Source organism: Sorghum bicolor, chromosome 3 (genome assembly GCF_000003195.3).
Source record: "Sorghum bicolor cultivar BTx623 chromosome 3, Sorghum_bicolor_NCBIv3, whole genome shotgun sequence".
NCBI lineage: Eukaryota > Viridiplantae > Streptophyta > Magnoliopsida > Poales > Poaceae > Sorghum > Sorghum bicolor.
Window position 1 is genome coordinate 60,702,826 of NC_012872.2, and position 137,266 is coordinate 60,840,091.

A 137,266-nucleotide genomic window follows, 5' to 3' on the forward strand; every position below is an offset into this window, starting at 1 on the left:
CAACTCCTAACGATTGCTTATCATTGGCGTATGCAGATGGTACAAACACGTGGCGGGGGTAACGGCAACCCGGGTCTTGGAACAGGTACATCCGGAAATGGGGCTCAACGGAATGAGGACCGAGCGCCAACACCACCACCACCTCCCCCGTACACTGCGGATGTGTTTTTCGCGCAGTTTCTGGGAAGCCAACGCAACATGGAACAGATGCAGCGCAACATGGAAGAAGCTTTGCGCAACATAGCTGATAACACCCGTCGTGGAGATAATCAGGGTGGTCGGGAGGTCAACCAGTACAGTTCGTTCAAGGACTTCATGGATACCAAGCCACCAATCTTTAAGGAGGCCTTGGAACCGCTCGAAGCAGATGAGTGGATCAACACCATGGAGCAGAAGTTTCGTCTTCTCCGAATGACAGAAGAGCTCAAGGCTGAGTATGCGGCACATCAGTTGCAAGGACCCGCTGGGATTTGGTGGTCCCATCACCGTACCACCTACCCAGAAGGGACCCCAATCACTTGGAACCGCTTCACCACCGCTTTTCGGGAAAATTACATTCCTCCTGGTGTGGTTGAAATGAAGGTTGGGGAGTTCATGAGGCTGTCCCAAGGGACGAAATCTGTGAAAGAGTATCTACACGCTTTCAACAATCTTGCTCGCTATGCCCCTGAGTTTGTGAACACGGAGGCCAAGAAGATTGCTAGTTTCCAGAGGGGCTTGAATCCAAAGATGCTGAAGACCATGGGTACAGGGGCCAGGGCTACTTTCAATGCCTATATCAGCGACTGTCTGACCCAAGAGAACAATAACAACACCTACAGTGCATCTAAGTCACGTAAAAGGGCTTTTGAAGCAGGATCATCCCAGTCCAGGGCACCAGTGGCAGGGCGACAGCAGTATCGTCCTCCTGCCCTAGGTGCTAGGTTCCGACCGCCGCAGTGAAGGAACACCGGACATCCAACACAGCAGAAGCCGTACAAGGTGGCGATAGCTCCTGCCAAGCCAAAGGCAATTCAAGCCGCAGCACCTGCCGTCAACAGTGCGCCCAAGGGTCCGTGCTATAACTGCCACAAGATGGGGCACTTTGCTAAGGAATGTCCCTACCCCAAGAGGCAGCAGCCAACATATCCAGCTCGTGTGCATCATACCTCGATTGAGGAAATCCCGGAAGGAGAACCGGTAACAGCTGGTATGTTTTCTGTCAACCAACATCTTGCAGTTGTTTTGTTTGATTCTGGATCGTCGCATTCTTTCATGAGTCAAGCATTTGCACAAAAGCATAATCAACCAGTTACAGATCTGGGCTATGGCTACCGCATCAGCTCAGCAGGGGCAGATGTGTTGACCAATAGAGTGGTCCGAGGGGCAACCCTGGATGTTAGTGGCCGAGTTTTTCGGGTAAATCTAGTGGTCATGCCTGGGTTAGTTTTGGATGTTATCATGGGCATGAACTGGATGAGAGAATGGGATGTTGTCATAGATACTGGAAAGAGGATGTTATCTCTCAGAGAACCACAGGGCAGTAACTCTTTTCAAGTACCTCTGCCCCGTCGTCTTGACTTTGCTAGCATCTCCTGTGCTACGCACGTGGTTCCTTTACCACAGATCCCAGTCGTCTGTGAGTTCCCTGATGTTTTTCCCGAGGAATTGCCAGGACTTCCCCCAGATAGGGAGGTAGAGTTTGCAATCGAGTTGATACCAGGTACAGCACCAATATCTAGAAGGCCGTACCGGATGCCACCAAATGAACTCGCAGAGCTGAAGAAGCAACTGAAGGAGTTACTAGAAAAAGGGTTCATCCGGCCAAGCTCGTCGGAATGGGGTTGTCCAGCGTTGTTTGTGAAAAAGAAGGATCAGTCGTTGCGCATGTGCGTGGACTATCGTCCACTCAATGCAGTGACAATCAAAAATAAGTATCCCTTGCCAAGGATTGATATCCTGTTTGATCAGTTATCCAAGGCAAGAGTGTTTTCTAAGATAGATTTGAGATCTGGGTATCACCAAATCAAGATTCGTCCGCAAGATATCCCGAAGACTGCTTTTTCCACCAGATATGGGTTGTATGAGTATCTTGTCATGTCCTTTGGGTTGACAAATGCTCCTGCATACTTTATGTATCTGATGAATTCAGTCTTTATGCCGGAATTGGATAAGTTTGTTGTAGTGTTTATCGATGATATCCTGGTGTATTCAGAAAATGAGCAAGATCACGCCGAACATCTGAGAATCGTGCTGGCACGATTACGAGAGCATCAGTTATATGCCAAGTTCAGCAAGTGTGAGTTCTGGTTGAAGAAAGTTCTGTTCCTAGGGCACATTTTGTCTGAAGAAGGGATTGCTGTGGATCCATCGAAAGTGCAGGAGGTCATGGACTGGAAGGCACCAACTTCGGTCTCGGAAGTTAGAAGTTTTCTTGGTCTGGCCGGGTATTATCGTCATTTTATACCTGACTTCTCCAAGATTGCTAAGCCAATGACAAGTTTGCTACAAAAGGACCATAAGTTTGTCTGGACGGAAGGGTGTGAGTTAGCCTTCCGCACCTTGCGAAAGTTGCTAACCACTGCTCCCGTTCTGGCACAACCTAATATAGAGAAGCCTTTTGATGTGTTTTGTGACGCATCGAAGAGTGGCCCGGGGTGTGTGTTGATGCAAGATGGCAGGGTGATAGCTTATGCTTCCCGACAGTTGAGAAAGCATGAAGTCAACTATCCAACGCACGACCTTGAGTTAGCAGCAGTGGTACATGCTTTGAAGATCTGGAGACATTATCTGCTAGGAAATAAGTGTCACATTTATACCGATCATAAGAGCTTGAAGTACATCTTCACGCAGTCCGAGCTAAATATGAGGCAACGACGGTGGTTAGAGCTAATCAAGGACTATGACCTGGAAGTTCACTATCATCCAGGCAAGGCTAATGTAGTAGCAGATGCTCTAAGTCGTAAACCCCACTGTCAAGTGGTTCAACCGTAGTTTGAAGATGGGTTCAATCTTATGCATCCTGAGGTCTTATGTCATATACAACTCAGTTGTTCACTCGAGAGTCAAGTCATTGAAGGTCAGAAAACAGACAAGGGTATTTTTCACATCAAAGAGAAGATCAAAGATGACCCAAAGACTCAGTTTCGGGTTGATGAGAAGGGGGTACTGTGGTTTCAACAGCGGTTAGTGGTCCCGAAAGATCGGGAGTTGAAGAATCGCATCATGGATGAAGCCCATCTCTCTAAGCTTTCTATTCATCCTGGCAGCAGCAAAATGTATCAAAATCTAAGGCCCCACTTTTGGTGGACCAAGATGAAGAAAGAAATAGCCGCTTATGTGGCCCGTTGTGACACGTGTTGCAGAGTTAAGGCCATCCATATGAAACCTGCAGGTCTGTTACAACCGTTATCAGTTCCGGAGTGGAAATGGGAAGAGGTCAGTATGGACTTTATCACAGGTTTACCAACCACAAGGAAGGGGAATGACTCGATTTGGGTAATCATAGATCGATTGACCAAATCGGCCCATTTCATCCCTGTGAAGACTCGTTACCGACCTCCTGAGTATGCCGATATATATATGGCTGAGATTGTCAAGTTGCATGGTATTCCCAAGACAATCATATCAGATAGAGGGCCGCAGTTCACCGCTCACTTCTGGGAGCGTATGCATAAGAGCTTGGGGACCAGTCTGATAAGAAGCACGGCGTATCATCCCCAGACTTCAGGTCAAACCGAGAGGCTAAATCAAGTGTTGGAAGATATGCTGAGGGCCTGTGTGCTATCATCCAGGGGATCGTGGGAATCATGGTTACCTTTGGCTGAGTTCTCATACAATAATAGTTATCAAGAGAGCATCAAGATGGCCCCGTTCGAAGCTTTGTATGGGCGGAGATGTCGAACTCCGTTAAACTGGGTTGAACCTGGTGAAAGAAGATACTATGGTATTGACTTCGTGAATGAAGCAGAGAAAAAGGTGCAGATCATACAGCAACATATGCAAGCGGCACAGTCACGACAAAAGAGTTATGCTGATAAGAGAAGAAGGCCACTTGAATTCAACATAGGTGACTATGTGTACCTCAAGGTTACGCCAATGAAGAAAGTTCAACGTTTCCGAGTTCGAAGCAAGCTTGCACCCAGATATGTGGGACCGTACCAAGTGCTAGAGAGGAAAGGCCCAGTGGCCTATAAGATTCAGTTACCTGAAGAGATGAGCTCGATCTTTCCGGTCTTCCATGTATCGCAACTACGGAAATGTTTGAAAGTGCCTGAGCAAAGAATTGAACCTCGAGGGATCAAGATAAAAGCAGACCTAGAGTATAAGGAGCAGCCAGTGGGGATTGTGGATACCAAGGAGCGAGTAACCCGAAACAAAGTTGTCAGAACTTATAAAGTGGTGTGGAGTCATCATGACGATAGGGATGCCACTTGGGAAACAGAGGATTACTTAAAAACAGTTTATCCAAAATTTCATAAGAAATGGTTAGTAACCCAAAATCTCGGGACGAGATTTCCCTAAGGGGGGAAGGGCTGTAACACCCTAGGTGTTAAGCATGCACTTAGTCTCACCAAAGTCATGCATAAGCATTTTCATCAAGCATAAGCATCATGAGCATGACACTCTTTTCAAATTATGATTTCATGTGCTTTAATTATGTTAAAAATGTGATGCTTGTTCCTAAAATTGTGAAATATTCAAATTAGGTTGCTTTATGTGTAAGAAGAATTAAGAACATTTTTGTGCAATTTTTGGAGCTATGGAATTTGAGAAATGGAATTTATACAAAAATATCCAAAAAGAATTTAATTAAAACCTAGAACTAAGTTTTAACTTGTAATTCAAATTTTTTTTGGAATTTGGTCTTGCTTGTCAAAGCAAAGTTGTAGAGTTTTTAATTTGGAACAATTTTGTTTTTTGGGAGCAAGAGGTGAAAATGCTTTTTGGCTGGTCCAAATAATTTTAGAAAGAAATTTGGAAAAAGAATTTCAAAAAAAAAAGAAAGGGGGAGCTGTTCACTGGCGGGCCGGCGCCAACCAACCGGCCCAGCCAGCGAAGCCAGCCCAGGCCGACCGCGCCGCGTCCACCCCCTCCCCGCGCGCGCTCGGACACGGCCGCGCCGCGCGCGCCCGACCGCGTCAGGCCGACGGCGCCGCGTGGACGGCATGCGCTGCTCGCCGGCGCCACGACCCCCCCCTCCGCTGCGGACAGCGCCACCTCCCTCGCCATTCTCTCCTCCACCCGGTGCACGCCCCCTCGCTCTCTCTCGCGCTCTCCTGCCTCCTCTCCGCGCGCACCGTGCCGCCGCTCGCCATTGGAGCTCCCCGAGCTCCGCTCGCCGTGTTCCCGGCACTCCGTCGCCTCTCAGCGCCTCCTTCCACCTCTCCGAGCTCCGCATTCGTCTCCGCGTGCTCGGACGTAGTTTCTTCGCGCAGGTAAGCGGTTCTAGCGAGCCGAATCGCTCGCCGGAGAGTCCGCGGCCTCGCCGGAGCTCTCCGCGGCGTCGGCATCGCTGGTTTTCCCCCTCCCGAACCTCTCTTGCCTCGCTAGCGCGCGCTTTATGGTCGTCGTGGCTCCCTGAGTCGCGAGAAGCCGCACTCGAGCACTCTACCGGAGCGTGGTGGCCGGCACCGCTGCGGCAGCGCCGCCGGTCCGCCATTGCCGGTGGCCAACTCGCTGTGCGGGGTTTCAGGGCGAGTAAAGGGGTGGGATCGAGTCGCAAGAGGGAGGCGAACGTGTTGGTGCCGTTGGTTCCGGCCGAGAGGCATCACCGGCGGCGAGCCGTCGTCGGGGATCCCCTCCCCTCTCGGTGTCCTGTCCAGCGGGCCCGGCTGGCAGGCGGGTCCGCTCGTCAGCGGCCGCGGGTGCACTGCACCGGGTGCACCTAGCGGGGTCACGGGGTGGATGACAGGTGGGGTCCTCTGACTCGCGTGTCCCGCCTGTCAGTGACTCCGAGGGAATGGATCCGGGTGCGTTTAGTGTTTTAGGTGGTTTTCCGTTTTAAAAGTTTTTTCAGGAAATGATTTAAATGTTCAAAAATCCATATCTTGATGAATATAGCTCCAAAAATGGTGAAATAAATTTTGGTGTGTTCCTTATTTCCAGATCTATAGCCTAGTATGATTGCATGTCATGTTTGAGTAACTTTTCTGTGTAAGTATATTTAATCCATGTTTTTGTCAAACTTGGAAAATGCATAGTAAACGAAATAGGGCTCTGAAAAATGTAAAATTTGTTTTGCTGGCTCTGCATGTGTGTTTAATCACTGAGAAAATATTGTTACATATTATTTGGTGTATAAATGAATTTATGGTAATTTAAATGCTTGCATGGCAGTACTTTATGATTTTTTAATAATTAATTGGGTCATGCAATAAATCTGGAAAATTTTGTGGGTGTTTCTTATGATATTAGACAAATTGTAAAAATATGAAATCTGTTGTTTGACACTTATATCACAGTAGGGTGATTATACTTACTTTATTACTTAATCTTGTGATTTTTGTGGCTCAAAATAAGTAACCAAAAATTATGAAAAATTTACAGTAGACTTTATGATTAGCTAGTAGTCTCCTGTAATTTTTCTGGAATTTATTGATGAACAGAATTGCATGTGATTTTTAATGGGCTTAGAAATGAATAAAGAAAATTATGAATGGTTGTGTATGTGGGTTGAATGGACTAAGTTGGGTTTGGTGTATCTTTGAAGCATCATGTAGGTTGCTGATTTCATTTGAAAAATAATTATAGAAGAGAATGTAATAGATGTTTGATTCAATTGTTTATTCTTGGATGATGTTGACTACCTTGTAATAAGCATGACCAAGTGCATTACCTATGCATCATAACATGACTCCTTTGGTACTCCCTCATGTAAGCATCCACTCGGGCATCTCGCACTCCACTCATGAGCATGTATGCATCATACAGGCTCGCAGGAGAACGAGGTGGGAACCGAGGAACCCGAGGAGCTTCAGGAGCAGGAACCTCCGGAAGCACAAGAACCCGGAGAGGAATTGCAGGAGTGTCCGGATCACCGACCCAGCACGTTTGAGAAAGGCAAGCCCCGGAGCATTCTAAGTCTCCCTATTCTCGCTAACTTATATAAAGTGCTATACTTGTTCTACTGTATTGCATATTAAGTGATAGGAATTGCCTGATACCGTTGCTGCATGAGTACTCCTTGTTATCCCTACTCATTTATTTACCTTGTCCTATGTAGATAGGCGCGGAGTCTATGCTTAGCTTGCTTAGTCCGGTAGAAGTCGGGTGATGTCCTGTCACCTGCGAGATATAGGTGGATACTTGCTTGATTAAGCAGTGGTTGCTTGGGGAAAGAAATAACCAAGTGTGGAATGTAATTGGAGACCGGGCAGGGTCTTATGGTGGGTTGACCATGGTGTCCCTGCCTGTGTCGATTAAGGACCGATCGTTGACGGCCCTCTTGTCATGTTGAACGCATGCCCCACACTTAGCTGGAAGGATAAGTCGTTCCGACCGCGAAGCCTGAACACTATCCGGGCCGGGAATCGAGCCGCCATGCGCTGTATTGGTGATGGTTGAGGAGAACGACGAGGGCGCGGCGCGCAACCTTGGTATACCTTGGATACCTCGGTCGCCGGAACGGTCCTCGGGTACTGGCGGTGCCTGCCGAACCCGCGAATTGGTCCTGGATAGTGTAATACGGTGATCTGTAGCTCACTTGATCAGTGAGTGTGGTTTGTGTGGGGAATACCTCGCCAGCTGGTTAGAAATCGATTCGAATCGCCATCGCTCCTGGATAGTGAGCACTTGACATGAGCCCTGTCCTCGTAGTAAGGACTATGGAACACTTGGGTTATAATGATGAATAGTTTTAAGAAATACTATGATGAGGTACTATCATAGTCTCCTACTTGCTTGTAATAGTGCAGGTGCAAACCTAGACGATAGGTAATGATACTTTCAACTTGAGCCAATTAAAAGAAGAAAGACTTATGTAGGTTATGTTAGCGAAATACTGCGGTTTTGCAAAATGGTCGTCAGCTACCCCACTATATAGCCTTCATGATCCTTGATGAGTCTTTATTTTAAGTTTATGACGGGTAAGTCTAGCTGAGTACCTTCTCGTACTCAGGGTTCTATTCCCATGTTGTTTTGCAGATGGTCAAATGTACTATGGTTATTGCATCCTCTGTCTGTACCCAGCTATGGGTGATGACTAGACCAAGGGCGATGGTCACTCCGTCTCTTCTTTTGCTTTTATGGGAATGACCGAACTATGGCACTGTATCAGACTTATCGCGTGTGTTGTAATTTCAAACTATGAAGCTTCCGCTACTTGAAGAACTTGGTTTGTAATAACTTTAAGCACTCCGATGTATTTTATGAATGTTGTAATCTGGATGTACTTGTGAATGGCGGCCGCTAAACTTATTACGATCTTGGTTGTTATGCGATGTGTGGTTTGAAATCCTTCGAGATTTCAGGGACTACCGGGATTATATGGGCTTAAGCGTGATGGTTCGACTATGCAAATGGTCACTATCAGGCTTAATCTCTTATAATTTGGTCGGTTCTGTTACATACTCACTTTACGTTACAAATCTTAGTATTTTTCTCTATAATTTTGGTCAAACGTGAAAATACTTTGACTCTCCAAGATTCTTAGAATGACTTACAATTTGGGATGGAGGGGGTAAAAACTTTTTAAAATCATATGCATGGAGCATTAAATATAGATTAAAAAAATAATTAATTGTACAATTTACTTGTAATTTATAAGACGAATCTTTTGAGCCTAATTAATCTATAGTTAAATAATAATTGCTAAATATAAATGAAAGTGCTACGGTGTTAAAATAAAAAAAAAAGTATCTGAAGTTCTGAACAAGGCCTAAGTCATGTCAACTGAGTGATTATTGCGTCGCTGAAAAACTGAAAAGGTACAGTGACTAGGGAAGCAGAATCTTGCATGCTATGCTACCAGCTTGAAACAAGATACATTTGCTAGTTGCTACACATAGGGAGAGGGAGCTTGCTTTGGGTCTGTAACATAAACTTTGCCGCACCGAATTTGCGTGTGTAGGTTAAATTAAATAACGAAGCCTATTTAATCAAAGGGAAGGTAATGGAGTTGTTGGAAAGGAGCATGCAAGTCCGTATATATTGTAATTAGCAGAAGATGCTCAATTTGTGTGTATGTATAACTATATAATTAAGAAAGCATAAAAAATACAATTTCCGTCCTTTTTTCTCTCTCAATGAAACTGTTCGTTTCTCCGCGTGTCGCAAAATGGGGAAAAAAATGTGTCGTTCCTATTTGAATTCAGGGCAAAAACAGCCCAGGCGACGCTTACGTCCAACAACTCTGCAATAATATCCTGCTACGATAATGCTGCTCTACATGACACTCTCAATATCGGAGTGGTACGACAGCCAGCCGTACACGGGGGAAAAACGTCAAAGCGTCACGGAGCATCATCTGTTGATGATTACGTCCACGTACAGCAGTATATACAACGATGCATCAGCTACTACTGAGTAGCCCGCCTGAAATTAAAGGCACGCAGCTAGCTATTACCAGCTAAAAACATCTCCAAGAGACTAGATAAAATTATATTCTAAACTACAAGATTTAGTCATTGTGTAAAATAAAAAACTCACTCAAAGCATAGAGTTCCACAATAACCTTTGTATAGTATAGCTAGTGAGGACGATATGCTATATATGACAAGCGAAAGTTTAGGAATAACAAACTTATTATTTTAGCAAACCAGATAGCACGCCTGTTGGACTTTAATTTTCACTTTGAAAATATAAAAATAGGCTAGATAACATGGATAGCATATCTGTTGGAGTTGCTCTAAAGTGCAGGTGAGAGCAAGATGTGGAACTGAATGATCGATCGATGCACAGAAATGAAAAGAGCAAAAAGAAAACACTACTGTGTATTAAAACAACAGCTTACCGGCCAGCACACACGGTATATATATTCTAGCTCTTGCTTAAAACTGACACCTGCCGAAAGAGCACAAACAAAACTGCCCCCCATCCTCTTGGGGAATTAACCCCGGATTCGTTCGTCGTGCCGTGAGAGCATGGAAAATGACGGCCGTTTTTTTTTTTTTGAACGGGGTTGGCGTCGCCATTGAACGCGGTTCGATCCGAGAGGGCATTTTACAAATCGCTGACCCAATTTCATTTTCTCGCGTTCCACGCCAACATCGGATTTTCTCGCTCAATCGCGACACGAACGCGGAAACATGCAGGACGTACCTGAGACGTGCAGGTGCGGCACAAGCTTGTCCGCGCCGCGCGCAATCAGCTTCCCGTGTGACTCGTTTACAATAATAACGAATAATGGTCTTTTGAACTAGCTATTTGCATTTCTCATAATCTATTTCTTTATAAACTGGTATATGATGACTTGTAGGGGTATCATTTTTTTTTCTTAATTTAAGTATGTGAAACCTCAACTCTTTTAGTACAGTTAAATATCTATTCTTATCTATTATTTATGACATACATGTTTAAATTTTACATGTAGTTATCATATACCGTTATTAGAACTTGCCAAGTGTGCAAGGGGGTGTGTGTCACGGGCCTGTAGCAGCCCACCCCCATGCCAACTGTACGCCCGCAACCGCAAGGCTTGTGCAGCACACGGCCCACGCACCTCCGGCTTCCGCCCTTATCCAGCCCGCGAACGGTCTTGTTTAGTTACATTTTTTTTTTCAAAATCGACACTGTAATATTTTTATTTGTATTTAACAAATATTGTTTATTTATATACTAACTAGATTTAAAAAATCCATCTCATATAATACAGATAAATTGTTCAATTAATTTTTTTAATCTATATTTAAGGTTTTGTACATATAGCGTAAGATTTGGTGTGACGAAGAATCTAAAAGTTTTTATAAAAAATTATGAGGAACTAAATAAGGCCATATTATTTCACTTTCATCTACAGCAGTTGTAGCTTACATTATATAAAAATAGCTACGGGGAATCTGAGCCCGTCAATCACCGAGGTGGCGTGGGGAGGTCTCTCGACTCACGAACACGACTGACTGACGCGACGACGACCACGACGTTGTACGAAGGCAGCAGCAGCAGCAGCAGGTAGCTATAGAACGAAGCTGCGTCGCGTCGTCCTCGTGCCCCCGGCGCCTTTTTTGACGTGTCGGGCCGCCCATGCATGGCGCACTCACGAGGCTGACCTCCGGCGCCACGAACGGCCGGACACCGGAGTGTCGGCACGACACGAGGAAGCCGTACCACACGCGGGTGGTTTTGCCAATCTTGTTCGGTCTGGTGCGTGGCGCGCTGGCCGTCGGCCGTCCGGCGACACGGCCGGCGTGTTCGTTTGTCACGAAAACATAAAGTAAGACTAACAATATAGCTGGCTGTTGGTTGTAAGTTTTTTCTAATTTATTTATAGCTCATTTATATAGTAGTTAGTTCATCACTATTAATATATGGTACATTTGTTTTTCTTATAAATTTTGTTGGTTTTTATGTGTAAGCGGGCTATAGCCTATAAGTTTATAACCGTTTATACTTTTTCTCTTCTTCTCTCTTCTCTACGTCAGTATTTAGCTAGTTTACAGTCAGTTATTATAATTACTCTTATAAAAATTTATGATTAAAAATACTATTCGCTAATTTGTCATAAGACAACAACGCACTGTTGAATGGATGATATATTTGACAAATAAATTTAAACGAATTGGACCTTAATTACGCAACCTTATGACATGGTAGAAGGACATCGATACGATTGTACATCACTGGATCCAGTCTTACTGTTTGGAAGGGAACAGCTAGCGTCTCTCTTGTATAATTCCATTTTTTCAATATACAAAAGATTTAAGTATCATTATATTAAGAAAAGAGTTCAAACAAACATACAACATATGAGCGCCAAAAGAGCGTACGTCTCTATTATAATTCTGAGACTAGTCTCAAATGCTCGCCTTGGGCCTTGTTTAGTTCCGAAAAGATTTCGGATTTCGGTACTGTAGCACTTTCGTTTGTTTGTGGTAAATATTATCCAATCATAGACTAATTAAGTTTAAAAGATTAATCTCGCGATTTACAGTGTGTAATTAGTTTTTGTTTTCATCTATATCTAATGCTTAATGCATGTGTCACAAGATTCGATGTGACAGAGAATCTTGAAAAGTTTTTGGATTTCGGGGTGAACTAAGGCCTTGGATGGATCGGCGTCAGATGGGATCCGCATCAAAGAAAAAGCGGGGGGCTACACACACTGGCCCTAATTAATCCTCCGATAATCGCATTGGATTGCAGATCGTACTCAGGGCCCTAAAGGATCCATATCATTGACTTGGATGTCACGTTATTAGGCGCAATATTTTCGTAAATATATTATAGCCTGTTGTCGACCATGACGCGGCCGGCCGGGGCTGATATGACTGTACCCGATCGAACACGGATCGATCGGAAGTAACCCAGCATGCACATATACATGCATGCATGGCGTCTAGATTGATTTCTTGGTTGGACCCCGCTTTGTGTTAGTGTCGGTCTCGTCGTGGTCTCCATCACGGAATCATCACCCAATCAGCGTTGAAAGATGAGACATGCTTTTTTAATTTCTAGAAATGTGTTTTGCGGCACAGCTGAGTTACAGCGAGAGCACGGTGAAAGCTGATGATAGCTGATCTTTTTATTTTAGCAACGCTCCCTTTTCCTTTTGCACTAAACGTGGTATGAGTATGAGCGAGGAGACCCCCATCGGTAAGATTACACTTATTGTTCTTGTCACAAGAACAGCTAGTATGCATCAGTTTCAGAAAATAGAGTACATACGTTGCTGCTGAGGCTTTCAAACTGTTCTAGCTAAGTTGTGATTACGGCTACAGCAACAGTGAGATAAAATTGACATATGCATGCAAGATCTATCGGTCATCACTATTTTTTTTTAAAAAAACGAGTCATCACCAGAGGACAATGGTAGTATATATACATCTATCTATGCAAGCAAAAGTATGTAGAAATATCCTCAAGCACACTATCTGGTCCCCTTCAGCTATACACGTTTTCTTTAGGAGCAGAAGGAAATATTATTCAGCTGATGTACATACATGCATACATGCGATTCGAGCGTCCAAGCTACTGACAAGCCCAGCTTCTCCTTGTAAATGCTACAGTAAGATCCAACAACTCTCCTCCATGCAAGCAAGCAGCAGCAGTGCGTGCATGTCAAACCTTCTTTTGGGGGGTCGTTTTCCCTGGGGCTAGAGTATGTTCCCCTGTCTGTCTAACGAGAGAGTAGGATTCCAGTCTTGCCTTATTCCTCACTGAGCGGTCAACGTCTCCGGGATCATCATGACTCGCCATTTCAAGAGGAGAAGATTTGCGGCTGTGCCATCTCCCTATCAGGGCATCAGGCCATTTTTCGTGCTTGCACATCTGACGTCTGTACTGTGCAGCGAGGGGGAAAATGCCAATAATGCCCAATGAGCACCCGACGCAAAAGATCCATTTCAGTCCAACTTTTTCACAGACCTAGAAACGAACATCAGGTCAAAATCTGCTTGTCGTTGGCCGGCCACTGCCGACATCCATCGAATCATCAGTGCTCTCGGCTCTCGCTATGACTATATTGAGAATAATAATAATAACAATGGGAAAAAATTTCTGGGAAGGGAAAAAAAAACATGATGAAAAGACGAAGCAGGGAAGAAAGTAGAAGCGTCGGCCCAATGGCCCATCTGGACCCACTGCCAGGGGGTGGCCGTTGCTGGGCTAAGTCCAGCCCTTTCGTGGGCGCAGCTTCTGATGTCAGTCGGGCTGCAAGACAAGCTCTATTCGGCCCGTACCGCAACGGCAACATTCGCATGGGCTAGTGCAGATCACGGGCATTTAGTTGGGCTCTGGATCCCATGGTTGTTGACCTGTTGTCTGTTACCGACAAGACATATTACAGGCCGAAAGGCATTCTTTCCTTGGCGTAAAAGACTAGCAGATGAACTTGCAGGCAGAACACCAAACGGAACGGCAGTACGCAGGGCAGGTGTGCAACAAACACAGATGTTGCAGGCGATGATATACCGAGCAGCCGGTCGTACACGTACTACAGAAAACACTTGGGTGTGGAAATATTTTGACCAGATTCTCGTCGTCAAACCTGACAATTCTTCTATTGAAACTTGAAAGTTCCAGATATATACGCTACACATATGACTAGCGTCGTGTCGAAGACAGGATTTCGCAACCAAAAGGATCGACAGACCAGAATGAGCCCGTGTGGTAGTTGCGTACCACATCTACAGAGACGTGCAACCTATATCCTATATACAAGGGCTCTGGTTCCCCACCGAAAGCTCCACGGATCAAGTCTCGTGGTGGGTGATGTGCTTCGTCAGTTCCATTTTTTAACAATAAGATGAGTGTCATTTGCGCTTCGTCAGTCCCATTGAACAATAGGATGAGACTTTACCATCTGATGACCCCTTCCACCGTCCTTTGAGTCACTCTGATTGCTTCACACAATATCACTACGAATCACATAATTTTAAATTTTCTTAGAAAAAAAAACTCCCTCATTTGTCCCGCATCTAAAGTACACAGGTCTATTTGCGATGCCGTTGTGTATGTGTGGGACAAGGGTTCAGAGGTTTTCTCAATCTGTGTGAGAACTTAAACCAGAATACTCGGAGGCTGTCTAGCCACCGTGGATCAAGTTTTTTTAAACACCAATATTGTTTTTCGCAACTGACAGTCGATCCAGTAAGATTGACAATCTGAATGTCTCGGAGGGAAAAAAAATCAACAAGTAAATATCGTTAATTAACAAAGGGATGTGATCTGAATGTGTAAGAAAATTAAAGAAAGTTATTCCATCTGCTTTGCCATGACCAGGGCCGTCCCTTGTTGCTTCCCACCTAAACAAAACCAAACACAAGCCAAGCCTGAGACTGGAAAGCGCGCGCAAAGAGCCAGGAGGAAGGAAGCATGGCGAGGAGAAGAAGGAGACGGTTAGGCCAACCGTTTGTATCCCTCCACCTTCCCCTCCCTCCCCTTCCCCTACTCTTGGCGCCAAAGCAAAGCCGTTAGATTATTGGTCACCATCTCGAACCCAACCCGCGCTCCTCCCCCTCCCACCATTTATCCTTCCCGGAGAAAATAAGCAGCGCCATGCCAATGCGCCCCTCCGGCGTCGCACCACAGCAATGCGGCCGCCTTCCTCCTCCTCCTCCTCCTCCTCTTCCTCTTCTTCTTCGTCGTCGGCGATGGCGGCGCCTGGAGGCGGCCGGATGTCGGCGTTCACGATGCGCGCGGTGGCGCGGATGTCGAGGGCCCGGTGGTTCATCTTCCTGCGCCGGGTGTACCAGTACCAGAACGGGCCCAGGTCCGACCTGGGCTCCAACCCCTTCAACTCGCCCGGCTGGCTCGCGCTCGAGCTCGGCGTCATCGTCGCGCAGATGGTCCTGACCACCGCCGTCGTCGCCACCTCCTCCGCCGAGCGCCCCGCGTGGCCGCTCCGCCTCTGGGTCGCCGCCTACAACGTCGGCAACGTGCTCAGCCTGCCCCTCCTCTATTGGCGCCACCGGCATTCCTCCGCCGGCGGCCGAGGCGGCGACGCGCTCTCCGGCGACCTCGAGATGCGCGGCGCCAATGACGCTCTGAGGTAGGACTACCTACCTACGTACGTACGTACGTGCAAATTAAATTCGATTCGCTGCTTGCGCCGCGGCCGACGTGAAACTAATTTGGGGGGATTTAATTTGGTTATTCTCGCGCGGAATGCGCGATTGGCGCGAATTTATTTAACGATGTAATGCAGGGACAGCAGGTCGTATCTGATGAACAAGGCGCGGGCGTTCCTGGAGCTCTTCTTCGCGATGTGGTTCGTGATGGGCAACGTGTGGGTGTTCGACGCGCGGCTGGGGTCGCTCCAGCGCGCGCCGAGGCTGTACGCGCTCTGCATCAGCCTGCTGGCCTGGAACGCCGTCGTCTACTCGCTCCCGTTCCTGCTCTTCCTCCTGCTCTGCTGCTTCGTGCCCATGGTCGGCTACGCGCTCGGCTACAACATGAACTCCGCCTCCGTCGGCAGGGGCGCCTCCGACGAGCAGCTCGCCGCGCTGCCCCGGTGGCGGTTCAAGGAGCCCGGGCCCGCCGCCGACGTCCCAAGGGACCGGGACCACGATGACCAGGCGAGTAAATTGCATCCACCGATCTCTCCATCGCACGCTAGTTTAGCTTAGTTTAGTTGTTGCATTTTTACAGGCACGCATAGCGTAGATGATCACAGTAGCAGCAACTCTACCTAGCAGGATTTTGAAAATTTTGATTGGTATTTTATATAAATGAGAAAAAAAAAGAAGTAGAAAAAGGGAGGCCAGGAAGAAATTCGCCAAACAAATTAAATGATTGGTGGACTCAACTGCGTGCGCGGGGCATCAGGCCGGAATAGGGTAAGGCGAAAGTGGAAACGTGCGAGTACGAAATTAGAACGTGCTCCCTTTTTGGATGATACTAAACATAACAAGTCCTAACTTTGCTTTTTGGATGGCGCGGTTAGTACTTTAGTCGGTTCATCATGCTATTCTTGTGACCGACAACCGAGCAGGCAAGGAGACTAATCCTGGCTTTGCAGATAGCCAGATAGTACTATCATGATCGCTGTCATGTTCAAACTGCGATCGATTGCAGTGGACTGAACTGAACTGCTTAAAGTCATGCAGCATAGGCTAGCGTAGCATTGTTTTCTGAACTCTGTGTGAACTTGAACTGCGAGTGCAGGAGTGCTGCATCTGCCTAGCGCAGTACAGGGAGAAGGAGGAGGTTCGGCAGCTGGCGTGCACGCACATGTTCCACCTCAAGTGCGTGGACAGGTGGCTCAGGATCATCTCCTCTTGCCCTCTCTGCAAGCAAGAGCTCAAGTGATGAACAAGTGATTGATATCGATGCCTACTCCACTCCTTCCTACAGATATGCTGTATATTCTCTCTCACTCTCTGCTGACTGCGCCCGCCGATCAGCCAGCAGGGAGAGCTAGACTAGCCGGCCGGGATGTGCCACCTACATATACCACGACCGCGCGCCCGGCACCTCTCTCGCGATCGAGGATGTCGACTGGTCGTGGCCCCGTGCTGTGCTGTCCTATTAGTAGATGCATGATGCTGACAAACGATGGGTACACTTGCACTTGAAGCAGGTAGCAGGAGAGTTTGATTCATTTTTAGTCTATATGTATACTTGATAGATCAAAAGGGAAATGTGTAAAGAAAAAAAAAGGGTTTATTTTTTGTATGTATAATGTGTTGTGTGCCCTTGCTTCATATACTCGTACAAGACTGAATGCACCTTTTTTTTTCTGTGTGCTGGAGATCAAATGGAAATACGAAGTTTTCTTAGCAAATCCCGTCATTACTGTCCTTAGCAGACGGACGTTATTAACCTTAGCAAATCCGGTCATCACTGTCCTTGGATGCATCGAAATTTTAAATAAAAAGTTCAACAGACGTGGTCGGGCCCAACAGGATTTGGTCCGGTTGAAAGGCCTGGACTGGCCTTTAGAACAGAAGCCCGATCTCCATATCAGATTAGGCTTGGCCCGTTTCCGTGCTCGGTCCGTTTTTCGTGCCGTGCATGGCCTGGCCCAACGAGGCCGAATACATTCAGGCCTTTTAATTTGGCTGCCCATGCCGTGGGAGATACGTGTACGTAGGCCAAAATTGTCGCGCAGAGTTGAGTTGCAGCAGAGCAGAGCTCAGTGCGTCACGCATCGACGTGCCATCCCGCCGCTCCGTGTGTGCGAGTGTCTGTACCAGTCAGGTGACGGAAGCCTTCATCATTACTGTAATTCGCAGAATCCGCTGTTTAACATTCCAATTATTATCTCTGTCACGTGCTTTGCCCAGCTACTACATGTTTTCCAAGTCCAAGCACACAATGACAAAGGGCTTTGCCGCTCGATCTCTCTGGCCTTGTTTAGTTGCCGGAATGAAAAAATTTTGGCTACTATAGTACTTTCGTTTGTTTGTGGTAAATATTATTTAATTATAGACTAACTAGACTCAAAAGATTCATCTCGCGATTTACAGGTAAACTGTGTAATTAGTTTTTGTTTTTGACCATATTTAAAACTTCATGCATGTGCCGCAAGATTCGATGTGACGGGAAATCTTGAAAAGTTTTTGGTTTTTGGAGTGAACGCCTCTCTTGAAACAGAATCCGGCCTAACGTTCGTTTTTTCTCCGTTTCATTTACCACCGGACCGGAGACGTCAGTAACAGTAACAGCGGCAGCACACTAGCTGAGTCCAGGTCATTCACACGTGGTAAGCGAAGTCAGCAGCACGCATGCTTCGTGCGGGCGAATGTGTGCGAGTGTGATGGCTTTTGTTCGCTGGCTGGCTGCGGCACGCACGGTGAAGTTGCGACCGAAATTAAAGTTTGTGGGAGGGGCACGACCTGACGACCGCACGACTAAAACCGGCGCTCGAGCGACTGGCTCGTCGTGGAGTGCCCAGAGGCCGGCGTCCGGAGGGAAGGTGGACGATGACGACGACGAGTAGGAGACTGACCAGTATGTACCGTACGTTTGGCGTCAAGGCTTAACGTTTTCCATGCGCCGGCTGACCTACGGCTTCGCGCGCTCACGTTTTCCGCCACTTTGCCCCTCATGTAAGGACGAGCACGGTCACGGTGGATGTGGAAATGAGTTTCGTAGGCTTCGATCGGAACGTCCAGGCCTGCACGAGGCCTGTGTATGTACAGTGACCCGAGCGGCCGGATTTATAGCGACGAGCATATGAAGAGCGTGCGTGCGTCACACTGGCTGATCCCTCAGTTATCCGCGAGGAAATCCAGCGATCTCCGCCACACACACACACACAAACCCTATAGGCATGTGTCACGGCCATGACATGAATGCTGCGCGCGGGCGGCGTCACGAAGGCGGCAAGAAGCTCATTGAATTCGTATTGGACTTGCAGAGGAGAAGAGGACGGACGCGGGGATGCATTAACAACCGTTATGGCCTCTAAAATTCACATGCTGACCGGCTTGACTAGAAAAGCGACATCTCAGGGCACGTACAACCGACCTTCAGATGCCGTCTTCTCCCTCCGTCCCAAAATAAACGTCGTTTTCGTTTTCCGAAAAATAACTTTAATTAAATACTGCACAAAAATCATATGTCTAGTATATAGTAAAAATATTAATATTAATAATATATAATTAATATTATTAGAAAGATCTTTAGGTCTAGTTTTTTAACAAATTTATTTAGAGATATAAATATTGCACGTATTTTTTATAAATCGAGTCAAATTTATGGCACGAAAACCTAAAACGATACTTTTTTTTGAACGAAGAGAGTACGTGTTATGAAATTTGCAAAAAAAAAAAACAACCGGGTTGCATCAGTTAGGCCTTGTTTAGTTTCCAAAATTTTTCAAGATTCCCCGTCACATCGAATCTTGCGGCACATGCATGAAGCATTAAATATAGACGAAAACAAAAACTAATTTTGCAGTTCACTTGTAAATCGCAAGACGAATCTTTTGATCCTAGTTAGTCTATGATTGAATAATATTTGGTACAAACAAACGAAAGTGCTACAGTAGCAAAATTCAAAAAATTTCTCAAACTAAACAGGGCCTTATTGAAGGAAGAGAATGGAGCCGTCTCTTCGTGAGACGACAAGTAGTGCTCAGTGCTCTGAGACGCAGTGGCTAGTGGGCGACGCGGGGATCAGCTATGCATACGCAGGCAAGAGAGATTGCGCAAAAATCGTGCGTCTTCTCCTCCTGCTTGCAAGCAGATTCGGCGGGCGCGGCAGCCACCGCTGGACCTTCACGTGCGGCAGTCGCCGGTCCTCCACCCTCCAGCCACCGGCGCCGCCGAGCTCGACCGTCCCGCGCGAGCAGCAGCAGGTTTGTCCTGCAACTTCTCCAGATCGAGTGCGCCCGTCTTCGCGCCTTCACATGTCTAGCACAAACGAGGAACCAGCAGCGGCTCCATGGCTTACTCCCTGCTTATTGTCATGGTCAATTTGATATTATTTTCAGATAATAATAATTCTAGTTTCTTTTATTTGTAACAATTAACTAACGCTTGAATAGGGTAATTTGTATCCACAAGCAACACGATAAGATACATGAATTATATTCATGTTTGATCTTAGTTATATATATAAGCATTAAATAATTTATAAATGATGAAATAGACAACTACTCCCTTCATCCCAAATTATAAGTCATTCTAAGAATCTTGGAGAGTCAAACTTTTTTAAATTTGACCAACTTTATATTATAAAATAATTATTATTATAGTACTAACTAAGTATCATTAGATTTTTTTTCTTAATTATATTTTCATAGTATATTCACTTTACGGTACAAATTTTAGTATTTTTCTCAAACCCTATGTCTTTTTCTTACACCACAGTACTGCAGTGTCTCGCCGGAGCTCCACGGCTACGGCCGCAGCTTGCTCTGGCGACGTCGCCTTTGCCTCGTCAACGTCTCTCCTGTTTCCACTGACTTGTGTTATCTCATAAAGAAATTTTTATAAGGCTTTGTTTAGTTCTAAAAAGTAGCTAAATTTTTTTAAGATTCCACATCACATTAAATCTTGCAACATATGTATGGAGCATTAAATATAGATAAAAACCAAAACTAATTGCACAGTTTGTTAATAAATCGTGAGATGAATCTTTTGAGCCTAGTTAGTTCATGATTGAATAATGTTTATCAAATAAAAATAAAAATGCTATAATGTTTAAAAAATTTGGGAACTAAACGAGGCCTAAGACCGTGGGAGACAAAGAAAAGAAAGAAAGAGAAAGGGAAGAATTGAGTGAGGTGTAGCGTTGCCCTTCTTCAATGTTTTTGTTTTGAATTTTCCATAGTGGCACTGCCACCAGCCCATCACCCAACAGTTGTCGCCGTCACGGTCTTCGTGGCACCTCCCGTCCATAAATAAACGTGTGCCCACAAACCCTGTTCGCTCGAAACCGCACCACAATCCCGTGCGGCGGCAGCACACGCACAGCGGCGCCCGCGCCTCGCTTCACCTCTTGCCAAAGCATCCCCATCTCCACAGAATTCCGCTCCCTCCTCGTCTCCTCCTCCCGCGGCCGCCGTCGTGAGGTGAGGTCTGACCCCGAGGCTGCAATGGCGACAGCGGAGGTGGTGGTGGTGGCCAACGGCTCCGGCGGCGCCGACACCAAGGCCGCGTTTAAGGAGACATACAGCAAGCTCAAGGAGGAGATGCTCCAGGACCCCGCCTTCGAGTTCACCGACGAGTCGCTCCAGTGGATCGACCGCGTAATGCTCTCTTCTCCTCCCCCTAGTTTTGCTGTGGGTGTCGGCTTGAATTGATCTCCGGCGGTCCCGTCGGTTCTTTCGATTTCTACAGAGTTTTATGGGCTTTCGGTGATTCCGAGGATCTGGCTGGCCGTTGAATTCTTCCGGTTGAGGGTTATGAGTATCGGAGTCAGAGTACTCTCTCTCACTGAATGAATAAATCAATTACCGGAGTCGTCATAAGTCAAACTTTCGTTCGCTTGACAGAATTTATAGAAAAGAGCACAGATATTTATGTTAACAAATGATCACGATACGTACTAATTTAGGTTCATATACATCTTGATGTTTTTTTTTTCTATAAATTCGGTCAAACTTGAAAAAGACACCTCTAAGAATTGATTTATTCAGAGATGGAGGGAGTACATAAACACGAAGGATTCTGTTTAGATTAGTTTGAACGTGTTAGAATTACTAGTCTGCCTGGGTTGATTAAAAGAGTGGGTGATCTGTCTCTCTTTGTATATCTGTCACACAAAAATGGAGACTTAGGAAACGTGAAACAAGTGCTGTGTCTTCTACTTTGGGTTTAGTGTAAGCTATCGAAGGATAAAGGCCCAATAGGGTTGAAATTTGCTGTTACCCGTTACTAAAAGTAACTTCCCTTACTAATAATTTGCTCACTACAGTTTAGTTAATTTCTGGTTTTTAGCTGTTATTCCTGATATTTCACACTACCTCTGGTTACAGTTAGAGGATGCTTTGGGTAGCAAATTAGGCTGGTGATTAGTTACTTTTAGTGTCCAAAATCTCATCTGATTTTTGACCCAAGTATAATGGGTATTTGATATGTTTCCATTGGAGCATACCTTTTATACTGATCTAGGACTCGGGTAAACTTCCACGTTTTTTTAGAAAGAAATACTCCCTGGACGCTATTAAGCTGAGCAGACAACCTTCTTTGAAAATTTAGTATTTGAGTTACATGTGACCATGCACTGAATAAAGGAGAAAATATCAAAATGCTGAAAGTAATGGTCAGGGGGGAAAAAAGAACTGATGGAGTTCAGCAGACAGGTCTTATAATGATTGTCCACTAATTGCCATTTTGATTTGCAGTTTCTGCTGCAGAGAAGGAAATCAACTGAAACTGGAAATCTACATAATGGATCCCATTGTTTCTGATGATGTCTTTCTTTTGGTTTCTTGGGTTAACATCAGAGAATAATATATCACTAGCTCGGATAACCTTTTGACTTGTTTATTTCTTCTGGAGTAGATGGTGGATTACAATGTGCTCGGTGGAAAGTGCAACCGTGGGCTCTCTGTCATCGATAGCTACAAGATATTGAAGGGTGTTGATGTTCTGAGCAAGGAGGAGACATTTCTTGCCTGCACCCTTGGCTGGTGTATCGAATGGGTACATCCTGCTGGTGTTGTTTTCAAGCATTTTTAATGGTAATAGATTGAATTTTCTGCTAATTTGGAATTTTAAATATATTTCTTATCTTGCAGCTTCAAGCTTATTTTCTTGTGCTTGATGATATTATGGACAACTCCCAGACACGGCGTGGCCAGCCTTGCTGGTTTAGAGTGCCACAGGTTAGATCAGAAGCATCTATCCTTTCTACTTACCAAATTATTTCTATTGGTTCTTGTTTTGATGGCTGTACTAAGGTCTTACTTGAAAAGTTTGGTGTTAAACCCGAGTTATATAATAATCCATCCATCAGTTTTCTCTTAAGCCATGTTTCTGTCATATCTCCTCTTAACTAACTTATTCATGTTCCATGATTCTGTTTCATTTCCTCAAGGGAGGTTGTTTATACTAGTGTATGAAACCTATTGCCCACGTTTTGTTTGCAATAGGTTGGCCTTATTGCTGTAAATGATGGGATTATCCTTCGCAATCATATTTCACGAATCCTTCAACGCCACTTCAAAGGAAAGCCATATTATGTTGATCTTATTGACCTATTCAATGAGGTAATCATATCTTCTGACATAATAATTTATTCATGCTACGAATACTGGATGCTTCTTACATATGACTGATTCACTTTTTATGTTTTCAGGTTGAGTTCAAGACAGCTTCAGGGCAATTGTTGGATCTTATCACTACCCACGAGGGTGAAAAGGATCTAACTAAATATAACTTGACAGTGTAAGTTTATGTTCACTGTATTCACATGCTTTGTTTCCTTGCATGATTTATTGTATAGTTTCCAGAATGAGTTTTTATTATGTGTTTAGCACCTCAAATTTGGGACATACTAATCTTTATTTGTGCTAATTTCTATCAATGGTTTCCATTTTGCACAGTCACCGCCGCATCGTTCAGTACAAGACAGCTTATTATTCATTTTACCTTCCTGTAAGAGTTATTGCTCTATATATTCCTCTCAGTCATCTGGATGTTAGCATTTTAATTTGATGAGTGTGGTAACAAGTTTCTACTCCACTCAAGGTTGCATGTGCATTGCTGCTGGCTGGTGAGAACTTGGACAACTTTGGTGATGTAAAGAACATTCTCGTTGAAATGGGAACATACTTTCAAGTTCAGGTAATGCTCTTGTTTTTCGAAGGCCAAAGGATATGGATTTGCGATATTGTACTACCTCTGATTAATGATATTTCTCTACAGGATGATTATCTGGATTGTTTTGGTGATCCTGAATTCATTGGCAAGGTTAGTTGTTTGCACCTTTACTTTTTACTATCTAGAATGAGTGTTACTGTTGGGTCTATTGCAATGGCCCTGTTTTCTTGAACTTTGTCTCATCAGTATCTATTCTTATCACAGATCGGAACTGACATTGAAGACTACAAATGTTCCTGGCTAGTTGTGCAAGCTCTTGAACGTGCTGATGAGAACCAAAAGAGCATTCTGTGTGTAAGCACTATTGAATTGGCCAATTTTTTCAAGCATAAATGACAAAGTAAAAAAAAATCCTTCATGTCTGTTCAGACAGGAAAATTATGTTTGTAAGCACTATTGAATTGGCCAATTTTTTCAAGCATAAACGACAAAGTAAAAAAAATCCTTCATGTCTGTTCAAACAGGAAAATTATGGAAAGTCTGATCCAGCGTGTGTTGCAAAGGTGAAGGACTTGTACAAAGAGCTTAAACTGGAGGTTTGTCTGACCATTCCATTTTCTTAGGATTTATTGTTTCGAGTCAACCATGTAAGCATCACGGTTCATTGTTATTATCTGGAAACAATTAAATCCAACATATGATGGTCATGATGCACTGACCTGGTTAAAGGCACTGAAACAATGCCCATATTGTTTGCTTGTGGCTGTATGCATTTACGTTTACATGTGGCTGATCCCCAACACTCTGTGTTCCGTATATGTGCTGTTTTGCTGACGTCCTTTCCTGATTGATACAAATCCAGGAGGTTTTCCATGAGTACGAGAGGGAGAGTTACAACAAGCTGATTGCCGACATCGAGGCCCAGCCGAGCAAGGCAGTTCAGACTGTTTTGAAGTCCTTCCTTCACAAGATCTACAAGAGGGACAAGTAGACCCAGATCGTGGAGAAGCTGCTCCATCGACGCTTGCATCAAGTTACTATACTTGATTGATGCGGTCGAGTAATTTGTACTATGTTGTTTTGTGTTTTCATTCTCCTGTTGTACCGTACACCTGAATATAATAAAGCACAGTGCTATTAGGGATGTGTAACCAGCTTGTGTCACCATTCACCAACGCATCCACAGTTCCTGGGTTGTTCGTCCTTCTCAACTCCAAAAGGATTTGAGAAGACGTCGAGTGTTGATAAGCAGAGCTGCGCATGTATCTCTTCTGTGATTTTATTCAGCAATTACTGATGCCAAGATTGCTTCTTTGCCCCCCCTTTTCTTGTTTGGTTTAATTGATTGATGATACTACCATAGCTTTGATAATTGCCATTGGTTTCTTGCAGTTAGTACTTGGCCGAGTTGCTTGCCGCACACCAGGAGTTCGGGCCATGTGCTGCCCATATGCAACAAGATGCTGAGCCACGGTCAGATCCTTTGATTTCTGCCTTATTATTTCCTGCAGCCTAAATGCCCGATGAGATTGCCATTGCTAGAGAGGCTGGAGGAACAAAAGGACTTATAATAGAAGCAACACGACCATGTTAATGAAAGAGGTGATCGCAATACAAAGTTCTATCACCAGTATGCATTGGAGAGGAGGAAAAGGAACAGAATATGATTATTGCTACAATGATGTATGTAGGCCTGCTGAAATATTGTTAAGAATTTTGTTCTGGAAGCATAGAGTTGATATGTGGTGTTTATCGCATTTCTCATGTTAATCTTAGGCTTTTGCCTTTTGACATTGTTATTTCCTTTTTTTAAAAAAAATATCTTTTAGTTTTTTCCATAGCGTTAGCATGGGTAAATATACGTCGTTTAAAGGAAGGCAATGCTAATACTTGCCCCTTTGATCTTTTCAGATTCATGCTAGGCACCTTAGGAGGAGAATTTCATCTCCAAACTGATTGATGAGGAAATGTTGGTTACTGGTCATGACGATAAAGCAAAGATAATTGATGATTTCGATACTGTTGGACTCTTGGGCACTAGTAAAGACTAGGACTACACTATTAATCCGAACGACTTGAGCATCAGCTTTGGTGATTTGGCTGATCTTGACGCCCCATTTTCTAAAGATGTTTGGGAGACAATTTGTTAACTATGGGGTTCGCCCCTCACTTCATACGTTATCAATAGAAGTACTTCAATTCCACCTTTCATTGACGAGATAACCGATTGTATCTTGTGTGGAAAACTGAGTTGTTTACCTAGGCTAGTGTAAAGTGCTAGTGCAATTTCTTTTCGCCTCAATGCTAGTTTATCCAGCTATGGTAGTGGTCAGTGGATCTCCTTGCATGGGCTATCAAGGAAAATTGATCAATATGGAGATTCTTATTTGGAGATACAAAAGATGTGAATGGAGAGCACTGCTTTGTTGCATGGGCTGACCATGGTCTTAGCATCTTCAGTTTTTAGCGCATGAGTTAACGATTTTGATTTAATTTATATACTTTATACTTAGGGTAGGATTGAAGTTCCTAAAAGATACATCGAAACTACTAGTTAAAACAAACAATAGAATAAAAGTGTGATCAAGGTTTATATTGGGTTTCAGATATGCTCTATTGAAGTAAATGATGATGTCATCATGTAGGGTTTTATTCTCAATCGCTAGGTTTGGTGACATCAATCATGTTTCACAAAGCTAAGGATTTGTCTAGTCAAATCAAGGAAGATTGTCTCATGATGTTCATCTAGCGATATCACATTCATTCTATTGACGGTTGCTGGATTTCGAATGATATGTGTTGTGCTGGCTAGGTTCTATTACACTGAATAAAAAATCTGGGTCTTTTGTGATATATGGAAAATGAACATCTTTTTGATGGTCTCTTCCGTCAAGGTTCCACAAGAAATTAGCAATCAATAATAGAGGATGCATATGAAAAAAAAAACATGAGTGCCAAGGTACTGTAATTTTCTTCCTCCTTTTCTAGGGTTTGTTTGCCAACATAGAAACTCTAGACTTATTTAAACAATTTTTATTTCTAGCATAAATCGGAAGGCACCTTTCAATATCGAAAAAAGAAAACACCTTTCAAATGAAAGATCTTTGTGGCATATTGCTCTAGCTTCTTGCAACTCTTTGTGGAGACAAGCAAAATGGCCATTAAAAACGTTCCTTATAAACACTGAGAAGGAATCCAAGTCAATTTTTTTTTCGAGGAGCCGGAACTGGAAAATACATTTTTCTTGTCGCTCTTCCTCACAAGAATTAATATAAACTATTATAAACTTACTATATGAGCTTTTTTGTCAAATATTTTTCTTAAAAATGATTTCAGCTCTGAAAAATTGCTCCATAGAACATAGGATCAGGAGACCCTACCAAACTAGAATATCGGTACAACTACAAGTGTACAACCCAGGTGTGCCTGAAATGTGAAATGCTGGAAAAATGCTTCGCTAGGACTAGCATCCAGGCCCCACCGTCCAGTGGGACGTAAGAAAGACACCCGGATCCTGCGCTCTCCTCACCCTCTCCACTTCCGTTTCCGGGTCCTTGCGTTTCCAACTTCGATCCAACCCAAGCACCGGAGACCGCACCGCGCCGCGCGAGCACGTCGGGCGCCGGTGCGGCAGGCGAGATCCGAGAGCACTCCTCCCCCGCGCCCCCGCACCCGCATGGCCGCCGCTGGCCGCAGATAGAGAGGCGCAGGCGGGGGCGTGCAGATCCAGATCCGGTGGGCGGCGAGGACGATATCGCCCCCCCACCACCATGGCGGGCGCCGTGTCGGCGCTCTTCCTGCTGGACATCAAGGGCCGCGTCCTCGTCTGGCGCGACTACCGCGGCGATGTCTCCGCGCTCCAGGCCGAGCGCTTCTTCACCAAGCTCCTCGACAAGGAGGTAAGTGGGCGATCAGCCCTCGCGCCCCGTCTGCTGTCTACTCCTGAGATCTGTGCGGCCCTGGTGTTGAGTTCTCGTGGAATGGGTAGGGCGACTCGGAAGTGCACTCGCCTGTGGTCTACGATGACGCTGGCGTCACTTACATGTTCATCCAGCACAACAATGTCTTCCTCCTCACCGCCGCTCGCCAGAACTGCAACGCCGCCAGCATCCTCCTCTTCCTCCACCGTGTCGTAGATGTACGTGCCCTCGCCCCCCTTGTCTGCAGAGAATCATTGATGACATTGTGCCGCCTGTTGTTCATGCTACTTGTGCGTGAGTACAGGTGTTTAAGCACTACTTCGAGGAGCTGGAGGAGGAGTCGCTCAGAGATAACTTCGTCGTCGTGGTAAGCAAAATTTCAAGTACTTCTTCTGTTTGATGTGCCATTGCTGGGATTTGACAGAATGGGGTGCCCATTTTGTGTGTACAGTATGAGTTGCTTGATGAGATGATGGATTTTGGGTACCCACAATACACGGAGGCGAAGATCTTGAGTGAGTTCATCAAGACAGATGCATACAGGATGGAGGTCACGCAGCGTCCACCCATGGCCGTGACAAATGCTGTGTCATGGAGAAGCGAGGGGATCCGGTACAAGAAGAATGAAGTAAGATTCACTATTTACTATCTCTCTTTTTCATGCAGGCAATCAGTTCTGTGATGGTACTTGACAAACCACTGCACTTTGTATCTACAGGTCTTCTTGGATGTAGTGGAGAGTGTTAACATTCTAGTTAACAGCAATGGGCAGATTGTGAGATCAGATGTGGTTGGTGCACTGAAGATGCGAACATATTTGAGGTGAGTTTGCATTGTCAGCTTTTTGACATTGTCTTGCTAAACATTATTAAACACTAACTTATCACATGATCACACAGCTAAATAAGTGTGACCTATAATTTAAGCCCTTGTAGAATTCTGTTATTCAAACAAGCGATCAATTTATTGTTCTAATTTTTTTTTTATAGAAAACAGCTTGCATTGCTATGGGCAAATTTAGTCCTGAGATCTACTGGTTTTATTCTGTATTGGGGTATCACACCAGGGCTTTTATTACTATGGCTTCTCTTTGTTATGATGTAGATTAGTGATCGAAAGAGATGAAATTTTTAAATTTATGCTCAAGGATGTTAGTTGTCCAGTGTTACTAGTTCTGATTACAGTTATTTTTCTTGCTAGCTTATATGCTCAAATCTTTGTTCCAGGTATTTATTTTGTAATTATTTCACTTCTGGTTTTTGTGTTTTCCTTTTTGATGGAACCTGCTTGAAATTTCTACTTTACATGACTTTGCTTCATTTTTGTTTCTTTTTATTTTGGAAGCTTGTATATTTTCCTAGCCTTGAAGAGTCTCCATCTTTATTTTCCTTGCAAGCTATTGATAGTTTTGTCATGCTTATGGGGTATAATATAAGTTTATAACCGTACAAGTCTTGAAATGAGTCACAGAGAACACAATGAATACCCTGGGATTGCCAGGTATGCATATTGTTGGGATAGAATTTTATTAATGCTATAAATATTTTGATATATTGTTTCATTAGCTAGCAATTGCTTTTGTCAACTTCAAAGTTTACTTAAGCAGAAAATGTCTCCTTCACTGTTATCTTAGATAATAGATAAATGTATTGATCTTAGGAGATATACATTGTATTCCCTTCTGTGAATTCTTGTATTGGACCGGCGTCCAGTACATACGCTGGCGTACTCGTGGCTAGAGGCTGGCCCACATAAGGCGCCTGGTTGAGATGGGCTATCAGCCCAATTATCTTTATTTACTATTTGTAATTTATATTTATCCCAAATTGGTTATTTAGCAAAATAGGTTGCATAGAAGGGGATATAAATATTTGTAAATTCTATTGAAAGAATTAAGCAGAAGCAACTAAATTGGTTGCTAGCTTCCTCAGGGGCCCTAGCTGCCTCTCTCACTCACTCTCACCTGCGCCGTGCATCACGGCGCCAGTTCGCCGCCAACGCTTCCCTGGACCTCGTCCTCTCCTCTTCCACCCCTACAACCTTCGCAGCAACTCCGGCAGGAATCCTAGTCCTACCAACTAATATATTCATAAGCAAGTTAACAAAGGTTGAAATCTCAATCAGCAATCACTATCTAACAATAAAATGTCAAAAAGAAGGTTTAGATGTCTTTACCAGGGTGAGTATACTACAGGAAATTGACTAGTTGTGAGGTCAATAATTTATTTATGTATTTTTCCCTAGAAATATTTTAATGATTTTTTATATCAGTATTCAGATAGATGTTTACTTGTTGAAACATGAAGTGAGATAAACTTGGAAGGTGAAAAATACATAGTTTATGCTCGTAATGTTTGTACTGCACCTAATTCTTATTTGTGGTGTACTTCTCTGTCTCCAAATAAGTGTCATTCTCATTTTTCGAGGAGTCGATGAACCAATTTAGACCAAATATATAAAAAAAAGTACTACTCCCTCCATTCCAAATTATAAGGCATTTTGGCTTTTTAGATGCAATAATGGAGGGAGTAATATTTATTAGGTGTAATAAGTATCATTATTAGACTAGAGAATATATTTCCATAATTAACCTATTTGGAGATAGAAATGTTGATAATATTTTCTATAAATAGATGTTCATTTGATGTATTTAGTCCAAACCTAGAATGACATTCTTTCAGGGACGGATGTGGTATAGATGTTGGTTGTGTTTCTATTTTAATATGTCGAGAATAGCTGGACTGGAGAGTGGAGACTCATGGTCTACTTTAAAAACAAGATGTACGCAATGAGAATGGTGTTATTATTTTCATTTGACGTATTCTTCTTCATGATATTAAAAGTGATCCTGCCAGCTAGGGTTTTTGAACTACTCATTTTACGCAGCCACACTTAACATTCCTCTTGCATTCAGAAATACACATACGTTGCCCTAACAGTGAGACATTTTGAAACAGTGGAATGCCGGAGTGCAAACTTGGCTTGAATGATAGGGTTCTTTTGGAGGCTCAAGGCAGAGCAACTAAAGGAAAAGCGATAGACCTTGATGATATCAAATTTCATCAGTAAGCAAAAAATATTGCTCTTTTCTTCACCAAGTCTGTTGCATCACTAATTCAGTGTGACCATTTTCCCTTCTCCTTTTTAGGTGTGTACGTTTGGCTAGATTCGAGAATGACAGAACTATATCGTTCATACCTCCTGATGGATCTTTTGATCTAATGACATACAGGCTTAGCACTCAGGTTCTCTTCCTGATCAACTCTGGAATGCTTTATAGAAGATATGAATTGTTTTCACTTTATCGTTTTCACATGCATGTCTTTATTTGATGTCCTTTAGGTAAAACCTCTTATCTGGGTCGAAGCACAGATTGAGAAACATTCTAGAAGCCGTATAGAACTCATGGTGAAGGCAAGGAGTCAGTTCAAGGAAAGAAGGTGAGCGCTATTTACAAAAGCAAGATTTGCTTGTGTGGCAGGAATGGGCTTTTTTAAAGAATGGGTTTCTTTTTTCCATTTACAGCACAGCAACAAATGTTGAAATTGAAGTACCTGTTCCTTCAGATGCCACAAACCCAAATATAAGAACTTCAATGGGTTCTGCTGCATATGCTCCTGAGAGAGATGCAATGGTCTGGAAAGTAAAATCATTCCCTGGTGGCAAGGTAATTACTATCCAATTCCAAATTAATTCTTTTTTCCATGTTATTGCTATTTTGAAGTGTGCTAATGTGCTGAAGCAATCCATCCTATAGGAATACATGTGCAGAGCAGAATTTAGTCTTCCTAGCATAACAGCGGAAGAAGGGGCCCCTGAAAAGAAGGCGCCGATACGAGTGAAATTTGAGATACCATATTTCACCGTATCAGGTATTCAGGTAATAAGTTTGCTGTTTGAAGATGTTTGTCTATTGTTCTACTTCCTCTGTTCCAAATTATAAGATGTTTTGGCTTTATACATTACTTTTGCTATGTAACTAGACACAGTGTACATCTAAGTTCATAGCAAAAGCTGTGTCTAATCCAAAACGTCTTATTTGGATTGGAGGGAGCAGCATTCTTTCTATTGTATCTTATCTGGAATGTTCAGCTACTGAATGGTGCGCTATATTGTACATTGTGCAGGTCCGTTATCTGAAGATAATTGAAAAGAGTGGTTACCAGGCACTCCCCTGGGTTAGATATATCACAATGGCTGGCGAATATGAGCTGAGACTTATATGAGTTTTCTCCTTTCTGGCTGCTGGAAGACATTTATGAAGCTGCAAGATACATATTTGCTCTGAGACACAGCAACCAGTTGGCATTTGTATGCTAGCCTGGAAGTCTTCTGCCGACCATACAAGGTTTTCCCCCTTGGGGCTTGTTCATCTTGTTAGGCTCACCTTACCTTGGTTATTGTAAGTTACCCATCAAGTATAGTTTTGGAAAAAAGAGAGGATAATTTTAATTTTCAGTTCACTTGTATTATTATTGATTTATTTTTGTGGGTACCAAACTTGGATTTGTTTCATTCTGTATTTACACGGGCAGATTTGAGTTCAACAAAACACTGCCATAACTGGGTGATGATTCTGAACTGCAGGTTGAAACGATTTTGCCCTTCTTTACTGTAAATGTCGTTGTCATGTATCCAGGCAAAAGAAAGAAAACCTACCGAAACTTACTGTGACTTCTTTAGTTTCAACTATTTTTGTTTCCGAGAGGTCAACGACGCTGGTTCGTTGGAACTATGTGTAAGTCCCTGTTATGCCAATTTTTGCGTATTCTAATTTCTAAGAAAGGTCAGTGTGTCACGGTCTCAGAGTTGAGAATCCTTTCTGAGGAAGTTAGTAATGAACATCCATTTCATTTTGTAAACCTGTCGTATACATCAACCTTTACGTCTTCTTTGGATATACTTGTATCTACCCCAATGTGACCCCGATCCACATTGTATCTACCCCAATGTGACCCCGATCCACATGTGCTAGAGTAGATTGGGACTATGTTTAATTTTTAATTTATTTCAAGATACATGCATTGAAGTGTATTCAAATAAAAAAAACAATCCTTACCAAACCTTGTGATTGGTCGGTCAACTGGTGGTTTTTGAATAAAGGAGTCGGATTCGTATCAAGCCACATGTAGTAAAGAGACACTGCAAAACATTCTCATACATATTTCCTTCTCTCTGGATTCTCATGCATATTTCCTTTGCGTTTTTTTTTCTGTCCTGGATCCTATGGAATTTGGTTCCTTCCCCCCACCCATCTCTCTCCTGGTGCATGGATTTTGTCAGATCCTTGTTCGATTTCGTTTTTGGCCCTTTCACGGGGTTTGTTCTATTCTCCAGCATGTCTAGGTAGTCCTGCGACAGCTTCATCCGTGCCAGCATGTGTAGGGGGACATGAGGAAGCTGGGAAGCGGGGAGGGATCATGTGGATCTCTTTGTCAGCATCGCTGCTATCGAGCAGGGGTGGATGGAATCCGTGGCGGCTAGGGAGCCGGACGCTGCGACGATTGAGGACTGCAGTCGTTGATGCACAATCATGTCTCTGCTTTGAAAACACTGCTGAATACGGATTCGGCAGATAAGTTGACACGGGGGCTTCCAGTGGACACCAGCGCTCTGTGGGACCTGCAGCACCTCGACGTCTGACAACACAAACCTCCGTCCGTAGCGCTGCCACAGGAGGTTGGGACGCTCGAGGAGATGAGGTTCTTGCAGCTTTCGTGGACGCCGCTCCTACGAGTCGTTCCCGGCGGGCCGATATCCTGTCTCATGCAGCTGCCGAGTGTTGCACATGTATTCCAGCTATGCTGACTGCTATACACGGTCGGCAGCGCTAATTTCTACGAGCTAGAGAGCCTGTGGCCAGTTGCGGTCGCTGGACCTCACGCTACAGACGGAGGCGATCAGGAGGAGGCTCGCCACATCTGCAGCTCGGCGCTTCCACTCGCCGTATGCATGCCAATGGCTGCCAATGCCCTGGGGGATGGGGATTCAGGCTGCCGACTCTGGAGGAACATGAACGCGTTGCAGTGGCTCCGCATCTCCAAGTCCAACTGTAAGGGTGCCTTTAGAATACAGGAATTTCATATAGAAATTTCATAGAAATCAGTTTATTTTTCGCAGAAATAAGGCAGGAACCCAAAAAAAAAAACCCACATTCTAAAGGGAGTCTAAATGTATATCCGTTGGCAAAATATGCTAATGTGGGCTCCTAGAAAAAACCGGCTTAGTCTGGTTTCATTATCGGCCTGGCTAGTTTTAACACTCTATATATCATGAGAGAAAAAAAAATTGATCTAGCTGGTTTCTCTAAAAACATTGCTATCTTGATTGTTTTATTTTTCTATAAAGAGTAAAATATATTAACGGTCGTAAAACTTGGGAGTCATTGTCATCTAGGTACCAAGCGTTCAAATTTTGATTTCTGGATGTCACTTGTCCTAGACTTCAACACAGGTCCAAATAGGTTTTGACCTACTCCATATGCTTACGTGGCATGATGACTATCACTAACATGGATTTGAAAGGTTCGCTCCAGTACATCTTGCACATTGGTGTCATCTAGGTAGCAAACCTCCAACATTGCATATTGAGGTCTTAAACTTATTAAATGGGTCACATGAGGTACCTACACTTGCATGGTAGTGACATCGAGGCTCCTAACTTTCAAATATGCAGATCTAGGACCCCCCCCCCCCCAAAAAAACTTGCTAATCGGGGCACACGAGGTTGAACTGTGCACCTGGCATGTGCACCGGGCATGTGAGGCTCACAGACGGTACCTCAATCTTATCTTTGTCCTCACTCTCTTATGTGGAGCCCACATATCGTCACTTTATCTCATCTCCTTCTCCTCCTTTGTTCTCTATTCGATCAACACTCCCTATCTTTGGTCTAATTGTGTTTAGAAACACTTTACAACAAATTTAGATACCACATATGCAAGTTAGAGGTAGTACATGCCCTTGGCTAACATGCATGGATTCAACTACCAAAAGAGCCAAGGGCAAGGAGCCCGACTCGCCCATGATAGGCCACCATCGGGCCTTGGTCGTGGCCATGGCCAAGCTCAACAAGTGGTTGGAGTACTATAAGAGGGAGCTAGGCACAGTGCCCTGAGACGACACGACACGACTAGGAGGTAGTGCCGTGTCAGATTGGGCTAAGGCCGAACCATCTGTTTCGTCATGTATACCCTCAGTCTTTCTTATATAAAAACTCCTCGGTGGGTTGTTCTTCTAATAAATAGAACACCTATATATGCTGAAAGTGATTATAGTAAACATAAACACAAGCCTATTACAAACGCACCGCAGCGTTCCCCATATGGCATGTACAACAGATCGAGCAATGTACACTAGTAGCAGAGATACACATAATAAACATACATGTATGTAATTCGCTTGCACTGCGTGTCTTCGTCGATGCATGCATGCATGCAAGCGGCGGCCTGGCTACAGTGTCTACGTCATATATATCATATATAGGCGTCTCGTCTAGGGCTCCTCCTTAATGGTGGCTGCCAGGTCGAGGCAGTTGCTGACGAGGCGGCTGATGTGGCGCTGCGCCCCGGGTATGGGCGATACGAGCTCCGGCCGCTCCTCGAAGGTGTCCTCGCAGTCGGTGGAGTAGGTGGCCGCCGCGGACAGCTCCGTCATGAGGTCCGAGTTGCTGCCGCCGCTCTTGAGCGTGTCCCGCGAGGTGTTGATGGAGTCCACCAGCGACGCGTAGCTCTCCTTGCACGTCTCCAGCGACGACATCAGCGGGTTACCCGCCTGGGCGCCGCCCGACGACTTTATCGCCTCGTCCAGCTTCGTCTCCGCCATCGCCGCCTTCACCCCTGTAATCCGCAGCGCCGTGTCCAGCAGCTGCTCCGGCGTCGTCACCCCGGGCAGCGTCGTCATCGTGGTGCACAATGTCTTGTAGTGCAGCTGCACATGCCATTACCATACCATGCGTTGCGTTGCCACATTTGTAATTAAGTCTTCATATTCAAGAAGAAATCAAATTCAATTCTTCGTGGGTGCAGTGCATCATCTGCTACCTGTTGGCATAGCGCTACGAGTTCATCGTGGCCGCCGCCGGCGGTGCCGATCAGGCGGCGGCCGTCGTCGCCGTCGTCGGCGGGAGATGGGCCGGCGGCCTCGAGGTCAGCCTGGGTGTCGGGGCCGACGATGGGGTGGACCACGCGGGCATCAACGGACTTGTTCGTCGTAGACGCCGCCAAGGCGGCGACGAGAATCAGAGGAGCGAGGTATCGGAACATTGCGTGGTACGGCCGGCGGTCCTCTCGGATTTGGAATGACCGTGAGGTAAACAAGAGAGGCAAAGGGCGTGAAATGGCTATAAATGGACGTCATTCGTGTCCCAAAAATTCGTGCTGCTGCTAAAGAGGTCGAACGGGAGTTGACTGCAGGCGAAAATTGGCCATAAGTTTTTCCGGGTTGCTCTGGTTGGTTACCCTTCATTGTAGGTCGCCTACTTCGTACCCTTGCAGTTTTATTATGACGAAGTACCAATTTTTAAGAAAATTTATAGATAACAAAACTTTGCGTTCGCAAAAAACAAAAATTAACTTCAGAAATAAATAATGTTAACCACATCTAGGCATCTCCAAAAGTCATATGATTCTCACATAGGTCCTAGTTACTCGTTGTTTGAGTCGCTCCCTAGTAATCTATTAAAGTACTATTGACGAGTATAGCTGGATGGGGGACGTACGTGGTGGAGCGGGCATTGTTGTCAGTTGTGTGCTAAGACACCTCATCCAATCGTGATGCATGGAACAACTGGTCAGCAACAACTTCGCGGGTATGCTAGCTAGTTGTTTTATGTCATCGTGAGCGAGTGACGTGTCTTAGGACACATTTACGATAATGCCCACTAGTATGTCCTCTGGTCCAACCGTGCTGACACCTGGCAGATGGTATCAAGACATTGCTCTACGAGATAAGATGAGGAGCAGATGACGAGAAGTTTGATAAATTGTAGTACTTTGATAGATTAGGGATTCAGATGAGTAATTTTATAGTTTGGGACCTAGGTGAGAATCACATGATAGTTTAGGGACCATCCCTATAATTATGAGCTACGGACCCACATGTCAGTTCCATGCTAGAGCGTCATATCAGCTAATAGACTATGTTGTTGTTGTGTTTGGACCTCGATGGTATACTTAAATATTTTCGGGACCCAAATATGCAATTTCATGGTCTAGGGACCTAAATGAGAATCACATAATAGTTTAGGAACTATCAGTATAATTTACTAAAAAAACTACTTTTTCATTATTCAATTGGTGCTTATTGAATCGGTTGCAAACCTTTTTACAAATGGGAGTTCCATTTAGCTCAAGATTAGAGCATCTCTAAGAGACTTTGTTAAACTCATTCTCTAAATTATTATTTGAAAAATTATTTGAATAAAATCACTATATATATATATATATGTTCCACCCTCAAATCATTTTTCTATATCTTATATGCACTCTAAAGAGCCTCCGCGCTCTATATTTGATTAGCGAAAAATCTAAAATAGAGGATGACAATATTTGGGAATTTAGTTAAACAAGCTTTTAGAGGTTTTTTTCCTATCAAAATCTCTACTTCTAACAATAAGGAAGGATATAGATAGGCTCCTAAAGTTATTCTTATTCAAGATTAGCCAATCAACGATATACATATGTAGTGTAAGATGGGAGGTTAGTTGTACTGATTCAATATAGCCAACTACTGTGTATTGAAACATATATTTATTTTTAGATATCACCTGAGTTACTTGAGGCGGCTGCAAGATTCTAAGGGCACTCACAATGTAAGACTATATCACAAAGTCCAAGACAATTAATTACATATTATTTATGATATTTTGCTGATGTGGCAGCATATTTATTGAAGAAAGAGGTAGAAAAAATAAGACTCCATGTCTTATTTAGGGCACTCACAATGCAAGACTCTATTACAGAGTCCAAGACAACTAATTACATATTATTTATGATATTTTGCTGATGTGGCAGCATATTTATTAAAGAAAGAGATAGAAAAATAAGACTCCAAGTCGTTTGAGATAATAAATAACTTTAGACTCTATGATAGAGTGTATCGTGAGTGTCATAATCCAGCACGTATACCAACACAAATAAAATACAAAGAAAAAAAACTAAAGTCGTCTCAAAGTAGACAGATGAAATATTGCTGAAACGGAATCATGAATCTTTGTAGGTCAGAGCAAGGATAACCCCCCATAGTATCTGGACTTAACAATAGCTTACAATGAACATCTAGGAGCAGACTAGCAGAGGGATTGGCTTCCGCAGACCGCAGCTGGCCACCGAACCGAATCGCCACGTCCAGCTGATGGGGTCACCGGTATGCTGGAGTTGAAGGCCAGGGCCATCCTGTCACGTCCATAAAACAGACTAGTGGTAACAACTAGCGACCAATTGGATACGATCTAGACAGAGGTTGACATTTTGGGATGACCAACCGGCAGCTCGCTATCTTATGCATCACATCCAGAGAGAAAACTTGGTACGAGACGTACGACCAGGAAACTATCCGGTCTGAAACTCTGAACGAATAGTTTCAGTCTGAACTATTGTAGTTGAAAAGAACTGATACATCCGCATATTCTCACAAGATGTTTACTCTTTTAGAAATGACAAAGGCAATTTGGCCACTGTGTGTTGAACTTGAACCAGGGCAATCGGAACCGTCAGTTGTGCTTGCGCTCCTTTCAATTTGGTTGTAACCATTTTGCATGCATTTAATCTGTGATGATAATGCTCTAATAGGCATATTGTCTGCTTCTGTGCAATACCACAACACATATTGTTTCAAGGTTATACTGAATTCGGGATGATCAAGCATGGGTTTTACATCGGCTTATAGCTGACTTTATCACATATTCAAGATTTAGGCCTTGTTTAGTTACACCTGAAATTCAAAAACTTTTCAAGATTTTCTGTCACATCGAATTTTGCGGCACATGCATAGAGCATTAAATATAAATAAAAAAAATACTAATTATATAATTTTCCTGTAATTTGCAAGACGAATCTTTTGAGTCTAGTTAGTCCATGGTTGGATAATAATTGCCAAATACAAATGAAAATATTACGGTATATCCAAAAAACTTTTCACCTAGAGAACTAAACAAGGCCTTAAGAAATTGATCCATGACATCCATTCGTCTGATCGATCTGTGGGCTAGTTTCAAATGTCCATGTGGTTCCTTTATATTATGCATCAATCATAATCTAACTCTGTATATGTGGATCAAGTATATTAACTATTCTTGTTTTAGTACTTCCCCATTGCAAAAGGCCAAGGTGGTATTACGAGATCCCAAAGTCAGATTGAGAATCCTCCATATTCTGATGAAAACCCACAGTCAGCGGGGGTGCCACACATGTATTACTTTAGCATTAGGGATGCTAGTTGCTACAAGTACAAAAGAATCTTAATCTGGTAGTTGCCCTATCAAAGAGCTTGGGTGGATCCACCATAGAATCTTATAAGAAACTAAGTCCATAGCAAATATTACAAGTTCTCCGGTTTATTATACAGAGCACCCTTTTTGTTGTTCCAAGCAAGCTCAAGTCAATGCTTCCACAACGATTATCCTGGAAAATGTACATTCTAGCGAACCACATTTATCTTAAGACAACAAGGGTTAGAAATTTTCATGATGATTTGATACATGATCAATTTGGAGTCTGGAATTGATTAAAGAAAAGAGAAAATTGCAAGGGGGATCCCCTTGTCATTTTTCCTAATAACTAGTTTTTGGCTAGCCTAACCTTTGCCTTTTCCTTAGACCTGAATCAGCTAGTTTTGATATGTTCTCGTGTATCTATGCTGTGGTGAAACTTCTTAAAAAACCAGAAGGCATCTTTCATCCAACTGCACTCTGTTCAGACAGAATTAAATTCACCAACACTTCAGCCCTTCACCAGTAGTTTTGCCCTTTGAGAACCCAGAGGTCACGTGTATTCATTAGACAAAACTATAAAAATGTCATTTTGCATGTGTACAAACAGAGAGAGTTAGTTGGTTTTTGTGACATACATATGCTAGGATTTATCATGTTTGTGTTGTCTGGTTGCATCTATGAACCTGGGCATTGTTTTATCCAAACTCTTGAAAGTTTCCATCCCGTGGTACAGGATCTCCAACTGTTTATGTGGAATATTTTCATTTTGTGAAGTATTATCCCTGCGGATTTTCTATCTTGCTGAAAACCATATGCTGCCGTCCCCTTTTGTTTTTCTTTTATGCAAAGCATATGCTACTGGCTGGCATAATCTTAGCTGTGGTAGGTCCATAAAGCCACTTAGTTTGATTTTTTCAAATGCATCATTGGTGTGACCAATAGCTTAATTTCTTAATATGCCCCTCCCATCCACTCCACTTGTGTGATTTCCTGCATTTTCATATGTCATTTGGACGCAAACGCCTGTTTCTAGCGAAACATACAGCGGCTAGCTCCAGTTCCAGTGTTTGACAAGCAAAAATACAAGTAATGTGCATGACACAGAGACACGCCGGATCCGGATGTGTTCAGCACGGCAACACAGCATCCGTTGCATCGTGTTAGAACTTGAAATTATGCTCCAAAAGTTCCTCGAAAAAACGCTCTTTTGTTAATTAAAGGAAAATCCTGTGCGACGGTACTTAGGCTGGGTGCGGCCCTAGAGCATCACCTACGTATTTTAAAATTCATTGTCTAATAAATCTTTAATTAGAGAGTCATTCGAATAAAATTTATTCTCTCTCTCTCTCTCTCTCTCTATATATATATATATATATATATATATATATATATATATATATATATAACTATTATCCTACAGCTAGCTACAAAATAACATATTTTATAGCCACTTTGAGTTACGATAATAACTATGTTAATTTACTTAAGAGGCCCTTGGAGTTGCTTTTATATTTCAACACTCCCCTCAATAGAAATAGGAGTAGTCTACAGAGCGCATTTTGAAGAGCTAGCCTCCTCTCAATATTAGGCTAATGAGAAACCAGATATAAAAGAAGCCACATATTTGAAGATATAAAGAGGCTTTTTTAGTTGTTTTATATTTAGAAATAGGAACCGTCAACAACTATTTTATACTCCTATAAAGCTAAATCTAACTATCTATTTCTCTTTTTTTTTTAACCTGCACCTCAACATGCAAGCTGTCCAACTAAGCATCTCACTATTACACATAACTAAAATCCACTAGCCCATGCAAAATATCTACGTCAGCAAGTCACTATATTTCTCTCGACATGCACGCTCTCCAACTAAGCAATATACTATCACACACAAAATAAAATTCAATAGTCATACATTTGTAATGTTCACATCAGCAAGACACATATAAGTATTTTATTTGTCCACATCATTATACCAGGCAATCCACTAATCCGCATTCCCGCAGCAACGCTCGGAGTATCCTTCTAGTTTTATTTAATTGTGTTCACTAGGATTTGAATTTGAAATCTATAACTATGATACTATATTGATCTGGATGCATTGATCAATTCAACTCATACTTCTTTTGTCACAAAATGAATCAGTGAAATCATTTATAAATTTGATCAACTTTATAGAAAAGAATAATAACATCTAAGATAACAAATAAGCATATTATATAAATATATTTTATGATGTAAGTATTTAATGATGCTCATTTAGTCTATATCGAAATTTGTTTTGAATTTTGCTATTGTACCACTTTCGTTTGTATTTGACAATTATTGTCCAACCATGGACTAACTAAACCTAAAAGATTTATCTCTCAAATTACGAGTAAATTATATAATTAGTTATTTTTTAATCTATATTTAATTCTCTATGTATATGCCGAAAAATTCGACATGATGAAAAATCTTGATTTTTTTTTTAATTTTGGGTGTAACTAAACAAGGCATTAATATGGGTTTAGGACGAAGGGTATCCTATGTCAACTCAGGAATCCTAAAAAAGTCTTCTTTGCTCGCCAATAGGATCCGAGGAGTAGGAGTGGAGCTGTGGTAGTTCCACAGGCCAAGGAACATACGGCCTCCAAGGTCAGAGGTCAGAATCTTCAGCCATGCCCGCTTCCGCTTGTCCACCCCGACAGCGACACCAACCACCTCGCCCTGCTCTGCTCTGCTCTGCTCGCCAACAAAAGTCCCGCGACGCGCATCAGACAGAGAAAGCCGCGACGCCCCAGAGCACCGGCGAGGGAGCACCCCGCTGCCGTGCGCGCGCCGGCCGGCCTTCCATTCCACCACCTCATGCTCCACAAATCTTTATTGGTTTCCACGTTGGCCCCTCGCCGTCTCCAACCATCGCGCCCCGGCCGCCGCGCGCCGCACTCCGCTTCTCGCTCCAGTCGCGTCGCAGCTAGCTCTATATAAGCGCCACGTACTCGCCAGAGCTTGAGCACAGCCACGTACCGGCTTCCGGCGGTGAGGGAAGCTAAGAGGACACCGAGAGTGCGAAGCGGTGACATGGCGGAGGCGGAGTTGAAGCCCTCGGCGATGCAGGTGGAGGCTGCCGAGGCGGCGTCCAAGCCGCGGTTCAGGATGCCGGTGGACTCCGACAACAAGGCCACCGAGTTCTGGCTCTTCTCCTTGGCGAGGCCGCACATGAGCGCCTTCCACCTCTCGTGGTTCTCCTTCTTCTGCTGCTTCCTCTCCACCTTCGCGGCGCCGCCGCTGCTCCCGCTCATCCGTGACACGCTCGGGCTCACGGCCACGGACATCGGCAACGCCGGGATCGCCTCCGTGTCCGGCGCGGTCTTCGCGCGTGTCGCCATGGGCACGGCGTGCGACCTGGTGGGGCCCCGCCTGGCGTCCGCGGCCATCATACTCCTCACCACGCCCGCCGTGTACTGCTCCGCCATCATCGACTCGCCGTCGTCCTTCCTGCTCGTGCGCTTCTTCACGGGATTCTCGCTGGCGTCCTTCGTGTCCACGCAGTTCTGGATGAGCTCCATGTTCTCGCCGCCCAAGGTGGGTCTCGCCAACGGCGTCGCCGGCGGGTGGGGCAACCTCGGCGGCGGCGCCGTGCAGCTCATCATGCCGCTCGTGTACGAGGCCATCCGCAAGATCGGGAGCACGCCGTTCACGGCGTGGCGCGTCGCCTTCTTCATCCCGGGCCTTCTGCAGACGCTGTCGGCCATCGCCGTGCTGGCGTTCGGCCAGGACATGCCCGACGGCAACTACCGGAAGCTGCACAAGTCCGGCGACATGCACAAGGACAGCTTCGGCAACGTGCTCCGCCACGCCGTCACCAACTACCGCGCCTGGGTCCTGGCGCTCACCTACGGCTACTGCTTCGGCGTGGAGCTCGCCGTGGACAACATCATCGCGCAGTACTTCTACGACCGCTTCGGCGTCAAGCTCAGCACCGCCGGCTTCATCGCCGCCAGCTTCGGGATGGCCAACATCATCTCCCGCCCCGGCGGCGGCCTCATGTCGGACTGGCTCTCCACCCGGTTCGGCATGCGCGGCAGGCTGTGGGGCCTGTGGGTGGTGCAGACCATCGGGGGCGTCCTCTGCGTGGTGCTCGGCGCCGTCGACTACTCCTTCGCCGCGTCCGTGGCCGTCATGATACTCTTCTCCCTCTTCGTGCAGGCGGCCTGCGGGCTCACCTTTGGCATCGTGCCGTTCGTCTCCCGGAGGTCGCTGGGGCTCATCTCCGGCATGACCGGCGGCGGCGGCAACGTGGGCGCCGTGCTCACGCAGCTCATCTTCTTCCACGGATCCAAGTACAAGACGGAGACGGGGATCAAGTACATGGGGCTCATGATCATCGCGTGCACGCTGCCCATCGCGCTCATCTACTTCCCGCAGTGGGGCGGCATGTTCGTCGGGCCGCAGCCCGGGGCGACGGCGGAGGACTACTACAACAGGGAGTGGACGGCGCACGAGCGCGAGAAGGGCTTCAACGCCGGCAGCGTACGCTTTGCGGAGAACAGCGTGCGGGAGGGAGGGCGGTCAGGCAGCCAGTCCAAGCACACAGTCCCCGTCGAGTCCTCGCCGGCCGACGTGTGAAACACACACGTGCGTACGGTACTGCCCGTATATATAATCAAAGGTCCCGCGTCAGCAGATCATATGTACTGTTCCTGAATCGTGGTGTTTTTGGTGTTTATTGTGCATCCGTGTGGTAACTTCTGTGTGATGGGGAAGCCGGTGGTGAATTTCAGCAAAGTCAAAGTGATATTACTATAAGGGATTGTTCATTTTGCTAGGTGGTTTCATTTTTTTCTGAAATATATAAAGCAACTTCATTCAGGTCAACATCCAAATGAAAAAGGTCATTACTTATAGATTAATAAAAGCGACACAAAAATACGCTAAATCTATATGTCACTCGAGCAATTTTTATGATTGTGTCACTCGAATTTTGTGGCCCTCGATGCGTTCGTGAACTTCTCCCGAGCATGCTGTCGCTCCATGCCTCCACTGCATGAGATAGAAGGGATGTGGGTACTGTGAGCAATTTGACATGGTGTGAAGAGTTGTGACGAGTCACCTCACATAGCCTCTATGCATGTACGCATATTTATTTCTCTATGACTAGCAAATTACTCTCTTCATATAGGATTTAAAAATTATTTTGGACAAGGTTTGAGTCAAACATTGAGAATATAAATCATTAATAACTTTTTAAATTTTTGAGTTTGCAAATGTGAAAATTATATGAATAAATTTGTCTTAAAAATACTTTTCATTAAAGTATACATATATTATTTTTCCTAAATATTTTTATAAAAATAAGAGGTCAAAGTTGTGTTTTGGAGATCGTGTCGCTGTCCTATATGGAGGAGTACATCATTGAACCATATTTTACTGTGACTAGCAAATTACATCTTATTGAACTATATTTTTATTGTTTCTGTTTGAGTGTAAGTTATGTATTTAATTGGCGTAAATTAATATATTCATAAATAAGAATGGTTAGGATTACTTGAAGAGTAATTTGATATTTTTTACTTTATGTATGTTTTATTTGGTTCCCTTTTGAAAATTTTCAATTTGACTTCCATAGAAATAATCTGATTATTTTTTTGTTTTGTTTATTTTCATTTTTCATCTCTATTTTTTGCTATGATTTTCTTCTACAACAATGATTTAATTTGTATTTTTTCTATGTTTTTTTTCTATGATCTTCTTCTTATTTGCATTTCATAGAAGAGATCTGATTAAATCTTTTTTCCCTGTGTTTTTTCTTTGATCTTCTTCTAATTTGCATTTCATAGAACAAATCTGAATTTATCTTATTTTTCCTTTGTGTTTTTCCTATGGTATTCACATCTTTTATTTTGGTGTGTTGGATTTTGATCCGGTGGATATGGGAATCGAGTGACAGAAATCCTTGAGTCACTCGATTTTGTATCTCTCGTATATTCGAGTGATTTAATATGAGTTGTCACTCGTGTGACAGTAGGATCTAAATCACGCAGGTTTTTAGTAGACAGACCCCAAAAATATTTAAGTTCTGTATATTTTTGTGCTGTACAGGTTATGTCAAAAATACGCCTAGAAAGATAATATATATGCAGCATACAAATCTGTGCGAGGAGGACCTGAATAGTATTTCAAATATTCATTGTACTAAATTTTTTAAAATGCTAAAATAGAGTATATCACTACGAGATAATTAAAATAGATATATTACTTGTCTAATTTAAAGCTCATATGAAGTTCTTAAATTCTAAAATTAAAAATGCATTGCTGCACACCAAAGACAAGCTAGGCATTGCAACGAAAAAAAGGTAGGCACACTGTAACACCCAAAAATTTACAACTTTTTAAATAGGAGAAAAATGATTTAATTTTGTATTTTGTGCTCATGAAAACATAGGAAAAATAATATTTTCATTAAAATAAAATTTATCATAAGAATAGTAATATGGTTGTGCACTCATGCCTCTTCATTTTAGTTATTTTGCTGAGTGGTTTTATTAAAATTCTTAATTCAAAGTGATTTTTAAAACGGTTTTGAAAATGGCTTTGGAATAAAAGAAATGGAAATAGAAAATAAAACAAAACAAAACAAAACCCCTCCTCTCCCTATTCCTGGCCTGATGGCCCAAATCCCCTCTCCCCACTCGCGGCCCGCCAGTGCACCTCCCCTCCTTCTGCTTTCCGGCCCAAACCAGCGCACACGGCCCACCCTCCTCCCCAGCCCAATGACCAGCAGCAGCGGCGCACCCTTTCCCCTCTTCTCCCCTTTCGCTGACACTCCAGGCCCACGCGCCAGCGTCACCTTCTTCTTTCCTTCTTCTCCCTTGCGTAGCCAAGCCGGAGACGAACTCCATGGCCACCGAATCCCGATTCTCCCGGGATTTGGCGTGTGGAGATCGAAACCGCCCTATAAAGGCTCTAAGACCCCGCCGCGACCCCCTATTTGCGTAAGAGCACGCTTTAACCGCCCTAGCCGCAACAGTAGCCGTGTTTCGGATCTCGCCGGAACGTGCCCTCTTCTCCACCGCAAACCGAGTCTCTGCGTGCTCTCGGCCCGAGAGAAATACCTTTGCGAGCTCGCCTCTCCCGCCTCTACGTCCCCATGTTCTCGGTTTTCCGTTTGGTGCTCGGAATCGCGAAACCGGTGTCTCCGGTGAGCTCCTGGGTGGCGGCCATGGCCTCCGCCGTGCCCGACCTCACCGCCGGCCGGCCGGAATTAGCCTCGGCCCCTCTGAGCCCTCCAAATCGCGATCTACGGCTGGGATTAGAAGGTAACGTTTCGGCTGGCAAATTTGCTAAAGAGCCCCTGCTCTATCTTGGAATCAACCCGCCATCCCTGGCGCCTTTTACGAAATACGCTTTGCTGTGTTAAAAACGTAAACCGCCTCGGCTTGATTCAAAATGCGCTTTCTGATATTTACAAGTTTGCCACTGATTTTATAATGCTCATAAAATGCTCATTTTCATTCCGTTTTGATCCATTCAAATTGCGCTAGGTTCATAATTATGAGCTCTACATGTTAGTAACAATGTTTTCTCAGTTTGAAATCTTTTAATTTCGTGATCCCATTTAATTAATTACTTTTCTATATAAAATCTTAGAAAATTCATATCTTCTCCGTTTTAGCTCCGATTTTCGTAAACTTTACGTTTATGTGATCGTAGCGCTGCGTAGAATATTTTCATAAACTTTTATCTTTGTTTTACCACTGTTTGGTGTATTGTTCTAATTATAGCTTGTTTGCTTCATGTATGATTGCCTATATTGGATTGTGTGTTGTTGATTGATGATCGGATATAGACGGTGAGCGATACGTTGGTGATCAAGGTCAAGCTTTTGAAGATCAGCAGCAGGCTCAGGAGAGCTTTGATCAAGGCAAGTATAACTTGGGATCATCCTTGTTACCTATACACAATTAATACAATATATATCATATGCATGTGTCCACCTTGATGACTTTAGCAAAATCATAGATGATTGTTATCCTGAATTTCTTGTTACCTATTTGGATATGCATTTGGGTAGTTCTTGCTAGTGCTTGATTATAATCCATGATCTTGTAACATGAATGTTTGGATATACAATAAACAATAAAATAAGCTTTATAGCAACTTGAACATAAAGGGTGGAAAGAACTCTAGCTTTTGCTGGATTGATCTTGACCCTCCATAAGGACTTATCCCTTGGCAAAAACTGGGACAACTCGTACAACTATGAGGGCTATATGGCTCTGGCTTTAGTCAAGTATGAGTAAGCTTTTCTAGCTTGTTAGAGGTTACCCGAAAGGGCGGAGGGGCTGAACCGTTTTGGGTATAGTGCGAGCCCCTGTCCTTATGTGTATAGGCTGCGCGTCATTGTGCCATTCGGAAGGGGGTATCTATATCTGCGCGCAAAGGAAACCTTGCGGCCCTAGCTTGTTAGACGAACCTTTGAAAGACTTCATAGTGAACCCTGTTGGCTTTCCTTGGAAGTGAGCTAAGAGGTCGACGGGCCTCGGGTGAAAGGGTAAATCATGACTCATGGGTAAAGATGTACAACCTCTGCAGAGTGTTAAATCTGGTATACTAGCCGTGCCCACGGATACGGGCGGCCCGGAAAACTGACGGAATAGATGGACACTGATGAACATGATTAATGATAATAAATGATGGTTTATTATGTTGTTTATATGTGTTATTCTTAATTCTTGTATACATTGATCATGTGGTTATGAGATTAATTATGCTACCTTGATATTTGCTATCCAATGATTAAACATGCTATCAACTATTAAAAGCTAAATGCAGTCAAACCAGTGTCAGCTATTTGAGCCTCATGAACCCCCGGTTATACTTGTTGAGTACGATATGTGCTCACTCTTGCAATTCCCCTCACACCTCAGGAGAAGTTTTGGGCTTGTGATCAACCAGTCAGTTGGATCCTGTGGAGAGAAGTTAATACCCGAAGTTTAGAGTTGTCTATCCGCTGTTTGATGCTAAAGGTTATCTCTTTTATATCATGTACGTTATATATTTATGCATTGTCTTTTGATATTACCCCTTATTTGTAGCTATATGTGAGATTTGACCTCTAAAACTCACATATGGTGCATATCTGATTTTGTCCTTAAAATCGGGTATTACACACACGTTGCATCCAGTGTCCAAGCGTCATGAGTGGGGATTGACAGGTTCAGCCCAACAGGCCCACTTGCGGCAGCACACTGCACAGACGGTCAGGCGCAGAGGGAAAGGCGGTTTTTTCCCCTTAAAGAGACGAGCACATGCCCTCACTCTCCTATCCATTAGATTCACTTTAAAAAGTGTGCAAACACATATCTCAAAGCAGTTTCGCATTGAGATGTGTGTTTACACACTTATCAAAGCGAATCCAATGAGTGGGAGAGTAAGAGCACATGCCCTTAAGGGCAAAATAAACTTTACTAGCACCCCAGTCCACAGCACGCTGATTCGCTAAAGCTGAATGAGGTAGCTTTGAGCCGAGTGGTTCAAGTGGAAAACCGACCGGTTGACCGTTCCAATAAAAACCGGTCGGTTCAACCGGTTTTTACCAGTCCGATTGCGGAGACGGTCTTTTAAATGAACCGGACCGCTGAGGTCTTTGGTCGGTCCGACCGCTGATCCAGTCTGGTCCTAATAACTAGGCCCTCACGTCGCTGCAACTATGCTGACGACGCGATCTAGAAGAACTTCTCACATAGATTGATAAAATCTTCGAATCTTCGAACTTCTTCCCCACTCATACACAACGACATAATATTGTTTGAATTAACAACATAACATTACTTTTGCTTTTGGCTGTGTTGCCGTTCACTCTAGTAATTCTCCTTTTAAAGTGATGCTAACTTCAATGATACCTCAGTAAGCCTTCGCCAAGTTCAACTGTACATGCGTTGTAACGGAAAAAAGTCACACCACAATAATTCAAGTTAAACGTGAGTGTAATGTTCGCAACATTCCATTTGTAGTCAATCATCAATATTACACTAGTTTTTACGGAAAATGAACAGTTGCAATATGAGTGAAGTTTTAATGTGAACAAATATAAGTATCGAGTCTTAATAGTACAATGAAATTGTAGTGCATATAATCATTGTTCTAAGATAATCACTTAGGCCTTGTTTAGTTCGCAAAAATTTTCAAGATTCCCCGTCACATCGAATCTTTGGTCGCATGCATGGAGCATTAAATAAAGATGAAAATAAAAACTAATTACACAGTTTAACTGAAATTTGTGACATAAATCTTTTGAGCCTAGTTACTCCGTGATTGGATAATATTTATCAAATAAAAACGAAAGTGCTACAGTAGCCAAAAACCCAAAATTTTGCGAACTAAACAAGGCCTTAATTGGTGGCAGCGACAGAATCAATCTGCGTCATGGCGATGAGAAATACCTAGGAGTCGTATTCAGCAAGTTAGAGATGGGAGTTTGGTGGGTTTGCAGTTCTTTATCAAAATGTGCCGAATTTGCCTTATCCACCGTTAAAACTCTCTGGCACACGTCGGTAGAACGCGGTGAAACAAATGTAGAGTTTTCTAGTAGCAGAAAATTAATAACACAAGAGTTCATTCTTAGATGTCTCTTTCGTCAATAGTAATAGCCAACGTTCCTCTTCCTACTCTACCCATCTACGCAACCCAAATCCGTTCTAATCCTAATCCTAAAAAGTGTCTGTGTGTGTGTATACACATATATATATTCCTAAAAAAGGGTCCAGCCTAAGAGATGCTACCGGCAAGATGTGTTCATTTTTTTTCCTTTTAATGTCTGTATAAGGGTCTGTTTAGATTCACTATCAGATATTGGTTAGTTAGATAATAGCTTATAAATTATATCTAATATTAGCTAGCTAACTATTATCTACCTATTACATGAAGATGGTGTACACGGACATGCATGGATGGTTGGTCAAACAACTCAGGTACATGTATGAGGTTTATAAATACTTTATAAATACACATAAATAAATCTATAACTAAGTTACAAATGATCCAATGAATATGATATTTTTACTATAGTTCAAGTATACAATAATTAGTCCATCATAAATTTTACCACAATTGTATCATAGAAACTGCAACTATAAATTAATTAGAGAAAATATAAATCCAAAGTTAAAACAAAAAATTTGTACTAGAGCATATTATATTACATATTTACTATGTAGACTTACTCATGTGGAATCCAAAAAAATTATATTTTTTATTTTATGATTTATTTGTGATTTACTATAAATTTTTTAAAAAATCAATTGAAATAAATAAAAAAACAAAATCGTCTTTGAAAACTGACCGAACGGTTTTGAAAATTCAGTTGGTTTAACCGGTTTAAGAGTTCGTGAGGAAGACGGTAATGAATCCCTTTTTAAACGGACGCGGGATCCATCGTCGATCCCAAGTTCCAGCCCGCGGACCCGCCGCACGATCGCCAAAGCCCCCAAGCAAACATGGCGTTGCGACCAGCGACCATCCGCCTCTCCCCTGCTGCCGCCGGCGTGATTTCCCGACCCACCACGCGTAGGAGCGCCGCCAGTGCCCTCCGCTTGGTCCCGGATGGCTCTTGCAGGCGAGCAAGGAAGCTGCGATTGTGCTGTGCTCCGGAGGACGACGAGTGGTGGGCGACGCCGGTGCGGCCGGAGGATCTGGTGGAGCCGACGGGGCATGGCGCGGAGGAGGTGATCGCTATACGAGACGCTCTGGTCGGGGACCCTCTCCGACCCGTCTCGCTCGCCTTCCAGGAGATCGTGGCCACCGGCGGAAACATCTTCCGCTGCCGCTGCTTCCACGCCGGCGTAATGTCAGGTTACCGTCTCAACCCTCTTGCCTGGACAAAGTCTTGTGATATTACGATAGCACACCTTATTACCTGCAGCTGTATGGACTGTCACCAAACAATACTCACCACCGGCACCGAGGCAGTAACTGCTGATGCATTAGATTATGACACATAATTTTCTGAAAAGATTGTGTGTTTCTGAGCAGGTACCTTGCTTCTTGTGGCCGGTATTTGTCAGCTCTACAAAGTGGCTCCAAACCTTTTCATGGACATCGTTCTTGCATATATGTTCTACAAATTGAGCGTTTTAGCAGCAGAGCTGAAAAGAAACGGGAAAGCTAACAACATATGTGCTCGGATTCAGTGTGGTGAGTTCAACAAGTCATTACCATATATTTGCTGACAAAGAAAGTTTCAGCACAAAGAACTGTTAAGTTCTCCAATATCAATCGTACCTGTGTGTGATGTGATGGCAAATCCAAACGACATGCCCACAAAAAATAGAAAACTGTGTATATTAATCCAATAAAATTAATGAGTAGGAACCAAAATTGAAAAATAACCTTCGATACAGATCAATTAGTTTTATAGTATCATGGAACTGCTAAAAAAAATGCTAAAGCACATCGAACTGCTCAGATTTCACTTTCCAGTTCTGATTTCAGCATTTTATTTCCCGATTCTCCCCCCAATTACTACAGTTCACTGTTCTTATTGTACGCATTAGTTCAACAACTGTTAAAAAGGTGCCTGCTCCATAGTCCATACAGAATACACACTTCAATTTTGGTTGTGGAATTCCATATGTCTGCGAATTATTTTAGCTTTAATTAAAAATATATATATATTTGGTACTGCAAGTTATGCAGCTAGCTGATTTCACATTGCTTCCTTTCCATTTCAGTTCTCATGGCTATTTTGTTCTACAAATATAACAATCCTACCAAGGTACAATTTATTCCCTCCTCTTGATAAGGATTGTCTTTTATTTTTTATAGATTGGCGAACCTTATTATTTTATTTGCATTCTTATTATTGTAGGACTCTTACTACCACTTCACTGAGTTTATCTGGTTAGTAGTTGGGTTTTTTTTTTCTTTTCTTCCTTTCTCTTTAATTTCTCTATCATACATTTGCTATAGATTATATATCACATTATTGCACGATACCTAGTAGAAACTAACGTTCTTCTAGTAGAATGTAACATATAATTTCAATGTCAAACTATAATCAATGTAATAGATTATAATAAAAAGCTAAAGAAAAGAACACTATTCTCTGTAAACTCTTTGTTGTTTGCTCTTAAGGCATTTGTGTTTGGATTTACAATCCTAAATAAGGCCTGTAAGTTCTTCTGTTTCATGCATCATTCATTAAATCGGCACCATGTGTATACCAGCATCGAACTTATAGATTTCTCAATGCATTTCCCCTACTATCTGTATTTAGTTTTTATCATGCTCTGCAGGGGCATTACTATCCTTGTGTATTCATGCACGGTGTACTATGAATGCATTGGCCTCAAGCATCCAAGACATCATCTGGAAGCAATGTTCAAGACAATTCTAACAACCAAAGGTGGTTTGATAAAGGTGCTGAAGCGTTTGTACTGGGAGTTGATAAATTAGAGAGTATTCACTTTCTCAAGACAATGACAAGAAGTAATTTTTGTATGCACACTTGTACTTCATTAACGAGAACATATGTTTCAGTGAAGTATCTCCTAAAGATTTCGTGAATCTTTCTTGCACTTCTGTCAATGTACCACTATCTAGTACCACCTAAAAAATACAAAGGTATTTCGTCCGACCATAGATTGGTGTGCGCGCGTCCATCAAAAAATTCCTAGTCTCAAGATATACATGCGTGTTATCTAGACTACAAAACAAAGAAAAGTAAGCTTCATCTCAGGTGTTTGAATTAACGACAAGCACAGAGCTGATGTCCTAACTCAATATTCTTGCGACCACATGCACGCCATCTAGCGAAGATCACTTCTCTCAGACAAAAGTACTGCAGCCACTCAGCACTGAAGATCATTTGTCTCTGCAAAAAAAAAAAAAAAAAAAAAAAGAACATAAGTAGCTGTTTCACAAATGCCTGGAGTATGCATAAACATAAAAGTTCAGAAAGAAACAGGGCCGGGAAAACTAGCAGCCACGTGAACAAGTTTTATTATCTGTAATATTGATTTATTATCTCTATATAGATATAGAAGATTGTGTCTCTTATAGAAGCTTAGACATGTGGAAGTCAATTCTGGTCATGTACACAGGTCCTAAATGCTACCAGTAGTCAATGGTTGCTAGAACTAATACTGTACAAGAAATTACCTCGGTTAGTCTCCTTTCTTTGATACATCCAGATAGAACATTACTAGTTCACCAGCATCCTTAGCCTCTTTTAGTGCGCCATAGACTGATTTGACCATGCACAGGCATGAAGATAACAGAATGATGGAACGTTTGGTGTCAAGGCCCTTTGACTTCATTATTTTGATGATCTGGTGTCTGGCACCCAATATCAAGGCAAGAAATAGGATTGCACTAAGAGTCATCATGCCTTTTGCTGTGGCTTTTTTCTGAGGAAAACACTTTGAGTTGTCTTTGCTTTGACTCTGATCTTCTCCTTTCACTATGTCACATTCATTGTGGTCCCCAGCCATTGCACGGGGTGTATTTGCAACCCTCTGACGTGATAAATTGGCACAAAAAGTGGCGCCCCAAACACACACCTACCAGATGAGCAATAACAAAGATTGGATCAAGGGTGAAGGTCAGATATAGGCCTTGTTTAGTTCTCAAAATTTAGATTCTCCATCATATCGAATCTTACGGCACATGTATGAAGCATTAAATATAGTTTAAAAAATAACTAATTACATAGTTTGCTTGTAATTTACGAGAGAAATCTTTTGAGCTCATAGTTGGACAATAATTGCCAAATACAAACGAAAGTGCTACAATAGCCAAAACCAAAAATTTTCGCGACCTAAACAAGGCCATAGATGATGTTACTCAAAGAACTGTGTTTCAATTTTCACCTGTAAAGTGATGTTGCAAAAATCTCTTGATCTGGCATTCTTCTCCATATTGTTCTTGTCCTGTAAGATAATGTGTTGGTCGGTTAGGTTTACATGTTGTGCTGTCTTATACGAATGGATTGCAAGCAAAGAAAAATGCCAATGGAGCAAGAACACATATAATAAGAACTGAGCTCCAAATGATCATGCATATTTCACAGAATGTGCTACCGATGATCCTGCAAAATGGCTGGTAGGTTAACTCACAGGATCTTGCGTATGTTCATGGTATTGGTACCCTTGCACAACAGACACTGCATACGGTCCTCCTGTCGAACCAGTCTTAGTAGACTTTAGCTTCAAATGGTGGGCACACGAATTGACAGCAGAGCTTGATATCCTGCAACATAATATAATGAGACTATGAGTAACTATCCTACAAATCTGCATCCGGAGAATGTTAAGAAAAAACAAATTGGCATCAGATTACAGCTCATGCAAATACCAGAAACACTTGACCCATAGCCTAAATCTGTGGTTCCTGTTCGGTAAGGATGCAGATTTTGAACCTAAACCCTAAACCAAATTTCACAAAGGCAAATCATAAATTCAGAATAGAATATTTCAATGTGACAGAAAGAGAATTGGTCATCTACATGCCAACTAGCAAATTATTTAAGTGCTGGTACTTTCTGAATCTGAATTAAGGTGACAGAAGTCAGAAGGTGTTGACTTGTGCCCATGTGACAGAAGGCGTTCAACTTATTAGGTAAATTTCAACTGCATACAATGATTTAATGTTGCTTTACGAAGTACAAACATTTCCTTCAGGAAAGAGAATTTATACAATGATGTAATGGTGCCTTACGAAGTACAAACATCTCTGTCAGGAGCTTAGGAACTAAAATTGCAATGTGGCACTGCACGGCACCCTTGTCAATAAAAGATAGATATAGGAAAGAGTACACCAAACCTTGCGATGCTAATTTACTTCGTCAGGAAGAAGTAACCCAAACAGAAATACAGTAAGGCAGTTTGCAGTACATGCTAGCACCAAGAAGAACCAATCGGACACCGTTGAGCAATTCAAAATCCAGAAACGGAACAGATCCAAAACAGGAAATAAAGCAGATAAACAGGAAAGGTAGACGGGCGGAGACCATCTCTACCGCACGCACATATCTGACGAGAACAACACCTGATGATAAATTGATAACATCTCCAATCAAGTATAGGGGGTAAAAAAAGAAAGCAACAGAAACGAACAGAGTTATCCTGAGTATGACGCACGCTAGTAGTAGCAAGAACAGGCATCAATAATCGGATGATGAGACAAAGACCGTACATGTTTGAAAGGAAACAGGAAACGCGAAGAGAGAATGAGAGATGAGAATCGGTGCTCAGCCACCGCGCCTCTTAGAAGAAACCACCACTGACAGCGGACAGCCGGACACACAATGCAAGAACAACAAGAGAGCCAATTTGGGGGTAAAATCTCGCAAGAGTCTCAGATACCGAAGGGCCTCAATCAGACCGACAAATCGACTTCATCCCGAACGGAAGTACTCACCAGCATTCCCCAATTTCACATCACTAGCACCAAGAACCACAAGATGATGCGCTGAGGAACCACGGTGCGGCGATCCAGAAGAACCAACCCCGACCCCAGTTCAGAGGAGTGAGGGGAGAGAGGTAGAGGCAGAGCGTTTAATCACCTCGGGTGCAGCAAACCCGGGCAGCGAGCGGCGACGCCGCGGCCGTTGGAGAGCGCGGTCGGCGGTGCTAGGCGAAGGGTCGCCGAGAAGCGCGGCTCCAGCGCTCCGTGGTGGTGCGCGAACGGGGAGCAAGGGGAGAAGGCGAGGGAGGAGAAAAAATGGGGGAGCGAGAGCGGCTTCAAGTTGTCCATGGTTGCAGGCGCCGCGAACTCCGACCTGGAGGGAGAGGGAGGGAAGATCAGGGAACAACGGCCTGAACCCAAATTGTATTTATTTATACTCCCTCATTACTTGAAAAACCTGACGACAGGATTATGGTTAGACTCATTAACTAAAGATTAATTTTCCATAGCTGCCTCTAATAAATAGAGCTACGGGCGCTTTTGTACAAGAAGTAAACAATATCAACTGGTTTGTGGTTTGTGAATTTAGGTTTGGGCCTTGTTTAGTTCCAAAAAAATTTTAGCAAATCGACACTGTAGCACTTTCGTTTATATTTGACAAATATTGTCTAATCATGGACTAACTAGGTTTAAAAGATTCGTCAGGGTTGATTAAAGACTACTCCTGTTTGCTCACACCACAAAATTCTAAGCATAGGTAACTTATTTGTGCACTGACACGCTACATATTTTGTAAAAAGACCCTCTACATTTTAGAAAATCAACTCGTGGTCCAACTCATCTGCACCCTACCCTTCCCGCACACGGCCGCACCGCGACACCACTCGGCCCGCACCCAGCACCCACGCGACAACAGAAACCCTAGCCGCTGAGGGTAGTGTGCGGCCATGGCGACGCCGCAGTGGGGAGCGACGATGCTCTCGTGGTCAGAGCAACAACCCTTGATTCCCCAAGGCAACGACAAGAGCTGAAGGTACGAGCAAGCAACTTCTCCTTTCCCTTCTTGTGCATTATCTCTACCTCCTCTCTGAGATCCATTTGTTGGAGCTGAGCTTGGTCTTTCTCCCTCTCAGATCTGGCCATGAGCTCCTCAGCGGGCATGAGCATACGCCCAGACGGAGCTTCTAGGTGGCGTCTTGGGGTCTCGTCGTCGGTGGTGCACAAGGCCTCCACAGCATGAACCCCATCACCATCCACCTCCAAGAGGCCCCAAGAGCGCATCCTGCAGAGGAGCTCCCACATCTGGAGGCCCTAAGAGCGCATCCTGCAAGTGGATCCCTTCTTATCCCCTTGGGAAAATCTCGGGCGGCCTCGGCACGACGGCATGCCTCACCCCTCTCTACTAGCTTCTCTTGGCAGTTCGCACTGGTTTCGATCCTCCAGGTGAGTCGTTCCTTCCCTGTTTTCTACCCTGACCTGCTCCTCATTGCAAACCCTGACCTCTCCTTCTCTCTGTTCCTCAATTCTACACACAACAGACTCCAGCAGTCCCAACCGCAAGACACTCCATCTTAAATTATTTCGTGTGATTGCCCGTGGCTTGTGTTGATCTTGGTTGGAGGGTTGGCTTCTTGTGTGTGATCTCCTCCTTTGCATATACTGTAGTTGGACTCTTGTGATTTAGGTTTCTCTGTTCTTGCAGCAATCACATTACCTTTATGTTATCCATTGAACACTTTGTTTTCTAAGAGCCTGGTGATGGAGTTTATGTAGTGCAGAGAATCAGATTTGTGACCCTAAAAATTAGTTCAAGATATATTAGCAGGACTGTTGTAAGGAGACAAAATAAAGGAAAACTAGCAGCTTTAAGCTTCAGCTGACACTTAAGCCTAACTAAAAAAATAAATAGATCCGTATAATAGTGGAATGATGCTTAGATATGGGAACTTGTGAGGTTCTTTTCTTTCTAGCATTTTTCTTACCACAATAGTGATAACTCTCTTTACAAGCCTTCTCCATATATTTGTGGAGCTACTTGCTTTTCACATACCCATTTTAATAGCTTTAGTTATTCCTTTGGATAATTTGTAGACAGATTAACTGTGCCTAGCCTGAACTTACCTATTCATTATATTTATGTTTATTTATGTATTATTTTTCTTCTATTGTTGTGCTGTTTTGCAGAGGTTGGAGTTGTTGCTACTGTATGTGCATCTACAACATTGCAAGTGTAAGTTTGTCATCCCTATTGACAACTGAACCTGCACTTTCCTGAAATTTCATAGAATTTCTACTGGTCCTTAGGTATTCCAGTTTTCCTTTTCCATGTTTTGTATTTTTGTCAATACCTTTGAATTCAAACCTTTCGTCATAAAAGTTGGGATCATTTCAAAGCATGTCCATCTAAGTCATTAGTAAGAAATGGGTATGCAGTTTGCTCCAAGAAAATCTACCATGTAGGCATTGATGTTATATGTCGATGAGCTATTCTTTCCTTGCATAGTGCACCTTTTATCCAGTGATGTATAATTATAATTTACAATACCAATGTGGCCAACAAGTTACATACTTACCTTCCTCACTCATGGTTGATAGGTTGCTGCAAGGTTGATAGCAGAAGATCATTATCAAGGTTAGGCAGGCAAATGGTATCACTTGTCTGATGTCTGTGTGCTCTACTGCTATTTAAATTCTTACAGTAAGTAAAGATCTTGTCTATTGCAGGTCTCTCCATTAATGACTTTGATGTTCTATCATATTTTAACCTCAGATATTCTGATAAAGCATATAGGCGAGAGTAGCATCTTATACTTTTATGTGTTGTTAGATGTTCTGATTTGAAAATCTCATTGAGATGTCTAAATTTACTTCTCCAGTTTCTTGCGGATCTTGCTCATATGAGATGTACAAGTTTATCTCCAGGCAACTTGTTTTTTTTTGCTTGCATTACAGTAAGCAGGTTGCTTTAGATCACCACATTACAAATGCTCCTTATAGCAATGTACTATTCAGAATAGAAATAAAATGTGTTGCGCCATCTATTCCACAACCACTATTTCTCAAGGTTCAATGGTCCATAAAAAATACTTATAGGCAAATATTTTAGTACAATGATCTTTTTACGATGATATCTTGGCCGAAACAGATCGTCAATTCTATTCTGCTTCACATGTCTGAGTAATCTATTTATTCATGGGCACGTGCTCAGCTTGACATGTCTGAGAAATGCTCACTCACATATGTTAATTTCATGTGCTGCTAAACTAGGATCCTTGCTTAGTATTTATAATTTATTTTAGGGCTGTTAGCAGTGGGTTAAAGTATCTCTAGATTGCAATTTCTTATTTGCAGAAGACTTTTCGTAATGTGCAGGGAAATTTTTTAGGTGTCAATTGAGTGTGTGTATGCATCCAATTGCTTAGTATTTTAGTGACTTGTTCTAATTATTATTTTATAGTAAAACATATATACCAATTTTTAGGTTGTGGAGATGATGAATTCTTGCATGGCTGAAAGGACAAAGATAAAAAGTGAAGAAGAAAATAATAAGATTCTGCTGAATGAGACTTGAGAGAGAAGATTGCAAAATCACACGTGTTTATTCAACAATCCTTATGTATTGTCCACTTGTTGTTTATATGGTTACAACTTAGTTGGCTGTAATTATGAAGTATGTATGGAAATATAATACAATTATTGGTTAGTGTTCATATTGCCATTTGTTCTTGTATTGCTTATACATGATTATTAAAGTTACTTTGTTCTTGAAATCACGGTAGGGCGTCTGAAGGGTGGCTGCTGTTCTAGTGCATCTAAAGATTCGATGTGACGGGAAATGTGAAAAATTTTGCAAAATTTTCTGGGAACTAAACAAGGCCTTGAGTGGTGTGATCTGGGTTCGACTCCCGACGACAATACCTCGTCGGACTCCGGCAGCACCTCAACGGACTCTGGTGCCATCTCAGAGTTCAGCGCTCTCTCCGAGTCGAGCTCCATCTGCGAGTGCAGCAGCGCCATCTGTGGTAGCTTAAGTTTGGTTTTGGTAATTAATAATACCAAGTTGCTAATGTTTCATGTTTAAGTGATTTGAGTTAGACAAAGCAACACATGTGATAAAGGTGCAAGATGGCATGTAAAGGTGGCCACATGATCATAAAAGAGATGAAATATGAAGTAGAGATCATGGTGATAGAAAAGGAGTAAAGTGATCAAGGCAAAGATATAAACATAGGGTTTTGCTTTTGCCGGTCTAAGTTGAGTAGACAAGTGTTTGACCGGATTTAGGATAGATAGCCGACTATTAAGAGGGAAAATCATGGTCATCTCTCTAATCAGGTGCTACTAGGTCTATATCTTGAGCATATGCATTAGGATCTAGTAAAGTGCTAACCTAACTCATTTGATGAAAATGTTTGTGAAAAGCTAACACACATGCACTTTGGTGGTGGTCACTTGGTGGTGTTAGGACATTTACAATGGAGGTGGAGTTCTTAGGGTTGAGAAGCACTTTTGAGAAAATAAAATGCATATTTTCTATTACGCTGGTGGGAAATTTGAAGAAGTCGCGAGATTGTTTCTGAGAAACACTTTCCGGACGCAGGTCGCGGAGACACCTGAGGCTGTCCTTAGCGTCCGATGTACTATCGGTGTCTGGCTCAGTGAGCAGAGCACACCGGACGTGCAGCACCGGACGCAGGTGGTTTGCTGTTCGTGCGTCTAGTGTTTGTTAGGGTCAGCGAACAAGTCTATGAGGGTTTCTGACAAAGCACGAGACGCACCGGAGTGAGTCCGGTGCTCAGCGTCCGATGTTTGAGTATTTTGCAACCCTCTCTACGTCTGTGTCCGGTGAGTACAGGACGCGTCCGGTGTTCGGCCTCCGGTGATTCCACGTCTTTGCAATTCTCTCTGCGCATAGGTCCGGTGAGTACCGAACACGTCCGGTGCTCACTTGACCTCGTCCGGTAGCTTGCAGGTGACTGTTAGAGATCGACATACGAGAGTCGAAAGGACGACATGTGGCCGTCTTCAGGGCACCGGACGCAGGGTCCGAGCGTCCGGTGGCTCCCTGTTGTACATCCGATGACCTCGAGTTCAGGCTAGTAAAAGAGCCAACGACTCTATTTGTTGAGGGGCTTATAAATAGGAACTGGCCGACTTTGGGGGTTCTCTCTTGCATATTTGATCACTTGAGACATACATTGAGCTAGAGAACACTCCCTCCACTCATATCCTTGCTTGATTGCTAATCTTAGTGAGTTTGAGTGAGATTCAAGTGCATTGCATTGAGAGTTGCATCTAGTGGCACTTGATCCTTGAGTTTGCTGCAGATTTCTTGTTACTCTTAGGTGTTTCCCGAATCCCGACACCCTAGCGGTGGTGTTGAGCTCGTGATTGGAGATTGTTTCGAGCCTCACCAAGTGATTTATGAAGGGTTCTTGAGCCATCCCTGCGGGAGATTGCAATTGGCTACTCTAGTGGATTGCTCGTGGCTTGGAGGATCCCCATATTGTGAGTGGATGTGCGGCACCCGCTGATGGGGACATCGCCTACCACTAAAAAACATAGCCCCATTAAATTCGTAGGATTGAGTCGTCAAATCTCGAGATTCATTAAGTCACCACAGGCGTCAGGATTTAGCTGACAGATCTCGAGATTCACGAAGTCACCACAGGGGTCTAGCTATCGACGGGGACGTCGCCTACTACCCAAAGCATAGCGCCATTAAATTCTAGAATAAATCTAGAAAAATACAAGCACCCGTATCAAGTCGAAGCTTTGAATTTGGCTGCCAGGTTCTACCACAAGAAACCTATAGATTAGTTCACAATTTGAGGATTTTTTATGAGCTACTCTCTCCGTCGAGGAAAGAATACAATTATAGCACGGTACCATTGTTTAGAATCTTATAAGCTTATCAATTATAGATAAAAAAGTATCAATATTTATGATACCAAATAAATACCATTAGATTGATTATAAAACCTAGGCTAAGCCTAGGCAAATTACCCGATACCCATTACCCGTACCCGAATTATTCAGACCCAGACCCAAATTACCCAAACCCAATGTACCCAATCCTAAATTCGCATAGCGACTTTGATTACCCAAAATTAGTTTGGGTAATTTAGGTAATATCCTCCTGTACCCGAACTATCCGAATTACCCAAACATTTGTCTATGTCTTTGTATTTAATGTATTGTTAGTTAAACATTAGAACTTATCAATTTATTAGCATATAATTCTCTTTGTTTGAACAAGTGATCGTAATATATTATTCTCTACAAAATGCTATTGAAAATCTATACAAATTGCTGCTGAAATTATATATAAATTGCTATTGAAATTTTGTGTAGTGTGTTGTCTTATGAAAATTCGGGTAAATCGGGAATACTCGAACCCGAATTATCGGGTACCCGAAATTGCGGGTAGTGTTTTTTCGAGACTAATATCGAGTAACAATTTTCATTACCCGAATTTTTAATTACCGAATTACCCGACCCGAAAAAATCGGGTAACCCGAACGCCCAGGCTTAATCTAGGCCTTGTTTAGATCCGAATTTTTTTTGGATTTTGACACTGTAGCACTTTCGTTTTTATTTGACAAATATTATCCAATCATAGAGTAACTAGGGCTTAAAAGATTCGTCTCGCGATTTACAGATAAACTATGCAATTAGTTTTTATTTTCATCTATATTTAATGTTCTATGCATGTGCCGCAAAATTTGATGTGAAGGGAATTCTTGAAAAGTTTTTGGTTTTTGGGGTGAACTGAACAAAGCCCTATTTTCGTAAAACAAGTAACTTGAAGTTATAAATGTCAATGGAGTAAAGTCCACTAGCGGTCCCTAAACTTGTGCTGTCGTGTCATCTCGGTCCCTAAACTCACAAATCGATTGTTTAGGTCCTCAAACTTGTTCATCTGTGTCATCTCGGTCCCTAAACTTATTCAATTGTGTCATCCCGGTCCCTAAACTTAGAAATCATATCCTCAAAGTTGTTCAGTTGTGTCATCTCGGTCCCTAAGCTTGGTTTTGAATCTCATCTGGGTCAAAACAAAGTGATCTAACAACTCTATATCAAAAAATAATTCATAACTTTTCCATATGAACTCAAATAAAGACAAATTTTATACCAAAGTTATAGTCCTCAGCACAATCTACAACTTTGTAGTTGAAAAGTTTTTTATTTGAAGTCGTTTAGTGTTATAAAATTTAATTTTAAACTTTAAATTTTAAAATCTATAAACTTATAAAAAATATTTTGGGAACCTAAACGAATTTAATTTAAAAACTTTTCAACTGCAAAGTTGTAGATCATGTTGCTGCCTACAATTTTGATATAAAGTTTATCTTCATTTGAGTTCATATGAAAAAGTTATGAATTATTTTTCAATATAGAGTTTTTAGATTCGTCCTGTTCCGACCCAGATAAGACTTAAAAACAAGTTTAGGGACCGGGATGACACAACTGAACAAGTTTGAGGACCTATATGGGAGATTTTTAAGTTTAGAGACCAGGATGACACAACCGAACAAGTTTAGGTACCTAAACGGTCATTTTGCGAGTTTAAGGACCGGGATGACACATCCGAACAAGTTTAGGGACCGCTGATGGACTGTATTAACTAGAAATTTGGTCAAACGTGAACTACTTTTCCTGACAAGCAGCTCGTAGTTGCATCCTTTCTTGGATGAAGCGGGCCTATTCAGCTCACAGCCCACCAAGGCTCTTTCTCAGCCCAGTAGTCACGGCCTCCGGTTCAAATACCCCATGACAGCGCGGGCCCACAGACCGAGGCTGCTGCACTGCACTTGTGTTCTTGTGCGGCAGGCTGGCCTAGGCGACCCGAGTTCCGCTTCCGCCGCTCCCCATCAGCCATCAGGCCATCGCACCAAACGGACCCGGCCCCCAGCTCTCTGTGGCCTGCGCCTCTGCGCCTGCGGTGCGCCGGTGCCCGTCCCACCACCGTCCGCCCAACCTGCTGCGCCCCAGTCGCCCACTACCGCAGATAGCACAGACGGAGGAAGGCGGAAGCCGATGGCCGCCGTGGCAAGCCCCGCCCTCCGGCTCCGCCCGAGGGCCGCCTCTACGTCGGCGCCCTCCTCCTCCTCCGCCCCTCCTCGCTGTCGCTTCGGCTCCTTCTCTCACTCCTGTTTCAAGGCAATTCCTCTCCTCCCCTCCTTATACCCCTAAGAAAATTCCCTTTAAAATGTTGCTTGTCTAGTACTACTAGTATAATACTCCCTCGATCCCAAATTGTAAGTCATTCCAAGAATCTTAGAGAGTTCAACTTTTCAAAGTTGGACCAAATTTATATGATAAAATAATAATTATTATGATACCAACTAAATATCATTAGATTCTTTCTTAATTATATTTTCATAGTATACTCACTTTAGGTTACAAATCTTAGTATTTTACTCTGTAATTTTGGTCAAACATGAAAATGTTTTGACTCTCCAAGATTCTTGGAACGACTTACAATTTGGAATGGAGGGAGTATTTTGTTTGGTAGGGTTTTGTTTGCTTGATTGTCCCAATCCCTCCTCCCTGTACACATGATCTAGCCGGATGGAAGACTCGAATCTCTCTTGGTAACGGTGGCCATGTGCCAATGGGTTTGTCATGAAAGTTCAGAGAGGGATAACATTCAGAGTTTGCTTTAAGAAGTTCGGCAGTAACTTGGTGTCTTTTTAATCATAGAAGGATAGGTACCCATATTCGCGTCAAGGACTTAACTTGGCTGGCCCAGGCTGAGAATTCCCTTTACATGCCTCCAGTCACAAGTGCCTATCTATACTCCATATACTCAGTGTAGTTCTGCGCGATATTAGCTCTTCTAGATGCTTAAAATTGTTTGATTTTGTTATATTGACTAGTGCACTGGCATCGCTTATATATCTCAGTTTGCGAGGCCATTTCCAGTTCAGAGAGTCAATGGAAGTGCGACGCAGCATTTAGGTACACTAAAAGGTAAGTACTTCACATTCTCCATCTGCTTTTCCAGAGGAACTTTGTTGAATTAGAGTAGCACTCTGTGCTGATCTTTTACTACACGCTAGCAGGTCAAGTCTTAAGCAGCATCGGTGGCCATGATGGACGACTTCATATTAAGAGGACTATATGCTTCGCTGCTACCGACAAGCAAGAGCCAGTCGTTTCAATTACCTCAGACATGCCGGTTTTGCAAGAGACAGAAAGTGGTATTAAAGTAAGCCCTGCATCTGAAAACTCCTACTTCGCTGGCAGAGGTGCTGGTAAACCAGGATTCATCTCTTTTCATGGAAGCAGCTTCCAAAAGACAACTGTAGAGAGCGTGCCACATCCTGGAAAGGAAGCTTCTAGATTAGTTTGGTTTATTGGCCCTACTATCCTCGTGTCTTTCTTGGTTCTTCCATCTCTTTACTTGCGCAAAGTACTCTCAGCCGTGTTTGAAGATTCCTTGTTGACAGGTATGCTTTCTTTCATAGTTTCAGGACTGCTGTTTCCTTTCTAGATTATGGATGTTTCGTGATGATTATAGCTTTACAGTTTTCCCCCATAAATTGCAGACTTCCAGTACTAAACTTAGATAATTACTCCCACCCCCACCATTGTTACAGTATGTTGCCTCAATGACCGCTGTGGTGTTTCCTTTCTAGATTAGGGATGTTTCATAATGATTATAGCTTGTCAGTCATTTTTTCACAAATTGCAGACTTCCAGTAGTAAACTTTACCCTCCAGTGTTACAGTTTGCCACAATGACCTATCTGTCATCTTTCACATAATTCATTTTTTACAATTAATGTCTTTTCTAAAAATCAGCAATATCCCCATCCACTGTAGGAAAATGCAGTACTTGATGGATTTTGTTTTTCTTCTTTGCAGATTTTCTTATACTATTCTTTACCGAGGCTTTGTTTTATGGAGGAGTTGCAATTTTTGTCTTCTTGATTGATAAAGTCTGGAGACCTTTGCAACAAGTAGCACCAAAGAGTTACATTTGGTCAAAATCCAGATTCTTCCGTATTTCTTCAGTAACAACAATGGTTCTGAGCTTGATAATACCTCTTTTAACAATGGGCATGGTATGGCCCTGGACTGGACCAGCAGCATCAGCGACTCTTGCCCCTTATTTGGTTGGACTCGTTGTACAGTTTGCATTTGAACAGTACGCACGGCATAGGAAATCACCTTCTTGGCCGGTGATTCCTATTATCTTCAAGGTAATTTTGTTCTTAAATTTGTATTGGTATGATTGCATCATGAACTATTAGTGTTATTAATTGTGCTTTCCAGTTATACTCTGGGCAGCACGGATACGGATACGCGTATCAGTATCGGAAGGATACGGATACGCGGATACGGCAATTTTCTAAAAAATCTGATACGCGGATACGTTTTACTATTTTAAAAATTAAAAAGATAATAATGCATATTAAAACTAATAATAATAGAACATTGCAGTCTACTTAACTACTTAAGTTCTATTATTATGTTTTACTCTTAATAAACGGCATTCAGCCTCTCATCAACTCCCTATTTCCTCAATTGTTTCACTCTCATCCAAAACAGCAAGCTGCAGAGTAGATCGAGTAGATCGAGAATGGAAAAAAGAGACGCCATCTACTCGTATTTGGAGACACGCCAGACACCATCCACTGCATACAAAGAAAATCAGGCAACAAGAAAGTAAGAAATGCAAAAACAGAGTAGATCAAGAATGGACAGACGAAGAGGAAGTGCGGACCAAAGAAATCAAACAACAATATGAGTGAAGGGGGGATGAACTCACGGGAATAGGGAAGGGGGGATGAACTCACGGGATGGGAGGTCGCTGGACACCTGGATCCAAGTTGCAGGGCAGGGACTTTGCCGGCGGCCGGGCGGAGCTCGTCGCCGGCGAGCGGGGGCGGAGCTCGTCGCCGGCTAGCGGGGGCGGAGACTCGTTGCCAGCGGCCGACGGCCAGCGAGCAGGACAAGGCATCACCGCGCGTGTTCGCTGGAGGCGGCACGAAGTGCGGGCGTCGGGGCCTGGCGTTGGGGATAGAGGAAGGGAGTGCACGCGTGTTGGGCTGGGCCGTATCGAATGGGCAGATACGTATCGGCCGACGTACTCAATATTCACGAAATTAACAAAAAATCGGATACTCTTCCGATACGTATCCATCACGTATCCGACACGTATCCGTATCGGATATTTATCCGATACGGGATACGGCACCTCCCCAGCGTATCCGTGTTACATAGGTTATACTCAAGCTCAAATGTGTGGAAACTAGATCCTTTTATAGTTTTATACTTTTATTCCATGTCTTTGGTTTGTGATCTGATCAATAATACCTGATATTTGGGATCTGGGAGTTGGGAGTTGGGAGTTGGGATTGGCTATCAGTATATCAGGTCATTCTGGACTCTGGTGGGCACCAACCAAGTCTGGGAAATGTGGAAGAAAATAATCCAGCAAAGTAGTCTAGTAAATTAGTTTCTGGTATTTTTGTTTCTACAAAGTAGAGCCAAATGATGTTCTCTCGTTTGTCCTTTGGATATACTGGAACCACAAAGGTTAAAAAAAAATGATGCTTATGGGAAGCAATTTGATGATCAGCCATTGTATTGTTTTGTTGATGTAAAAGAGAACTTGAGAATGACATATCCATCTAAGGCATAGGTGCATCCAATTTTTACAAGGATGGTTTAATAATGTACACCAGAAAGCTAGGTTCAGGTTGCTTGCAGTCATTATTTCTTGGTTCTTGAGAACCACTGCTACTTTCCTGACTCTGCTTTCGTTCATTTCGATTTTCGGCCAATCAAGCAATTGCATATTTATGTTTTATATATGAATGGATAGGCACTTTAATGTTACATGATGCTCTCAGGTCCAGCTAAATGCTTCAGTTAGTTCTCATCATGTGATTCCCCCCTCCTTCCAGGTATACAGGCTTCACCAATTGAACAGGGCAGCTCAGCTGGTGACGGCACTCACATTTTCTGTCAGAGGAACAGAGACAACAAGTCAAACTCTGGCTATCATGAACTCATTAGGAGCATTGCTGACTGTCCTTCAAATTCTTGGCGTTATTTGTGTTTGGTCTCTCTCAAGTTTTCTGATGAGGTTTCTTCCCTCTTCAGACATTCCTGATCCCTGACTCCTAGAAGCTTTGGTAGAACTTTGGAACATGGGCATAGCTTCCCATTGTAAATTGGTAACTGGTTACACGGAACCAGTTCACATGTTTGCAAGGTTTAGCATTTCTTTAGGGCTTCTTGATGCGATCTTCGGCTGAGTAATTGGAGAAAAATTGACACTGGAATCAAATAAACAGCAAATAAAAGGTCTGAGGCATAAGTGTTTCCATGCTGCTCTTGTGGATCAAATTCTGAGTTTGCAAGTGGATCAGTTTTGTAAGAAGCTACGCGAGATTTAGTTAAATTTAATGCTCTACAAGACCCTTGCAGAACACAATACAATTCCCAAGCTGATGGCTATCCTGTATCTGTATGTCATTGCCAAATGGTCAGACCCTGCTGATGCTAGGATACGTGGAGCTGGATCCAGATGATTCAGACTTCTCTGTCCGTTTTCCTTCGGACAACATATTTTCTGTGTGCTACTGAATTCAGTTTCCCCTTAATTCGGTGCAGCATGAATCACCTTTTTGTGATGATTTTGCTGCTTCAGTAGAGTTCTTGGAGGACTTGAAGCATGTGGTGACATATAGGAACGGCATCTTTTGCGAATATACTTTTCAGATATTTGCTATCGTTCTGTTCGTTACTACATTATGAGATACTATACTTATGTGAGGCAGCGAGCAATTTCGGGAAAAAAAAAAACACGCATCGTTTCAGTCATGTCTATCAACTGTGTGCATCAGATTTCTCCATGCAGGGCTGCTTCGGTTTGAGGATATTGATTTTAATCCACTAATCCCTTTAGAGAAGGGGTTAACGAAACAAGCACGCAAGATTACGACTTTACAAGCCATTTCCATCCCAGTCTCTATCAAGATGTCAGCTTCAGACTTGAAACTTCCATCCTATCCATTGTTATTGGAGAGTAAAATTTTATGCTTCATGTAATCATCTCTTAGAAACAGAGCATGTTTCTTTTTCTTGAAGAATGAGAAACTGGAAGATTCACATTCACTGTAGCAGCTTACTTCTGAAAGGCGTATGTTAGTTGGAGTATATTTCATTCCAACTCTGTCCGTGATGTATTTCGCACGGCCATCCTTTCGTCCTTGAACACACCTTTCGGTTAGTTATTAAAGACTACGTACGTCACATAAACCATCATAAAGTCGCAGATCTAAAGACGACGACCTTTCTGTCTGTCTGAAAAAAAAAGTGACTGAGCACAGGAACAACAAGGGGCGAGCTAAAGAAAACCAAAAAAAATGATGTGTGCCCGCTTCACCGAGAGGATTGGAGGCAGATGAACTCCAACCCTAAAAGCAGAGTGAATCGGGCGCTTCGCCACTAATGTTCAACAAAACACGTAGCCCATCCTTATGTGCAAAAGGTGGCCGGGCTGCCCAGGCGAGATTCGTCGCAGCCGGATTGGAAGTTTTTGCACCAGCGTAGAGACATGAATGTTTCAAAAATAATGACAGTCCCAAGGAGAAAAAATGGAGCTCAAAACAACACATGAAGAAACCATTTGAGGAAAACAGAGCAGGCTCAATGCAAGAAAGCACAACCTCACTCGTCGGACACACTGCAAAAGAACACAGGAGAACAAAGTGAAACCCTAGTCCTATAGTCCTATAGCTATACCAAGAACGGCGCCCTGGAGGTATGGATGAAACTCTGAGCTTGGCCTGCATTTTTATAGGGAGGCTTCCCTGCGCCCGCCGTCCCCAATCTTCTCTTTGTGGTAATGGTTTGCTCTCAGGATTGGCCGCTAGGGTTTCGGGCGGGCAGCCCGGGCAGCGGGCAGTGCCCCAATTGGCAATAAATTATGAATGCGTGTCTGCACCTTGTCTGGAGTGATTATCTTCTTCTGAAAAATCTCAGCAACTTGGCTCGTCACCTTGTGGCATGTGGGGCCTTGTAGGAGTACTACGGCCTTATTCAGTTTCCAAAAAATTTTAATTTCGGTACCGTAGTATTTTTATTTTTATTTCGTAAATAAATCCAATTATAAAGTAATTAAGTTTAAAAGATTTATCTCGCGATTTACATGTAAATTATATAATTAGTTTTTTGTTTTTATCTATATTTAATGCTCTATGCATGTACCGCAAAATTCGATGTGACGAGAAATCTTAAAAAGTTTTTGTTTTTTGGGTGAACTAAATAAGACCTACATTAATGTTTTATATATCCTGAAAATTGTTACCAGGTCTCGGTGCGTTGAGTGACCATCTCCTTTCTCCGAAGAAGTTTCAAATCCGACAAACCCTGAGTGTATGGAGCAGTTTTCCTTAGACCTTGTTTATTTTGCGATTTTTTTTAGATTTAGTTATTAGTATTTTTATTTTATTTAGTAATTAATGTCTAATTATAGACTAAATAAGTTTAAAGGATTAATCTCCTAAATTACATGCAAATTATCTAATTAGTTATTTTCTTATCTATATTTAATGATCTATGCATATGTCAGTAGATTCGATATAATAGGATAAAATGAAATTTTTTAGGAAATAAACTGGGACTTACTGAGTTTCCATCCTAATAGTACAAGTCATTCTAAGAACCTTGAAGAATCAAAGCATCTAAATTTTGATATAAGCTAATCACATTTATGATACCTACTAAGTATCATTAGGTTTTTCATTTATTATATTTTGAATAGTACTCCCTTCGTCTATGAAATAAACAATTTCTAGAATCCGTGTCAGTCAAATTTTTAAGTTTGACTAACTATATAGAAAAGAGTAACAATATTTATAACATAAAATGCGCATCATATGAAAATATATTCTATGATAAATCTAATGATACTAATTTGATACCATAAATTTTAGTATTTTTTCTAGAAACTTGATTAAACTTTAAAAATTTTAACTTCCGACAACTCTAGAAATTGTTTCTTTCGTAAATAGAAGAAATATATCGATTTGATGTCATATTTTTTTATAATTCTTTCTATAATTTTAGTTAAACTTAAGATATTTGATTCTCTACAATTCTTTGTGGAATGACTTGTACTCCGATCGGATCGTTTCTACAATTCTTTGAGTACTGGTAATTTGGAGTGAGCGGAGTACTACGATCCAATGTCCGAAGACAAATGGGCATTGATGATTCGGTCCGCCAAAGTGGTTGCCATACCTTGAAGTCAGCGAGGTGTCCTTGTTCTGCAACGCGGGAAATCGATCATCGACGCACTTTTGTTCGTCGTCAGTGTTCATTGTCTCTGCAGTCTGCATCGGGCCCTGGCTCCCTGCATTTGGATAGGCACTGAGCGCCTTGATCCTTGAGGTGGCATTGACGAATTGCACCGCATATCCACCGCCGCCTTCATTGACTACTCATGTTTAGGTTTCCACGATACCGTAGGAGGAGGCGGGATCAGTGGAATTTGGTGGGGGTAGATGAAGTTATTAGATGTTTAGGTTTCCATGGTAGGGTAGGACGAGGCTGGAACAGTGGAATTTGGTGTTAGATATTCGTTCCTAAATCGTTTGACTTATATTTAGCAGTATAGGAAATATTTGAGTTAAACTTTATTATTTGATCTTCTTAAGAGCTTTTGTTATAACCATGATGATTTAAGGATATGCTCGCAGGAGAAAGTGACATGTTTCCATAAACCTCTTTTTAATGTTAAAAAAAAATCTTGCGTAATTCTAATGTGGGGCAAGTTTCTGTATTTTACTAGTGAAACTCACACTTAAATGTACAAATATATAACAATCAACAATCTTTTTCTAAAAATGATTGCAGTGCTTGAAATATCCCTTTTATTTTTATTAGAAAAATTCTTCAATTACTACGTCTAAGTTTAACCTTTGTCCAGATAACCCATAAACCAATGTTTGGTTCAATTTACCCTAACTATTTCAGTTGGTCCAATTTACCCTCAAATTTTTTTTCTTTTTGTTTCTTTGCATATACATAGAGTTTTACCTTCAAATTTTATGAGGTGATTAAACTTGGCGGGGGCGCCTAAGAATATGCTTTATGCTTGAACTGTTACTGTTTTGCTTTATCTATCCCTACTACTAAATTGTAAAAATTTCAGTCTGTCCCGAATTTTTTCTGCCGTCGCTACCAAATCGGCCTCGGCGTCCTTACGAATCTATCATTGGCTTCTAACTCTGCCAGGGAGAAAAAAAATAAAAGTTTTTCTAAGGTTCCCAATACAAAATATCTTTTATACATTATAGACATCAAGAATAAAGAAATTATAGGGGCTTAGATGCAAAGTGTTTATCCTATTAGTTTATTTTTCTTTTATTATTTAAACCGATTGATAAATACATAGTAATTCATAGAAAAATCTAAAAATTACAAAATAAATTTTGTTCAGCTCCATATATGTAGATCCATGTAGTAAACAAAAAATATCACAAATTTTATTATATTTTCTTTTGCTGGAGATGCTTGCCTATGCTTTTTAGTATAAAATTGATAGAATAGCAAAGCTGTTGTAGACCTCTTTTTTAAAAAAGTTTTCTATTTTATAAAATGACTAAACAATAGAATTTGGCTACTAATTTTAGCTAAGCATTCAAAATCTATTTCAAATTATGAGTTACTATAAATTATTTAACTCTCCCAATGTCCCAATCACATCCGTGCTTGCCATTAGTGTTTATAGCACATTCAAAATCTATACCTATATATATTTACTAATAAATTGTGAAAATTTAAGTCTGCCAAAATTTTTCTGCCATCTATACCGGTATCCGTCTGTTGGTCCGTTTAAGGCTTATTGAAGAGAAAAAGAAAATAAAATGTTTTCTAGGGTTTCCAACGCAAAATCTACTTTTAGTTTTTATTCGCTCACGCAACCGCTCTCCGAATCGCTGGCTTCGGCCTCGCTTGTAGAAGAGCAAAAAGAAATTAAAATTTTTTTAAGGTTCCTAATGAAAAATCTCCTATATTCTATTAATTTTCTTTTTTTTATTCTTTAATTTGGCTTAAAATTAATAAATGCGTAGATATCCTATTAATTTTCTTTTCTTTTATTCTTTTATTTGGCTTAAAATTAATAAATGCGTAGTAATTCATAGAAAATCTAAAAATGATAAAATAAATTTTGTTCAGCTCCACATATGTAGATCCATGTAGTAAACAAAAAATAGGTGCAAAGTGTTTATCCTATTAATTTACTTTTCTTTTATTTTTTATATTGGCTGAAAATTAATAAATGCATAAAAATTCATAGAAAAATTTAAAAATTACAAAACAAAATTTGTTCAGCTCCACATATGTAGATCCATGTAGTAAACAAAAATATCATAAATTTTAGTATATTTTTTTACTGGAGATGCTTGCCTATGCTTTTTAGTATAGAATTGAAATTGTAGTTATCTTGCTCCAATTATTATAAAAATTTTATGGTAGCCTATTTAATGTGATGCTTGATTTGTGGTAAAAGTTTTAGCACCATTCCTGCATATCTCACTGATTTACTAATTTACCTAAATTTATGCTTGCTAAATAGTTTAGCATCAATTTAAGTATGTAAAAATATAAAAAAAGAAGCTTCCACTACCTTTGCATGATGTGTTGTTATATCATATGAACACTCCATAAGCCCATGTGTTTATAATCTACATACATTTAACTAATATATCATATTTTATAGGAATCCTAATCTAAATAGTAGAATAAAGCTAGCAACAAACTTCTCATGTTTTAATATAATACTATTTTTATTATTAAATAAATGTCTCCAAGCTATATAATATTGTAAATATTAACTATCTCATACCATAGATGTCATGGTTATCAATAAAATAAATTATAGACTTTAAATTTTATAAAAAAGATAAATATAAATAGATATGTAACATTATGTCATCACTTTTTATGACCATTTGATGTTTTTCTCCCGTTGCAACGCACGGACATATTTGCTAGTGTCAATAAAAGAGGAGAAACCTTTTGCCTACTTTTTTATGAGGTGATATAGAACATCATACTTATGCTAAAAGTTACTTCCCAAAATTTTTTATCATTATTTTGGTAGGTTAGGAAATTTAGTATGCATTAACTCTATAGATAAAATGTATAATTATCTCATAATCTTTTTGAGGGGTCAACGGGCCGGGGAAGGTTGCTTATTACCCATATGATTCATTGCATTGGAGATGGCACGAACAGTGCCACTCTAAACGACAGTAAAGAATATGTGTTATATATATTGGCAGCTAGCCAGCTAGAACAACAGGCATCACAAAACTGCTTGCTGATCGGTGGCTCGGGGGCATATAGATGGGTCAAGCTGATTTGAACACGGTCTCATTTCTGCGTTTCCATAAAGCCCAGGAGATGAAAAGCAAGAAGACCTTTTGTAACGAGCGGCTGGAATCTCCGCAGGCGCAGGACGTTCCATGTCGCTTATTTTCTCGTAAAATTTGAAAGTAAACTAGGATATCATTTTTCGATATGTCTTGGATAGAGGGATCGGTGATATATAGGTGGGGTGGATCATGGTAACAACTACCCCACAGCCATGCTAGACAGGTGATTAGAACCGTTTTCTACCTTAATTCAAGGGACGCGATGCTATACTGATGCCTTAGCTCAGCCTGATCAAACTCTCTCTCTTCACAGAGAGGCTAAAATTGGAGTCTTCATCATCAACACACAGGTGTCTCCCCCATATTAAGCATTTTTATCAAGTCGGCTATGCAAAATTGAACTTCCGTCCTAATGTCGGAATCAACAGCTATGGTGGTAGCAGCTGTGTTGGTGCAAAAATTGGATCTCCAGGAGGCAACCTTGTTGTGTGATAATCAACAATTGGTCCATTTCTTAAACGGAGCCGACCTCTCCAATCCTCCTGATTTGAGAATAAAACCGTACACGTAGATGATCAGTTCTCTCTTAGCAGGCATAAGATCTTCCATTCGTAAGATTAAAAGATCTCAGAATCAAATGGCAGATTTGTTGGCTAGACATGCTCTTACTGTTTTCCATTCCAATCATAATAATTTCTTAGGAGCTTATACTAACCCTCAGCATGTACAAGAATGTCTAGTTCTTGTGGCACTCCAATCTGTAACCATAACCTCTGTAATGGTTCTAACAGCTTCTTGCTGTTAATTAAGGAATGTGGTTAGTTGTAAAAAAAAACATGGGGATGCGAGCGGGCGCTTCCTTCGCCGCTGTTCTTGAAGCTGCAAATCTGTATCACAGTTGGAGCTTGGAGGTGGGAAGTTAGGAAGACGAAGCTTTTTTTTTTTTGGAAAATTGCTATTTTCACTTTTTCAAAAAAAGAGTTGTAGGGTGTGATACTTACGATGGGTCGTGGATCGATAAAATTTCTCAAAGTCATGTGAAACACGGTGACTTATATTAGTCCTTTCGGTTATATGAGAGTATTGCATGCGGTCATATCAAGACACTTTGGTCATATGTTACTGTTCACCTGGCTGAAAAAAGATTGTTAGAAAAGAAAAATATCATTTCATAGGTGAAAATTAGTGATGATAAGCGAATAGGAGGTACAAACATTTATCCAAACACATGTGGAAGATGTAGAAATCTACGTACATTCACATTTTCAGATTGATCGAATCATCACAGATGTAGCATCGATGGACACTTATCTTGCCACTAAAAGATAGCGCATTTCCTATTGGAATAAATCCTCACATGTAAGACTCCCCGATTCCCGTGCAATGTTGAGAACATTGAGATTGAACATATACAAATGATATATTCTCTGCCTATAAAAGAATGCAACTATAGAGTTTATGCTAGTCAAACTAGTTTAAGTTTGACCAAATCTATAATTAATAGTTATAAAAAAATCTATAATAAATAACATTAATATTTTTATCCAATAAAATTTACTATGGCCAATACATCTTTTGGTAACAAGAATATATATTGTTCAGAGAGATATCAAGATTTAGTCTCCGAATCATATTTCGTTGACCAACTCTTCCTGATTCACATTTTTAAGAAAGTTTTCTTTTTATAATTCCTCGCATAAGGACTCTGAAAATACCTAGTCCCCACCTCCACAAGCAAATTGTTAGATAAAACTCCAAAATAACCTTTTCTTTTGACTGAATCCTCTTCTTCTCCTTTGTATTCGGGGAAGACAAAATGAATTTCAGGATAGAAAACATTATCCTAATTTCTCTTAGATTCGAACCCATAGTGTTAGAATAAAAAAATATTACATAATTAATCTAATTGTATTTATTTTGTATCAAAGTTTATACTGTTTTAATCAACAAACAATGATAATTACATTCTTTTATGGATGAAGAGAGTAAATTGGTTTTTCGCAAAAGTATATTCTACAATTTTGCTATAGTTCGTTAACATATTATAATACAAAAATTTAGGAGTTAATACGCTTCAAAATCATGTAATATGTATTTATTAAAAGGTTGGACGCAGATCCTAAGCCACGAGCGGGCCAAAGAGAAGAGGGTAGCATCAATCAGTAAATCGTCTTAGATAAGCCAGTTTACTGTTATGAGAAAACGCCAGGGCATCTCCGATTCAGAAATCATCATAATTTTTAAAGACATTAATTGTATTATCACCTAAGTATTTTACTAATGTGACAAAGTAATTATTGAAAAAATAGAGTAAAAATCATAGAAGCCGAGTCTAGAAACCATGTCTACACGGGAAGACATAAAGAAATGTGATTGGTAGAGAATGAAGAGATAGTACGTGATTGGATAAAAAAAAGTTCTATAAAAACTATTCTTTGGGACGATGATTTCTATACATAGTGTCTATCAAAATTAATAAGTATAGAAATGATATGTAGTTCTACTATTAGGACTACACTTCTGGCATTAGGACTAGCCTCGCGACACATCGCTCATCACATAGACACTCCAGTGGTGCCCAGGGCGCTTTAATAATGGTTATAAATGCAGAGTTATCATACTTATCTCTACTGTAGAGGATATATCCTTATCCTTTCGAAAGGGTCCATCCTTTTGGGACCGGATTGGCAGGGTTCTTAGAAGGAACATAAATTTCCATCTATTCCAGCAATTCTATGAATAGGAGTACACTACAAAATGTCATCCGGCAGTGTTACTCTGCATTTGTCTGAGGCCCCCCCTTCTTAGAGCAACCACAATGTGTGCCATAAAATAGTCTATAGGATTAAAATATTTGCTATCAGGTATCTGGAACACTGTGAGACCAGTCCATAGAGGAGTCCATAGCAAAAGGTACTCGTAAGCTTATGGACTACCCATAGAGAATAAAAAATGTTACTTTTTCTCACTCCTTACTCTCTTTTTCTTGGCTTTGCACAGGATTGTAAAGAGAAATAATTTTTTATTTTATATGGGACCTACTTTATGGACTAGTTGTTCACTGAAACATTGTGGAGACAACAATAGCTATTGTCTACTGACACAAAAGCTGCTCATATGGACTACTTAGTCTATATACATTGTGGTTGTCATAGGCCTTGTTTAGTTCACCCAAAAACAAAAAACTTTTTAAGATTCTTCGTCACATCAAATCTTGCAGCACATGCATAACACATTAAATATAAATAAAACAAAAACTAATTGCATAATTTACATATAAATCGTAAGATAAATCTTTTAATCTTTTAAACCTAGTTATTTTATGATTTAACAATGTTTGTCGAATAAAAACGAAAGTGCTACCGTGTCAGAAATTCAAAAACTTTTTGATCTAAACAGAGCCATTATATTCAGCTCAATCTAAACACGTCTAGAGAAAATAAACATACTGCGTATGTCGCTTGTCAACACTCGGGCCTTGATTAGCATTCCTCCGTCCGAGTCAAAAGGCAGAGACGCAAAATGATGCAACTTTGAGTAAAAAAGCATTGTCCTCGCAATCAAATGTTGTTTTACAAAAGCTAGTATATGACGTTTTACAAAAGCATCTTTTTTTTTTCCTTCCACTACTTGGCTTGCAAGTGGCAAACATCGGTTGCTGTACTTTGATTCGGTGTCTCCCCCGCCGTGTGTCAGCGTGGGCTCCTTGCACCAACGGCCAACGCCAGCTCATCCAGCCCCACCGGCGAGCAGGCCAGGATGGCACGGGCCAGCGGCTGGGCCTGCACGGCTGGTGCGCAGGGCACCCAGTCCCACCGCGCCACGGCGGTGGCGCTTCCCTTGGCCTTCCCCTCCTCCCACAGCTCGTAGAGCACCGCGCCGTTCGCCGGCTCGGCCGCATTGTACACGTACCCGCCCGCCGCGTTGCCGCACACCCCGATCGACAACGCCCTGTCCTCCAGTTCCTCTTCGCCGTCGTCGTAATCAGTGTCGTCACGAGGAAACAGCCTCTCGGACAGCTCCGCCGGCATCGCGTCGCCGGATGCGGAGGGGGCCTGCTCCAGAGTGTCGCCGTCCACCTCCCATGCCTGCACGACGACTGTGCACTCCGCCTCCTTGTCCGCCCGCTTAGCCCCGAACAGAACGAGGCGCTCCTCCGCGCCGACGACGCGGCCGGGCGCGACGGCCCACGTGGTGACGGCGGGGTCGGGACCGAGGCGACGGGTGGGGCCCCACCGCCGGTTCGCCGGGTCGAACCAGCTCGCCCACCCGGTGGTCCTCTCCACGAGGTACACGCGCGTGTCCGTGGCGGCCGCGGAGAGCCACGTCGCCGCGGCGGAGTCACTCAGCGGGTCCGGCATCGGGTCGCAGGCGGTCCACCCGCCGCCGGCCTCGTGGACCTCGACCGCGGCGGCGTCCCCGCCGTCGGCCAGCGCCAGGCGGCACGCGCCGCCGAGCGCGACGACGCGGTCGCCCACGGCCGCGAACACCGGGTCGACGCGCCACACGGCGGGGGCGTCCAGCGGCGCGACGCACCCGGCCGTCGCCCCGAGCGGGTCGGCGGCGACGGCGAGGCCCGAGAGCGAGAGCGCGCAGACGCGGTCCCCGCGCGCGCCGCGCAGGAGGCGGACGTGCGACGGCGTGGCGTGGCGCAGCGTTGGCGCCGGCACGGCGAGCCAGGCGCCCGAGCACGGGTCGTACGCCGCGGCGCACCGGAGGCCGCCCCCGCCGCCGCCGCGGGCCTGGAGGTGCACGACGAGCCAGGGCAGCCGACGCGGGCGGCGGCGCAGCGCGGCGCGCACCGCGCGGAGCCACTCCCGCGACACCTGCGCCGTGGCGGCCAGGTCTGCCGCGGGGACACGCTCCACCACGGACTCGAGCACGTCGCCGTAGAGGTACATCGCCGCGAGCGACGCGCCGCCGGCGTCGTGCACGCGCGCCTCCTCCTCCTGCTGCTGCTGGTGGTGGCGCAGGTGCTTCAGATCGTGAGCTCGAGCGGTGACGCCCATTTCCTTGGCCTGCGAGTGTTGGCTAGGAGACACGTCAGGAGTGAGCGCAGCAAGTTTCGCTTCTTCTGCCAGTGGACTGTGGCGTGAAATCGTGATCGCCTCCGTGATCCGATGCCACAGGATAAATAGAGCGGAGAGTGGCGGAGCGGAGGTGGGGTGGGGGTGGGGGTGGGGTCGCCGCTTTGGAAAAACCACGGCCCGCGGGGGTCAATGAAATGGGGACAGACAGACAGGCGGTGAGACGGTGAGGTGAGTACGTACGAGATAGAGTGGGCGGTGGGCCAGTGGGTGGGCAGGGGCAAAGCTGTCTCTGATGTGCCACAATCAGCAGACGTCGGTAATTGGCCGCTCAAGAGCAAAAACGACGTCAAGACTTATCGTTTTGCTACAGAAATTCATATAAATGGAGCGGAGCCATCGGCGTTCGTCCGTCGCGAGCTTTAAAAACGTTATCGTCGCTTTAGATTTGGGTTTTGATTGATAATATGTATATACACGTAATCACTCCGTTCCATATAAGATGTTTTGGTGTTTTCAAATACATAAATCCTACAGATACACTTATATCTAAATATACAGTAAAGTCAATGCATATAGTACAAGTAATATATTTTTTTAGTAATATATATTCTCATGTGAAAAAAAAAAACGCTTTCTCTCATTCTTAAATGATAGTGCAGTGCTCCTGCAAATCTTTCGGAAAACACAGTAGAGCACGCGGCAGTTTAATTAGCTCAGCTGTCCATGACTCCATATACCATACGAAACTGGCGCACTCTAGATACGAAACAACGTGCGGCAGTTGCAATAGAAATAGGAGAAATTCTGATATTGCTAAACTAGAATATATAAAAATATAATATATTGCAACCATGTGGCTCACAATTATTTAATAGATGGGAAACACGATCCATCACGTTGGATAAACAACAGCAGCCAGCAGGTTTTGTGATCGATGTAGGTGGTATCGGGATAGTTTAGATCAAAAACTTTTAGCATTTTCGTTTTTATTTAATAAACATTATCCTAATTATAAAGTATCTTTTTATCTATATTTAATGTTTCATGTATGTACCGCAAGATTCGATGTGATGGAGAATTTTATAAAGTTTTGGATTTTTAGGTGTATCTAAACAAGGCCTTACTATAGTACTCCCTCCGTTCCAAATTATAAGTCATTCCAAGAATCTTGGAGAGTCAAAGCATTTTTAAGTTTGACCAAAAATATAGAGAGAAATATAAAGATTTATGTCATAAAATAGGTACACTATGAAAATATAGCTAACAAAGAATCTAATAATACTTGGTTGATACCAAAAATGTTATTATTTTGCTATATAAATTTGGTCAAACTTGAAAAACTTGGACTCTCCAAGATTCTTGGAATGACTTATAATTTGGAACGGAGGGAGTACTATTTATGAGATGATGAGAACAGAGTGAGATATTTTGCGTGCATAATACATGTTTGACGAAGACCTAGGCAGAGAGAAACGGTAGGCGCGCCGCGGGCGGGCGGACCCCATGAACATAATCCCAACGAATTAATAGTTCTGGTGAGGGATCAGATCAGATCGATGGCTTGTCAAGTTTTCGTCCTAACACACGCAGGGTGCTCCATCATTTGGTGCCCATGAGAGATCGTACCGGCACGGTGCGTGTCGGCATCGGCAATAAGGCGGGGACAAAGCAGCACCACCACCTGCTTCTAGAAGGAGACAAGCGCCACCACTTGTTTTTTCTAGAAGGATTTCATGAACGGACGGACGGAGGACGTGTCGCTGTCAGATTTTGAGTGGCGCGCGTCTTTCTTGTTTTGTCTCGATCTCCTCTTTTTTTTTCCTTCACTGCATTGTACAAATATTTGATGTCCAGAATTCATATACGTGCTTGTACTCATCGAATGTATATAAGTAATGTTTAGACTGTAGAGCCGCCAGCAGCAGGAGGAGGAGGCACCACCACCTGCTTCTAGAAGAAAAATGTAGAGCCGACACTACCGCTCCAGGAAGATCGGCGAGGCGGCCATATATGTTTCTCCTGCGCGCGCGTGGCGACTCCGTCTATAGGATGCTGGCATGCCCCTGCTGCAGTGCGGGTGGTTGCAGCTGTACACCCTCCACCTCCATAGTTAAATTGTTCATTCATCGAGCAAAGTCGTCAGTGGGTGCTGACTGGCAGTGGCGGAGTAAAAGGGGGCTGAGGCTATCTCCAACAACAGGAGAGTCATTTGAAAACCCAAACCTAAAATGGGTCTCCAACACAATACCTATAACCTCCAACGGAGGACCCATACAGAAGACCCACTTTGGGTATCAGGAGAGGCATAACCCAAATTTAGGTATCCTCTCTCCTCGAGACCCATTTGCAGGTCTTGTTGTTGGATAGGTATGGAACCTTTTACCTATAGCGCTACCCAAAGGACAAATGGGTCTTGTATTTTGGGTGAGAATTGTTGGAGATAGTCTGAGGGGGGCCTGGCACCCCTCAACTTTCCCATGGTGCTTAATTATGTAATTAGCTAATTAGTAATACAATTTGTAATGTGAATTTTTTTGTTCTTACTCTATATTAATCTCAAATAGTATCTTATATAAATAAAAGTTAGGTCTTCCAAACATTTTCTCCTTATCTTTTGTTTTTATTATTGCCCGTTAAACATTAGTTTGTCTCGGTAGCACACACTCTAATTTACCAGTTAATTGAAAATTATTTTCTTATTTAATTCTTTTGAATTGATCTTCAATGAAATCTACATTACTCCCTCTATTTAAAATTATAAGACGTTTTGTCATTTCTAAATACATTCATTTATATCTAGATATATAGTAAAATTAATTTATCTAGAAAAACTAAAATGTCTTATAATTTAGGATAGAAGAGTATTTAGCATTAGCGAGTGTACTAAACATTTAAACGCTATATAGTAGTATGATGTTTCTGTTTAAGCATCTATTTAAACAATCATTTTTCCCATTTAAGTATCCACTTTGTCCGAGACTAAACGAAAAGTGACCGTTTGTTTGTCATTTAACATTTAGGTTCTACTGCTAATTAACTTTGACCCTGTTTAACTACTTGTTGTCACTACTACACAAAACGCTTTTGCAAGATGGTAGCTTTTTATTAATGGAGGCGGTCATAAAATCCAACCGTCTCGATTAATGCCTGCCTTAGAAATTGATTTACGGAGGCAGACACTTTTGCTTGTCTCGAAAAAATGATTTACGAAGACATGCATTTTAATACAACTGCCTCCAAAAATAGTATATTTAATACAACTGCCTCCAAAAATAGTCTTATAAGATTTGCCTCCGTAAATCTATTTTCGGAGGCGTTCACCTTATAAGGCCCGTCGCCTAAAATACTGAGGCCCAAAAAGACCCACAAGGCTCGTTACCATTGTTTCATCTATATGAGTTAGGGTTTAGGAGTTCTCATAACACTCTCTCTTTCTCTTCCTCCCGTAGACAGCGACCGACACCTCTCTTTCCTTCGCCGCCCATCTCCAGCCTCAGCGGTGACCGGCTTGGTCCCTCTCCCTCCCTTAGCGGCGACCGTCCTCGACCTCTTTCCCTCTTGGCGGCGCATGCCAACATGCGGTGGTGGCCCTCTCTCTTTGGCGGGGGGGGGGGGGGCTCTCTCCCCCTGGTGGTGGCTGCATGCAAGGAGGAGGCAAGTAGTTGTGGGGCCACACACGAGGAGAAGGCGAGCGGGCCGCATGCACGGAGAACAACTATGGTTGCTCGTCTCCTGCGATGGTGAAGAGCGACAGCACCACATCCTCTGGCTTAGAGCCGTAGTCGGTAGCACATAGGGAGGCAGGATCTGGTGCTGGTGGCGCACGACGAGCTCCCCTATAGCGGTGGTGGCACGCAACCCAGATCCAGCGGCTAGTGACTGCAGTGACGGTGAAGTGTGGCGCCACCACCACCTTCTGTTAGGTTCGACCCCAACACGGTACGCATACCGAGCTCCTCTACGGCGACGGCGCGCAGCCTAGATCTAGACCCAAGCCCACTTCGGACTGCGAGCTTTTTTCCTTTTTTATAACTTTTTTTATTTTTTTGGAGGCGGGCAAACCTACCGCCTCCGTTAATCCCCATTAATGGTGACTTTTTGTTGGAGATGGTTGGCTTGCCCGCCTTCGTAAATCGGTTTTGCCCGTCTCAAAAAAAGACTTTTGTACTAGTGTATCACCGTAATTTTTTTCAGCTAAAGAATTTGATTGAGCAGGTGATAGTTAGAGGTCCAAGGCTCATTAATTTTCCTTCATTTTTTAGTTTTTCTGCCTTGTATCGCAACACAGACATTTATTTGAGTTTTATGTATACTTTTGCCGTGTACATATTTTGACAAGTATGATTGTTGCCCGTGTACACGCCCTCCCTGTGTTCAAATCCTAGCTCCGTGCCCTGCTGACCGGTGAGTGATGACTGGTGAATGCTTGGTCTGGCTGCCGAAGACGAAGTCAGATTCAAATGGATGATGAGGCTAAGCAGGCAGTAAGTACCTACTCGATCGCTACAGCTTCCTAGCTAGTCTTCTTCTTCCATTGGAACGAGTACACCATGTCAATACTTTGTCAATCCTTGACGTGAACTCTTTTATCGTTAGTAGGAGAGTACATCGTGATCAGGGGGCCGGCGGCGTACTGAACTTCGCTCTCATCAGAAAATTACATTAGGAATCAATCTTCAATCATGACATAATCCCACTCAACAATCCGGCTTTTCCGGCCGGCGCCTTGTCGCTTCAAAGAAAACTTACCTCGTTCTCCTCCTCCTCCTCCTCCTCCTCCTCATAAAATCCAAGCCTACATACGTACCAATCGAGGCTGAAACAATTCTAATTAATTAAATGACAAGCTGTGGCTACTACTTCCTCTTGTTCTTAGAGGCGAAGCGTAGGACGAGGTAGAAGAGGACGCGGTAGAAGACGGCCCAGCCGAGGAGGTAGAGCACCATCCACCACTTTCGGTCCTCCTCCGTGCTGATCCCCAGCTGCTTGAGGATGTCGTTGCCCGTCAGGGTCAGCCCGATGGCGCGCTCCGACGCGAAGACATGGCCCCCGTTGAACTCGTTCATCAGCAGGCCCTCGTACGGGTACTTCATCGTCGAGATGGTGTTCATCCACTTCCACGCCACCGGGATGCTGTGGCTGTCCAGGAAGTAGCCGCAGAAGAGGAAGAAGAGCGCCGTGAACGCGATCACCGCCGCGTACCTGCATTGCATCGTCGCCGTCGCATTCAGACATCAGAAAACGGCCTCTCGCGCGGGCAAAACGACTCGTACAGTTACGGGCTGTTTGTTTGGGACAGGCGTCAGGCATGGGCTCTGTTAATGTTAATGCAGCCCGGCCCATATATATAATCTTGTTAGGAATTCCATCTTGTTATAAGCTAAACTTCATGGGCCGTATTTGATGAGTAGGCATCGTTTTTTTTTAATCTGGACTGGGCTACGACCTAAGGTTGATCTGAACAAGAAAAGGTTCTGTTTTTTTTTAAAAAAAAAGAACAAAATTGCAAAATTTTGTAACACAAAAAAAAAACCAGAAACAGGTGCACTTAGTGACTTACCCCAGGATGAAGTTTGGCACGACGGAGCTGATGAAGACGACGAAGGAGTTGGTGGACAGCAGGGCCGCGTAGAGCATGACGAGGAAGTAGAGGAACTGGCCGTGGAGCCTGAGCGCGAACCAGACGATGGCGGCGTAGGTGGCCGACTGGAGCAGGAGGAAGGGGAGGTAGGTGATGATCCCGGCGACGACGTAGGCGGAGGCGCGGTAGGCGTTGTGCGAGGTCTCCCTGATGAAGATGAAGCGCTCCTGGATGAAGGCCGGCACGGCGTCGTTGGAGGAGAAGAAGAAGACGCAGACGGTGAAGATGAAGAAGCTGAGGCGGTTGGTGATCCCCTGCGTGTTGTCCTTGGGCTTGGTGAACATGGTGGCCATCAGGAACCCCATCACCGTGAGCACCATCAGCCTCGACAGGAACAGCTCCGGCGTGCGCCAGATGTTGGTGAAGTTGCGCCGCATCAGCACCCACACCTCCACGACGTACGAGTTGGCGAACTTGCCCCGGTGGCCCAGCGCGTTGACGCCCATGCCGGGGGCGCCCGTCGCGTTCGGGCCCGCCGCCCGGTGCGTCGGCGTCAGGTAGTCGTCCTCGTTCACCGTGTACGCGCTGCTCATCGGCGTCGGCGTTCCCATCACGATCTCCGGCGTGTACCTGTGGTTGTCGTGGGGCGCCCCGGGCCCCTTGTGCTTGGGGCGCCGGGACGGCGTGAGGCGCACGCCGCTCCACGGAGACTTGGAGTGCTGGCTCCTCAGGCTGCGATCGAAGTCGTCGTCGTCGCCGCCGCCGGGGCCCGAGATCGGCGTCTGGACGATGCTGGACACGGTGGACAGCCCCTCGGGCCCGTAGGTGGCGGTGAGCTTGGGCGGCTTGAGGCCGGTGAGGCAGAACTCGGCCAGCGCCTTGACGCCGAACTCCGACTGCTCGTACTCCTGGATGACGTCGAGGAGGTTCTCGATGGAGTTCTCCCCCTTGGGCACCTTGCGCCCCATGCGGCCGAGGTGCGCGGTCACCTCCTTGGGCCCACCGCTGTACATGAGCTGCCCGCGCGCCAGGATGATGAGGTGGTCCAGCAGCAGCAGGATGCGCGAGGACGGCTGGTGGATGGTGAGCACCACGGTGCTCCCGGCGCACGCGATGTCGTGCACCTTCTCGATCACGCTGTGCGCGCTCGTCGAGTCCAGCCCCGACGTCGGCTCGTCCAGGAACAGCAGCGCCGGCCCGTGGATGATGTCCACGCCGATCGACACGCGCCGCCGCTCGCCGCCGGACACACCCCTCGTGCCCTCGTCTCCGATGTACGTGTTCCTGGAGGACTGCGTGCAGTGCACGGCACCATCGACCATAGATTGTCTTTATTAGTGTTCTGTTTTGAATGAATTGCTGATGAGTCTAACAGTGCTTGCAGCGTACGTGCATGTCTTACCGTGAGGCCGAGCTGCTCGATGAGGTTCTCGACGCGGAGCTTCTTGTCGGAGGCGGAGACGGAGGAGCCGAGGCGGAAGTCGGCGGCGAACATGAGCGTCTCGTAGACGGTGAGCATGGGGAACAGGCGGTCGTCCTGCATGACGTAGGCCGAGGAGCGCTTGATGAGGCTGGGGCTCATCTCGACGCCGTCGAGCGCCACGCGGCCGTCGAGGCTGGCGATGCGCCCGGCGAGCGCGTCCAGGAACGTGGACTTGCCGGCGCCGCTGGGGCCCATGACGGCCGTGACGCAACCCTTGGGGGCGTACCCGGTGATCTCGTGCAGCAGGTCCACGTCCTTCTTCTCCCACTCCCCGCCGGCGCCGCGCTGCTTCTTGACGACCGTGTACGTGAGGCTGGTGAACTCCAGCCCGCCCGTGAAGCCGAACCGCCCCACGCCGGCTGGCTTCTCCGGCGGCGGCGGCGCCATGTTGATCACCGTCTCCAGGCGGTGGCCGCCGCCGTGCCGGCCGTTGTGCTGATGGTGATTGTGATGCGCCATGCTGTACACGTACGTACGCACCGGTGTGTGGTCGCCTAATATGGGTTTTATTTCTAGGCACGCAGCTTGTGTATACTACAAAGCATATAAAAGCGTTACCCTCTTTGTCGCGCGAGTCACTACCAGCTTCGTTATTTTTGTCCGCTTGGTAGATGCCTGCTTCCGGGCGACGGAAATGAGGATGGGCAACGCTGTGTCATCGGAGTGAACGTTTTGTTGCGGTCAGGTTTTTGGTCTGGAACGTCGATGTTGACTTGGGGCAGCTCGTCCTCCTCGACACTATCATGGCCAGATCGAAACAAAAAAGACTAGCTGTGCCATGATTCTAGAAGTGGTGAACTTTTTGGATTTATTAATGGTTGCATTCTGCGAGCAAGAGTAGTACGGAGTAATATGTTTGCCTGAAGTTCCCAAGATTGCGCGTCAGCTGTTAGGCGGCAGCAGCGCTACGTTCATTTTCCTTGTTTAGGCCTAGTTCACGGTAAAAATCAAAAAAAATTTAAGATTTTTCGTTACATTGAATCTTGCAACACATGCATAAAGTATTAAATATATACAAAAATAAAAATTAATTGTACAGTTTGTCTGTAAAACACGAGATGAATTTTTTGAGTCTAGGCCTTGTTCAGTTCCGAAAATTTTTTAGATTTCGGTACTGACTTTCGTTTTTATTTGACAAACATTGTCCAATCATGGACTAACTAGGCTTAAATGATTCATCTCGTGATTTACAAACAAATTGTGCAATTAGTTTTTGTTTTTGTCTATATTTAATACTCCATGCATATGGCGCAAGATTCGATGTGACAGAAAATCTTGAAAAGTTTTTGGCTTTTGGGGTAAACTAAACAAGATCTTATGATTAGACAAAAATTATTAAATAAAAACAAAGTGCTACGAAACCCAAAATCAATTTTTTTAAAAAATTAAACATAGGGATTCTAGAACAACTTCTAAAACAGGTAGAAGCACTTTTTAACCAAACAGTAGAAAACGAAACTGCATCTCACCTCAAGCTCATTTTTTTGGCGCTCCGGCGCGTCAAGTGTTGGAAAAAAACAGCTTGTCCCCGCTTCGAATGACACAGCACGGGCCAGACTCTTTTGCCTCGATCACACGTGAAGCGTGCACGGGCGCGGGTCACGGACAAGGGCGGCGATGCTTTGTCGTGGCTAGGTGCGACGGTCAGGGCCAGAGCGGCGGTTGTGGCATGGGTACGGTGCTCGGCAGGGAGAAGAAGAGATGTCGTGTGTACCCAGTGATCAGACCGGCCTCGTTTAGTTCACCCTAAAAACTAAAAAGTTTCAAGATTCTCTATCACATCGAATCTTGTGGCACATGCATGAAACATTAAATATAACAAAAACTAATTACACAGTTTAGCTGTAAATCACAAGACTAATCTTTTGATCCTAGTTAGTTCATGATTGGATAATATTTGTCACAAACAAACGAAAGTGCTACAGTATCGAAAACTTTTCACTTTTCGGAACTAAACAAGGCACAAACCAGGAAAGCTTTAGAGACCTGACAAATCTCTAGTATGATGACGCCCCAGTGTATACGTATGGTAACCAGATAATGTTGGAGGAAATAAACAAGGATATTATAGTCATTTTTGTCTACTAGGAAAAGTGGTTTTGTGAAGCGATTAATAATAAAATCGATTTCAACTTTACATGTAGAGCTGTTACGAAAACCTGCTTTTTACGAGTGAAGCGAAACAGGCTTCCCTTCGTCCGCTGGGCGCTGGCTCCGCACCACTCGTTCAGCCTAGCTCTAAACCTCGGATTTGGGCCAGGCCCAACAGATCTGCAGGCTAGCATCGGTAAGGCCCAGGGCCCATCTTAGTTTTGCAGCGTTATTGTGCGGCAGGGGAGAGAGAAAGCGAGGCTCCGAGGATAAAGGGGGACACGTCGCGGGTTCAGGGCCACCGCAGAAAACGAGCGAGTGACGAGTAGAGGAACGGCTCCCTCCGTCGGAAAAGCCGAAAAGGTCAGGAACTCGGGGGGAGCAGACGTTCACCCCTTTGCCTTCGCGAGCCAGCGCCCGAATCACGATTCGAGAATGAGATAGCCGGTGAGCGATCGGAGCCCCCCATGGCGCCATCCGCAGCCCCCTCCTCCTTCTCCTCCACGCGCCTCCTCCTACTCGCCTCGCCCCACTCCCCGCCCACTCTCCTCTGCCTCCGCCGCGCGGGCGGCCGCTCCCTGGGGCTGTCGCGGCGCGGAGGGAGCGCGCGCCTTCGAGTCGTTCGACGAGCGGTGGAGGAGGACGAGAGCCGGGGTCAGGAGGTGGAGGAGGAGGCCCCGGAGGAGCCGGTGGCTGGTCGCGACCTCGTCACGCTCGCCGCCTGCCTCGTGGGCCTCCTCACCGGCGTCTCCGTCGTGCTCTTCAACCTCTCGGTACGGTAGCCATAGCCACCTCGCGAGCTCAACTCTGGTTTCATGGTTTCATTCGCCGCGTCAAATGGAGTCCGTGGTACGTTTGACGATTTGAACTTCGGAGGTGAATTGGTTGAAGGCAACTGAACCGTGGGTTTGGTCTTGTATACCATGCTTCCTAATTCTGACATCCAGCATTGCGAATCAGTTTGCTATGCTATTCAGTCACATTATATTCTGACAACTCCTCGGATTTCAAAAGCATTAGTTCCCAACTAAAAGGTTACGTCCTCCAACCTTACAGGTTGTAGGATCAACTTAGTTCCGCCTTGTTTAGTTGTTTTGTTTATACTAATTTACAGTCTCTTTTTGCATCCCTAAGTATGTTGCCTAAACTTGAAGTTGCGTCATTGCCTGTGTCACGTTTAAATGACACACTCGGAAATCGGTAACATATTGGGTTCATTTTAGTACTGAAGAGTGAAGAGGCATTGTTTAAGTCACGTCCTGTCCATTTAAAGTACCTCATATTGTTACATACTCTGATTTAAGATGCCCATATTTCTTGCCATAGGTTCATGAAATACGTGACGTATTTTGGGACAGTATTCCTTTGCGAGGCGCTTCATGGCTGAGGGAGGAGCCGATTGATGAAGTCTGGCAGAGAGTGATATTTGTTCCGGTCAGTGGAGGTGTTATAGTAGGTGGATTGAACACACTAAGAAGTTCTATCAAAACTGACTCAAATGCCCCTGTGTCCAAGATAAGGAGTGCATTTAGACCATTCTTGAAAGCTGTGGCAGCATCTTTCACACTTGGAACTGGCAATTCACTGGGTCCTGAGGGTCCCAGTGTGGAAATTGGTTCTGCAATAGCCAAAGGATTTGGTAATGTGTTTGAGTGGGACGGTGGGAAAAGGTTGTCTCTTGTGGCAGCTGGATCAGCAGCTGGGATCTCATCTGGTAACTTTTACTAACTAGAGTTCGATGTTTGTCGTTGTTAAGTTCACAGCATGCTCTGTGTTCAAGAAAAGTTCAACATGCTCAGAATGTTTTCTGGATTTTTTCATGTCAATGTCAAACGATTGCCACCAACACCAACAGAACATCTTAACATCATCATTTCATTGCCTTACCTTTGGCTATTGTCGATTGTTACCCCTATATGTATGATAATTCTTTAATCACCTTGTTGAATAGATGGGTGTGCTGATAGCTATACTTTATGTAATACATGATATATGGGACATTAACCTAGTAGCTTGCATTAGATTTGCCTTCCATGGATACTTGAAATTCTCAATAACATAGCATGTCTATGCAGTTTTCTATCTTCTTTCTGATTTCATTTTACTTATATTTTAGGTTATTGCCTTGTATTTTAGGTTTTAATGCTGCTGTTGCTGGGTGTTTTTTTGCTGTGGAATCTGTTTTGTGGCCTTCTGCGGATTCCTCATCCCTTGCCAACTCGACACCTATGGTGATACTCAGTTCAGTTATAGCATCTGTTGTTTCAGAGATTGGTCTAGGTTCTGATCCCGCTTTCACTGTTCCGGAATATGATTTTCGCTCCCCAACAGGTACTTTTATGAAATTTGTAGCACTGTCGATCCACTTACACATAATTTTTAGTGATGAAATATGACACAAAATGTAATATTGCTGTAAGCTAGATGATATTTGCATTAATTTATTTCAGATTACACATGCTTCTGTCATGATAAGTTAGCTGGGGAATTGGAGGTGGTGTATATTCTCTCTGAGAGCATACAAACCATCCTTTCTGTCCATACAAATCTACAGAAAAGTCCTCCATATCCATATTACACCAACACGATACTACTAAATAATAAGCTGTGCTACCATCTTTTGCCTGATAGTGATACAGTCAAAGAATGCCTTTACAATCCTCCTGATGGTAGGATAGTTATAGTGTTTGTTTAATGATATCCTCTTTTTACATTTTGTTTCTCATGCTCCAGAGATTGAAAGTATGAGGATATTTACATGACTTCATAAATGTCAGAACTTCCTCTGTACCTTTTGCTGGGTGTCTTCTGTGGGTTGGTATCAATTGCATTATCAAGATGTACATCACTTGCTATGGAGGCAGTTGAAAGTTTACAAAGGGCAACAGGGTTACGGAAGGCTGCATCTCCAGCTTTAGGTGGCCTCATTGTTGGTCTCCTTGCACTTTTGTACCCTGAAGTATTGTACTGGGGCTTTGAAAATGTTGATATCTTGCTGGAATCACGGCCATTTACAAGCGGCCTCTCAACGACCATATTGGTTCAGCTTATTGGAGTGAAAATATTAGCAACATCTTTGTGCAGGGCTTTTGGATTGGTTGGTGGTTACTATGCACCATCTCTTTTTATTGGTGCAGCTACAGGGATGGCATATGGAAAATTCATGAGGTTTACATTTACTGGCCCTGTACCACTGCTGCATGTCCCATTCCTAGATGTGGCATCACCTCAAGCATATGGCCTGGTAAACATGTCTACCAAATTCAGCTCTTTCATCTGCATTTTCTCTAATCCCTTCATATCCATCCTTTTATAGTACGATAATATTTATGCAGCTGTCCTCTGTTCAGATTGTTATTATCTTGATTCCACCTCTTAAAAACCCCACCATACCATTAGCTTGTGAGCCGTATAGTTCTCACAATACCACCTGCTATTAACTATTCATTCTAAAAATATCACCAGATAATTGCTAGTAGCTTAATGACCTATTTGATTTTTCAGTAAAAAATAAATAGTTGTGAAGAAAGTTAATAGGAATTTAACATTGTTTATTGGGGCTTATTAGATTTTTGTTGAACTGTACAGGCACCATATCTAGTGTTAACTAGCTTTCCACTCCCTGTCAGAACTTATTGCCAATGAAACTTACACATTATAATCTTGGACAGCAATATTAGGCAGTATGATAGCTGCTTATGTTTTCTTTCTTTTTGTTTAATCTTCACAGGTAGGTATGGCAGCTACCCTCGCTGGTGTATGCAAGGTGCCTCTGACATCTGTCCTACTACTTTTTGAGCTTACACAAGACTATCGTATAGTTCTACCTTTGCTTGGGGCTGTTGGGTTATCATCCTGGATTGCTTCACCTCAAAGGTTCTCTAAAAGAATTAGGATTAAGCTGGATTCCTGGGAGGATAAATCAAGTATTCCTCAACAAGCAAACAACATGCTCACTCAAAACAAACAGGCCACTTCTATGGATGCAGCTGATTCATCACCAGAATTATGTAAAATTGAAAGCTCCCTTTGTGTCTATGATGCTAACGAAGACAATATCTTCAAAAATCTTACTGTTGCAGATGCCATGAAAACTAAATACTTCTCTGTCTCAATGACAACTCCATTAATTGAGGCACTTGATCTTATGCTTGCCGAGAGGCAGCCCTTTGTTATGATAACTGCGAATAACACATCTGTAAGAGGCTTGCTGGCACTAGAGAATATCCAAGATTTTTGCAGAGCTGCAAAAACTAACCGAGCACAAGATGAGGTAAAATATGAGAATAACACTGATTGTCAATCGTTTGATTGATTTTGGAGTTCTAGTACATAGGCATGCTGTAGGTCTGGTAGTTTTTTTTTCAGTTCTATGGATCTCTTGCTGTCTCAAGTCTTGTCTTATGCATAGTTATTTTTCCTTATTTTTGTCAACAGATGGCACCACCTGTACTAGTTTGTTTTGATATACCCACCTTACATAGTCATTGCATCCATCACAACTCTTGATTGTAGCATCTACTCTCTTGGATCCCAAATATAACTCCATTTAGCTTTGTGCCTTTGTCCTAAGTCAAACTTTTTAGGCTTTGCCTTCAATGACTAAAAAGTTATATAGATCGATATGAGGTTGAGGCTAGTATATTGATCATGGAACATACTTCATAATATATAACTCTTTCTATTTACATCAATATATTCTTATATTTATAGTGTCGATGTCCTTGTGGAGTGTGGACTTATATTTAGGATTGGAGGGACTACTAGGGAGTTGAGCGTTGCATGCCACATTATGATCCAAATGCACCAAAACAAGCAGGCTTGAAGTAAATTACACTAGACACCATATCGTTTGTGTTAGGAATGTAAAATTAAAAAAGTCAGGTTTGGTTAGTTCCTGGGGTCATGATCAATCTTGATCTCTCAAGTTCCTCTGGTTTTTGCTGTGCTTCCAAGTTTTTCTTTAACATACTCCCTCCGTCCCCAAAAGAATGCAATTCTGGAACAATATCATGTTTTAGTATATCACCTTTGACCAATTATAGATAAAAGAGTATAATATTATATAAAATGAATATCATTAGATTAATTATGAAACGTATTTTTATAATAAATTAATTTTGAGCCATAAATGTGGATATTATATTTACTATAATCTTGGTCAAATGTGAAGCACTCAAAGTGGCACGCAACCCATAGTTGCATTCTTTTAGGGACAAGGTAGTATAAAATAAATGGATTTTACGTTCTCATGGTAATTTAGAGGTTGTCTATACATAATATTTGTTGGCACATGGTCTTTTTGGTAATTAACTCATCATTGGTAGCTTTGTCAACCTTGATGCAGGTAAAGGAACTCTTGATATCTCATGTTTGCCAAGCAGGCAAGTGTAAATCGTGGTCTGTGACGCCTCAGATGCCACTTACTACTGCAGAGAAGATTATGGACTCTCATGGTGTGGATTACCTTCCTGTAGTTTCTGAGGATGCTAATCCTCAGGACAGAGGACCTTTGATAGGTTTTGTAGACAGAGAATGCATTGCCATCGCTCGAAGGTATTTGGATGCTTCTTCTAAAATTGATATAGTTTTGCTTGCGTTTCCAGTTGCCATCTTATACCAACAGTGTTCGTTTGTCTTTTGTTGCTGTGTTTCATTCAGGGCCACCGCAACAAAAGAATTTTTCAGTTCTATGTATGAGATAAAAAAGGAAGAGAGGTAGCACGAAAGGAAGAAATGAGACGGCACAGAAGCACTCTCTACTTAGCAAGTCTGGCATCTTTTCCTGGTCAAGGCTTTGACCTCTCCAGGTTATTTAGTTGCTAACTAAAAACGTGCTCCAGGGATGTGATTAAGGTGTGCCGCCATTTTCTCGAATTATCTTCTTTTTTTGTTGTTGAAGAATTCATTTTCTCGAATTATCTCGCTTACCAGTTACCACCATTACTGTCTGCAATGGTGAGGTTTTGTTGCACTTGTGTGCTACAAGTTCTCAATCGTTGTAACTGATAAACTGAATAGCTAGTGGGCTGCTTATCAAAATGTATAGCTGCTGAGAACTGGGAAGATAAGCAACAAGATCAGGCTTTGTAACATTTCTATTATTCTTTCCACTTCTTTCCGATAAATACATAAAGCTAGAAATACAAGAATGCTCGTTGCTCGAATAAAACGGACGGATACAAAAGCATTCAAGAGCTTGATTTGCGTCTCTGTCCATAACATGTCTCTATGCGCGGCCGCCATCCAAAACAAATCATGTCCGTAGACCAATGTGACGCCGTTCTTTTTTCTATAGTTGCCAAGCTAAGGCATAGGCTAACAACATTTTTTTCAGTACAAGCCAAGGCATAGGCTAACCATATTTTTTTAGTACTTACTGACTCATCCATCACGTACTTCGTTGTTCACATAACTAACCAGTGGCGCCCATATATAAAACTCAGCCTCAGACACACAAGTGCACAACCAATCAATCAGTGACGTCCATATATAAAACCTAGTCACGAACACAAGTGTATAACCAAACATTGTTCGTTCACCCCCTCCTTCGATGCGCCCATATATAAAATCCAACCTCAGACACACAGTACAAGTGCATAACCAACCAACCAGTGCACAATCAACATTGTTCGTTCACCACCTCCTTTGACGCATTCATATATAAAACCTAGCGCCAGACACAACACAACTGCATAACCAACCAATTAGAGGCGTCTATATATAAAACCCAGCCCGAGACACAGCACAAGTGCACAATCTGATAATCAACATTGTTCGTTCACCCCCTCCTTCGACGCGACTGTTCGATCGATCCTCCTGGCATTTCAATTATGAGCAAGAGAACTATAGGGTTTAAAAGTTGAGCGAGAGAGGCAGAGGAGCCCAGACACAACAAAGTGTACAACCAAAATTGTTCATTCACCCCTCCTTTGACACGATCGATCGATCCTCACGATGTTTCAATTATGAGCGAAAGAATTGTAGGGTTTGAAAGTTGAGCGAGAGAGACAAAAGAGCACCAGACATAACACAAGTGCACAACCAACATTGTTCGTTCACCCCCTCATTCGACGCAATCGATCCGACAAGCATTTCAATTCTGAGTGAGAGAATTGTAGGGTCTGAAAGTTGAGCGGGAGAGATGGAGGGTGTGAAATACTGGCCAACCAGGCTTCGCCATGGCGACGACCTACAATAAGGCAATCGAGTCATGGAAGAAGGCGATGACAACGGTGACGTCCCTGGTAGTGTCGGCATTGCTGGTGCATGGCGTGGTGAACGAGCTAGTCCCCTATGAGGTGTGGGACTTGCTCTAGGTTGGGCTACCTGCGGTCATGCATGTCATCGCGGCACACGATGGTGATCAAAGAGACAGGGCTTGTGAGTACCCGTGCTAGTATGCCTAGTCTGATCAAACGAACACTACAAAGTGGAATATCCACCTTATTCCTATCGTGCCCCCAAACCAAACACAACCTATGATTTTGATAAGCATTACATGAGGTAAAAGACCATGTAGGAGAAAGTATATGTCTTTTCAGTTAGAAATAAATAGCCACCTATTTTTTTTTCTCAGGGACTTATGGTGGTTTGGGTGTACATTCCACCAACTTGAGCTAGGCTCAGTTACTTAGGGCCCGTTTGGTATAGATCCTAGTGGCTCCGGCTTCAAACTGCAAAAATACTATAGCACACTGTTCATTGGAGCCAAAATTCTTTCTCTTTCCTCTCCCTCTCACAGGCTAAGTGGGAGCCGGTGAAGCTAAATTTTTTGGCTCCTGCTGGCTCCATTGTGTCAGTGAGAGAGAGGTAGAGGAGAGAGGAAAACAGATTCATGCAATAGTCTTTACATAGTGCGCTACAGTGTTTTTGCAGGTTGGAGTCGGAGCCGCCCGGATCCATACCAAACGGGCCCTATATATGGTCAAGAAAGATCGACCTGCTATATAATAGAATATTTTTTGCAAATTTTAATTAAAATATTCTAACTAAATAAATTGCACATTCACTGTATGACCCATGATTGTCTCAAAAATCAAAATCAACTCAGCTCTAGGTTTTGTAAAGCGACATTTCAGTTGCATCTAGTTTCCTGGCAAGTTGAGGGCAATGATGATGCTACCGTCTGAATTGGAGAAAATATGGTTCTGCATTGTTGAATAAGAACTCCAGAGTCTGAACTGGGGATTAATCAAGTCCAGTCCAACCTTGTTATCATTATTAACTCAGGAAAAATATAGCTTATCATATTATCTGCTAGTGGCGTAGAGTTGAATAATAAACAGGGAGCTGATTTGTTCCATGCATGTACGAATAAGAAAAGGAAGGCAGCACGAACGGGACATCATACAGTTAATATCATTATCACGATTACAGTTTTTTTTTCTTCACAAAGGAATCAATAAGACTATACAGGACATGAGCAAAAGAAAGTTGCAATCTAGAATGTTCAGAATCCTTCAGCATATACGCGACTAGGCGATCGATTTGCTGTGATTGAATCAAAAGGTACAATCCATTGTATATTTGTATTATGCCACGAGAGAAAAAAAAGGGAAGAAGGGTGCGCAATGCGGTCCATTTCGTATGAACATGAACACAAGTTTTCAGTATTCTGTGACCTCTGATGATGCATGTTAGCATGTATTTTCTAAGTTGCTATCACGACAAGACCGGAGCTAGCAGCAGCAAGAAAATACTAGTACATAGTAGCTAACAAGAGTACAGCGTGCATGACGAGAGAGAGCGCTTGGACGCCCGCCCGCCCCGCCGGGCGCGCGCGGAACTCGTTCGTCAGCGGCGCCGGCGCTTGCCGGTGGCGCGGCGGGGCGGCTGCTGCTTGTCCTTGCCGAAGAAGCTGCAGAAACCGCAGGCGGCGACGCGCGGGGACGGCGGGTCCAGCGCCGGCTGCACGTGGCCGGTCGTGTACCCGCCGTGGCCGCCGCTCCGCTGCTGCGGCCGCGCGTCCTTGGGCCGCGCCGGCCTGGCGGTGAGCTCGCCCGACGCCGATGGCTGGTGCTTGTTCTCCCACACCGTCCCCGACGACCCCGACCGCCGGTACGTCTCGCTCGACCGCTGCAGCCCGGCCATGTATGTATGTACACGCGCGCGCGGGGGGGGGGGCTGCGCCGGCGCCGCACCAAGCACACGGCCGGCCTCGATCCCTCGCTCGCTCTCCCTTCTCTAGCACGGCTAGCTTGTGGGAGCTTTTCCGCTTGGTGCCGTCGTCCGCGCGGCCGGTGCACCGCCTATATATGACTGTGCATGCATACAGGCGCGGATGCCGTACGGAGCTGGGGTTTCTGTGTGTACGGGCTCAGCATAACATAATGGCGAGCTTGTGCAGATACGGCAGGAGACGGACAGCACAACGGCGGTCTCGATCACTACGAGAGTCGAGAGAGGCCGCTTGGTCGTGAACTGCGATCAGACTGCATTAAATTAAGCGGGAGAAATGGTTATTATTTGACTTTGACGATGAAGGAATGTGGTGTGAATTTTCTGAATTCTGATTTTATTTGCTCACGGCCGAGCGGCTTGCAATATAATGGAATATATTGGACCGACTGATGAACAGGTGGAGACGCGTTCAAGTCTTCGAGAGAGATTAGTGATGTGTTGGTCTCGCTTGGGTGGCTTAGCCTCGTCGATCTCGCGAGTCCTCTGACGACTAATATACTCAGGTGGACTTTGAATTGGTTCTCAATAATCCTCTCAGGAGCGGCCGGTCGTGATGGTTTGTGTTTACTCAAAAAAATGTTTACTTGACGGCTGAAGTTGTGGTAAGGAATGATTTGATTGATATACATGCAAATAAACCTGAAAGGACGGCTAAAGTAGGAGCGTGAAGTTACAACGTAATAATAATTGGTTACTACATGCCAAGACAACGGAATCATGCTTACGACCGTATGAATCATAAAAAGACAACTGGGCGAACTTCGGGAGAGAGAGTAGAGGAGCGTGAGAATGGAATCATGCTTAGACAACGACGCTGCTGAATTGCTAATAGCGCATGGCTTTAGATTGAATAGTGTTTTGGCATAATTTGTCGAGCCGTTGCACGCATGCTGTTCAATTTATATTGTGAACCCCTAAGATGTTGCTGATTAAACCCTCTGTTGATTGAGGATTTGAGCACGCACCTAAACTAAAACACGCGCGCAGAGAAAAACCGCGCATGCAAAGAGCGAGGCAATCACTGCACAATAAGAAGCTCAGGAAGTTGCGACAATACATTGGCTTATTTTAGGATTTAACAATATTATTTTTCTAGTGGCACATGATGTGTCCGTTGACATTGAGATGTTTAAAATGACTTAGTTAACCTTAAGATCTACCGACATTCTCTCCGTCCCAAAATGAATATCATTATGGCGTTGTGTTGGTCAAAAATTTTCAAGTTTGACAAGGTTTATAGAAAATATTTACACATAGATAATATTTGTGGGACGGAGGGAGTGTCGTGTTTAGGATGTGCTCACATGGATAACATTTGCATACGTGTATTAGAGCATCTCTAAGAGTTTTTTCAAAGTTCACTCTCTCACTCATCATTTAGACAATCATTTGAAAAAAAAATCATTTTATATATCTTTTTTTGCACTCTAAAGAGCTATTCTTGTTTTCTATCTTTGGCTAGTGAGAAATCCAAAATAGAAGATGACTATATTTGAATATCTAGAGAAAGAAATTATTTGAGAGTATTTTTTTCATCAAAGTCTCTGTTCTCGGCAACTAATGAAGAATTCTTGGAGTTGCTAAGTGTGACGATTCATATGCTTTGTGAGTATTTGCATATGTGCTATGATTTGAAGTAAAGAAGCTAATAGATTTGTTTGTCGATGAAGAAAGAGAGGCCGATCATTGAGTTAGCTGCATTAAATCTACTTCGAAATGTCTTGACAGAGAATTTTTTTTCTATCGTAGATGTTACTTCTCTACAACTAAAAGTTACGAAGAGGACCCGTCTACCACATGTGGTGAAGCCATGACCCCAATCCCTTTTGTTGACACATGGGTTCCATCGCTGACACATGCACATAATCAACACAGAAGTCACCTAGATTTGCGTGCAGTGACCATGTTTACAAACTAAAAAAATCATAACCGCAAAACCAAACATCCAAATTAAATTTCGAATACACCATCAAATTTTTTACAATAAATCCTTCAAAACAAGATCCCACATGGATATATTTAAATAAAAAAATTTTAATGAACATTTATCTTATAAAGCATTAATTACTGTTGTTAATGAGTTTGTCTAACTTGTGGTTCTATTTTTCAGTGGAAATTCATAAGGTATTAAGGGGACTTTGAGCTTCGAACTAAAAAAATAATCTTGTACCTTTTTTTCAATCCGATTCTATACTTAGTGTCTCACGAAGTGTTTCTTCCTTTGTTGGATGGTTTGATTTCAAGTGCCATTGGCCTTGCTACAATCCATTTATAGTTTTAGTGATGCCCTTTCAAATTTGCATGCATGGGGTGAATAAAAAACTAATAGAAATAAGAAGAGAAAGGTTGGACGAGCGTGTTCAGATGTAAATTGCTACCAATCAAGAAGAAAGTGTTGCTCTTGCATGTCTTCCTATTGAATTTAACAAATCATTTATGTCTAATAAATCAATTATTTTTAGTTGATTGATTATGGCCCACATAAGAGCACTCACAATGCAGACACTATCATAGAGTCTAAAGTTATTTATTACCTCGAACAATGTGGACTTAGAGTCTAAATAAGACTTGGAGTCTTATTTTTTCTACCTCTTTCTTCAATAAATATGCTGCCACATCAACAAAATACTATAAATAATATGTAATTTATTGTCTTGGACTCTATGATAGGCTCTTGCATTGTGAGTGCCCTAAGAGATCATAGCTTACAGACTAGACTTACTTGAGCATTTATGTCTACCCTCCATCCATTTATCGGAGTCATCTTACCAAAAAAAAAATTCTCCAAGAATGAGAGCCATCTAAGCTAGGGACCACTATTTTCATCTTTTTCCACAAGCGGCTCCTCACATTGATCTAATTAATTCAAATGTCTGCATACAACTCCATTCATTGGCCGAATTAATTTCCCCTTGGTCACTGTGCACGACCCTAAAATGACTCCCATAAATAGATGGAGGGAGTATAACACTGCATGTCTCATGTATTTTACTTATTACTTGAGTATTAAATTTTGAAGATTGGATTCGAGAGGTTTGTAGTTCATAGAGGTGATGTCTTCACTATAGTCTAAATAACTTAGGTGTTGATGGTAGACTTTAAATCATTGATTTCCAAGCGGCACTAAGCTAAAGTGAACTATAATCTTTGCTCACAATTTGCTTGTACATACAAGGTGTTTTAAGATGTTTGACTATACAAGGTGTTTGGTTACCCAAATCGAAACCATGATGCCATAAGATTTTTTTTCATGTGTTAGCTAAAAATTACTTAAAAGTATATGGATTTTAAAACCCGTAGCAACGCACGGGCATTAACCTAGTTATTTTTCAAAATTGATCAAAATTAGAAAAAAAGAAATTAACCTATGACAAAAACGAAACCTATTACGTTCGAATTTAAACGGACAGAGCAGTCACCCTCACTGACCCAACGGACCGTCGGAAGCTAACACTGCAAAGTTATCCTCTAGCAATCCTTTTATAAGTGGCTAACTGTATGCCTGGAGCCCTGGAGCAGTGTGTTGACGAAGAAGGAAGAAACTGTACTCCTAATTTGGAGCTGGAGGCCTAGTTCGGCCCGTTTCCATGCTTTTATTTCTGTGGGCCTGGACTAGTAGTGCCTTATTTCGCGTCCAATGGAGGCCCAGACCTGACTACACAGACACTGGCAGGGCAGGTGCTAGTGCTAGCCCATGGAAACAGACGTAAAGCTGTGCGTACTGCGCTGGCAGCTCCTCACGAAATTTACAAATCCCGTACCAGGTCCCCGGCCGGCCGGACCCAAAACCTGTTCAACTCTCCTGCGAATCCAAGTGGAAACGACCCGACGAATTGGCAAACAGATACCACGGCCTCCACGCAGCGCCAAATCGATCCGGACGAGCAACCGCACCACTGCTTTGGGAAAATAATCCTAAAAGAGTTTGTTAATTTTGTTGCTCACCAGCTCGCTTCCATCACTCAAATCATGCACGCGCTTTGCAGACCCAGTACCGATGCCGTCTGCCGCCTGCAGTTCCGGACATCCCACCGTCCACATCAATTCCAGCCGTACGTGCACTCCCTCGTCAGCCTGCAATGCTTTGCTATATACATTGCCCGATCGATCGCCCAACAACACCACAAACAAAACAACCCAAGGCAAGAAAGAACCCAAGAGTGGAGAGTTCATCGGACCAGCCACATATTTTCCATCCATTTTAACTACTTGTATCACTAAGAGCGACGTTCTTTCTGATGGCTTCATCAGCAGCTGGTGGGTCCCTTGTGCTCCGCGCGCTGCTGGTGGCGGCGGCCATCGCCGGCGCGCTGTCGGACCCGACGCCGCTGCAGGACATCTGCGTGGCGGACCTGAACGCCACGACGGCGCTGGACGGGTTCGCGTGCAAGCCGCTGGCGGCGGTGGTGGACGACGACTTCTTCTCGCGCGCCATCGCGTCGGAGGCCAGCACCGACAACCCGTTCCTCGTCAACTCCACGCGCGCCACCGTGTCCACGTTCCCGGGGCTCAACACGCTGGGCGTCTCCATCACGCGCGTCGACATGGCGCCCGGCGGGCTCAACCCGCCGCACTCGCACCCGCGGGCCTCCGAGCTCGTCATGGTGCTCAGGGGCGAGGTCATGGTCGGCTTCACCACGGGGGCCAACCGCCTCTTCTCCAAGGTGGTCAGGGAGAACGAGCTCTTCGTCGTGCCCCGAGGCCTGCAGCACTTCCAGCTCAACACCGGCAAAGGCGACGCCGTGTTCATCGCCATGTTCGACGCCCAGTCGCCTGGCGTCGTCACGCCCACGTTCGCCATGTTCTCCACTAAGCCTGCCATGCCCATGGAGGTGCTCGCCAAGACGTTCCTCATGGGCGAGGACGAGGTCACCGCCATCAAGTCCAAGTTCGTTGGCTTCTGACAGGCAATATATATATACTACTGTCTACTAGCAGCAGTTTAATTAGCTGCTGCATATCTATTACCCGATTCAATCATCACGTCAATGTGTGTATTCATTCGTTTTTGCATAGTATTGATCTGTGAGTACGAGTTTGTTTTCCGCCAAATGTGTAAACAACATGTTAATCCTGTTTAATTTCCCCCCTTACAGTGTGAATAATAACTGCATTTTGATCAAAAGCAGCTACCAATTGAGCACTGCAACAAACACACGTTTTCATGCGCCACAATCCAAGAAAATCATAGCATACAAATTTATTATCTTTACATCATTACATGGTCTGGCCCTGATCATGGTTGTTCTGACATGGGCTAGCTGCGGCCGTTGTGTATGGATGAGCAAGGGTATGAGGGGTTTTTTTTTCACCCTGCGTGAAAAGATCTTCTTCCTAACTAATGTAATATTCCAGGGCTGCTTTACCCCGCATAGGTTGAGTTTTAGTTCTATACTTCATATGGAAAAAAGCCTAATCACTGCCATATGTACAAAGTGTTAGTAAACAAAGTTGGAACACACAAAATCGAGATTGTTAAACTACCTCTAGGCGCTTCTTCCATTTCTCTTTTTCTGGAGAAACCATTTCTTCCATCCTCCACACCTCAATTTTAAGCTTCCTAATTTGCGTCAAAATCTGTTTGTCACTCATCAGCCTCCTCTTTGGTGGCAGCGACCTCCTTCAGAGAGTTAGGCTCCTTTCGACAGGACTTCTGCTGGGGCTGGCTTAATGAAAAACCCTACCAAATGGCTTCTGAAGTCAAAATCGAGTTAAAAACAGCGAAGCCGAAGCTACCAAAAGTTCTTTTTTTTTGTTTCTCTGTTTTTTTTTTTGAGAAACCTAAACCCTATTAAAGAGGATCTTCGAATTAAGTTTTCAGGCTTTCCAGTTTGGCTTTGGTGGTGAGGGTTCCAAGTTTGGTTTTCTTTCTTTATTTCTTTTTTTTGGAGGGGGGGGGGGGGGGGACAAGTTTGATTCATCATCTTATAGTTATAACCGTGCATATCATGTCGATGTCTTGTTTAGTTCGCGAAACTTTTTGGATTTGGCTATTATAGCATTTTCGTCTTATTTGTCAATTAGTGTCTAATTATAGACTAATTAGATTCAAAAAATTTGTATCTTAAATTACGTGCAAATTGTACAGTTAGTTTTTTTTATATTTAATGTTCTATGTATCCGTCCAAAGATTCGATGTAATGGGATGAAAATAAATTTTTTAGAAATTAAGCAAAGCCTATGTTATGCAAAATGCGAACTAGATTACATCCGTATTGATTTAAACTTAGATCTACGGCTGTATTAATCCAAATAGTCCGGTCATGGGAACATGAGTAGGGCGATGAGCCGAACACAGATCGAAATACGGCTGCAGCTCGTCTCCTCATGTTCTTCCTAATTGGGTTTGCTTTTGGAAAAAGTCACTTTTCCTTCCCCAGCTTTCATGAAAGTTCACTTTTCCTCCCGCAACTCCAAAATCGGACAAACCATCTCCATCAACTTTTTAAACTGTGCATTTTATTACCTTCCTGGAGCGGTTTTGAAGGTGGCTTACTATAGTGAATAGTGGTTGCTAAAGTGAAAGTGGTTTTGGCTTTTTTCAATTTTAGTTATTTTGACTGAATCTTTAAAAAATCATAAAATAGAAAATCTAATTTTTTTGACTTCATATAAATAGATCTACACAATGATAATATAATATGGTATGTTTTAGTACAAAATTTTTGCTATAAATGTTTTGTCTTTTTTTTATTTTTGGCTAAATATTTAAAAATCATAGTAAATTACAAAAAAAAAATCATAAAATATAATTTTGTTAGACTCCACATGAGCATATTTACGTAGTAAATATATAATATAGTGCGCTTTCTCGTGAGCTACCTAAGAGCTTGTCCAACGCACTATCCATGTTACAGCCTCGCAGACCAGCAGAGATTAGCTTGGTCTGATGAAAAGTTAAGGAAAACGCTGAAGCAAGCGTTGGAACGATAGACTAGTGGCCTTGGTGACGTGTACGTGGTCCCAATGTAACATAATATATTTCTTGTGCTGCTCGCATTGGAAGATAAATGTCTTGATATGCTGCTCCATTAATGTGTCATCCTCTTTTGTTTGAAACCATTACGGCTGCCTATGTTGGCCCTGCCCTAATATCAGGGGTGGAAATATCTATTTATATTTTCTAGGAAAGCCAGGGGCGCAAGTATGTTTACCTAGTTGGGTTTCTGGATTACAATTAATCACAAGTGTACTAGCTAGAAATATGGGAACCACAATTTGTTTCTTTTTTGTGGATAACTTACTGCAACTTGGTTGAGCAAATTATTTTAGAGAACGACCTTGAGGCCTTGTTTAGTTCGCCCCAAAAATCAAAAACTTTTCAATATTCTCCGTTATATCGAATCTTGCGACACATGCATGAAGCACTAAATATAGATAAAAATAAAAATTATTTGTACAGTTTACCTGTAAATCGCGAGATGAATCTTTTAAGCCTAGTTACTCCATAATTGAACAATGTTTGTCAAATAAAAATGAAAGTGCTACAGTTTCGAAAACCAAAAAGTTTTCGAAACTAAACAAGGGCCTTGTTTAGATGTGAAAAAATTTTGGATTTCGCTACTATAACACTTTCGTTTGTTTGTGGTAAATATTGTCCAATCATAGATTAACTAGGATCAAAAGAGATTCGTCTCGCGATTTACCGTCAAACTGTGTGATTAGTTCGATGTGACGGGAAATTTTGAAAACTTTTTGGATTGAGCAAGAGAACAGAAATCACAAAAGTAGAACCGAGCGCCGAGTGGACCCTGGCGGTTACAGAAGACCTCATATTCTTCGTTTTCACAGCTGTGAGAAGTGGGTGGGAACCCAACCCTGGCGCCCCGGCCAGCTGGAGTCTACTGGATGCCGTGCGCGGTTGCAGGGGATCTCAAAGCCGGCACAGTACGTACCTGCGTCACGTCGTGAGTCGTGACAACGGCCACGCCCTCAGCCCTCAGCTTCATTTGCCAACTCGCATCGTACTCGTACGTGTGATATATACAGTATATACCATTAAATAAATGTTTTTGGCATTGTCTGTTAAGTTTCACTTTTGAGTACATGGTTCAGATTAAATGGTTATATATAGGTGGTGTAGAATGAAAACATCACGGAATTTTAAATAGCTAGCGATTAGGCATTCAGAAGAAAGAACAAGTATAATAATAATAATAACAAAAAAACAGGTGTGGTTAGCATATAGGATGGGAGGTAATGTAAGCACAATTTGGAATTTCCACGTTACGATATGTAGGCCCCACCGAACAGTGGCAGGAAGTTATAAGCTTGGCGGACAAGAAGGCAAAATGGAATCAGGAGCCTGCGGCGCGGCACGAGAAAAAAAAAAGGAAAACAACCCTGGGCCGGGCGGGGTCCACTCGGAGCTCGGTTCTCCTGCATGTACTTTTGTGATTTCTGCTCCACTTTTTGCTTTTATAGGGAGATATGATCGGCACAGAAGAGAATGGGAAAAAAGAAAAGAATGGTCATCAGCTTTATATAAAGGAAAACTCTCTTCAATCCACCTTCGGTCGTCCAAAAAATTCCTCAACTAAAGTTACTAGTGCTAATAATACGTTAATAATAGTTAAAAGGCTATAGCTAGCTAAGCAACTGCTAATATCTGTGATTGGAGCCTTGGAGGCCGGTGTAGTATATGAACTACGAGCACATGCTCGATCCCTCTATTATCTTAAAATATACAAGTATCCAAGCAATATTGTTAGGACCAAATAATTAAAGATCTTGCAAAACACTTGCCTTCCCACTGATTAGTTAGTTTGGTTTCTCAGCTTGCTTATAATTTCTAAATAGTAACCCATAGTTTCAAAAGGTATGCTTGCATATGCATGTCATGATTTCAGCTACGGTACTGCTAACGTCCGGACGTCCGGCGCCAAAACGCGTCCGGACGCCGAGCCCCCCCACCCGCGCCACAGAAAAGAAAAAAAAAGAGAAAACCTCATCCGCCTCTAACCAACTCACCTCTGCCCCACTCGCCCCGCCTGGAAGACCGTTTCTTATCCGCTCCCTCCCAACCAACTTACCCCTGCCCCGCTCGCCCCACACAGAGGACCGCACTTCGTCCGTTCCCCGCGCAATGAGCCCATCCTCCGCCCCCACGAGCATGGGATCCGTCCTACCCCTCACTTTGTCAGCCCCTAGCAGATCTGCCTGCCGCTAACTCGTCCCTACAACCTATCCCCATACTTAACGCTGCAACACAATATATATAATAGTGCAACAACACCTGACATACTGCTACAACAAACAAGTTGAAGTAGCTGAAACATCATAAACATCGTATTACAACAAACAAGAACAACTGCAGCAACAGCATGCAAACAACTGCTACAACATACAGATTGAAGTATTGGATAGAACAGCTGAAACACCATAAATATAGTATTACAACAACAAAAAATGGCTGTTGCAAACAACATGTAACAATTAATACAACAGCATAGGTTGAAGCATTGGATGGAGCAACCGAAACACCATAGATATAGTATTACAACAACATCGACCAACTGTTGCAACAACATGCAACAACTAATACAACAGTGCAGATTAAAGCATTGGATAGAGCAACTAAAACACCATGGACATAGTACTACAACAACACCGAACAAATGTTGTAACAACATAAAACAAACTACTACAACATGCAGACTGAAGCAACTGAAACAACATCTCAAAACACAAAACTGCAACAACGACTAAAACCTATTGCAACGTCTAGATAGAACCATTGCAATAATGACGAGATCTGAATCCGAGAGCTTGCCAGAACCCTATCCTACTGCAACATCACCTGAAAAACATACTGCAAAAAACCAGAGAACACCATTACAACACGTACGAGCACTGAATCCCAACACAATATCCCGTAGATCTAGATCCAGAGGAAGAGCAGGAGGAGCAAGAGGTGGAGGAGCAGAGGAGGGCTCAGATCCGGATCCACAAGAGGAGAGAGGGAAAAGGGAGAGAAAGGCTTCGGATCCAAATCCCTCCCCACCTACCTCGTCGGAGCCGCGTCGTTGTCTCCATCTCCAGATGCATGGAGGTCACGAGAGCGAGGGAGAAAGAGCAGGGAGGAAGGGAGTTGCGCCGCTCACTGAAAGCTGCCACCGCCGTGCTCTACTCCGACGGCATGGAGGGCGTGTGGGTCGCAGCGGGGAGGGAGAGAGAAAAGGAGGGAGAAGTGGCTCGCGCATGGCAGAAAGTGCAGCCGCATGGTGCGAGCGGTGGAAGTGACAGCGAGATGTGAGAGAAGAGTGGGGATGAAAAAAATGAGTGGACAAGAAGACGTGGAGGAGCAACAAAATGAGTGGACATCAACGTCAGGACGGACGGACGTATTATAGGTATCATTACCGTTTCAGCTACCATATAGGGTTTTTGCGCAATATGAGATGTTTAAAAAGCATGCATGAGGTTTTAAAAAGCAGATGACATGCATGGAACTACTACAATGATGCTAATGTGGTTAAGGCATTGCATGGCCACTGTATCTCTCGTAAGGGTTCTCCTAGGGTGTCTTAGAGTACAACTACCAATTAATTAGTAGGTACATTATATATTAAACTACACTAGCCGATCATCGAACTAAGCTGTTGGGGATGGTTTCTAGCTGAGCTAGTCCTATATACGTGAGAATAAAGCCAACATGAGACTAAGATATATAGAGTGGATAGTGGACGATTCTTCTTGTGGCATATGCATGGATGAGATACCGGCCTGGGCCCTGCTTCTAGCTCCTCTTCATACAACATGAAGTGTGCGATTGTTGGACCTAATTTTGGATGGATTTGGACTTCTGGTATATTTGGATTTGGATCGTTGGGAGGACTTGGCAAAACCTCGCATGCATCATGTATCATATTTCCTATATAAATTTATTAGACATGCATGCAGACCTCAAAAAGATTATTAGACAGGTACTATCTTTTGCTGGTGTATAAATTTGGACAACGGGCCTGGGTTTGTTGGACAAAGGGCAGGGGCAGCAAAGAACCAAATGCAAGCACCCAATAACACGGCGCACGATCGACAAGTAAAATCGAACTCTGATGAGGTGCACAAGCTAGAGACCAGCACAAAAGAACTACAGATCATCGACAAACATTGCATGCAGATAACAAATTAATTAAGGGGTGTGACATGATTAATTGCACAAATCTCAGAAGCGACATATATAATGACTGATCCATCAATACACCACAGCATACAGTAATCATAGATCTAGATAAATGAGGTAGCCATACAGCAGCTTGAAACTAGCTAATTAAGGGCCAACGTTGTTACTACAAGTCCATTATTCGATAATAACCCGTACGTAACACAGCATAGCATAGCATGTAGAAACTCGAACATGAGTACGTGATGACAAGCAAGTACTACTAGGGGTGTACTACCATACGACGACTAGATAGCTACTAAAACAGACACCCAAATTAAAGTAGAGCACCTAGAACACACGATCGCAAGCTAGATAGAGTACTGGTGATCACTGGTAATAAGCTAAGGCTGTGGGCTGTGGAGTGGTTGATGTCGATCCCGACGACGATCCCTGTAGACATGCATGAGGTCGATCTAAGAAGTACTTGTGGCACTGGCGGTGATCATCTCGTCGATGTCAGACTTGACTGTGTTGTAGGTGTACTCGACGAATGCGAACGTCACCTCCTGCTCCTGCTTCATCACGAAGAATAACACGAGAAGAAGACGTTCATCAGCATTATATAGCACTCTCGTCGATCTTCCCCCAATTTCATTAATTGCATTATTAACTATTCATCGGTACATGCATGAATGAACGACAAAACATAGATATATAACAATAGGATCGTCTCAACGTACTGGTTTGCTGTCGGCGCCAACAAGCAGGCCGCCGATCGTCTCCTGGACAAGGGGAGGAAGCAGGGAGAGCTCCTTCTTGTCCCTGTCGAGAGGGAGAGGGGCGCTGCAGGCGCTGGAGACCATCTTGCGCACCACATCCAGCTTGTGGACGACGAGAAGCGATGACACCCCCCAGTTGGCATGCCCCTCCATGGCTCTGACTTTCACGGACTCAAATGCGAGATGCGTAGTCCGGAACAGCTACACAACCCCGTCACAGCAGATCCAAGAATACAGAATCAGATCCAACGAACGAACGAACGAAGCAAAAGATTTTCAGCGATGATCGAGTACGCATGCAAAATCGGAAGGAATTGAACCAGCAAAAGGTTCACACACACACACACACACCAGGTAGAGTGGGCGCCTTTGTTCCGGGCGGAGGCGGCGCATGGCATCAGCCTGGAGGTCCATGCACCTCTCGGCGATCTCCTTGACCTTGTTCTGCACTGCCTTCTCCTCCTCGGAAAGAACCGGCATAAGAGGAATAAGATCAGAGAGTTTACCAGTGATAGCCGCCTCAGTTTGCTTACAGAGAGAAGCATAGTACTTGTCAAAATCCTGCACCAGCCGCATCAGATCAGGGAATGAATCAGCACGATAATTACAAGGGGGGGGATCAAAGCAAATCAAACGAACCCCAACAACCAAATATATAGCATGTAGAACTAGGTAGCTAGCTAGTATCAACGACATACATCATCCTCATCTCCGAAGCTGCGAAAATACTCGAGTTTCTTAGAGAGATCAGCATAAAACTTGTCAATCGCCTGCAGCGCATCAGATCAGCGAATGAATCAGCATTATGATTAGAAGAAGGGCCCGGGATCGGATCGAATCAAATCAAACGAACCCAACCAAATATATATATACATATATATAGCATGCAATGGAACTAGCTAGCTACTAGTATCAACATACATCCTGATCTTCTTTGTAGTCGTTGTCCAAAGGCCAAGGGTCGGTAGACTTCCTAATCCTGGGTTTCTCGGCGCACATCACCAGCTTGGTAACCTCGGGCTTGGGTGGTGGTGCCTTGATGAGAGGTAAAAGAAAGAGGAAAGAAAACATGCAACTCGATCGGTGAGACTGCAGTTCGAGATCAGAGTAAATCCAAAAAGGTTGACGAAATGAAATTACAAAAGAAAATTAAAAAAAAAATCCACAGAGATCATCGACCAGACGAGACATCGATCGGCCGGCCTCCCTCCAGCGGCCGTCCAGCGAGATGTTGATGCAACAAGAATACGTAGAGCGCAAACAACGCAAGAACAAACGAGCAGAACAACTGACCATGAACGACAAGGTGAAGCGGACTCCACGGGAGCCAGCACCACCCGCTGCCCTGCCGCAGCGCCCCGGGAGACGACGGACACCTCCACCACGAGCGCTTGGAGTGGCGGCGGTGAGAGCGGCGTAGCAGAGGGACGTCGACATGGCGGCCGCGTTCGGATCGGAGAGGGGGAGGTCGAGTGGAGGTGGAGATGAGGCGGACGGGAATGGAGGATATGTGCGCGTGGTACTAGTAGTAGTGTATGGGCGTGGTCTTTATATAATCGAAATCGAATCGAGGGTCTTTTGCACTCTTCCCCCTCGCTACTTCTTGGCCTCTCAGTTCCGCCCTAGCATCCAGATTCTTCTGTTCGGCTGTGCTACAAAGCAGCTGCAGCGGCTGCAGGCCCTCTCACATAAGTACTGTAGCAACAGCTGCAAGTGGCTGCAGCAGCCCGCAGCTGCTTTTTAGCGCCGTATGTTTCCAGTTCGAAACGCAGGGGAGGATCGGAGTTGGCGTGGGAGCAGTGGGCCGCGAGCGGGTCCGGCTACGGCCCCACCATCTCTGCCGCCTCCTGTGCATGCATGGCTTGCAGTACCAACTCCCGTCCCGGTGATATTTTGTAATTTGGTTCTTTTGTAAAAAAAATATTACTTATACTCCGGAGTAAAAAGACTAAAAGAGGTAGAGGGATTTGGCGCGATGCAGAATGCTTTACTGCACACGGTCAAAAAGATGTCCAGGGATGAAAGATGCGATGCAAAAACACAGTACTCTTCGGTTGCGATAATGTACGACCACCGTGTGTGCGTGGGAGTAAAAGAACAGATTCAAAATGCATGCACTAGTGCGGTTGCATTCCATTCCGATCCTGTTTCCACCCTTTCCCACCGTTGCATTTTCTGTTTAACTTTTGCAGGAACCCGCTGTATTTTTGTAGAGATCCGATACAGCAGCTGTTGTATAGGACGATCGGCGATGGCATGGAATTTTCATGTCATCGCCTATCGTCCTATACAACAGCTATTGTATCGGATCCCTGCAAAAGTACAGTGGGTTCCTGCAAAAGTTACACAGAAAATGCAACGGTGGGAAAGAGTGGAAATAGGGATCAGAAAAATGCAACGGTGGGAAAGGGTGGAAACAGGGATCAGAGGTCTGGGTGTTCGACCGGCAATCCGCCGGCGGCCCCTCTCCCGGTCCCGGCCGGCCGGCCGGCCCTGAGAAACTTCCGTCTTGCGCTTGCCCTGCCGGTGTACATGTCCATCCGACGCCGGCCATCAGCATGCAGTGACCTGCCTTGCAGCCTTGCCCGCCCGGGGTCGCGTTCGCGTCTCCCTCTGCTGCGGTTCCAGACTTGCGACCCAGGGTTGTTTCAGCTTTGCAGAATTGCTCGTCCTGCCGTTGCCAAATGACCAAAATGCAAGGCTGAACTCCAGCATAGTCTAATGACCAGCATAGGCTAAACTACTTCTTTGTTGTCCATTTTATCTAAACAATGCACATCTAGACTTTCATCAGACTAACAACTAGTCTAATGATCAAACAGGCTCTAGATAAAAAAGCAGCACCTAGCAGGCACAGGCAGCAGTCCCAGCAGGATGTTTAATCTGTGCCAACTGCCAAATCACCCCACGCCACGAGAAAAACGGCCGCCTATATATCTGGTGTCACAAGATCACTCTAGGCAATTACTACCTCTGTCCCAAAAAAATATACTATAATTCTAGATGTACTTTTTAGTTAAAGTGTCCAAACTTTAAGCAAATACATAGGCAAAAATATAAATATTTATGGTGCCAAAAATGTATAGTATAAAAATATATCTCAATATAAATTTAGTAATACTTATTTAATATTGTGATATGGTTTTTTTCTTAGGCCTTGTTTATTAGCTCACCCCGAAAACCAAAAAGTTTTCAACATTCCCCGTCACATCGAATCTTGCGGCACATGCATGAAGCATTAAATATAGACGAAAACAAAAACTAATTACACAGTTTAGCTGTAAATCGCGAGACAAATCTTTTGGTCCTAGTTCGTCCATAATTGGATAATATTTGTCATAAACAAACGAAAATGCTACAGTACCGAAATCTGAAATCTTTTCCGAACTAAACAAACCTTAGAGGAAGAGAGTATAAACAAAGCCACATGTCCCCTTTGGGGTGGGAACCTTGGAGATCGGCTGCATGCAGTACAATGGGTGTGGTTGGAGTGATCAGGATGTTAGCTTTTGCAGGGCCTACTTCCACCGTACCAAAGGCTCGTGAGTCGGGTGCGTTTTGGTTCAGGAGGGCACTGGAGGTACCGTGTGGGTGTTCCGTTTCGATCTTACCGCATAATTCGGTTTGCTCTCTGGCATGGTGTGTGTTTAGTTCCCTTCTACTCCCTCCATTTCAAATTGTAAGTCATTTCAAGAATTTTAGAAAGTCAATCTTTACTAAGTTTGACCAAATTTATATGATAAAATAATTATTATTATAATACTAACTAAGTATCATTAGATTCTTTCTTAATTATATTTTCATAATATACTCACTTTACGTTACAAATCTTAGTATTTCTCTCTATAATTTTGGTCAAACGTGAAAATGTTTTGACTCTCCAAGATTCTTGAAATGACTTACAATTTGAGATGGAGGGAGTATTTAAAAATTTTTAGGTTTTAGTCTATTATTTTGCATAATAGAACTAAATATCCTGTAAATTTTTTAATAAAAGATGTGGTTATTATCTATTTTAGATTTGGACCTCAAGAGAAAGAAAAACCTAAAAGAGCATCAAGAGGTCTCACAAGGACAATAAATTTTCTACATTTTTGATGAAACTAAATATAACCTTAAAAAATTTAGCATTATATTTCATCGTTACAAAGTAGTTAGTATTTTGTATTTTATTTCATAATAAGTTTGATGAGAAGATGAAGAGGTTGAAGAACAATTTATCGAGTCAACGGACGCTACGGGAATCAAACACAGTAATACTGTAATGTTTTGCTGATAACACTATGAAATTTTTACTTTTTATTTACAGTGAAATATATGACTCGCATCACTTCTGCATGTCCACACCAAAGCAAAACAGGTAGGGATATAGATATGTTCTTCCATGGAACGAAACATGCACAATCGTATATTCTCGAGATGATCAGGCATCGTACGGAAACACTGGTCCCTCTTTGCTGGAGCGAGAGGTATACACAGCTGATAAAAAACAACCACGAGCAATCTTACTCATACCGAAAAACATCGGAAGATAAGATTTTTTTTTTAAAAAAAACATGATCCTATTTGAAGTCTTGTATATGCGCTTTGTAATAATTTATTCACTTCCAACATCGTGTTATCTATTGTTGTAGCACAAGAGTATGGTTGTCGGAATCTTGTTCACAGAAGTAAAGCATTGAGGGTTTTTGGGATTTCATAAAAAAAAAAGAGGGTTTTTGGGAGAATCGTTGAACATCCTTCGTTTTGTTCCTCGAATATATATAGATAATATCAAAACTATATTTAGTTTGCTTAGAGTTAGCATACCAGTTTTTCATGTAAGACGTCCATAAATCTGCTTGACATGTCAAAACTGTTTTTCAGTTATTGGAATCATCTGTGTGTTATTGTGCTCTAGTCATTTGTGTTCTTTATAGTGTATTTGTGTTAACTGAATATTCGATTTGCTTTTGTCGTGCAGTCCTACAAAGAGGAGAGGAGGTTGATAGGTAGCACAAAAACATTCGGAGGTACACATTGCTAAATGAAAACAAAACAACAGCTTTGCAACTTTATTATTTCATATATACATCATTGAGACGAAAAGCACAGAGGCTTCAGTGTTGACGCAATTCCAAACGACCCCTGCCCTGAAAAGGTTACAGCCTCCAGCCTCCACAGAAACAGAAATAGAGAAACACCAACTCGAAATCAAACCTAAGTGTGACTCGTACACTGAAATCTTGAAATGAAATGGAAACTTTTGAACCTAATTGATGGGATCAGAAACTTTTGAAACGGAAACACTGAGAAGTAAGTTTGGCTGTCGTCCACCCGTCTTCTAATAGTCCCTGCCAGGCTTGCGGGTGCTGGTGTCCTTGCCGGCGTTGGTGGTTGTGGTGCCGTCGTTGTTCTCGCCGGCCATGCCGAGCGAGTTCATCACCGCGTCCTTGGCTCCCACCGCCGTGCTGACAACCGTGTCCTTGGCCCCCACCGCCGTGTTCATCACCTTCTCCCCTGCCTGAACAGCCGATCGAACGAAGAACACACATTTGAGATCGATCGAAAACCCTTGTTTGCAGCAGTACCGATCGATGGAGAAAGTTACTAATGAGTATAGCTAGTATCACTATCACGCGTGCATCGATCTGACCTGCTGCAGGAGGGCGCCGGTCTTGTCCTTGCCGGCCACCACGGTCTCCTTGGCGTACTGCGCGGCGCCGGCCGCCTTCTGCCTCGCGGCCTCGGCCGTCTGCGCGACGTAGCTCCCGGTCTGCTGCGCGCCGTCGCGGGCGCGGTCCCTGGCCTCGGAGGCCTTCTCCCCGGCGGCCTCCGCGGCGTCGGAGGCCGCGTCCTTGGCACGGCACGCCCTGTCCCTGGTCGCCTCCCTGGCGTCGTGGCCCATCCCCATGGTCCGGTCCGCGGCGTCGCGCGCCTTCTCCCTGGTCGCCTCCCTGGCGTCGTGGCCAGCCCCCATGGCGCGGTCCGCGGCGGCGGACGCCTTGTGCTTGGCCTCCCGCCCTTTCGCCTGCGCCGCACCCATCACTTGACCCGTCTTCTCCTGCGATGCGGCAAACATCGTTAGTGTGTAGTACTACAGTACTACTGTCTAGAGTTGGTAAAGTGCAAGGACGACAGTGGAGCGAGCAACACGCGGGCACGCCGGCTGGACGTCCGGTGCGCCGCGACTCGTCACCTCGGCACGGGCCTCGGTCTCGCCGGCGTGGTAGCTGGCAGGATGCGCCTGACGAGAAGCCATCGCTGAACTTTGGCTAAAGGATTGGATCGAACGAAACCGAAAGTCCCTGAGCTCGAATACTTCAGGACTGGCGCTAAGGTTTTTGGTAACTTTGCTGTGTCTGTCTTTGAGATATGACGAGATGCTTTGGGTTCGGTTTACATTTTATACGCTCGAGCTGCAAAGCGGAGGCAGGGGGGGGGGGGATACGTGTCATGCATGGGCAAGCGCTTGGTGCCACGTTGAGAGGACACGCGTTGCCACTGGCGGGGGCTCTCCAGGTGTCCGCCTCTGGCTGGCGAGACCGAGATACGACCCAAAATGGAAGAGAAGGGTGACGCGGCGGAAGGGGCTCGCGCCTCGAGGGTCGGTGCACGCGAGCGGCGAAATCCCGTCATCCGCGCACATCGGCAGCTCCCCTCCAAAGACAGATCAACCGTTTGGCTGCGCGCTCGCGCCGTGGTGCCTGCCTTGTCAGGCTAGGCTTCTGCTCCCGCTACACTTGATCGAGGCGGTGAATCAACGCAGAATTTTTTAGACCTTATTTAGTTAAAAAAAAATTATAAATTTTTTTAAATTTTCCAATCTTACAACGTATATATAAAATATTAAATATAGATAAAAATAATAACTTATTGTACAGTTTATCTATAATTTATGAGACGAATCTTTTAAGCTTAGTTAATCTATAATTAGACAATATTTATTAAATATAAACGAAAGTGCTATGGTGTTCATTTTGTAAAAAAAAAAAATTAAAACTACACAAGACCTTAACCAAAATCAGCGCAGATGCTGTTGAAGTCTTGTTGCAGAGAAAAGACGAACGTACAGGGACTAGAAAAGTGTCGGTCCTTGCATCCCCATCAGGCCCATCATCCATATGACCATCTCCAAGCGTGCAACTGGCTCGGCACGTATGGATCTGCCAGTCCGGAAGAAAAGATTTTTTTACAGTATGTTTTCTTTAGAGCAAGGACTTAGGCCTTGTTTAGTTCTTAAAAAAATTTACAATATTTTTTTAATTCTCCATCACATCGAATCTTTAGACGCATATATGAGGCATTAAATATAAAAACTAATTATACAGTTCACCTGTAATTTACGAGACGAATATTTTGAGTTAATTCATGATTGGACAATATTTATCAAATACAAACGAAAGTGCTATAATGCATATTTTGCAAAAAAAAAAAGAACTAAACAAGGCCTTAATTAGTGACTTGCACCACCATACCTATTGACATTGCGAAGTACTGTAGGAGTACGTACGTATTAGGAAGAGATGGCTGTGTCTTCTGCTGCAGCCCAAATGGCTGCAAAGCCGAGCAGATCCATAGTCTATAGATCATATCTGGCATTTTGGTTAGTATGCATCTTATTAGGCTATGAATTAGGAAAGAGCCCTCCGTGGTGCCATGCACGTAGCAGTATACAAGCAGTTACGTTTCGGATTGATCAAGCCTGCCTTGCACATGAAGAATTCGCGGCCAACGGAAAATCAACAGCCATATATTTTTTTTCTAGAAATAACATCCATATATATATAATTTTTCTGAGCAGAACAGCAGCCATATTAATGGGCACATCCGACGCCGGTGGAAAACGGGCCGGGCCGCCGTCAGCGCGCTTGACAACGTCAGCCCATTGTGGCTTGCCACGAAATTACTGATGGAACCACCACGGCGGCGAGGAGCCACGCATCTATCTGCCTTTAGGCCTTGTGTTCGCGAAAACAAAACTTCTAGTCACAATATGTCAGCACATATTCGAAACATTAAACGTAGACTAATTAATAAACAAATTACATAGTTTATATGGAAACTATGAAATAAATTTATTAAATCTAATTAATCTGTCATTATCATATATTGGTTACTGTAGTAATTATAGCTAATCGTGATTAATTAGAATTAAAAGATTCGTCTTGCGGTTTACAACCAAAGTGTGCAATTAATTTTTTTATTTATATTTAGTGCTTCATAAATATATCGAAAAATTTGATGGTATAGGAAAAAAGTTTTTAGAGGAGGAAAGGCCTTAATCTCAGCTCTGCCAGCTCTACGAACCCTTCGGTCTCGAGGAAAATAGATCGAACACAAAAGATGACGAACCAAAAAGGCAAATAAGCCCAGCTATGGTTTCCTGATATTCCATGATACTTGTAAATGATGCTCACGAAGTCACGATACTGGAGAGAACGACAAAGAGTGTCATAGATCTAATATAGCGAAACCATCGGATGCCCCTAGTGATGCCCCTAGTGATTCGGATGTACCTCAAAAGTCTTATTGTCTTATTTTCTCTCAAACAAATTTCTCAGTTTCTTAACCAGAAGAAACCATGAAAACATAGCTACATAAACAAATAGTGCAATTCATTTGAAAAAAAGAATAATAGTACAATTTTTTTTCCTTTTTTTCACATCATTTACTTGGGAGGGGGGAATGGTAATTTCTAGATCAACTTAACAGCAAACTTAACGGATTTTAACGGAAATGGCAATGAGGGAAGTGTGAATCATTCCGATGACAGTGAGGGAAGTTTAAAAATTTCGATCGTACTGAGGGAAGACGTAAACTTTCCAACGGCACTAAGAGAATTAGCTCAAAGGAAATTATAGGAATCGTAAAACAGAGAAAAAGAAACTAAAATTAGCATTTGGATTGGAGATGGGCAAATGGGTTTCATAGACAAGTAATGAGGACATAAGATGTGTGCTATGAGGACGTGTTTGCTTCACGTCCTCCAACGCAGGTTGTGCGTCAAGTAGCACTCCTAGCCCCATGTGAGATGTGTGTTATGACTTATGAGGATAGTGTTTGCTTCATGCCCTCCAACACAAGTTGCCTACCAGGTAGCACTCCTAGCCCCATGTGTAGGAAATCAAACGCCACTTGCTTTTAGTGGTAAGAGCATCTCCAATAGTTTGCCATTTACACTTGCTATCCTCGTTTATTGGGCAAAAACTGCAAATTTGATTCTCCAATAGTTTGCTAAAGGACTTGCCAAATTTTGAGGAGTTGCTATCCAGGAGTGCTCCACGCGCAAATTTGCGCGCCCTCCGCGACTTGCCATCGCGCGAGGAGCCCGCGCCGCCCCTTCTCCCGCGCTGCCTCAGAATTTTCCGAACTCCTTCGTGCCCCGTCCTCTTGCCTCTGTCGTCCGCACCGCTGTCCTCCGTCGTTGTCCGCAAGTTGCCCCTCTTGCCGCTTGCTCCCCTGATTCCTGGTGCAGATGCAGCGCAAGAGTAGGCAGCAAGAGCAGCAGCCTGTACGATGTATACGTTGGTTGCTTGTGTTGCGATGGCCGGACGCGGAGGAGGCAGCAACAGCAGCAGCCTGTATGTGGTGCTGGGCGTGGCCAGCGACTGCTCCGACGCTGACCTGTGCAGCGCCTACCGCAAGCTCGCCATGGTCGGTGATCTCCTTTGTTTTCTCTGCTTCCATTTGTCCTGTCTGGGTTTAGGGTTTAGGGTTCAAAGATTCGTCCTCCAGGCTCAAAGATTCCGACTCTGTTAATCCGCGCAGAACAACAGCAAGGGGGAGAGTCTGGAGGACCTGCAGCGGCAGTTTGAGGAGCTGTTCCTGAGGCCGTCGCCGTCGTCCTTCTGGTGGGTATTCTCCTCTGCTATCTGGTCTGCATCCTTGGATCGCTTTGCTAGGACTCCAGAATTCTCGTCGGCGTAGATGCTCCTGGACCTGGGCTGGGCCACGCGCTCACGCCTGCTTCTGGCCAGGCCAGGCGACGGTGATAGGCTAGCAGATGGAGATCGCCGCGCTGAAGCAGCTACGCACGGCGGCTATGAGATCTCGGTGCTGAGCATATGAAGAGACAGTTGAACGGCGGTTGAAGGATGTGGGTCTCCTTTTCTATTTTACCAAGCCCAAATGCCAAACCATTGGAGATACAAGATTATTTCACTTGCCATTTATTTTAGCCACTTGTCAAAACACAAGATTTGGCAAATGCAATTTGGCAAACCATTGGAGATGCTCTAAGTGACATATCCATTGATCGCAAGACGTCTACCGTAACTTCATCAATCTTAAGATTTGCCGGTCCAATTTTATTCTTCGGATATGTATAGAGGTATGATGTGCTTGTGTACGTTTTAGGGTGAGTGTATGCTCGTGTGTTTGAGCGTCTATATCTTTACTGGTTCTTGAAAAAAAAATCTAGCCACACTCGGATACTTTATGGTGTGGCCCTTACTATAGCAACGCACAACATATATGCTAGTATTTTTAATATTAGTAAATGATATTATAAAACTAAAAACTTAATTCATTTTATATAATTAATGACATTAGTTTGATATGGTTGATTATGTTAATTTCAAATAATTTGACCATATATTGTAGCTTTTTATGTTAGTATCTTGTTAAAATAATTAGATGGATACTTATAAACAATATAAAGTTAAATGGATATCCGAATGCTATCCAAATTGTTTTAGTACTTAGGAATATCAGATCCATACCCATATCCAACCAAAAATATGGTAAATAATGACATTCATATCGCTTTCACGCATATCCGATGGTTTCACGCCCCTGCTCCCAGGGTGTCGATGAAAGGGGACGCAAACAATTCCAACCCCACTGCCTCCACGCCCGAATAGAATCATGCAAGGATGCTTACAAACTTTTCCGTGACAGAACAGGAGTGCACCCGTTATTTGGTCGGGCATATCAAAAGTTGAGTCTGGGATATGCTTGTTTCATAAAGGAGAAGCAAACCTTCACTGCGTAGATTCCTACCAAATGGGATCAATAACAAAGACAAAATGGTCCGTAAGGTTTATCAAAAAATCCTGATACGGAATGGCTACTGGTCCAGCTTTCATATAGTCCTCACTGCAGATCTTCATTTTAATGCATGCTTAAGCAATATGGTCTCCTGTTAGCACTGAAGCAACAAATACAACCGCCTAGACAGAAATGCTTCGTTGTCTTCGCTTTGTATTAATACTAAGATGCTATTGCAACACTTCTACATCTAGCACCTTGATTTCAAGCTTTCCGATTGATTACGCAATATATTTCAGAGAATTCTTGATCCCTCCCAACTGAAGAGTGTATAGTGTATACAACACGACTAAGCCCTCCAGGACCGCTTCCTTCTGAAAAGAGGCTCCCAGCTTGAGCTTTATGATCCTGCACATGCATAAATGTAATGATGTCAAATTAGAAGCCATAAGCATGGTGTCGTACATTAGTGATGTTAGCTTTGCTCCAATGGACCCAGTGATTTCTTGTGAGGAAAAGAAATCCCAAAATGGAATACCACAAAGACAGCATTAACAGTGACACACGAATATCCTGCTATCTCCCTATCAGAAATACAGGAGATAGAAAGTCAATCACCATCAGGGAACTGCCTGAAGGCAACAAAAGCTACCAGCATATGTCTTATGCAGCCTGAGCTGCATGAACTAGAAATTTACCTTTCACTTTTTTTTTTGAGTTTTAGGGCTCTGCCCCAGTCTTAGCATTAAGCAAAGACACAAAAGGTTCAGATACAGCATTCAGGTGGAATACACCTGTCCAGAAAGTATCCTTTCACAGGAATTCTAAAAAAAAAGTATGCATCTGAAAACTAAAAGGACTTTTAGCTAGGACATTCCGAACATGATACTCTTACACTATTCCAAAGTTTGCAACAAAGGCAGGAGATTGCTTTGAACTTCAGAAACACACATGTTGCTTTGCCCAAAACATGTTGTGCGAGAAACATATAAGATAGGGAGTTGCCTCAATGGCCAAAAGGAGGCTTCTAAATTTAAGTGAGAACAAATAAGTAACAATTGATAGTGCATTTGACTATTGTAATCTTATTAGTGCTATGGAGTGGTTAAGAACAATCGGACACCTCCTGTATGAAACAACCTTGGACAACTAAGCACTAAGCAAACACGATTATCACCATGCTTTTGCCTGGAGTCAATAAGAATGTGCAATCATTAGCTCGTGCGCCACATCCCTCCAACTCTGTTTGGAGTTTCTTATTTTTCTATAAGTAAAGAGCGGCTGTCAGGTACAAAAGTCTTCGTCAGTCTAAGTCAAATACTTGCACGGCAACCTATGCATTCTCACATATGTAACACCATTGAGGATATGGTATGATCCTGACATTTTCAGGTCACAATATATCCTCTTTGCATGTGCAGTCATGTTGTTCAAGACGACCTTTGTACGTGGTGTCACACAGCATGACAACAAGGTAGTGGGGTTTCCATTTTCTAAAATCCAGCCACACTTGGGCTGTGAACAACTAGTGGCTAGCCTATAGCAAAGTGGCGTCTCTGAAATTGGTTTCCTGTTGCTTGCATTTTACTCTCACAAAATCTCATAAGTGAACAAATAGGTCAACTTCATAGAGGTGCTCGCTGCCTAGGATGACATAATGAGCGGCCAACAACAAACCTGCATCTTGGTCGCAAGCTTCCTAATTTGCACAGTGGATATGTGCATGGTTAGGTCATAAATTCTCCCATAAAAAGGTGCATATGATACATAGCAGAAAGACAACCTAGACACGCAACGAGACAAATCCACAGAATATGTATGCGCATATGTCAATCCTATAAGCAGCACATGATAGGGAAGATCTCAAACAGGATCCCCCACAACCAAAATTAACCAGTAATTTTTTTCCTTTGATGGACGGGCCTTTTTTTATTAAGGTGGAAGAGCATTATTGTGTGTGTGTGGGGGGAGGGGGGGTACTATTGCACTTGCACTTGCAGTTCCCTCCATTTCCATTATGTTCCCTCACTCCACTATCCTCTTACAAACTGTGGCATAGCAGTCAGTGTGCACTCACTCCACTTACTATTCCAGATCCTTTTGCCATGCATTTAGCCATTTACCATACAATAGTGGGTGCACTGTATACACAGGTTATTTGATATATTGTCACTCAGATGCTCTGTTATTATACTAGTACAGCCACATTTTGGTTATCTGATAGATTTTGACTCTTAAATGGATGCTCCAATTTTATACTGATAGCAGATCTTCTTTTTGGTCATTTGATATAATTTTGACTTGTTAAAACAGATGTGCTGACTGTATAATAGTATTTCAAGTTTTGAACTACTGAAAAATTATAGCTAAATGTGATCCTGATAAGATGCAGAGTCCTGCCACAACAATTACTAGTATAGAAGCGTCAAGCCTGCCATGTAACCATCATTGCATCATCATCATCATCATCATTATAGAAAATGCTTTAATGCTCATAAAATAATAGAGATCCATAGAAGCTAATCTAATCATGCATTCATGACCAAAGAACTACAAGCATACCCGATGCTATGTAGCATTCCAAGACTAAGGTATCTTTTCATAATCTGGTACAAATCAGAAAGTAGAATACAAAAGACATAGAAAACATATCAACTACTAAAACATGATAGGTTTTAGTTTACTTTGGCCTTAGTTACTAGAAAGGCAGTACAACTTCTAAAGTAGCTTCTGCCAAGTGCCAAATGTAGTTGACCTTGTGCTGTGGGATGATGTGTTTCATCATAACCCTGTAGAGGAATCATTACTGGTAGGCCATACCTAATGTTACAACTTATTTTATTTTTAGCTGTCTCAGCCAGCATCCATGTATAAAAGGGGCAGAAGTGTGATATCTCGTCCCCATGAATCCTCCCAAGGCAATAACATACCGGTAGAAGAGAACAATATGCCTAAAGACACTTTTGCACTCGGTGTCATCCTTTTGATTCTTCTCTTCAATGTATCTGCAGGTATGGGGTTTGCTCTTGCTTCTGTGCAATATATTAATTGTTAGACCATTAATACCATACCTGAACATGTTCTTTTGTCTTAATGCAGGCCAAACTATAGTTGTCGAAAATGATAATGCTGTTACTGCAAGGTTGGCAAAGGTCTGTCAATTGTCCTCCTATGTTATTATTTAAATTTGAGATATAGAATCAGCAAAAAAATTATCATCACTATAGATAGTAATGGTTGAAAGAATCATATAGCAATATCTTATAGCTGACAATAATGATGAGGCCTGCTGAACCCTAAGATCATGTCAACAAATATCAGAATTTTTATGTTTAGGTTTCTTTGCTCATTAGGTTAATCAATGTATGCTTTTATCCTCTGAATACAGGGGCATAGCAGAAAGATTCTTACAGAGGTTCAGGATTATGATTACGGAGGGGCAAACTCTAGGCATGATCCACGCAGAAGGCCTGGGATTGGGGGCAGGAATGGCTAGACCACTAAGCTCCTTATTATACAATCTGCATATAATTGTGTGAAGACACGAATGGGGTTATATGAGGGAGATTATTCTCTTGCTACAGCAAACCCACGATACAAATATTTGGAACCCTGCTGTGTGTCTTTATGTATCCAATTGGAACAATGAGCCATATAGATATTTCGATCTGTCTATCCGAGAAACAGTCTAGCGGGATGAAGTTGAGACTAGCTCATATAAATGGCACCTATGTGTACTTTTTTTGGCACCCGAAAATGTGTACTGCTAATTGCTAAAGCTTTTTTTTTATAACATTGCTAAAGCATACTTGACTATTTGAGGCAGTGCATCATCCATTAGCTATTTTTGTGAGGTGATAAATGTAGCATGGTACTTATGTGTTCATCCATTTTTCTTCAAATTTTGACTAAACAGGCCCAGTTGCATGTCGATTGCCACCACACTCATCTCACAGGCACATGTTGATGAAACAGACAGACTGAAAAAGCAAAAGGAAAAACTGTACAAAAAAGAAACGACTGGTAGTAAATTGTCAAATGCACTTACCAAGTAGCACGTGATTTTACTCAGTTTCCTTCCTCTTTAATGAAATAAGGACCAGGCTTGATAGGATAAGGATAAAGGTAACCCTCAGGCCGAGAAAACCCAGCTTCATTCATGCGGTCACTGAGAACATGCAGTATAGGCTTCTTCAACCCATATTCATGCCTGTTCTTCTCAAGATAGGCATTAGCTTCTTCAGCCACCTCCATGGTGAACGCAAATCTATTCTCTTGAGATAACATCAGCTGATTAATGTCCAGGCATATGATCTTCCCATTCTCCCTTACTTTTCTCACCTTCTCTTCTAAGAAAGGGATACGATCCAACTTGTAACGCAACATGTCATCTTCTTTGGTCTGCAAGTATGATATATAGTTAAGTGTGATGCGTAGATGAAGGTCAGTAAACGTTGTGAATTCAAAAGGGTGATAAAAGATTGCCCCACGCACATGACCAAAGACAGACGTGACTTCTACAGAAATTTGATTGCAATTTGTATTCTGTTGTTTGCATAAACAACTGTGGCATGCCATACTTGTGCCTGTCTGTTCACTTAAATGAACCAATGGTGAATAAGGCTACATTGTTAACCCAAAAGAGAAGTGGAATTGTCACTCAGAACAGCTAGTACTGTGTGCTGATGTCTTGGAACTATAGCACCGATGATGCTTTTCAGGACTCCTAAATTGCTAAACATAACTTTTCATCCTTATAACCGCAAATGGGGAAAAAAAAACCTATATCTCTCGCCCTCAAATCTTGTATAGAAAATTTGATAGCAAACTTCTCCTTCTAGCGTGCTATTTGGCTACCATACCGAGTGAGATAAGTATGAAATCCCAAGCATTGTTTGGCTGATGCAAATACCAGTTTCCGACGACGCCACACTCGCCGCCCGCTGCTGGCCCGCCCGTCCCCACCTCCGCTACTGCTCCCGGAGTCACTATTGCTCTTCTTCTTCTGCGAGAGAATGGAACAAAACAAAGCAAAACAAGGGCAAGTGTGTGTGAATTGGGGGAGGAGTGGGAGGAGAAACAACGAGAGACGGAGGAAGTTAGCTCCGGTTGTGCGTCTACCTGGGCTCTCATGGAGATGGTGGCGCCGCTGCGGCCGACGCTCCTTCCTGCTCGCGCGGAGAAGGGGAAGCCGGCGGCCAGGTGGCTGCCGTGGTGGTGCGGAGCGGCGACGAAGGAAGCCATTGCCATAGCCATTTTGCAGGAGAGGTAGCCGAGCCTCTCACGGTCCCACTCCCACACCTCATCTGGTTCCCGAGCGGTTTTGGCGTTGGCTGCTGGTGCTGGGCTGCTGGCAGACGGCACGGGTCCATTGGGCCTAAAGTGATCAGACCGCGAGAGTTTCCCTTGGGTTGGCCCACGGCGGTGTCGTGCTGGGACCATGGGCCGGACGAAAAGGACCCTGAGAAAAAAAAAACAAAAAACTACCAGCATCGAAGGGGTCGCGCTCAAGATGGGGGTGGTGCGGTTCGACCCACCGGTTCAGCAAACCGGACCAAAAAAGAGATTCTATTGGGCTCCATATTCAACCCACTAAACTGCTTTGGATCTGCGAATTAGATACCCTCAAACCTTAGGGTCGAGTGGTTCGACCCACTCCTGCCTCCCGTCCGTGTGGCGGCGGCGCAGAGCTGGAGGTCCGGGAGCAGCGGCACGCGCGTCTCCTCGACCTTAGCGGCGAGCGCGACGCAGGCGATGGCGGCGAGGCGCGCCATCCAGCGTTGGTCGCCGAGCCGGAGCGCGCCCCCGTGAAGGAAGCAGCGGTCGAGTAGGCGGCGGCGAGCGCGGAGAAGCCCAGCTGCGCCACCGCGCGTGACGCCCAGCCGACCGCAGCCTCCCGGCCCGCCGCGCCGCCGTACCCGTCCTCCTCCCCCTCGCTCGCCAGCACCACCCCCTCCTTGGCCCGGAGCGCCTCGAACAGCGCCGGACGCTCGTCGTCAAGAGCCGCCGGCTGCTGATGTTCGTGCTGATCCGGCCACTGCTCGTCTGCACCAGTGCCGGCCCTAAGGGGTGGGCAGCAGGTGCGACGGCCGAGGGCCCAAGCGGGATGGGGGCCCAAGCCCAAATATATAAGATCTCATATCCTTTAGTTATAGTCCATTAGAACTTAGGATTAACGAGAAGGTGCGGCGGCTCATTAGCAAAAGAAGTTTTTTGGAGACGGCGAGACGTAGGTACGCAGTACCAATAAGATCACCACACGATTAGCATCATCAGCATCGATCACCAACGTTCCGACGCTCGAGTTCCAGAATCCAGACGACGACAGTTCTAGATGTCGACTAGGCAGTTGACTAGCAAAGGCAAAGCCTTATGTCCTTGTGTCCTTTTTGTAATTTGTGAATCTTGATTCTAAATCAATTTACATCTAAATTGTATAGGTCCTAGGTTTTTTCTTTGTTCAATTTTGTCTAGTACTCCCTCTCCCCAAAAAGAGTGACATTTTTTACTTTTAGAAATCATGTTTGACCGTTCGTCTTATTCAAAAATTTTATGTAAATTATAAAATAAATAAATCATTAGTAAAGTATCTCTAATGATAAAATAGGTCTCAACAAAATATATAATATTTATGTAAAAAATTTGAATAAGACGGATGATCAAACAAGATATCTGATAGAGGGAGGGAGTACTTTGTACTCATAGTTATGTTTTGAATAAAACGACACTCTTTTGGTGACGGAGGGAGTACTTTGTACTCATAGTTATGTTTTTCTTAGAAAATTAGAACGTTTGAGCTTATCTACTAAATCTATCAGTCATTCAACAGTGTTTTTCTCTCGTAATAAATCAATAAACAGTACTTTCAGTTATAGCTTTTTATACAAGCAAATAGACCTTATATAATATAAGATTTTATGATCTACAAGGGCCATCACACGATAAATTCGCCAGAGGACCCTCATAATCATAGGACCGGCACTGGTCTGCACCCTCGCCGGGTTCTTCGTGGTATAGATCGAGGTGCTCCTCCGGGCAGTACAGGGGTCGAACAGCGCGGCAAAAGCTGCCATCTCTTGCTGCACTGGGAGAGGTACCGTACGCCCGATGGAGAGAGAGAGCGAGCTATGGGAGAGCTCAGGCGGGGACGGCGGCGGAGGAAGAGGAGAGCAGCTGCAGCGGCATCTCCTCCATGGCGTGAGGTTGCTTGCAGCTGGGAAAAATTTGTCCTTTTTTCTCGGTCTTTGGCGTGGCGTGGGGAGTGACGGGGCCAAGTCAGGAGATTCCAAAGTGGAGAGGGAAGACTGTGGTTTACAATGAGATAGAGAGGGACTGGAGGAGGGAGGAGGGAGGAGCGAGAGAGTGTCACACATGCAGCACAGCAGCTTCTTTATTGCCGTGACGTGACGTGCATTAACTCCAGCAGGTGCACTTGCTTGTCTACACATACCATTGCTTGTCTACACATACCATTGCTTGCTTGGTCCGTATGTGTATATATGGCCGTGTTTGGTTCCACCAACTAAATTTTAGTTAGCTAAACTTTAGTCACTTTAGTAGCTAAAGTTCCAAACACATTGACTAAGGCCTTGTTTAGTTTCAAAAAATTTTGCAAAATCGACACTGTAGCACTTTCGTTTGTATTTGACAAATATTGTCCAATCATGGACTAATTAGACTCAAAAGATTCGTCTTGTCAATTTCGACCAAACTGTGTAATTGGTTTTTATTTTTGTCTATATTTAATACTCCATACATGCATCTAAAGATTCGATGTGACGGGGAATCTGAAAAATTTTGCAAAATTTTCTGGGAACTAAACAAGACCTAAAAGTAGCTAAAATAGTTTAGTTCTATTAGTCACCCAAGAGTAGCTAAAATAATTTTAGCTAGCTAAAATTTAGTTGGTGGAACCAAACAGGGCCATAGTGTGGGTCGAACCATGATATCCATTGGTGCACCGAGGGTCAGAAATTTACTTAAATGGTTTGGCCGGTGCTCCATTTGACAACAAATGGATCAATGGATCGGTTACGGTTCGATCACGGTTCGATCCAAGGCAGCCAATCCCCATTCCCATCCCCATCTCGGCGAAGAACAGGAGCAACCGAAGCAGCAGCGATGGGCGCGATGGGGAGGCTCAGGATCTTCGTGGCGCAGGAGCCGGTCGTGGCGGCCTCCTGCCTCATCGCCGGCTTCGGTAACTCTCTTCCCACTTCCCCAGTCACGCCTTCAGCACGAATCCTTGATCCACTGCTCTGTAGCCTTATGTGTGTGCATTAGTTCATTACTCTACTACAACCTGGCCTCCCGGATGCAGGTTGCGCTTTTACTCTTCTGCCACTTAAATCTGTTTCGTGTTAGATGCTTTAGGATGTTCCTTAGTTTGTTGTGCGTATGCGGAATTCTAGATTACTGAGTAGCATCAAGCGGGGAAGCCTCGCATGGGAGATTCGGGTGATATAATACTGATTAATGAACAATAAACTTCACTTTGAACTTGAAATAGAAGAGCCGAACATAGTTGTGTTCTTCAGGTATGTTAGATCACAATGCTTGCTCTGTGACTCTAGGCATGGCAAGTATTCCAGCATGACTTGTGACGAGCGGGGTTTTGAAGCATGTTCTTATTTATTTATTTTTAGAAAAGACGGCAAAAGCTTTGCCGCGGGTTTTATCAGACAATAGGAAATAAAAAAGAACTGTAAAAAAAAACTTACAAACAGACAGTCACGCCCCAAAGACGGCTAAACGACTCATAGCAAAACCAAACAGAAGGCATGCACTGTCCAAGAACACAACTCTCGTCAAATCGAAACAGGACTAGTTGATTCAGATAGATACTAGTTGCATTTTATGCTGGTACCATGAATACAGCTCATAACAGCAGGGTACCACAGTTAATTATGTGTTCTCAATCAATTCTTTAAGATGGTTCGTTTTTCAGATGAACATATTATGACCTTTTTCTGCCTCGACTGGCAAGGTGATTTCCTTCATACACTCTAAAAGTGCTTGTCCAGTAGCTCTAGGTGTGTTAGTTGACCTTATACGCTGTTGCTGGTGACGGTTGTAGTATGTTATTTTGTGCATTGGGACCTGATTGCCATTTGGGAATAAATGATGTGTATCAACATTGCATCTAATAATAGTTATGTAGTTTCTAAGTGCAAAGTGGCAAATTTCTTTTTTCATCTATTCTATTGATGTGTCCTCAAAAAAATTCCTTTCTGATGGTGATTTCTCATATACCAGTCATACTTCTTTGCTGTCTTATTTGACTTGATGCTTGCTCTTTCTTTATCTGTCGTGAAAAACTGAAAACTTCTAGCAAAAGTCAGGAATGAACCTCCCCCCCACCCCCACCCCCCACAACCCCCCCCCCCCACCCCACCCCACGCGCGCGCTTTGGAGGCTATGTCGATTAACAATTCAACTTGACTCTAAACTTGTCGTTATCCACATGATCATGCTTTTAAGTCATCAGGCATCTTTATCTTTCATGCTGATGTGTCCCCCCCCCCCCCCCCACACACACACACAAAAAAAATAAAACAAAAAAATGTATCCTCCTATGCTAATTAGCCAGTGTAGCATGCATTTTTCTTAATATTTGATCATACGACTACATTTAGTTCATTCAGAGATATTTGATCAAAGGTACCTTTGTTCAAGGGAAATTATCTGAAATGCAACTTGTTTTGCTTTGAGGTCTTACTCTGCTATCTTCTCGGACCAAGAAAATAGAAACTGCTTGGCACTGCATATTAGAACTCATCAAAGGTCGATTTGCATCATTCAACAACAACAACAAAGCCTTTTAGTCCCAAGCAAGTTGAGGTAGGCTAGAGTTGAAACCCAACATGAGACCCTAGTCACGGTTCAGGCACGTCAACCCTAACAATCTCTATTTGCATCATTATGCTCAAAAAAAGGAATGAGAGAAACTCTGATAGAAAAATATTGGAAAGGAAATACTTGTAACATGAATCTGATTCCATGCAGTAGTCGGGAATTCTTGACAGTATCTAGCTACAACAACCTATTCTTCCTGAATATCCTTATTCTAGGACATAGAATTTCCTGCTCTCCACAGTGCCTGGCCCCTGGGTACTGGCTGTCTGGCTCTTACTGCTTTTCCATTGAACATCATGACAAGTTTCCATTGTCTATGTTTCTTTGCTTTTTTCGCAAACATGCAAACTGCATGTGTTTCATTAAGAGTGTATCCTTGATCACTTGGGTATGGTCCAAAGATATTGTCATTTGGCTTTAAAAGGTTGACACTTGTTATGCATGAGTTACAGTTAGCATGTTCAGCGATTTTAAAGTTATTTTATTCTGTAAAAAATGTATACAAACAAGGTTGATATTTGTTGTGCACAAGTCATTTACCAAACTGATGTATTCCAGGGCTTATCATTGTTGTTATCTTTCCCCCCTTAATTTCAGGTCTTTTTCTTCCAGCCGTTGTCAGGCCCATCTTGGATTCTTTTGAGACTGCCAAACAAGTTCCCCCAACGAGCTCTAACTAATGTATGCAACTTTATCCGTAACATATTCAATTTGTCACACTGAAAATGAAGTGTTTTATCTTGATGTACCAAACTAATGGCTTAGCGTCACCATTTTTTCACTGAGATCAAGTTGTATAATGCTGTCTATTTCCCAATTTTGTCATGCCTGTTATGTGTCATTAAAAGTCTTCTTCCTAGGATTTTTTTTTCCTGCACAATACCATGCCTGAGAAGAACCTTATAGCATAGCTAGTAGATCAAAATGAATGGTCCATGATATGTTCAGAACATTATACATCATAATTCACCTACACCTAGTTTCTCTATTTTCTACTTTAGACTCAAGAATCTTGGCATGAGCCGGATTGTGTTCTTTTATGCTGTTTATAGGCTATCTAGTTCTTTTTGTACAGTACTAACTACTTGCCCTTTGTCGCTGCAGATGATTACTGGTGTCACTGTAAAGAAATAAGAGTTATTTGAAATGTTCCCTCTATCTTGTTTTGGACTTGTGGAGCTGTGGTGTTGCTACTCGGTTTTGGACCATGATGATGAAGCAACGCTATTTTCACGTGCATTTGATGTTTTACAGGAGTTCAAAGACTAGCACCAATCGACATATGTTTGTTAAAATAATGACCGCAGCCAAAAAGATTTTTTCAGCACACAGTGGTAATTAAAATGATGAGCCTTAGTTGCAGTCTGAATATTTATTTTTTCTTTTCTCTGGTTAAGGCACATAGAGATAACTGTCGGTAGGGTGATAATAACCTTATAGGGAGCCAGATGTTTGAGCGAGATGGTTTTGTCCAGTCTAGCTTTGAAGTTTGAATTGTTGAAAATTTTTTGTTGACGTTGATCTTAGGCCTTGTTTAGTTTGGGAAAAATTTTGGATTTCGTCACTGTAGCACTTTCGTTTGTTTGTGGCAAATATTATCCAATCATAGACTAACTTGGATCAAAAGATTCGTCTCGTGATTTATAGGTAAACTACGTAATTAGTTTTTGTTTTTGTCTATATTTAATGATTCATGCATGTGCCGTAAAATTCGATGTGATGGGAAATCTTAAAAAATTTTGGAAACTAAACAAGGCCTTATTGTACCTTGTGAGCTTTTTATACGGGTCACCAGTCTGTTCAATCATGGATTCTGTGGTCCTTGAAAACGTCGCTTGGACTGCGGCATCTGTTCATAGTCAATCAGCTTTTAGATCCGTGGGCTTCATTTTTCAAAAAAATAAACAGTGAACTTTTTGCTTGTCCATAAAAAACAGAACAATTTGGGATATCAACCTCCTTCCCTGTGTAATCCTGAATCTTTACCTCCACCTAATTTCGTTTAGGAAGATGTCCATAGATATTCTTAACGTCGTGTTTGGATAATTTACCTCAATCCACATGTGTTAGGGTGGATTATGGTGAAATTTAGTTCAGGTTGTACTCTAATTCACTCTAACACATGTACACTCATACGAATCCGACTACATCTAAATAAGGACTAAGAAAAGTGAAGACGTATATAGATCTGTCATACGTGCAGGCATGATCCATCCACGCGTGTGCCTAACCAGCGCTAGGAAATCTAACGCCTGAGATGGCTAAGGCAACTTTGCCTGGACATCAATCTAAACAGGTCCTAATAGCAGTCTCATGTGTGCTAGCAATAGCACTGCGAGATTTCAGGGCACATATGTCACGTGCGCGCTAAGAAATCCAGATTCGTCTGGCGGCTGAAATTGAGCACGTTGGCTAATGAGAGGAGCCTGGCTGAGACCCTGAGTGCAAGTGCCTGCTCAGTGCTCACCCCTACAGCAGCAGCAAATGTGGATGATCGTGCGACGAACGTATCGACCATTTGATGCCGATGGAGATGGACTAAAGAAGGTTGTGTGACATGTACTCGGGACGACGCGTGAGAAGGATTCTGCAATCCTGAGTAGGCTTTGACTTCTATATCTGTAATAATATTAATTAGTACGTATTCCTTCCGTCCCAAAAAGAATGTCATTTTAGAATTTTAGAAATCTTATTTGATCATTCGTCTTTTTTTCCATAAATATTATATATTTTGTTATGACTTATTTTATCATTAAAGATACTTTTCTAATGATTTATTTATTTTTTTTAATTTAAAAATTTGAATAAATGAACGGTCAAACATTATGTCTAAAAGTTAAAAACGTTGCTCTTTTGGGGACGGAGTGAGTACTATATAAAAGCTAGTCAGCTTTGTACTCATTGCATTGCGCTTTATTCTTTTGATTTGATCGGAATTTCTGACTCTTATTTTCTTGCCCCTTAATACCAGAGTAACTTTATAATTTATAAAAATAAAATGCGTAAAGCTCGTTTTCTTTTTATCAACTGCTAGCGGTAATTTACACGACGGATTTCATTTCTTCAGTCCCATATGTTCATAGATATCCATGCATGTGGCCATGCATGTACGGACACGATCTGTTCAGCGTCCTTCTCTCCTTGGCAAAGATTGTCATAGATCCATGCATCTACAAACAGGTCTCCTGAGGCTATACGAGTCTTCCGGCCACGAATTTCACGTGCTCGACACGGATAATGCAGGTTCGGATGGTGGAAGAAACGAGCACGGATAAAAGCGTTGGCTATAATCGAATGGGACTGAAGAAAGTACCTGCTCGCGTACAGCAACACCAAACATGCATGGATGATGATTCGATGAATGGTTCGCGGCCTCTCCGATGAGGTGTGTGGAATAAGACAGAGAAATCGACTGGACAAGGCTCCGTGAGATGTACCGCACGCGTATGGCTGATAAATCCAACCACAGTACGTACATGAGTACATTGGTAGTACTAGTACCATGCTAAAGTTGCCTTCATCACACTTCACGGCACACGTCACAAAAGCTCACAGGATGTATACGTCATGAACACGAGAGGCCTTGACAGGGAAAGAAAAAGCATCATATCGCGCCTTTTATGTCTTATTTAATTTTTTTATGTCACATCAGATGTTTTATGAGATGTCGAAAAAATATTAAGATACTAATTAAAAAAACTAATTATGTAACTCATCGGAAAACAGTAAGACGAACTTATTAAGCCTAATTAACCTGTTATTAATACATGTGTGTTACTGTAGCAATTATGTCTAATTATAAACTAATTAGACTTAAAAGATCCGTCTCGCAGTTTCCATACGAACTATGCAATTAGTTATTTTTTATTTATATTTAATACTTCATGCATATATTTGAACATTCGATGGATGTGAGTAAAAAGTTTTTGGGTGAGAACTAGGCCTTGTTTATAGTTCATGAAAATTTTTTAGTTCAGCTGCTATAGTACTTTCGTTTGTATTTACGTAGCAATTATTATTCAAGCATGGACTAACTAGGTTCAAAAAATTTGTCTCGTAAATTACATACAAACTATGTAATTAATTATTTTTTATCTATATTTATTTTTTATGCGTTCAAAGATTTGATGTGACGAAAAAATTTTAAAAAAATTGGGAACTAAACAAGGCCTAAACAGGCTGAAAATAGCTCAAATGAACCGTTGGCTTCTTTCACTGAAGTGTGTACGAGTACGTGGAGGAGAGAGAGCCCAAATGTTTGTAGCAGCGAAACAGCTGTAGCATTGTGTCTGTTTGTCGTCCCACTGGCTGTTGGCCGCCAGCCGGTGCGCCTCCAATCCAATGCCCGTCCGTGTGTGCGCGTGTCAGTCACCGGCCAGGGCCAGACGGCCGCGGGTATTGTTGGTGTGAGTTCACCGAATAGGGACGATTGCGACTGCGCACGCGGCGCTGTCGGGGCGAATAGGGACGATTGCGCCCCCGATCGCTGTCACTGACTCCCTTCGGTTTCTGGAAGCCGGCCTGGCCTGGTCACTCATGCCATGCGCTGCGGCGTAGTACGTCCATCCATCCGCCTCCGACTTGCATCGTTTCGTGACTGGATGCAGTGCACCAAAATGGCCACCCCTGATGAACGCCTCACGTGTCCAACGTCTCCAACCGCAAAGTGGCACATGTGGTATATTGTATTGCACCTCCGGCTTCAATTCCTGGGGACCTGCCGGACCGCGCGCGGTACTATGGGTGCCGCAACGAGGCGTGCGTGCATGCACCTTGCCAAGTTTCCATGGTATGGTAAGCGCGCATCGGCCTTCGATGACTCTTGGGGGAACTTAATATTAGCTAGAGACAAACAAAATCACAGAATCAGATCATGGCATGGCACGCGAGACAAAATTACACTACCTCAACAATGCCATACACGAGCCTCAAGCTCCAAAATCATGGCCAAGCTTGACATGGGATAGGTAAATCTAGTTTGCCACAATTAATACTGTGATCATGACATAACTGAGAACTTAGAACTTTCTTCAGACAAAAAAAGTTATCAAGACACTACAAAGATTGGTTTAATTGCTGCTTGGCTAGTTTGTTGCCTAAAAACCGTTTCAAGCATAACTACAAAGATTGGTTTAATTGCTTCATACATTACTCATAGGTCTCAAGCAAACACACTTATACACCCCTAGGGCTTAAAGCAAACCCACAAAACAAACCCGGGAAACTAAGACTCTTCATAAATAGGATTTAGTTTTGGGGAATTGAAAATCAAAGACAATTTGAAACAAGTCATTTTATTTTACAACTTGTGACAAGTACTAATCTCTAAAACTATTTTATTATTTTACAAAATAAAACATTATGGAAAAAAAAACTTAGGTTAAAATACTTTATTTAAGTTAGTCCCAACCTCAACTAAATCCTAGCTCACCACTAACCCACAACCACAACCCTCTTTAAGCACGCATGGTATGACTACATAGTTGACAAAATGAAGATGTGCATGCCTTCTCTCTAGTCAATTTCTGTCACCATCTACCTAACACATGTGGTTTAGTCTTGGAAAAATGTATTTATGTCATCTACTCGAAGCACCTCCCTATGATATATCAATTTTAAAAAATGAGCCATATATATGATTGAACCTAGTTTGTCACCTTCATGCCCATTGTGAGCTTTGAATATCATAGTCGCCTCAGGCTTCTCCACCACAATTATGTCGACCAACACATCTCCTTACCATGGATTATTATGAAGGCTAGGCCCAAACCTAGCCCCTAAATCCATGACCATGGGGTGGCATGGAGAACTGTGTCGCCTTCATTGACCCGCACATGCTTGTCCACTTTCATTCTGGTTCTCCTTGAGATCTAGTACCCTCCCTCGTCTTCTCCTATCTTGGCTTGTCTTGGACTTGAATTCGTACCACTGGACATGCCTTTTCAGGCTGACATGACTTGAAAAATAGGTTGACATGCCATATGCTTGGGTTGAGGATGGAGCCCATGGATAGACACGGTGCGACTTGTAAGCACCACCATGACCTGTTTGGCCCGATGAAATCGGGTCATACTTTTTTGGGCTCATACAAAGCCCTAACAGGCAACCCATTTGAATTTTTGGTTGGACGACTTTAGCAAGCCAGTGATTGAGAAGTACCAAGGTTGAGATGAATGTTTTATAAAAAGGGGGAAGGTTAGTGCAAACAAATAATTAGATTTCAACATCATGGTAAAAAACTTCATAGAATTGTGAGAGTGCGCAACGGAATCCGCCTAGCTCATTATACCCATGAGCCGTAGCTCCTCGGGCCTAGGTCCGCCGAAGCCTGCAACATACTCAAACATTAGGCCTAACTCAACCCAAAAGACTAGCCCAACAGGTGAGGATCACCCCCGGCCCTGCTTTATATATTGTGCTCCCTCATCATCAATTACCAATGTGGAATTAAATCTAACAATCTCCTCCATCACACATCGGATTCAACTCTTCACATCATACAATACCATGTGATCTCCAGAAGATGTTTTTCATGCCCCAAGTCCAACGCTCCATATCACACATAATCCTTGACCTCCGAGAGGTTAACGGGCTCCCCCTATCATCATGTGATCCTGAGATTTTCCATATTTTCACACCATGGGTTTCGATAGCACTATTAGAGTGCGCAACGGAATTTGGCCCAGCTTGTTATACCCACGAGTTGTCAGCACCTCAGGCCCAGGTCCACGGAGCCTACAACATACTCAGGTATTGGGCCTAACTCAACCCAAAAAACTAGTCTTATAGGTGAGGATTGTCCTCATCTTATATGTTGAGTTCTCCATCATCAATTACCGATTTAAGACTAAACCTAACAGAGTTGATGCTTAAAAAGGATTGTGAATGAGAAAGGTACACAACACTTTTCATTTAGTGGTAGATGATTATCTACAACGATGCATGTTTGGTGTGTTTGTAAGTCCGCTATAGGTTCCTACTGCTGTCTCACGAGGACAGTCCCAACCATTTTCCCCCCTGTCGATATCAAAAAGGAAACTATACGCTAATTAAAAGGACACACCCATGCATATACAGTGGCGGAGCCAGGAATTTTAGGGAGCCTGGGCGTGACACAACTCCAAACTAATACTAATACTAAGGTCACTTTTAATGCAGAAACTACATGCTTTCTATATTCATTAAGTAGGATATCAACTAAGTAAAAAGATGACATGATACTGTAATTAAAAGAAAGAATGAAATGG

The 137,266-nt window shown here is 43.3% G+C and overlaps 18 protein-coding genes and 1 long non-coding RNA gene across 24 annotated transcripts; 10 read left to right on the forward strand and 9 right to left on the reverse strand.

The window, feature by feature from the left end:
* Positions 14,911-17,333, forward strand: LOC110433479 (E3 ubiquitin-protein ligase At4g11680-like). 2 transcript variants are annotated; one of them, XM_021455699.1, is made up of 3 exons: positions 14,911-15,625; positions 15,791-16,151; positions 16,741-17,333. In XM_021455699.1, the coding sequence occupies exons 1-3, from the start codon at positions 15,168-15,170 to the stop codon at positions 16,882-16,884; spliced, it is 963 nt and encodes a 320-aa protein (XP_021311374.1). In that variant the 5' UTR covers positions 14,911-15,167; the 3' UTR covers positions 16,885-17,333. The 2 variants fall into 2 exon arrangements, with proteins under 2 accessions (XP_021311374.1, XP_021311373.1); XM_021455698.1 differs by having other exon boundaries at positions 14,912-15,625; positions 15,782-16,151.
* LOC8068071 (farnesyl pyrophosphate synthase) lies at positions 20,947-25,104 on the forward strand. The gene is made up of 11 exons (XM_002456172.2): positions 20,947-21,274; positions 22,533-22,673; positions 22,769-22,855; positions 23,123-23,239; positions 23,329-23,417; positions 23,576-23,627; positions 23,721-23,816; positions 23,898-23,942; positions 24,057-24,146; positions 24,317-24,388; positions 24,655-25,104. Exons 1-11 carry the CDS (start codon positions 21,122-21,124, stop codon positions 24,781-24,783), a joined length of 1,071 nt encoding a protein of 356 aa, XP_002456217.1. The 5' UTR covers positions 20,947-21,121; the 3' UTR covers positions 24,784-25,104.
* LOC8059151 (AP-1 complex subunit mu-2) lies at positions 27,295-32,386 on the forward strand. The gene is made up of 11 exons (XM_002456173.2): positions 27,295-27,691; positions 27,781-27,930; positions 28,017-28,079; positions 28,164-28,340; positions 28,431-28,534; positions 30,670-30,777; positions 30,861-30,957; positions 31,055-31,152; positions 31,238-31,379; positions 31,470-31,592; positions 31,840-32,386. Exons 1-11 carry the CDS (start codon positions 27,563-27,565, stop codon positions 31,936-31,938), a joined length of 1,290 nt encoding a protein of 429 aa, XP_002456218.1. The 5' UTR covers positions 27,295-27,562; the 3' UTR covers positions 31,939-32,386.
* Positions 34,943-36,040, reverse strand: LOC8059152. The gene is made up of 2 exons (XM_002458326.2): positions 35,754-36,040; positions 34,943-35,640 (listed from the first exon to the last, which is right to left on the reverse strand). Exons 1-2 carry the CDS (start codon positions 35,973-35,975, stop codon positions 35,206-35,208), a joined length of 657 nt encoding a protein of 218 aa, XP_002458371.1. The 5' UTR covers positions 35,976-36,040; the 3' UTR covers positions 34,943-35,205.
* Positions 41,889-43,995, forward strand: LOC8069516 (high-affinity nitrate transporter 2.3). The gene has a single exon (XM_002456174.2). The coding sequence runs from the start codon at positions 42,205-42,207 to the stop codon at positions 43,750-43,752; it is 1,548 nt and encodes a 515-aa protein (XP_002456219.1). The 5' UTR covers positions 41,889-42,204; the 3' UTR covers positions 43,753-43,995.
* On the forward strand, positions 50,534-52,685 carry LOC8059153. 2 transcript variants are annotated; one of them, XM_002456175.1, is made up of 5 exons: positions 50,534-50,976; positions 51,157-51,318; positions 51,855-51,898; positions 51,992-52,023; positions 52,419-52,685. In XM_002456175.1, the coding sequence occupies exons 1-5, from the start codon at positions 50,622-50,624 to the stop codon at positions 52,576-52,578; spliced, it is 753 nt and encodes a 250-aa protein (XP_002456220.1). In that variant the 5' UTR covers positions 50,534-50,621; the 3' UTR covers positions 52,579-52,685. The 2 variants fall into 2 exon arrangements, with proteins under 2 accessions (XP_002456220.1, XP_021311624.1); XM_021455949.1 differs by lacking the exon at positions 51,992-52,023 and having other exon boundaries at positions 52,419-52,520.
* Positions 52,622-55,897, reverse strand: LOC110433565. The gene is made up of 5 exons (XM_021455948.1): positions 55,688-55,897; positions 54,240-54,372; positions 53,994-54,053; positions 53,284-53,684; positions 52,622-52,996 (listed from the first exon to the last, which is right to left on the reverse strand). The coding sequence occupies exons 1-4, from the start codon at positions 55,876-55,878 to the stop codon at positions 53,289-53,291; spliced, it is 780 nt and encodes a 259-aa protein (XP_021311623.1). The 5' UTR covers positions 55,879-55,897; the 3' UTR covers positions 52,622-52,996; positions 53,284-53,288.
* LOC110434058 lies at positions 63,386-68,185 on the forward strand. 2 transcript variants are annotated; one of them, XM_021457714.1, is made up of 5 exons: positions 63,386-63,693; positions 64,440-64,506; positions 64,596-64,985; positions 65,403-65,740; positions 67,451-68,185. In XM_021457714.1, exons 1-5 carry the CDS (start codon positions 63,571-63,573, stop codon positions 67,664-67,666), a joined length of 1,134 nt encoding a protein of 377 aa, XP_021313389.1. In that variant the 5' UTR covers positions 63,386-63,570; the 3' UTR covers positions 67,667-68,185. The 2 variants fall into 2 exon arrangements, with proteins under 2 accessions (XP_021313389.1, XP_021313390.1); XM_021457715.1 differs by having other exon boundaries at positions 63,387-63,693; positions 64,599-64,985.
* On the reverse strand, positions 77,463-79,077 carry LOC8059154 (F-box/kelch-repeat protein At1g23390). The gene has a single exon (XM_002458327.2). The coding sequence runs from the start codon at positions 78,946-78,948 to the stop codon at positions 77,632-77,634; it is 1,317 nt and encodes a 438-aa protein (XP_002458372.1). The 5' UTR covers positions 78,949-79,077; the 3' UTR covers positions 77,463-77,631.
* On the reverse strand, positions 83,599-86,461 carry LOC8069762 (ABC transporter G family member 17). Its single transcript, XM_002458328.2, has 3 exons — positions 85,953-86,461; positions 84,530-85,842; positions 83,599-84,171 (listed from the first exon to the last, which is right to left on the reverse strand). Exons 1-3 carry the CDS (start codon positions 86,418-86,420, stop codon positions 83,826-83,828), a joined length of 2,127 nt encoding a protein of 708 aa, XP_002458373.2. The 5' UTR covers positions 86,421-86,461; the 3' UTR covers positions 83,599-83,825.
* Positions 88,437-94,232, forward strand: LOC8069763 (chloride channel protein CLC-e). The gene is made up of 7 exons (XM_021457738.1): positions 88,437-88,897; positions 89,451-89,838; positions 90,261-90,455; positions 90,902-91,368; positions 91,855-92,397; positions 93,472-93,680; positions 93,786-94,232. The coding sequence occupies exons 1-7, from the start codon at positions 88,592-88,594 to the stop codon at positions 93,844-93,846; spliced, it is 2,169 nt and encodes a 722-aa protein (XP_021313413.1). The 5' UTR covers positions 88,437-88,591; the 3' UTR covers positions 93,847-94,232.
* Positions 96,556-97,519, reverse strand: LOC8059155 (uncharacterized protein At1g15400). Its single transcript, XM_002458329.2, has one exon. The coding sequence runs from the start codon at positions 97,215-97,217 to the stop codon at positions 96,921-96,923; it is 297 nt and encodes a 98-aa protein (XP_002458374.2). The 5' UTR covers positions 97,218-97,519; the 3' UTR covers positions 96,556-96,920.
* LOC8069764 (germin-like protein 1-2) lies at positions 101,434-102,435 on the forward strand. Its single transcript, XM_002456177.2, has one exon. The coding sequence runs from the start codon at positions 101,546-101,548 to the stop codon at positions 102,209-102,211; it is 666 nt and encodes a 221-aa protein (XP_002456222.1). The 5' UTR covers positions 101,434-101,545; the 3' UTR covers positions 102,212-102,435.
* LOC110433324 lies at positions 106,900-107,467 on the reverse strand. The gene is made up of 2 exons (XR_002450720.1): positions 107,315-107,467; positions 106,900-107,118 (listed from the first exon to the last, which is right to left on the reverse strand). It is a non-coding gene; the product is annotated as an uncharacterized LOC110433324 (long non-coding RNA).
* LOC110433577 lies at positions 108,464-110,665 on the reverse strand. The gene is made up of 6 exons (XM_021455990.1): positions 110,487-110,665; positions 110,115-110,228; positions 109,892-109,963; positions 109,545-109,754; positions 109,155-109,394; positions 108,464-108,986 (listed from the first exon to the last, which is right to left on the reverse strand). Exons 1-6 carry the CDS (start codon positions 110,628-110,630, stop codon positions 108,888-108,890), a joined length of 879 nt encoding a protein of 292 aa, XP_021311665.1. The 5' UTR covers positions 110,631-110,665; the 3' UTR covers positions 108,464-108,887.
* On the reverse strand, positions 114,217-115,543 carry LOC110434031 (late embryogenesis abundant protein, group 3-like). The gene is made up of 3 exons (XM_021457562.1): positions 115,372-115,543; positions 114,829-115,236; positions 114,217-114,696 (listed from the first exon to the last, which is right to left on the reverse strand). Exons 1-3 carry the CDS (start codon positions 115,432-115,434, stop codon positions 114,517-114,519), a joined length of 651 nt encoding a protein of 216 aa, XP_021313237.1. The 5' UTR covers positions 115,435-115,543; the 3' UTR covers positions 114,217-114,516.
* On the reverse strand, positions 120,005-126,202 carry LOC8059157. 3 transcript variants are annotated; one of them, XR_002451436.1, is made up of 6 exons: positions 125,286-126,202; positions 125,077-125,169; positions 124,213-124,565; positions 123,576-123,685; positions 123,095-123,196; positions 120,262-120,572 (listed from the first exon to the last, which is right to left on the reverse strand). XR_002451436.1 is itself a non-coding variant. In XM_002458330.2 (4 exons), the coding sequence occupies exons 1-3, from the start codon at positions 125,655-125,657 to the stop codon at positions 124,233-124,235; spliced, it is 798 nt and encodes a 265-aa protein (XP_002458375.2). In that variant the 5' UTR covers positions 125,658-126,198; the 3' UTR covers positions 120,005-120,572; positions 124,213-124,232. The 3 variants fall into 3 exon arrangements, 1 of the variants encoding a protein (XP_002458375.2); XR_002451435.1 differs by lacking the exon at positions 123,576-123,685 and having other exon boundaries at positions 120,132-120,572; positions 125,286-126,201; XM_002458330.2 differs by lacking the exons at positions 123,095-123,196; positions 123,576-123,685 and having other exon boundaries at positions 120,005-120,572; positions 125,286-126,198.
* Positions 123,090-123,680, forward strand: LOC8059156. Its single transcript, XM_002456178.2, has 3 exons — positions 123,090-123,175; positions 123,264-123,316; positions 123,553-123,680. The coding sequence occupies exons 1-3, from the start codon at positions 123,112-123,114 to the stop codon at positions 123,658-123,660; spliced, it is 225 nt and encodes a 74-aa protein (XP_002456223.1). The 5' UTR covers positions 123,090-123,111; the 3' UTR covers positions 123,661-123,680.
* Positions 128,112-131,394, forward strand: LOC8069766. Its single transcript, XM_002456179.2, has 3 exons — positions 128,112-128,364; positions 130,617-130,700; positions 131,124-131,394. Exons 1-2 carry the CDS (start codon positions 128,148-128,150, stop codon positions 130,697-130,699), a joined length of 300 nt encoding a protein of 99 aa, XP_002456224.2. The 5' UTR covers positions 128,112-128,147; the 3' UTR covers position 130,700; positions 131,124-131,394.

What these genes read in the sequence shown, in the direction of transcription:
- LOC110434031 (XM_021457562.1), bottom strand. Translation starts at nt 115,434, where the DNA reads ATGGCTTCTCGTCAGGCGCATCCTGCCAGCTACCACGCCGGCGAGACC. An exon ending in AGACCGAGGCCCGTGCCGAG is followed by an intron (nt 115,237 to 115,371) that starts GTGACGAGTCGC and finishes GCCGCATCGCAG; the next exon opens with GAGAAGACGGGTCAAGTGAT. An exon ending in CCGGCGCCCTCCTGCAGCAG is followed by an intron (nt 114,697 to 114,828) that starts GTCAGATCGATG and finishes TCGGCTGTTCAG; the next exon opens with GCAGGGGAGAAGGTGATGAA.
- LOC8059151 (XM_002456173.2), top strand. Translation starts at nt 27,563, where the DNA reads ATGGCGGGCGCCGTGTCGGCGCTCTTCCTGCTGGACATCAAGGGCCGC. An exon ending in TCCTCCACCGTGTCGTAGAT is followed by an intron (nt 27,931 to 28,016) that starts GTACGTGCCCTC and finishes GCGTGAGTACAG; the next exon opens with GTGTTTAAGCACTACTTCGA. An exon ending in CATACAGGCTTAGCACTCAG is followed by an intron (nt 30,958 to 31,054) that starts GTTCTCTTCCTG and finishes GATGTCCTTTAG; the next exon opens with GTAAAACCTCTTATCTGGGT.
- LOC8059154 (XM_002458327.2), bottom strand. Translation starts at nt 78,948, where the DNA reads ATGGGCGTCACCGCTCGAGCTCACGATCTGAAGCACCTGCGCCACCAC.
- LOC110434058 (XM_021457714.1), top strand. Translation starts at nt 63,571, where the DNA reads ATGGCCGCCGTGGCAAGCCCCGCCCTCCGGCTCCGCCCGAGGGCCGCC. An exon ending in TGAAGATTCCTTGTTGACAG is followed by an intron (nt 64,986 to 65,402) that starts GTATGCTTTCTT and finishes TCTTCTTTGCAG; the next exon opens with ATTTTCTTATACTATTCTTT. An exon ending in TGATTCCTATTATCTTCAAG is followed by an intron (nt 65,741 to 67,450) that starts GTAATTTTGTTC and finishes CCCTCCTTCCAG; the next exon opens with GTATACAGGCTTCACCAATT.
- LOC8059157 (XM_002458330.2), bottom strand. Translation starts at nt 125,657, where the DNA reads ATGCTGGTAGTTTTTTGTTTTTTTTTTCTCAGGGTCCTTTTCGTCCGG. An exon ending in CCATCTCCATGAGAGCCCAG is followed by an intron (nt 125,170 to 125,285) that starts GTAGACGCACAA and finishes ATTCTCTCGCAG; the next exon opens with AAGAAGAAGAGCAATAGTGA. An exon ending in TGTGGCGTCGTCGGAAACTG is followed by an intron (nt 124,566 to 125,076) that starts GTATTTGCATCA and finishes TCATACTTGCAG; the next exon opens with ACCAAAGAAGATGACATGTT.
- LOC8059156 (XM_002456178.2), top strand. Translation starts at nt 123,112, where the DNA reads ATGCCTAAAGACACTTTTGCACTCGGTGTCATCCTTTTGATTCTTCTC. An exon ending in TCTCTTCAATGTATCTGCAG is followed by an intron (nt 123,176 to 123,263) that starts GTATGGGGTTTG and finishes GTCTTAATGCAG; the next exon opens with GCCAAACTATAGTTGTCGAA. An exon ending in TTACTGCAAGGTTGGCAAAG is followed by an intron (nt 123,317 to 123,552) that starts GTCTGTCAATTG and finishes CTCTGAATACAG; the next exon opens with GGGCATAGCAGAAAGATTCT.
- LOC8069764 (XM_002456177.2), top strand. Translation starts at nt 101,546, where the DNA reads ATGGCTTCATCAGCAGCTGGTGGGTCCCTTGTGCTCCGCGCGCTGCTG.
- LOC8059155 (XM_002458329.2), bottom strand. Translation starts at nt 97,217, where the DNA reads ATGGCCGGGCTGCAGCGGTCGAGCGAGACGTACCGGCGGTCGGGGTCG.
- LOC8069762 (XM_002458328.2), bottom strand. Translation starts at nt 86,420, where the DNA reads ATGGCGCCGCCGCCGCCGGAGAAGCCAGCCGGCGTGGGGCGGTTCGGC. An exon ending in TCGAGCAGCTCGGCCTCACG is followed by an intron (nt 85,843 to 85,952) that starts GTAAGACATGCA and finishes CACTGCACGCAG; the next exon opens with TCCTCCAGGAACACGTACAT. An exon ending in GTGCCAAACTTCATCCTGGG is followed by an intron (nt 84,172 to 84,529) that starts GTAAGTCACTAA and finishes GATGCAATGCAG; the next exon opens with GTACGCGGCGGTGATCGCGT.
- LOC110433577 (XM_021455990.1), bottom strand. Translation starts at nt 110,630, where the DNA reads ATGTCGACGTCCCTCTGCTACGCCGCTCTCACCGCCGCCACTCCAAGC. An exon ending in GCTTCACCTTGTCGTTCATG is followed by an intron (nt 110,229 to 110,486) that starts GTCAGTTGTTCT and finishes CCTCTCATCAAG; the next exon opens with GCACCACCACCCAAGCCCGA. An exon ending in GCTTCGGAGATGAGGATGAT is followed by an intron (nt 109,755 to 109,891) that starts GTATGTCGTTGA and finishes CGGCTGGTGCAG; the next exon opens with GATTTTGACAAGTACTATGC.
- LOC8069516 (XM_002456174.2), top strand. Translation starts at nt 42,205, where the DNA reads ATGGCGGAGGCGGAGTTGAAGCCCTCGGCGATGCAGGTGGAGGCTGCC.
- LOC8068071 (XM_002456172.2), top strand. Translation starts at nt 21,122, where the DNA reads ATGGCGACAGCGGAGGTGGTGGTGGTGGCCAACGGCTCCGGCGGCGCC. An exon ending in GAACATACTTTCAAGTTCAG is followed by an intron (nt 23,817 to 23,897) that starts GTAATGCTCTTG and finishes ATTTCTCTACAG; the next exon opens with GATGATTATCTGGATTGTTT. An exon ending in ACCAAAAGAGCATTCTGTGT is followed by an intron (nt 24,147 to 24,316) that starts GTAAGCACTATT and finishes CTGTTCAAACAG; the next exon opens with GAAAATTATGGAAAGTCTGA.
- LOC8059152 (XM_002458326.2), bottom strand. Translation starts at nt 35,975, where the DNA reads ATGTTCCGATACCTCGCTCCTCTGATTCTCGTCGCCGCCTTGGCGGCG. An exon ending in TCGTAGCGCTATGCCAACAG is followed by an intron (nt 35,641 to 35,753) that starts GTAGCAGATGAT and finishes TGGCATGTGCAG; the next exon opens with CTGCACTACAAGACATTGTG.
- LOC8069763 (XM_021457738.1), top strand. Translation starts at nt 88,592, where the DNA reads ATGGCGCCATCCGCAGCCCCCTCCTCCTTCTCCTCCACGCGCCTCCTC. An exon ending in TGATTTTCGCTCCCCAACAG is followed by an intron (nt 90,456 to 90,901) that starts GTACTTTTATGA and finishes CATAAATGTCAG; the next exon opens with AACTTCCTCTGTACCTTTTG. An exon ending in CACCTCAAGCATATGGCCTG is followed by an intron (nt 91,369 to 91,854) that starts GTAAACATGTCT and finishes TAATCTTCACAG; the next exon opens with GTAGGTATGGCAGCTACCCT.
- LOC110433479 (XM_021455698.1), top strand. Translation starts at nt 15,168, where the DNA reads ATGCGGCCGCCTTCCTCCTCCTCCTCCTCCTCCTCTTCCTCTTCTTCT. An exon ending in GGCGCCAATGACGCTCTGAG is followed by an intron (nt 15,626 to 15,781) that starts GTAGGACTACCT and finishes GATGTAATGCAG; the next exon opens with GGACAGCAGGTCGTATCTGA. An exon ending in ACCGGGACCACGATGACCAG is followed by an intron (nt 16,152 to 16,740) that starts GCGAGTAAATTG and finishes CTGCGAGTGCAG; the next exon opens with GAGTGCTGCATCTGCCTAGC.
- LOC8069766 (XM_002456179.2), top strand. Translation starts at nt 128,148, where the DNA reads ATGGTTTGGCCGGTGCTCCATTTGACAACAAATGGATCAATGGATCGG. An exon ending in CTGCCTCATCGCCGGCTTCG is followed by an intron (nt 128,365 to 130,616) that starts GTAACTCTCTTC and finishes CCTTAATTTCAG; the next exon opens with GTCTTTTTCTTCCAGCCGTT.
- LOC8059153 (XM_002456175.1), top strand. Translation starts at nt 50,622, where the DNA reads ATGGCGTTGCGACCAGCGACCATCCGCCTCTCCCCTGCTGCCGCCGGC. An exon ending in CCACGCCGGCGTAATGTCAG is followed by an intron (nt 50,977 to 51,156) that starts GTTACCGTCTCA and finishes GTTTCTGAGCAG; the next exon opens with GTACCTTGCTTCTTGTGGCC. An exon ending in ATGTGCTCGGATTCAGTGTG is followed by an intron (nt 51,319 to 51,854) that starts GTGAGTTCAACA and finishes TTTCCATTTCAG; the next exon opens with TTCTCATGGCTATTTTGTTC.
- LOC110433565 (XM_021455948.1), bottom strand. Translation starts at nt 55,878, where the DNA reads ATGGACAACTTGAAGCCGCTCTCGCTCCCCCATTTTTTCTCCTCCCTC. An exon ending in ATGAACATACGCAAGATCCT is followed by an intron (nt 54,054 to 54,239) that starts GTGAGTTAACCT and finishes ATTATCTTACAG; the next exon opens with GACAAGAACAATATGGAGAA. An exon ending in TTTGCAACATCACTTTACAG is followed by an intron (nt 53,685 to 53,993) that starts GTGAAAATTGAA and finishes CTCATCTGGTAG; the next exon opens with GTGTGTGTTTGGGGCGCCAC.